This window comes from Myotis daubentonii, chromosome 6 (assembly GCF_963259705.1).
Source record: "Myotis daubentonii chromosome 6, mMyoDau2.1, whole genome shotgun sequence".
Lineage (NCBI taxonomy): Eukaryota > Metazoa > Chordata > Mammalia > Chiroptera > Vespertilionidae > Myotis > Myotis daubentonii.
Window position 1 is genome coordinate 21,414,293 of NC_081845.1, and position 144,179 is coordinate 21,558,471.

Here is a 144,179-nt window from a genome sequence, read left to right on the forward strand (position 1 = left end):
TAATTGCTTTCTATTGTTTTGCAATAGACAGATCCTATATAATAAAAGGCTAATATGCAAATTGTCCCCTCTGGAGTTTGACTGATCAGGAATTCGACCACTTGCTATGACGTGCATTGACCACCAGGGGGTGGCGTGGAATGAAGGAAGGCCCTAGCCTAGCCAGTAGTTGGCAGCCGGGGAAGGAAGGCCATGGACAGCAGCCAGAAGGCCCCAATTGGCCCTGATTGCCAGCCAGGCCTAAGGACTCTACCTGTGCATGAATTTCATGCACCAGGCCTCTAGTATGTAGATAAAGATAAACACCTGTGTGTGTGTGTACATGTGAATGTATGTTAACAAAGAATAAATCAATATTTTTAGATGTAAAGAATATGAAATAATCTTTTTATTTAGTAATCATGAATATATTAGAGTGTATATTCACCTTAATTTTATTAAAAACAGTTAAATTTTTAGTATAAGATTTATCAGTTATCAAAATTTCCACAATCAAGAACTAGGTAACATAGAGTAAACAGTTAATTATTCATACATTTTTTTGAAACTTTGATTTTCTTCATTTTAATTTAAACACTTTAATGAAATTTGCAAGTTCAAGACTTTCATTTTTCTTTAGTAAAAGTATGGTAATCCCAATAATATGGGAATTACTGGATAATTAATTTTTGTTACAATAAAGTTAATTTAATTTTGATTCTAGATGTATTGATAGCAAGAACTCAGAATTACTTGATTTTAGATCCACATGGAAAGTTTGAGACTTGTGAATAATTACTATTCCATTTATCTTACATTAATTTCTTTCTTTTTATGAGTTAGAAGTTTATTTATTTTTTGTATTTTTAAAAATATTTATTGTTGAAAGTATTACATATGTTCCCCTTTTCCCCCCACTGACCCTTTCTTGTCCCCCCATCCCACTGTCCCAGGCCTTCACCACCCTATTGTATGTGTCCATGGGTTATGCATATACTAGTATGCATACAAATTCTTTGGTTGATCTCTTCTCACCTACCCACCCTCCTCCACCTTCCCTCTGTGATTCCACAGGATGGATTATTCTTGCTTTTCTTCTTTATCCCCAGTATTTCTAGTGCAGTGTACAGTAGGTAATCGGTTAATGGGTGTTCAGAGGGCTGGTGTATTAGCATTCTGTATAAAGATTTTCAATCTATTTTCCATACTAAATATATTACTTTGGTAATTATATGGTAACTAATTAAATATATTAATATGGTAATGTCTTTTTTCTTTTATCCTTTACATATGTGCAGTTTATTGAATGTCAATTGTGATATGGTAACTTCTTGTATCTCAGGCCTGGAGTCCTAGAGCCCAAAGGCTCTGCTTTATTTTCTCCAACGAAAATGAAGATGTATCACAGGAAAAATGTTATATTTTATCCAAATTAAGTCAGTATTAATCTGAAGTAGATGATAAACTAATGTGCATTATAACCTCCAGAGCAACTAGTAAGAAAATCACATTTAAAAAAAAGCTAAAATCCAACAGAGAAATTAACATCTATAATAATAAAAGCATAATGTGCTAATTAGACTGGACAGCCGAATGACCTTCTGGATGTCATTCTGGATGTCCTTCCGGATGAAGCCACAGCGGCGGGGGCTGAGGCAGAAGTTGTTAGGGGTGATCAGGCAGGCAGGTTAACAGTTAGGGGCAATCAGGCAGGCAGGCAGAGGGGTTAGGGGTGATCAGGCAGGCAGGCAGAGGGGTTAGGGACAATCAAGCAGGTAAGCAAGCAATTATGGGCATCAGGCAGGCAGGCAGGCAGAGTGGTTAGGGGCAATCAGGCAGGCAGGCCAGAGGTTAGGAGCCAGAGGTCCCGGATTGAAAGAGGTGGAATCGGGCCTAAACCAGCAGTTGGACATCCACCGAGGGGCCCTGGATTGCAAGAGGGTACAGGTCGGGCTGAGGGACCTTCCACCCCCCATGCATGAATTTTGTGCACTGAGCCTCTAGTGGTATAATAAAAAATAGGTCTAAGACAAATTTAAAGAAGTGAAGGAGAAACAGAAGACAGATAAAAAAAAATTAAAAGACATGAAGCATATAGAAAACAATAGCAAAGGGAGAAGGAAGGAGTAAGGAGGGGGGAAAAAAAGAAAACAATAACAAAGTGAAAGGCGTAAATGCAGGTTATTGCCAACTCTAGATTTTGTGCCAAATGAGGTACAAGAGACAGTGGGGAGGGCCAGAGAGTGTGGACAAGCAAAAAGTGAAGAACTGGTAGCAGGTGCCTTTAGAGGGGGTATTACGCATCTTCCATTTTTCTACAGTTTCTAGTATTCTCAATTGCACCTTGCACTTTTGGGTTTACTTCACTCATTCTGACAACAACTTGCCCCAGAGGGGCAAGTAGTCCTTCCTGCCCCCAGAGGCTCTCCCTCTGTAGATGCATATCCAAAAGTAGCGCTCAAACCTTCCCCAAAATTATGTATAAATCATGCTTAATTTATGGAACAATAAAATAGGGATATTCTCTGTCTTAAAGGTAAGAATTGGGTGACAAATATAAAAAACACGTTTAAACTTTTATGTAAAGCTGGGAAATGTTAAACATTTTGTTGGCATTTAGAGATCACTGTGTACTTTTATGATATTATTTGTAATCCATTAAAATATATTTTTATTGATTTCAGAGAGGAAGGGAGAGGAAGAGACAGGAACATCACTGAGAGAGAGTCATTGATCCGCTGCCTCCTGCACGCCCCCTACTGGGGCTTGAGCCCACAACCTGGACAAGTGCCCTGACAGGAACTAAACTGTGATCTCCTGATTCATGGGTCGTCGCTCCACACTAGCGGGGCTGTAATGGCATTTTATAAGTGAGGAAACCAAATCTCAGAGAGTTCTTGTAATCTGTACCAGGTCAGATAGTTATCCACGCTTCTTCCAGAGGGCCTATTTCTGTGCTTACAAAAGAGAAAGAGAAATTAAGATGTCATACAAACATCTTAAACATAAATTAACGTCACAAGAGTGTTTTTTTCTAAGTCTCTTAAGGATGAAAGGGCCTTGCGGTTTTTTCTGTTTTAGACTGGGCTAGATGTCGTTGGTGTTTCACCAGAGAATTGGGGGAAGTGGGGAAGCTCTGGAGAAGCTGCAAAAATAATTACTCTACAGCATGTTTCATTTTCTAAAAGCTGAGGAGTTGTTTCTCAGCCTTGAGAAGTTGTAGTTCACACATAGATGAATGGAGTTAGTTTGGTGTTTTGGTCTGATCTACATCTAAAGCACCAAGGGAAAAAAAATATTTAAATACGTCTATTAAGGTCTTAAAAGTTAAGGTCTTCTAAAATCTTAAAATGTCATCTTCACGGCAGCACTAGACTAGAGCCCTCAATCATTAGAGCAGAGAGTTTTAGGACTAAGAGTGAAACATTCACTTTTCACTTTGTACTAACTGGAGGACCCAGTTGTGTTGCAGTTTTATATCTCATGGCCTCATTGTACTTTGGAGTGTAAAGCTGTCCCACAGACCATTTAGAATCTACATAAGACCAAAGCAAGGCTTAACGACAGGCTTAATGCCTACAGCTCAACAATATGAGTGGCATACTTAATTCGTTTTATTCCTCTGATTTTAGAATTGCAATTGGATTTTTATAGTTGCCCATAAAAGTCGCAACTGGCACAGGCAAGGCCTGAGCGTAAGGCAGAGGCCACATCCTGGTGGCCTGTGTGCCAGGCCCACCCTGCAGATGTGTTACATTTTGTTTGGCTTTTAAAGTGTTTAAAGAAATTGTTTTTCTGAATTTTGTAGACAAGATTTTGCAATCTGGAGAATTCATACAAACATCTAAATTTCCTGTTTCTCTTGAGAAATCTATTGCCACAAGGGGCACACAATCCCCTCACTGAGGAGCAAATGTCGCCCCCTTTAACGGGGCCCATTGTTCACTGGAAGCGGGGAGGCTGCCTCACTGATTTTTTGTTCCTGTGGATGCCCCGATGTTTGAGTTCGGAGTGTGCGCTGACTTTTCCAATAGTACAAGTCTTTAAAGTGATTTATGGTCTTGGGATGCAGACAATACACTTATTCCGTTTGTTTTGTCAGGTTCAAAGCCACTTTGGAATGTCTCTGTTGAGTTGCTTTGAGAAGTTTTGACACTCATTTGACCAGTCACCTTTGAGCAAATCTTTGTCCTTGACTCTGATTTTTGGAACCAGTTAAGGGAAAATTGGAAGCCAAGATTGGGGTAAAAAATATGTGTGACTACGAAATGGTGAAAACTTGTTTCTTTTGGGTGGCTTGTAAGCTGACTCAAAAGTAATAAATAATAAAAAGAAAATCTCAATAATGCTTTGACAGATTGTCTTTACTTCTTCCAGGTCTCTATTGCTCTTTCCAGCAAGCTTTTGAAATATCGTATTTGTCCTTCTACAATGCATATATGAATTGGGTTTTAATTTTTTGTTTATTGCCTTCACTCCCTTGGACCAGACTGAAAGCCACTTGGGAAAGATTTACTTTTATTCATCTTTGATGTGGTATGCATAGTTGGAAGCCAAAAGCTTGAATTGAAGGATTGTTATTGAATGAATGAATGCGTCAATATAAAGGGAAAGCATCCCAAGTTGACGGCTTCAAAGGGGACAACACACGCTTTATATCTGTTAAACACCGGTTCTCATGTTAGAAACATTTGTGTAACATATTTGTGTAATCAAAATGCATTGAAAATGAATTGTTTTGGATTGTATAAGTCTCCTTCGTCAGGGAAGGCCGTCCCGGGTATTGCAAAGCCGCTGGAAGTCACTGGTTTCCCCTTGACAGGCAAGACTCCCTTCACTACACATTTGTGGCGTTTCTAACTGACGAGCAAGGAAATGTAAAAGTTGTAGAATCAAAGGTGAATCAACACCCACCAAGAATTATGGCCTACTGTTCTTGTCCTGGTCAAAAACTATTAAAGTATTTCAGATTGAATTAACTGTTTGATATTAGTTACCAAGTATCAGCGTCAACTTCAGGATAGGGCAGGCAACAGAATACTTGGAAGCCTTCAATATAGAAAGTGTAAAAGAACTAATAAGTAAATATTTTAAAACAAGGTCAAGGACAAAAAGCCATACTCCCCCCCCCCTCCCCCCCCCCCCCCCCAAAAACACACACACACAGAAAACTAAGTGTTCCTTTCCTGTGTGTTTTGTAAAACCAGATCTTCAAGGTTGGACGCTCCTCTCTGAGTAGGGTAGGTAGTGGGTAGCAGGGCTTTGAAGGGATTCTTGTTCGTTTCCACGTGCCCCATGCTGGTCCCTGTAGCCTATTTGCATGTGCATCCAGAAACACGGGTCTGTCCGGCTCGGCTCTCCCACCCTGTAGCCTGGCCGCTGCATCCTTCTCCTCCTGCTCTATTTTGGGGCCCCATGATCTCATGCCCTCTGCAGACCACACTGCAATTCCAGTCCAGCCCGCGCCGCGAGGCCACGCAGGGCGATTCCTGCAAGTGTTCGGAAGGTGCCCGGGCGCGGGGCGGGGAAGGCTTTGGGGAAAGTTAAAGACACGCCCACGTCCAGGCCCCAAAATAACCGACAGGCCGAGTGGCCGAAATCAGACAGGAAGCCAAATAATCCGGGGCGTTGAGCTGCTTTCCCCTGTCTTCCAGCGCCGGGCGGCGGGCGAGTGGCCAGGGGTCTGGCGGCGAGGGGCGGGCGCGCGGGCGGGGCGGGGCGGGGCCGCCGCGGAGCCTATTAAAGGCGCGGCCGGGCGGCGGGGCGGGAGCGCCGGGGCCACTATGGATCGCGACGGCTATGCAGGGGGTGGGAGCCGCGGCGAGGGCGGGCACGGCCGCCGGGAGGGCCCGGCAGGGAACGGCCGCGACCCGAGCCGCGGCCACGGCGCCGATGCGCCCGGGGACCCGCAGACGGCCGCGTCCTTGCTGGCCCCCATGGACCTGGGGGAGGAGCCGCCGGAGAAGGCGGCGCGCGCCCGGCCGGCCAAGGACCCCAACACCTATAAAGTGCTGTCGCTGGTAGGTCCGCGGCCCGCGCGGCACCCCGGGCGGGGAGGGCGGCGCCCCGCTGCTGCGATCCCCCCGGCGTCAGCACCGGGGCCCGGAGAGAGGCAGCCTGTATTCAGATGTTCACCTTCACGCTCCGCTCTGCAGGCGGAACACATGCTTATTACTCCTGTGCCTCCTTTTTACCCCAGGGGGATAGTTCACTCTCAGTGGTATTAACTGATGCTCATAAAGAGTCTGTTTACGAAAGCAGGCTGCTAAAAAGAATAATGGGATCTTTAGAAATACCACCTGTAACCCACAGGTGTTTGGAGGGAAAATGACCAGCCGGAAAGCTGTTGGTCTTAGGAACCACCCATGGCGTTGTACCCCGCAGGGTGGGCTCTGGGTGGCTCTGGGTGCAGTGTTAATGACTTTTCTGATTCTTTTAACTGATTCCACTCGAAAAGATTTAACAGAGCTCCGGTTTTATCAGGAACTTTAGAAAATACTTTTTCTTTTGGCTCTGTTTAGGAATTTCCTTGCAGCTGTTCAGAAAGTCCATCAATATGCATGTCATGTGAGTGTCCACTCTTTTAACCATAGATTACACGGTTTTGTTGATAACAAAAAATCCTCATTATTCCTCTGCTCTTTTATGATGATAGTTGCAGCATCAACAGTCAAGGTGATGACATGAAGGGGTTGTTTTTCAGTCTAGATTTGTGGTGAGAAGGGCTGGATTGAGCGTCAGAAATACGTGTTATTGGTTTTATGGCTGTTATTAATTGCTGAGGCCTTGTGTAACCTCTCTCTCCCCAAAACTCAGTTTCTTCTGTGTGAAAATGAGGACATCAACCCATTGCACAACGCATAGGATTATTGTGAGGATCAAATGGAACAATGTATGTGTGGAAGTAAATTGTGTTATTTGGAAAGAACAGATTTCTGTGTACAGTGTACCCTAAAATATATCCTCACTTACATATTATGATTGAACAATGCTGTGTAGAGAATATCTTTTCTGATTTTGAAACCTTTTTTTCCTTTCATAGGAGTCTGCATTTTCACTATGTTTTGGGTATCATGGAGATGTATTTTGAGGAACCAACATTCCTAGAGTAAAGAGATAATGTCATATACTGGCCAGTGTGGCTCAGTTGGTTGGAACATCCTCCTGTGCACGGAAGGGTCTCGGGTTTAATTCCCAGTCAGGGCACATGCCCAGGTTTAGAGTTCGATCCCTGGTTGGGGCACGTGGGGGAGGCAACCAATCGATGTTTCTCTCTCCCATCAATGTTTCCCTCTCTCTTTCCCTCTCTAAAATCAATACAATAAGTATATCCTAGGGTGAGGGTTAAAACAAAAAATAAGCCTAAGATTCAAAGAGTTGTGTCCCAGATCACATATATTTTTATCTCATGATATATTTTTGCATCATGTACCACAGTTTAAGTCTAGAACACATGATATCGATGAGAACTCAGTTGCTGTTTAGAGTCATCTTTTTTGCTTTTGTTAATGGGGGACCTTAGCTTTTACATTCAGATCACTTAAATTATTTAGTATCAGTACTTTCAGTATTTAGCACACTGCAAGGTACTCAGCAATCATACATTGAGTCTGTATGTGAACTCCAATGTGAAATCATATCTAACTGCCCAAACTCTTGAAAGGTTGCTAAATTTCCAGTTGCTGAATTTAGTTTCTAAATCTTTCCTGCTCATTTACTCAGAGATTCACAATCAGCGTCAGTGAAGGTGTACCTTTGGAACATGCATTCCAGTCTTTGGCCTCTGCAATCCCCTGGTGAAACCGCATTCCGTTATGCTCTGATGACACAACTCGGAATTTGACATGGAGGTGTGCTAGGACTTCCACAAGTAGGACAATCCTGAATTTTTATTTATTTATTTTTTTTATCTCATGAGGTGGGGTCTTTTGCTCTAACACAAATTGAATTGGAAAGAATTTTCGCCCCATGTCTTTTGATGTAGTACTGTGGGCATTAATATCCACCAAAACACATTGCTGTATTTTTGAAACTCTTAATTTACTCATTCTTCTTTCCCATCCCTACTTCAATCCCCTTCCTCCCCCTCAGACCTTTTCCAAACGATGCAGTTCCAAAGGGAAAGGTCTACAAAAGGAGCGTGACAGTTGTCATCAAAGAGCTCTGGGACATGTCTTCTGGAAAGGAGCTGCAATTATGGGATTTCTTTTTCAGGTTTAACATGAGCACACTCTTCACAAAGCTGGAGAAACGGGTTGACTCATTGCATCTGGTGTTGAGGTGATGAGGCCAGCCACTGGGGAGGTCCTCGGCCAGTTTTATCTAGCAGGATAAACACAAGCTTCCTCTTGCAGGAGATGATCAGTGACAATATGACTGTTGCACTTTTCTGAAGATATTTCAGATAAACTTAAATGAGGAGTAGGTATGTGAGGGTGGGCACAGAGGGGAAGATGCTGCCCCGCCCTGGTTCTCCTGAATCGAGTTTGATCCCAGGGGGAGACCAGCTGGCTCTGCTCTGGGGACGTTTGGCCTTGGGCCTGGAAATGCTTATTTCTAGGCACCAAGCCATTCTGCAGAAAACTCCAAGCGTTTTCTACTCGTATTAGAAAGCAGTATTCTCTAGATGCCTCAGTAGGCATGTTAAATACCTTTGTTTGATTCCAAATTAACTTTTGAACTGAAATGTCCACTTCCACTGAGGTTGGACTCGAACATTTATTTGAAATGTCCTTGTCCCCTGGCGTAATTAGGGTCAGATAACTTTCAATCACATGGCAGTAAATTTCTTTATTCTCCATTTTGCTGTTCTACAGCATTATTTTTGTTTGTGACCTTCTGCTGTACTTTTGAATACATAGACCCCTGTGTCTCAGGGGTGGTGAGTGAAGGCTACTTTCACCTTTCAATGAAAGAATTCTTTCTTTTTTTAAAATATATTTTTATTGATTTCAGAGAGGAAGGGATAGGGAGAGAGAGAAACATCAATGATGAAAGAGAATCATTGATTGGCTGCCTCCTGCATGCCCCCAACTGGGGATTGAGCTCACAACCCAGGCATGTTGACTGAATCGAACCTGGGACCCTTTAGTCCCCAGGCTGACACTCTATCCACTGAGCCAAACCAGCTAGGGTTTGGGTGTGGATGTTATTAATTTCATTAGTTTCTCTCTGCTTCTGCTTGCCATACATTATCTTATCTCTAGAATACAGCATGGAGAATATTCAAGATAATTCTCTGCTCTTAATCTGACTTGGAATTGACATTGCTCTTTGGTTTATGAAATTTAACATCTGTCCAGCCATAGTTTAGCATGTTATTGCAAAATGACCAGAGCTGTAAGTAGGAGTAGTTGGCCTTGTTTATCAGAAATTTGGTGTGAATGTTAGCTTCTCTGTCCTTCCTCTTGTAACACATTATCTTATCTCTAAGAATACAGCATGGAGAATATTCAGGATAGTTCTTTGCTCTTAATCTTACTTGCATTGCATCAATCCAGTGATAATTTTGCATTTTATTTCAAGATAACCAGAGCATCTTAGAGGCCAGAGAAGTCTTCTATTTGCTCCTTGTGGTATTTGTTTTACATTTTCTAACAAAATGTGCCAAAGATTTCTGGGAACCCAACAAGACTGTTGTGTTTACTACGGGACCTAACACAGTGCCTTATACTCAAGGTCAGCCTTTGGTCGAATGAATGAATGAATGAATGCACTGTGTTTTCACTTAGACCTAGTGACACTTCGACTTGGAAAAGGGTAAGATGGAAAGACTACTAATAAATGTGCAACTACTTACTCAGATGGCCAGTTGAAGGTCAGGAACTCAAACATAGATGCACTAATAGAGATGACACTTGGGTGTAAATTCAGGGAGAAGATTAAGCATTTTATTAGTGAATAATAATAATTATCACTATAATATATAATAATATATGTAATAATGTAATATAATCTCTCTATATAAAAGGCTAATATGCAAAGTATTCCCACGGGAGTTCAACCGGGAGACCAGGAGTTCTATCGCTCGCTATGACATTCGCTGACTACCAGGGGGTGGTGTGGAATGAAGAAAGGCCCAGGCCAGCAGCTGGCAGCCAGCAGCTGGGGGAGGGAGGCCCCTGCTGGCAGCCAGAAGGCCCCATCAGCCCTGATCACTGGCCAGGCCTATGGACCCTACCCATGCATGAATTTCATGCACCGGGCCTCTAGTTATTGCTATACAAGGGAGAAGGAAAAGATAGTGAATGGACTATAAATAAAAGTTACAACTAAGGCCAACCTACTTAAGAGACCAAACAGGGCCCCTACAATAACTTGGATTCAGAATTAGGATCTAGCCATTGGGCATTCGCTCAGGTACAAACAACTCAGTGTGACCATCTGGCACGTATAAGTGAGGCCATCCTGCAGGTACAAACATGACTCTCCTTCCCTTATACCAAGGCCTCTTCTGTTCGGGTGACTTTGCTGCCACACTCCAAATTCAGTCTTTGTGGGTCTAGTAAGGAACTCTTTCCTCCAGCCTTGCTTTCTGTTACTTCCTGTCTTCTGATTTGAGTCATATTCTAGTCTTTCTCTCTCTCAGCATTTATATGTTAGCTGTTTCTACTCCATGAAGTCTCTTTCTCAGAGATACCCATTTAACATGTTTCTTTTCCCCTTCTAGTCTACTTTTCCAGTTAACTCTGGACATTCTGTTTTGCTGTTTCCTACCCCATTATATCCTAATTTTGTTTTTGATAATTCTATTGCAAACATTTGGGACTTTTAAGACATAGCAAATGTGTTTTATCTATATTACGGGCTTGTTGGACAAGCCAGAGAACTTAGTTGTGATTTATAATTTTTTTTTTTGGCCCGGAGGAAGGGCATTTCAAATTCTAAACAATTTAGGGACAAATAAGTTTTTGGAATACAACTTGTAATTAGAGCTCTGCCTTTGTTTAAAATAAACATGCCTCTATCAACCATGAAATATCCTCCAAACAACAAAAAATAAGCAAAAATGCATTTAGCAGAACAGAGATTACTCTTCTAAGCCTAAATCCTATGCAATAAGAACTGATCATCTGAATGATGACCCAACATGAAAACCCTTTGGCATCAAATCAGAGCTAAGTTATATGTTTACCAAGGAAAGAAAGTACATTTAAGAGAGATTAAAAAAAAAATGACTAGAATGTTCAACTAAATAATAACTAGAGCACTCTAGTTTCTGAGTATTTTCGTTATCCGAGCTTGAATTACAAGAGTTAGGATAACATCTTTATATTTTTCATTATTTTCTTCTTCTTCACTCACTTTTCTTCCTTTTTTTTTTTTTTTTCTTTTTCAGAGAGAGTGGAAGGGAATGGGAGAGACACAGGGAGAGAAACATGATGTTAGAGAGACACATCAATTGGTTGCCTCCTGCATCCCAGGTATGTGCCCTTGACTGGAATCAAACCCAGGACCTTTCAGTCCTCGGACCAATGCTCTATCCACTGACCCAAATGGACTAGGGCTTCCTCACTCACTTGTAGTTTTTAGAATAAGATTTGATTGAGATGTCAGTAGTAAAAACTTAGATGATTATAATCATCCGCATAGCACTTTGCAGTTTTTGAAAGCATTTTCCCATATATTATTTTTTTTTCTTTTAAACATCTTTTTAAAAAATATGTATTTTTATTTACTTCAGAGAGGAAGGGAGAAGGAAAGATAGAAACATCAATGATGAGAGAGAATCATTGATTGGCTGCCTCCCACATGCCCCACACTGGGGATTGAACCTGTAACCCAGGCCTGCGCCCTTGACTAGAATCAAACCTGGGACCCTTCAGTCAGCAGGCCGATGCTCTTTCCACTGAGCCAAACTGGTGAGAGCTTCCCATGTATTCTTAATTGATCCTCAATACCTCAACAACTTTGAAATAGGAAAGTATGGTGACAATCCTACTTTACAAAGAAGGAAACTTATCTGGCTCACAGGGCTACAGTCAGGATTCTCAAACATTAGTGTGCATAGGAAGCACTTGGGAACTTAAAGATTCCTGGGCTCCAATCCCAGAGATTGTGATCTGGAATATTTGGAATTGTAATGGACTGAATGTTTGTGTCCACGCCCCCACTTCAGTTCATATGTTGAAGCCCTGCTCCCAATGCGATGGTATTTGAAGGTAGGTCCTTGGGAGATATAATTGGGTTTATATGTGGTCATGAGAATGGGACTCTCCTGGTGGGATTAGTGGCCTTATGAGAAGAGTGAGAGGAGAGAGCGATCTACCCTGTATCTCTCTTCGGGGCATGCAATGAGGAAAGGCCACGTGAGGACAGGAGGAGTCGGCCATCTGCAAACCAGGGAAGAATTGATCAGCATCTTGATCTTAGTCTTCTCAATCTCCAGAACTCTGAGAAAATGCATTTCTGTTGTTTAAGCCACCTAGTCTTTGGTATTTTGTTACAGTAGCTGAGCAGACGAAGACAGGAATGCACCTAAATAGACTATGATAAGCGAAAGGATTTTTAGCTCATTTATTCTGGACTAATGGCTGTTGCCATCTCATCCTTTTGCCATGTGCATTGTGTGAAGTCAGTGGTCCTGGGTTATTGTGAGCTTCCAGTATAGACAGGAAAGTGGCTTTCTTCTTATTTTGAGTTTCCTTCTTAATACATTTAAATTGTCCTAGACTAGGATATGATAGAAAGTCATTTTGGAGCGAGGGAGTTTCTCATGTGTGGACGGATCATTTTCTCATCCTATCTTAGGACTTTACACACATTTAGGTGGCAGACGTTTTCTCACAGGTGAGATTGGGGACCCTTACAGATCCTTTCATCTTGGTTTTCAGGAGCAGAATCCTGAGAATGCAGCTTGCTCTGAAATGTGGTTCTTTCCCCTGAGAAGCTCTTTGATGTGAGTGAGCATCCAGAGTGTATGGTAGCTCACAGAGAGAGACAACTGAAAAGAAACTCAAGGTGGTTTTCTGTGATGCTGTTGTGCAACTGCCAGGAGATTTTTTTTAAATAGAGCCTCGTGCTCTCCGGAGTACTTTTATGTGGTTCTGGATAAATATGTTTATAAATAAGATAACACAGGTAGAGTTTCAGCCAAAATATTTCAGGTGGCAGTTCTCAAAGGCTCCCTGTGGATCGCTGGGGGTCTTTCAGGGAGACCATGAAGTCCAAAGCACTTTAACATCAATAGTAAGATGTTGTTTGCCATTTTCACCATATTGACATTTACACTGATGGTATTAGAACATGGTGCCAGTAAAACTGCTGTCCCCTTAGTGGAAATCAAGGCAATGGCACCAATTGTACAAGTAGTCATGCACTTGCAATACAAAAACATATTTTGCTTATAAGAATGTACTAGATGAAGCAGTAAAAATGTCCACAATGGAGCAGATTTTAATACATGTCAACCCTAATTTACCTGTGTTTAGTATTCTGTAGGACAAAATTGTAGGTGTGCGCGTAGCACATCTGCTGCATACTGAGGTACCATTGTTTTCTGGAGGGAAAGCAGTTGTGCAATTGAGTTGTAAGTTGATATAGCTGCTTCTTTTCATGGAGCATTATTTTTAGTAGAAAAAACAACTGACAAACTGTGGTTATTCAGACTTGGGTATTTGGTGCATGTTTTCTCAAAAAGGAATCAGTTAGTTACAACAATTGTATCTTTATTTAAATAAGGCTCTTTATAGATTTTAAAATTCTCCTACATCTAGTACCTCCTTTGGTCCAAACCACCGCTCTGCCATTATTCCCATGCCAGAGATGAAAAAACTCACAGCTCAGAGAAATTTGGGGGACTTTCCAAAATCACAGAACTAATAAACTTCTTAATCTCAACACTGTAGCTTATTGACAAATGGTCTTGAAGGCAGACAGATGTGGGTTTAAATCCTGGCACTGTTTGAATGTAAGCAAATAACTTATGTTTCCTGAATATAGCTTCCACAAGCACAAAAGAGAGATGATAAAGCCATGTCAGGTATTGTAGGAGAATTAAATAGATATCATATACAAAGTGGCACATAGTGTGCCCTGAATAAATGGTTGTTTTTCTTGTTATTGCTAAGCGTCAGTGTGATGGGATTGTTTTTTTACTTTTCCTTCCTCAGAAGGCACTTTACATCCAAAGTGTGATCTGCAGGCCAGTATGCCAGCACCCCTCCTTGGAACTTGTAAGAAATTCAGAATCTTGGGCCTCCTCCCAGACCTAACCTGAGTCAGCATTTCCGCAGATCCCCAGGGACTTGTCTGCATCTGAAAGTGTGAGGAGCAGCACCCATAGGCTCTGGTTGGTACAGAGGCATAGCTGCTGGAATTTCTTTAGCTGAGGCTTCTAATCATCCCTTGTTCAGCCATTGACTTCATACATGATGCTACGATAAAAAAATAAAAACATTACAAAATGTTCCTTGATCTCAACCATATTGGTGTTGGGTTCAAATGCTGCTGCTGCTGATTGCATTTTGCCCCTTTCCTTCCTTGGACCTCAGGGGTTCACTGGTGAAAGTAGCCCATTGCTCTTCTCCTGTGTGCAGGACACTGGATACATAGTCTCCTATTCCCTTCACTGTGCAGTCTCTATTTCTCAGGATCCTACCTGTGTTCTCATTTGCTTTCATGTATTGCAGTTGCCTCTTCCTTACCCTTCCCTGGCTTGTCCTTTAATTGCTCTTTATTGCTTTCAGCTGTGCCAATCTTCTGCCTTTGGCGTGATCTGATGACATTCCGACATTCTTTCCAATTCAACCGCTTCTCTATCAGGATATCAAGTAGATTTCACCTTACACCTCACCATCAATAGAGGTCTTCAAAGTTTCCACGACAGCACCTTCTCCACAGTCAACAATATATCTGATGCAAAACCAAAACAAAGAAATCTTATACCAGGGCTTTTCAAGTGATGGCGAATCAGGTTCAATGTCCTTGGCACAGAGTGTGTTCCATAATACGTGGGCCAAACACACTGGCTTCCTGTAAGGTACCATCCAGCATCATTTAGATTAGAACCTTATGGAGAGTAGGAACCGATGAATGAACTTTACTCAAGTGGGAAGGGTGTGGGTTGGGAGCATTATGAATAGACTGTGTTGGTCTTTTCTATTTTTGGATTAACCAGGGAAATAAGTACAAAACAACTCTATACTTGTACACTATTTATTTAAATATTTTTAAAAAATTTTTTGTGCATTTTATTTTTTTATTTTTTAAAATATATTTTTATTGATTTCAGAGAGGAAGGAAGAGGGAGAGAGAGATAGAAACATCTATGATGAGAGAGAATCATGGATCGGCTGCCTCCTGCAAGCCCCCCACTGGGGATCGTGCCCACAACCTGGGCATGTGCCCTTGACTGGAATTGAACCTGGGACCTTTCAGTTCACAGGCCAATGCTCTATCCACTGAGCCAAACTGGCTAGGGCTTATTTAAATATCTTACTGATCAACTCAAGGGAAGTAAATGCAAAGCATGTTGACATATGAAAGTGCTTTACATGTGTCATCTCGTGGAAACTTTCAAAGGGAAAAAGAACGTTGATCTTTCTGGGATGATTTAGACAAAGGTTTTTGAGAGACAGGGGTCAGGTAGAGTCCTAAACTTGGAGTCACGGGAATCATTTACCTGGTGACCTCTGAACAGTCGCTTTGCTCCTCTGACTGTTGGTTTCCTTAACCATAAAAAGAGGGGTTCAGATTACGTGTGTTCTTTCTAGGTCTAAAGTCTTTGCATAGAGAGCTTACAATATTTTGCCTTTGTTATAAAAATAATACATATCACAGAAAGTTCAGAAAATGCAAAAAAAAAGTATAAAGAAGTCTATAAAAAGTGCTGTCTTATTATATGCTATTTATATTGTGGCTTATTCCCGATGGATCACTTATTATTTATTTTTTTACAAAAATGGGATCACACTGCATATATGGTACCATTTCCTGTTTTCACTTATGTGCAGTTGTGAATTTATTTTGGCTAGAAAGCTTTTCAGTGTGTCCTTCACGGGTAGGATTTGAGACTTTTATTGCACTAACCTTAGTTCATGGGGTAAACTTTGAAACTATCCTTAGTAGTATCTCAGGCATAATCAGTCCCCAATATTTTTTTTTAGTACACATCCTTTGTTTTATTCACTTCTCAACTTCATTGACATTGGTTGTGACTTTTTTGTGTGGTTTATTATTAGTTTTCCTAAAATAATGACTGCCCTTCATTATGAATCCACGTAGAGTCTCCCAGAAATTCCACATGAGTGGGGAAATGTGTACTCCTCAACTTAATATTCTCTTTAGCCTGATTTCTTATTGCTTGAGTAACTCGAGGGCCTAGCATGAGCAGTTTCATCTGTTCACAGCACTCCTAAAGCTCTGTGACATACATGTGTGCTCATTTATTAGGCAGTGTTTGTCCAGCACACAGTGAGTGTTGTGTAAATGTTTGTTGAATCCATACATGCCTTCATTGAGTTTACTCTTTGTCAGACCCTATGTTAGCACTTTATCTCCTTTAATTGACACAAGTGTGTGAGGTAAGAGGGAACAAACCTGTTGGCTGGTGAGTAAGTCTGGTCTGAGTCCCACATCTCAGTGGGACTCTGTGTCCTTCATCTTACATGGGCCATGTGTGTTATATGCATAACATGGAATTAGGAGTTCAAAGGGCTCAGGTATATTTCAGTCAACTTCTGCTCTTATTGCACTTTGTCAATTTAGAGCAGTGGTTCTCAACCTGTGGGTTGCGACCCCATTGGCGGTTGAACGACCCTTTCACAGGGGTCGCCTAAGACCATCCTGCATATCAGATATTTACATTACGATTCATAACAGTAGCAACATTACAGTTATGAAGTAGCAACGAAAATAATTTTATGGTTGGGTCACAACATGAGGAACTGTATTTAAAGGGCCAGAAGGCTGAGAACCACTGATTTAGAGAGTCAGGGCTCAAGAAGCTCATGCCTGATAGATGCTCCAGTTCTGCTAAACCACACCTTCCATTACCCTCGGCCCAGACTTGTACTGTTCCCAACACACTCTGTTCTCTACCCCAAGAGTGACCTTTTCACTTCCCTTTTTATTATGCAACACATTGGGATCCAACTCAATTTATCCTCCCACAGGAAACATTCCTTAGCTGCTCTTTGGGCAGCTCTCCCCTGTCCCTGAACTGATCCATTGTCACACAAGCATATCGAAGCCATAGAGTTTAGTGGTTCAGGGCCAGGCTCGGGAGGCAGACTGCCAGGCTGTGAATCCTGTCTGTCAATAACTGTTCTCTGTACTTGGGCAAGTCCCTTCAATTCTCTGTGCCTTAGTTTCCTCGCCTGTGAAATGGAGATAATTATAGTAGCTACCTCATAAGTTTATGTTGAGGGTCAAATGAATTATAATATGTAAACTAATTATAAACGTGCCTGAGAGATAATAGATACTAGATTGGGGTTTATTGCTGTGGTCAGTGACTTATTCAACAAATATTTATAATTCCTACTGTGTGAGCAGTTCTTGGGAAGAGGTGGGGGCTAAATGGTGACGAGGGGAGGGGAAAGATTTATTCCCTGTCCTTGTGATCCATCCCACAGGTCCAGATGTTATTTATTTACATATGCATGTTAGTTTCAGGTGTATAACATAGTGCTTTGACATTTATATACCTTAGATGTGATCACTCCAGGGGGTCTAGTAACCATATGCCACTGTACAAAGTGATTACCATATTATTGAATATATTCCCAGGACCAGATATTTATCAAAGAATCTCAAAAGATTGTCTCATGTTGCAGCTGTGACAAGTGCTGATTGGAAGCTATACACAGGGCTCAGTAATGGAGGTCTGAGGAGGTCAGAGGTGAGCAGGAGAAGATTCTGAGGGGAGGCAGCAGCAGGGGCAAAGGCCCTGGGAGAGCAGGGAGCTTGGGCCATCCCAGAAAGGGAGAAGACCAGGGGGGCTGGTGTACAGGGAAGGGTGCGATGGGTGAGAAGACCAGGAAGGTGGTCAGGGGCCAGGTCCAGGCAGGGCCTTGCAGGCCATTTTAGAGAGTTTGGTTCTTGTTTTAAGAGCAATTGGAAATTATTGAAGATTTTTTGTTTGTTTGTTTCTTTCATTTCTAGCTCCGGTCATTATGTTCTAAAATTTATTTCAGAATAAAAAGAAAGAAATCACAGAAACTTAACTGAGCGTGAATTCCCCCTCTTCCCCACCCCACCCCCTAACCCCATTTTTGTTTCATCTCTGACCCACTATCTGTGAAGGCAAGAACCCTGCCTAGGCAAGAAAAACGTCTTTTAGATAAAACCCATGGTGCTCTTTACCTTTTAGTCTGTTTTATCCTTTGCCTGAGGGTAGGAAGGGCTGTCCTGTGGCATAAATAAACTTCTTTTCCATTTCATGAGCTTAACTAAACTACCTGTTTTTTCTAAATCATTTAATACTACTTTTATTTAATGAGTCATCTCTTTCTTGATCATAGCTTTAAAAGAAACAAACTGCTTTCAGGATTATTTTGGTCATGCTGTTTTTCTTTCTCTTCCTTGAAATTCATATGAAGCAAGCTGTAGTTAAAATATTTTTTGCATCTAAGAGATTGAGAATTAAAAACAAGTGACCCTGCGCTGGCCGGTGTGGCTCAGTTGGTTGGAGTGCTGTCCTGTACACCCAGAGGTGGCAGATTCAATCCATGGTCGGGGCACATGGAGGCAACAGATGTTTCTCTCTCACATCTCTCTCTCTCTTCTCTCTCCCTCTCCTTTCCCCGCTCTAAAATCAAATTTAAAAAACCTAAAACAAGTGAATCCTCAAAATGGAAAGTTCTTTGCTGATATTAAATTTAGCTTAGAGTATGCTCTGGTGTGTGTGTGTGTGGTGTCTGATTATTTACTGTACTGGCCAGGGTCCAATCAGAAAAACAAAGGCTATACTTGGTAATTGAATCAGGAGCATTCAATAGAAAAAACAAGTTACAAAGGTGTTGGAAGAGCTGAAAGCCAAACAAGGGATGTTGTGGCAATGAGACAACCTGTAGTCATTTCCTCCAATGAAGTGATGAAGAACCACTGAGTGAAGCTGGCCCCTTGTGCACTTTCATCAGAGCCAATCCTTAGATTTCTTCATGGGTTGCTTCACCTTAGGAATGATTTAGGCATATAATCTGGGACAAGGAGAAGAGCAAGTGTGTTCTCGCATGTGGTCAGGGAGTCATGTTGGTTAGGTCTACCAACGTGATAAATTCATCTCGGTTCAGCATCTGATCATCAGCTCTGAAGATTCCAAAACCTCTCACAATTTTTGACGGGTTGGGAATTCTGGAAAGGCATGACTGGGAAGATGTAGTTCAGAGACTCTCTTGCAATTGCAGTCAGATAGATGGTAGCTGGAGTTGCAGCAGCAGCGGATGGAACATCGAGGAGCTGGCAAGGTATCACTCTCACTTTCTGTAGTTTTAGGACTTCCCCAAGTGGTCTCTAGGTGTAGACAGTTTGGACTTACTCACGGCATGATGGCTTCAGAGTAGACTGCTGATGGGCGGCTGAAGGCTTTAAGAGCAAGTGTTCCAGTGATGGATCTACATAATTTAAAAATAATTAGATAGTATTTTGTATTATTTGGGTTTATTATTGCATTACTCAATTTTTTTTTTAATTTTTTTTTATTTTTTTAAATTAAATCTTTATTGTTCAGATTATTACATTTGTTCCTCTTTTTTTTCCCCCCCATAACTCCCCTCCTCCCAGTTCCCGCCCCACCCTCCGCCCTCACTCCCCACCCACTGTCCTCATCCATAGGTGCACGATTTTTGTCCAGTCTCTTCCCACATCTCCCACACCCCTTTCCCCCCCAAGAATAGTCAGTCCATTCCCTTTCTATGTCCCTGATTCTATTATAATCAACAGTTCATTCTGTTCATCACATTATTTATTCACTTGATTCTTAGATTCACTTGTTGATAGACGCATATTTGTTGTTCATAATTTGTATCTTTACCTTTTTCTTCCTCTTCCTCTTCTTAAAGGATACCTTTCAGCATTTCATATAATCCTGGTTTGGTGGTGATGAACTCCTTTAGCTTTTCCTTATCTGTGAAGCTCTTTATCTGACCTTCAATTCTGAATGATAGCTTTGCTGGATAAAGTAATCTTGGTTGTAGGTTCTTGGTATTCATCACTTTGAATATTTCTTGCCACTCCCTTCTGGCCTGCAAAGTTTCTGTTGAGAAATCAGCTGACAGTCGTATGGGTATTCCCTTGTAGGTAACTGAGTTTCTTTCTCTTGCTGTTTTTAAGATTCTCTCTTTATCTTTTGCTCTTGGCATTTTAATTATGATGTGTCTTGGTGTGGTCCTCTTTGGATTCCTTTTGTTTGGGGTTCTCCGCGCTTCTTGGACCTGTAAGTCCATTTCTTTCACCAGGTGGGGGAAGTTTTCTGTCATTATTTCTTCAAATAGGTTTTCAATATCTTGCTCTCTCTCATCTTCTGGCACCCCTATAATTCTGATGTTGGTACGCTTGAAGCTGTCCCAGAGGCTCCTTACACTATCCTCACATTTTTGGATTCTTTTTTCATTTTGCTTTTCCGGTTGGATGTTTTTTGCTTCCTCGCATTTCAAATCATTGACTTGATTCTTGCGCTCCTCTGGTCTGCTGTCGGGCGTCTGTATAATATTCGTTATTTCAGTCCGTGTATGCTTAATTTCTAGTTGGTTCCCCAATATAAGATCGAGGGTCTTATTAGTTTTCGTGTAGATCTCATTAAGTTTATCGGCAGCTTCTAAACAGTTCTTGAGAGACCTTAAAAGTGTGGTTCTGAACTCTATATCTTCCATTGACAATTTTGTCCTGTTTCTTTGTCTCCGCATTTTGTTATGCTTTCTTGGTGCACCCCCTAGTGGTCTTTGTTCACAGTCTTATAGTTAAATCTTGATTGTTGTAGCTAATTCCAGGGAGGGTTTGACCTCCAGGCCAAGTGGCTATGAGAATCAGCTGTGTCAGCAGTGAGAGAACTTCTGTCCTCTAGGGAGGTGCTAATCTAGCCTTTGCCTGAGGCTATCCGGCAAAAGCCTCTGTGCAGGGCTTGGGCGGGGCGGGTCGCACAGGATCAACAGGGTGGTCCGGAGAGAGCAGTTATGGCGGCTCTCAGTCCTGTCCCCAGGGGCTCTGCCTCTCTGAGTCCCAGCACCCGCTGCAAAGCTGGGAGAGAAAGCTGTACTCGCTCTGACCGAAGCCAGACAGTCCCACTTCTCCCGTTTGAGTCTGGGTCCCTAAAGACTCGCCCGGATCTGGAGCTCAGAGTCTGCGACTCCCTCCCGATTGAAAACAACAACCGCGCCCTCCGCCGCCAGCCCGCTCTGCGCACTCCACACCTCAGAATTTGACTTCAGCACTGCGCCTCCTCTGAGTGTCCGTGTGCGTTTCTCTTTCCTCCTAGTTGTAGGACTTCCACTCAGCCAGCGTTCCTGTGGTTCTGCGTGATGTCCGTTCCGTCTTTTAGTTTCACTTTTGAAGTAGTTGTTCAGAGCAGCAAACTCCGGCGTTAACCTATGCCGCCATCTTGGTTCTTCTATCTCAATTTTTTATTAATAGAAATTTGGGTTGTTTGCACATTATTGCTATCCAAACAATGCTAATAAATATCTATGTATATCTTTATGTGCTTATGTGAAAATTTCTATCTGATAAATGAATAGAATTGGAGTTGCAGGAGTGGAAGTATGCACATGCTAAATTTAGGTGGAGTCATATAAATGACCTTTTGGAAAGGAATTTATACTTCAACAAAGGCAGTGAAAATGACTGTTTTACTTCACATTCTTGTCATCATTGAAATTGTAATTTTTGAAAACATTTTCCAATTATATTGGGTAAAAAAAGGACTCTGATTTATAGTTCTTTGATTTTTAGTGAAGGCAAATATCCTATATTTTATCTGTTTATTTATTTAAACATCTGATTTATTATTTTTGGTATTATAAAACTGTGGGTTATCCTTTCCTACTTGATTTTTATACACTTATTATCTATCATGGACATAACCTTTGTCATATGTTGAAAATGATTTATCTTAGTTTCTTCCACCCCAATTTTGCTTGTGGTAGATTTTGGGTTTTTTTTGGCTTTACAGAAATCTCTGGATTTTTAGGGGTTCAAATATATCAAATTTTCCATTATAATTTCTGAATTTTGCACAATGCTTGTAAAGGTGTTCACCACCCTAAAATTATAAAAAATATTTTCCCATAATTTCTCCTAGAGATAGCAACCCCATCTGTCATTTTATTTTGTTGTAAGGCGAGAGGTAGAAATGCAGTGTACTACACTTCCCTCAAGATCTTTATTCTCAATAGATTGCCTTTCTTAAGAAGTTTAAGTAAATCAGAAGATTATATAAAGGCCATGAGAATGTATTTGCTGTACTAACAGTCCTACTGGAGACAAAAGACGGTTACATAAGCCATGAGACCAAAACGAGAGGGCTGGTATTTATGAATACTGTGGTCACTTGTGGCATTCCCCATTTGTGGGTGTAAAGAGAAACACTGTGGCCAGAGGCCGTGTGCGCGGAGCTTCCCCAGCCTTCCTAAGTGATTTGCTTTGTGCTGTCTAGTTTCTGTTACTGACATTGTTGATTCCGTGCTTGTGCCTCCAGATTTAGTGAGGGTGCACAAGTCCTGGGGTGAAGGATGTCATCCAATCTGAGTCTCTACTGATGGATGTTTTATCCTTTGACCTTGAACTTCAAAGAGAAAATGGTCTGTGAAAGTAAGAGGTGAGAACTGGGAGAAGTGACTTGCTCACTCAGGCAAAAGTTATAAGTGCTGGATAGTCTTTCCTTTGAAAATGCTTGGTACTTTTTGAAACAAAGATGTATCAACATGAGGGGAAAAGGGAATCACTGCCCTAGATAAACAATTTTCTGGATGCCTTGCAAAGTCCCAGGAAAAATGCCTACTATGAAGGATGTAGCTCAAGATGTCGGGTGGGATGGGGAGGGATCCAAATAAAAGTAGGATCAATTGCCAGGGAGAAGTAGACTCATAGATATCTCAGATTTACTAGGGAGTATAGAGAATATCCAGTCTAGTCCAATGAAGGGACTATAGATGATGTGGCTCTCTCAGTACCACAAAACTGCAAATGTAATGCACACCTTTTTTTTTTTTTTTTATAAATCTTTATTGTTGAAAGTATTACATATGTCCCCTTTTTCCCCCCACTGACCCCTTCTCGCCCTCCCTGGGCCCTCCCCCCAGGCCTTCCCTACCCTATTGTCCATGTCCATGGGTTTTGCATATATGCATACAAGGTCTTCCTACCTACCCACCCATCCCCACCTTTTCTCTGAGATTCCAGTCTGTTTCCTGCTTCTGTATCTCTGGATCTATTTTGTTGATCAGTTTATTTTGTTCATTAGATTCCACATATGAGTGAGATCATGTGACACTTACTGTTCTCTGACTGCCTTATTTTTCTTAGCATATTACTCTCCAGGTCCCTCCATGCCGCACATCTTAATTTTGGATATGCTGGCATAAGAGTTATTGGTCTTTCTGTGATTAGGACCACATTTTTGCCATACTTATATTTTTAATCTAAAAAATGGCTAGAACTTTAATAATTTTCTTACAGTTTATGGTAAAGTACTAGGATTATTTTTTAAGTCAGCCTTTTGATTTGAAAATTTTTTTAAAAATATGGTTTTATTGATTTTAGAGAGAGAGGAAGGGAGAGGGAGAGAAACATCTATATGAGATAAAAACATTGATCTGCTGCCTCCTGCATGCCCCCTACTGGGAATGGAACCCACAACCTAGGCCTGTGCCCTGACCCAGAATTGAACCAACAACATTTCAGTGCAGGAACAACTCTCAACCAACTGAGCCACACCAGCCAGGGCAACTTGATATTTTACTTTAACCTGTCCTCCTAAAAAAATATATATATTTTTCAATGATCATTACCAGCTCCCATAGGCTACTGATATGAACTTTCTTTGTGACTTTTCTTTAAATGTTTATTTACCAGGATGATTTATTGAAAATCAGGGAAAAGATGAAATGACAATTTGCTTAATTATCAAAGGTGCCAAGAAAAACTTTCTGGACTATGAATTTTCATTTGGAGAAGAATCTCATGTTTTATCTTCCCAAGAGACTAGTTCAACCAAACGTGGACTGTGCTTCTTCAATATAATTGTTTTAACTGCACGTTCTATTACCAGAGACTCCTAACAGATGTATATGAGATTGGAGACATTGTCCTCTCTATCTTTCATGTACATAGTCTCATACCTTAATTTTAAAAAATATGTGTCAGCTATTATCTGTCTTTCTCACTTAGGAAATGGTTAAAAGCCTGGAGCCCCTGAGTGACACATGGGGGCATTTAAGAGAGACAGTCTTTTTAAAAAATATATTTTTATTGATTTCAGAGAGGAAAGGAGAGGGAGAGAGAATCATTGATCAGTTGCCTCTTGCACACCCCCTACTGGGGATCGAGCCCACAACCCTGGCTTGTGTCCTTGACTGGAATCGAACCCAGGACCCTTCTGTCCGCAGGCTGATGGAGAGCCAGTATTTAAAATAATAACAATTTAAGGATTTCTATTTTGTGCCTTACGAAATTGCTCTACCTCCTTCTAACTGTATTTTTCTTCAGTTTTCTTTTTAAAAACATGAGAAAAAAGAGCATAAAGATCCCAGAGAAAAGCATGTGGTTTGTTAAAATATGAATATAATTCTCTTTACTCATAACTAGAATCCACTTTGGTGGAGTCTTTTAGACCTCAGCCTGCTGCTGCTGATTTTCCCACTTACTAAATATGAGAAGCATTTGCCATTTAAAAAACGGCACCAGATTTATGGCACTATTTCTGACATAAATTAGAAGCAAGTACTGTTTGAAATTATGGCATACATCCAGCAATTCTATTAATCATTACTGCAAAAAAAAAAAATGTTGATGGTAGATTCTTGGAAAGCCAAACAAAATTTCTGTGTCTTTGAAGCTTATTTTTGTGGAATTACTATCTCACTTTTTCCCTTTAATGTTTGTGGAAAGTGCTATACTGGTATCCACAGAGAGGAGATTCTTTTTATCCACAGAAATAGGAGTCTCTCTGAGGAACAGTTCTATGGCTTGTGGTCTTAACTTGTGTGTAATAGAGGGTCTTCCCAGTGCCTTAGCGGCTGGGTTTCATCATGTAGTGACAAACTCTGCCTCTGTCTGGATCTGTTCAGAGCCAAAGGAACTCACCAGAGGTCTAGCCTCTGTTATGTTGTCATTAGCCTCTGATTGGCTCTTTAGTTACTTTTGCAAGCAGTGGTTTGTCCACTAAGACCATAGATATTTGGAGAGTTTGTCATCTTGTATGAGTGTGTGTGTGTGTGTGTGTGTGTATTTGAGTGTGTGCGTGCACTTAAAACTTTATAAAATAACTCTTACATGACTTTTATTTCAGCACCTTTGCTTCTGTCATCGTAGTCTTCAATCTATGCTAAGCCATAAGTTGATAGATACTGCAATAATGATTTCTTTGACTTTTAACTGAGATCTGTTAATGAGATAATAAACAATCTCACTAATCCTATATTCCTATCCTCCAATTGACATAATTGTGAGGATAAAGGACATTCTGCTTGAGACAGTTATCATATTAGATGTTCCCTGGCATAGTACAGGCAGTCATTAATATTTCTTAAATCTAATTTGATGAGGTTGAGTGTGGGTTGGAAAGACAGAGATATAAAGGATATTTTTTGAACGCTATCATGAATTAGAAATGGAGATAAAGTTTTGAAGTCATAATTTTACTCTGTAAAGAAATTGTGCTATTGTGTTGTAGAATTAAACTACATTGAGCGGATAGTTCAAGTTGAGTTAGGTTTCAAAGTTCTCAAAATTGTTGATGAGAAATTCCCTACTGAAAACTATTCTGATTGGATGTTGTGTAATAGAGTAGTAGGTAATCTAAATTTCATCTTTTATGGATGGGATTATAGATGAGAAATGATTGCTTTTGTTGTACTTTTGTTTCAATTACATGCTATGCATCCTATACTAATAAAAGAGAAAAATGGTAATTGGCGTACGACCGATACCTTTTTCATTGGCTAATCAGTGAGATATGCAAATTAACTGCCAACTAAGATGGCAGTTAGCTGCCAAAAAAGATGGCGGCTAATTTGCATATTGTAGGCAGGATGGTACAGCGCCATCAGAGAGCAGGTAGGGGGCGTGAGTGCCAGCGGTTGCCCGGGACCTGATCCGGCCGGCAAACCCGGACGCGAGCTGGCGGGGCAGCTGCAGTGTCCGCCTGCACTCACGCCCTCAACCCGGGAGAGTGGGTTGGGGGCGTGAGTGCCGGTGGTCGCCTGGGACCCGATCACGTGGGCCAGCAGGGCGACTCGCCCCCAACCCGCTCTCCCGCCCAGCAGGGGACCCTCATTTCCCCCCATCACTGGTTCTGCCCCCAGCCCAGGCCTGATGCCTCTGTCAGAGGCGTCAGGCCTGGGCTGGGGTCAAAGCCTGAGGGCTCCCAGTATGTGAGAGGGGGCAGGCTGGGCTGAGGGACACTCCCCCCCCCACACACACCCAGTTCACGAATTTCGTGCACCGGGCCCCTAGTTATCTTATAAAAGGCAAATCTAAGTAACATAATTTATCAAAGAAGAGGTGATTCAAAAAATCAGTGTACCTCTTCTGCAGCTTAGCAAGAGGGTAAAAGTCTGCATATACCATGTATGTTTTAAGCCAATGGTTAAGAAAATAAAAGTGATAATGCTGGCAGTGAATTTCAAATCGAATGTAAATGGGGCGATGGAAGAAAGAGCTACTGTGGAATGTTAACACTCTGCTGTTTAATAGGCTCTAGATACCCAGCTAGAGGAACTTAGTGGTCGAGAGTTTACTGACAAATACGGAGCATGGCTGTAATCAAAAGGATGAAGATGCCTTAGAGGAAGTGACACTGGCCCAAATATTTCATAGTTAAGGAACTCTTGGAGATATTTCATGGTAGTAAAAGGACAAAGGTTAAAGCATTGGAAACTGATCTAAACTTAGAAAGGAATGTGACAATTCACAAAAAATTAGAAAAATTCTCACTCTGTATTGTAAGTTACATGATGAGAAGACAAAACACTGTTCAAACTATTCTTGAAAAGCTTATTATGAAGAAATAAAACTTTAATTCTCCACATTTTAACTTACAGTGTATTAAATACAGGTTAGTTTTACTATTTTCTTCATTTTCCTATAGATTTATAATTGACAATAAGAGAGTGTTTTTTTTTTTAATATATTTTATTGATTTTTCACAGAGAGGAAGGGAGAGAGACAGAAAGTTAGAAACATCGATGAGAGAGAAACATCGATCAGCTGCCTCCTGCACATCTCCCACTGGGGATGCGCCCGCAACCCAGGTACATGCCCTTGACCGGAATCGAACCTGGGACCTTTCAGTCCGCAGGCCGACGCTTTATCCACTGAGCCAAACCGGTTTCGGCACTAAGAGAGTTTTTTAATATTTTTGATAGATGCTTTAAAATGATGCTTCTGTACAGTTGTGTCAATTTACACCACCATCAAAGGTTCTGGAGAATCCATTAGTACTCTCTCTGATACCGTGTTCTGTCCTGCTGTTTTCAGCTATTTGTTCAAGCTCTTCCTCTGATTGTTTCCTATTTTAATGGACATAAATACACTTAGATTTTTGATTTCCTAAAAAAGGGTGGGGCTGGCCTAAACTTGTTGTGTTTTAGACCCATGATACTCTTGTTCTCCTTTCCTTTACCCCCATTTTTAAAAAAATAAGTTAGACTGACTGTTTCAGTTTACTTACCATTCTCCTCCTCTTAGTTCTTGCAATCATCTAAGAATAGACACCTTGAGGACAGTGGACATGTCTGTGTTATTACTGAGAAGCCAGTACCTAGCCTAGATATTGACATAAGGTCAATACTTAAAGTTTTATTTAAAGAAATGTGTTCATAAAAGCCACTACCCACCATTCACCCTGGCCCATTCATTCATCCTTCCTTTGTCTACCACCTCTTCGTTTTGGCTTTTGGGAAATACCACTCCACCTTCCCATGCCTTCTCCCTGCATCCACGTCCATTTCCCTGTGCATTTTCTTTGTTCCAGACAAAGTAGACTGCTCACTGTTCATCTGCTGCCTTTCATACGCCTTCCTTTCTTTGAGCGTCTCCTTATGCTGGTCTTCCTCCTAGATGTTTGCTCTGCTCTGTCCTCTCTTTGCTTCCCTCAGCTCTGCCTGCTGTCCCAGACCATCGCTGCCCCGCCAAAGGCTTACTCTGTGACTTACTTTCTGATCTCCCTCTCCCAACCACCCCAGACTTTCTCCTTTAAACAACTATAGACCTCTGCAACTGCTTTGTAGAGGCTACCAAGTATGATCCATTTATGCTATTATATTTACCTCCTCCCACAAAAATAGAAGCTCCCCGAGGAATCTCTTATTCTTTCCTTCAATGTGTAACATAGTTCTTACACTCAGTTGGTATTCAATGAATATTTTCTTGGATTGTCCTGTAAAGTGGCATTCCAGAGAGCTGTCAAGGAAACTCTATCCCACTAAAAATATTAAAATTGTTTTATGAGTTCTTTTTTTTTCCTTCCGACTCACAAATAAAGTTCTGTTGTTCTTTGGTATTGTATGATGTATCCACTAATTTTAAAATGTCAAAGGCCAGGAGAGTGGAGAATGAGGAAGTACCAAGATGTTAGAACTGGAAATATTTTTAGGGATTCCATGTAGTCCAACCCTTTAATTTTACAGGTGAACAAACTGCTGTCGAGAATGCTTAAATGACTTGCCCTAAATCGTACAACCAAATTGTGGTAACATTTGGACCAGAGATGTAGTCACCTAACCCTGTCTAGTGCTTGTTCCCACAAGGTGCCAGAGTGCATATGAAGGTATTGTTTAGGTTTGTGTAGTTCAACTGTTAAAGGAGGCAGCTAATGTTCTCATTGCCTTCCAAAGAGGAAATTGAGTTATTAACTAGATTTTCCTCTTTTTCTCTCTTACTTGTTGTAAGTTCTATAATTAGATTAATTTATATCAACTGGAAAATTTCTAGCAACATTAACTTTGGATGGCATAGATTTATTGCTAACATTTAAGTAGTCTTTGTTTTTTTGTTGCTTTTTAAAAATATATTTTTATTGATTTTAGAGAGGAAGGGAGAGGGAGAGAGATAGAACTATTAATGATGAGAGAGAATCAATCGATTGGCTGCCTCCTACACGCCCCCTACTGGGGATTAAGCTCACAACCCAGGCATGTGCCCTGATCAGGAATTGAACCGTGACCTCCTGGTTCATAGGTTTACGCTCAACCACTAGACCAGTGGTCAGCAAACTGTGGCTCACGAGCTACATGAGGCCCTTTGGCCCCTTGAGTGTGGCTCTTCCACAAAATACCACATGCGCACGTACAGTGCGATTGAAACTTCGTGGCCCATGCGCAGGAGTCGGTATTTTGTGGAAGAGCCACACTCAAGGGGTCAAAGAGCCGCATGTGGCTCGTGAGCCGCAGTTTGTCGACCACTGCATGCTGGCCGGACATAAGTAGTCTTTTTGTTGAAGTATAACATACATACAGAAAGGTTCATGATGCAGAAGTGCAGCTTGAATTGTCACAAAGTGAACACGATTGTTTGACCTATGCTTTGATCAGGAAACAGAGTAGCATCAGCAAGTTTAGAAACATTTAAAGAAATAAAACATTTGAAGAAATAAAGAGTTTTGAAGCTATATAATTTTCTTTGTATCTCCCCACAGGTATTGTCAGTCTGTGTCTTAACAATAATCCTTGGCTGTATATTTGGGTTGAAACCAAGCTGTGCCAAAGAAGGTAACTAGTACTGTGTATGTGTGTTGATATTCAGCCTTCTTCAGAATGTGATAAGTGTTATGTTCTAATCCTATGGCTGCTCCATGATAGTGCATATTTGATGCTGGTTTGAGGCCTTAAAACTCTTTTATTTTATCCATATTTTATTTACTTGGGAAATTTCATCCAAAAAAAATAAAGAGGGGCTATGATAGAAACACCAACCAAACAAACAGAAAACTCCCAAAACAACAGAAAATAAATTAAGGACAAAGAAACAAACAAGCAGACATGGCCCATGGGTTATGACATCAGGCTCCTGCAGCCGATCGCTGCCTTCCCCCAGGCACTCCTTTCTCCTTGAGCTGTGAGTTGCAAAGCAACTCCAGAGGTTACCAGGTGACCAGTCAGCATCCCTGGGCAACCAGAAACTTACCTTTATCTGCTCTCATGGCTCTTAAAATTGTGGACTTAGTGGTTTCAAAGCAATTGTGGTATTTTTAAGCTAATACATGCGTGGTGTGTGTGTTTGGATCGAGTGTAGAAATTATCCAGCATTGATAAGATCACTATAAATCATAAAACCGAATCACAGTTCATTGTAGGAGTCATTATTTTGCCTCTGAGGTTTGTTTTTCCCTTGTAAAAGTCATTTAAAATTAGAAAATTCAGTTTTGAAAATTCTTTTTTTGTTTAACGATTCTGTAATTGTAATATTAGTCATTAAAAAAATTTAGTGATTATTAAGCTATTATTTATTGTTGAAATGAATGAAATGTAGTAATTTTATGTATTTAGTCAACAATCTTACAGGCATACCTTAGAGATATTGCAGGTGTGGTTCCAGACCACAGCAATAGAGCCAGTATGACAATAAAGCAAGTTGTAATCTTTTTGCTGGTTAAGGGTCTTGCTGTCAGTTGGTAAAAAAAACAAAAAACAAAGCAGCATCTGTGAAGCACAATAAAGCAAAGCACAGTAAAAGAAGATGTGCCTGTATTCAGAGTAAAAATTAAGAAGCTGCAGACTTTAGTGTTTGCTGTGTAGCTTTTTGGCATGCAGTAATTTACCTTGAGTTCAGTTTGACATGCAAAAATAGCAGTTTTAAACCTGACATAGTGTGTGTGCATAGTATTTTTAAAAATTTCTAGGTGCATATTAATGAGCTTAAAATAATACCTATTATTCTAATAGCTTTTCCCCACCCTGTGTCAGGAAAATAAGCACTTCTGACTCTAAAAAGTATTGTCATTTTATGTCCTTAAAATTGCCTAAAATCCCAGTGTCATAAGAGTTAAGTTCTGTGGCAATGTCTTGCTGGGTCAGGAGACTATCCAAGTCAAGAGCTAGGATTATTCCTTTCTTCTGTTGGACTTCCATGTATATTTTTTTCTCATCATTCTGACTTTTTAGAAATCCAATAAAAATTCTAGGTTGTTCTAGATATCTAGTGAAGAGTTTCAATGTGAAATTGTTTTTAGTGAAAACTATTTTCTTCCATATCCTCCATTTATCTATTTAGGGAAAACTTATTAGTACCAATGATAGTCACGTGTCTTGTGGGTACAAGGGATACATTGTGCTGGGCAAAATTTGGGTGTGGTCTTTGTTCTTAAGAAGTTTGTAGTCTACTGTGAGACTGGGATACTGATCAAATAATCCAGTTACAAATGGAATTAAGTGACTGAGAGGAAGGATATGATTTTATAAAAGTTTAAGAAAGCAAAGTGGATTGAGACTGGGCAGTTTGGGAAAGCTTCTTAGAGGGAGTCAGGCTGGACCTGAAGGTAAAATGGGTGTTCAAGGTCATGGTGATTGAGGGGGTGGGCAGTCCTGCAGAATGTATTCCGCATAACCCCTTACTTCTTTACACTAAGACAGAGAGTAAGGTAAGTCAGGTATTCTCTCTCTTTCTGAAAAATTCATAGATAAACACTTTAAAAATCTTCCATTTTGAAATTGTAGAGAACTCCATGGTTGTTTAAGCCAACCTTCAGAACAAGCCCCTATTTGGACTTCTCTTTCCTATCCCATAAAGTATTTAAGTCTTATCAAACCCAGTAGGGTTGTAATAAGAAAGAAAAAACTTCTCTTTTTTTCTATGGCAGGAGAGAAAATCATGAATTCTGTATATAGGTTACCTTCTATTTGTATCAGTTTCCATGTGTATTTGTGAAAGCTTCTTAGGTAACTTTATTATTCCTTCTGTGTTTCCTAAAGTAGTATGTGAATTGTAGAGAAGATGCACTTAGGTGTATCAGTTGGTGTTTGCTTTGTAATTCTATAATGATTAGAAACATCTAACTCGTTATTCCATATTTTCAGTTAAAAGCTGCAAAGGTCGCTGTTTTGAAAGAACCTTTGGGAACTGTCGCTGTGATGTTGCTTGCATTGAACTTGGAAACTGCTGCCTCGATTACCAGGAGACGTGTATAGAACCAGGTAAAAATGTGCTGGGGGAAAAGGCAGTCATAGGCATTAGTAAGAACACAGGATGGTTCTGCATCTTTTAGGTATGCGATTACCTAACTCATCTGAGATATTTTTAAATTTTGGCTTTTATATTTCCTTAGAGAAAAAAAATTCCACATACTTTGGCCATTAAACACTATATGGCCAGCAACACCGTGTCTATTTTTAATGTACAACCTAATTTGCATTTAAACTAAGGTCAAAGGAACATATATGACTATGTTATTAAAGCAAGAGTTCTTGAATGTCCACATAAACTTTAAAATAAAACCTTCAGAACATGGAAAATTTTCTCAGTTTGATGTCGACTTCTCCGTGTCTGATATGGAATAATATTTAAGTGGGAGTGAGCCAGATTTAGATTCAAGTTTGAGAACCCTGCAAATGGCTGGTGGAAAAAGCCAAGACCTTCCTATGAATTCCATCATAGGAATTGCTTGTCCACATTGTAGAATGATGAGATTCTGGGGCTTTAGTGACATAATAACAACTGCCCTGTTTGTTCTGATTGACACTGTGATGGAAGGTTCTGTGACGAACTGAAAGTTATGGACCCGTTTGCTGTCTCTTACGGGTCCTACTCCAGAAGACAACAATTCTGTGTTGAGTCTGGACCCTGAAATTGGTGTTGGTATTGGTTCCTAGAGCACATATGGACTTGCAGCAAGTTCAGGTGTGGCGAGAAAAGACTGCCCCGAAGCCTCTGCTCCTGCTCAGATGACTGCAGGGACCATGGCGACTGCTGCGTCAACTACCGCCCTGTGTGTCGAGGTCAGGTTTCCATGTTCTCAGCCGGCTCTACAGCCTGACGTCTTCCTAGGTCTTAGCTGGGTTTTGCACACGTTTTATTTTTTCACATTAGGAGTCATGTGTATTGGCCAACCATACTAGCTGAAAAAATATTTTTAAACATTTTATTAAAGAAAATTTCAAGCATTTACATGAGTAAAAAGAAAGTGTCTTGTGAACATTGTACCTACACCCGGATTAATAATTATTACCTGCACAGGGATAACCATGTTTTGTCTATAGTGATTCATTCACCAGCTACCACCCCCTCCTGTTGTTTTGACATTAGCTTTATATTTAATGCCGTATTGTGGAAAGGTCATCCCGGCTGACTCCTGTGTCCCAGGTTCCCTTGTAAAAACACGAGGATCATGACTTCCCTGCCACCCCAATAAATTCAATTAGAAAAATAGCAGCAACTTAGATGCTGAATTTATGACATGAGTAATAGGAGGAGCTTAAATGATAGGTTTACTGTTGGGCCCCCTATAGCTTGACATAGCTATGTAAATATGAGCATGGTCACAACATTCTGAGATAGAGGTGAGAGAGAGAGGTGGCTGGCTCATGGATTTCAGGGACTGTGCTCAAAGAATGAACAATATCTCTATATTACTCACTGCATGAAAGTAAATGTGTCCTTTATGATGGCCTCTACCTCTCTTAGGAATCATGAGGCTCGTTTCATATGAACATGAGACTTTAATTTTTCCACAGGATTCTGTCTCCTAATTTCCTAAAATTATAGCCAGGTAGCTGTGGCAGATTGTCTGAGAATCCACAGCACAGAGCCGGGTCAGAGGGTCTCAGGAAGGGCAGTGATCACTTCCTCAAATTAAAAAAAGGAAAATGCAGCAAGAATATTGCATTGCATCAAATGTAACCTCATGTCTGGGGGGAAAAATGACTACACATTGCCTAAATTCTTACTGGAAATGATTTAGGCATTAGGATAATCTGTTCATTTTGTAAAAGGTACAGTGGGAAAATATTGAAAACTCAGCCTCCTAATGCATATTATTAAGATTACATTTTCTTTTTTTTTTTAAACATTGGGTTCTTAGACTTCAGTAGGTCGTATTTTAGATCATTAAAAGGAAGCTTATGTTAAAATACAGGAAGAGGAGTTTCCATCCTGTCTACTGCATTTCTGACCTCTCTCTCATATATTGCTTGTGTCACTCATTTCAAACTCATTGCATATTCTCTTTTGTCAGTTATTGTTGTCTCATTGTTTACTTTCTCTCCATAGTTAGATTATGAGTTCTTAGCAAATAGACAGCATCTCACACTTTTATATTTAAAAAAAGTCAACCATGCATTGAAAGATAGGATGTGAAATTACTGCAAAGGATTAGATAATATGTAAACTAATGTTATTAGGATGTCTTATCTAGATGTTACAGGATTCCTTGAAATTCCTTGGCACTATCTAGCTCTGTTTGAGAGGAACTGACATCATAGATTTAATACCAGAATATTTTGTTGGGTGGGATAGAAGGAGGGTTGTAAATTTTGGCTGAAAATATGAATAATTTAAAAATGGAAAAGATGCCTTGAAGATCTCACAAATGTAATATTATATTTTAGTCCTATGATGATACATTCATTTTTTTTGTGTGATATCAATTAACTCTTTGGAAACAAATTTTATTTTGAAACAGATTACCTCCCTCTTTTCATTATATTTCCCTAGAACCATGTCCCATGTTACCTATGTAAATGTTAACACATTTTGTTTTTAGAATCTGTCTTAATGTGTCTCACAAGCATCATATTGTTATTGCTATTAAGTGTGTTCATTTTGTTTTATTTCTTTAAAATATTTTAGGTGAGAAAAGTTGGGTAGAAGAAACGTGTGAGAGCATTAATGAGCCACAGTGTCCAGCAGGGTAAGATGATATTCTGAGATACAAATTTTTTCTATTTAGAAATAATTTTTCTTTCCAAATTGAAAAGATAAAATAATCATTATTCATTGGTTCATTAAACATGAATTTCAGGCCTCATATTTGGCACTGGGCGTATAGAGATGGTACAAAGTGGTGTGATCCCCACTCTGGAATGTAGTGGAAAAAAGAGCAGTCATGAATATGTAGTATTTAGTATTCGTGAGTGTTGGGTGGAAATATTTGTATCTTCCTTCTTAGAAGGAAGGGCGTCTTTACTTTCATATGGAGTTTTGAGAGTTGAACTTGTAGTAAATTATTTTACAGCTTCTTCTTTATATTTTTGCTTTTGGTTCCTTTATAAATTTGAGGGATAAAGCAACATGTCTGTGAGAGGATGTTGCATGATTTTTACAATTCATATTTGTTCTTTTTGTCCTTAGAGTATTTGGCACTTAGAGTATTTTATATTTACTAGGCCATCAAATAAAGGTTTTGTGGAATTCAGGGAATGGAAATTTTATAAAAGATGTTAGATACGTTTAGCTTTGCTCCATTTGAGATCTACCCCATATAATTTGTTATTCATTTCTTTTTTTAAAATATATTTTTATTGATTTCAAAAAGTAAGGGAGAAGGAGAGAGAGCGAGAGATAGAAACATCAATGATGAGAGATAATCATTCATCAGCTGTCTTCTGCATGCCCCACACTGGGGATCAAACCCACAACTCGGGCATGTGTCCTGACTGGGAATCAAACCATGACCTCCTGGTTCATAGGTCGATGCTCAACCACTGATCCATGCCAGCTGGGCTTGAGTTATTCATTTCAAGAACTATATTTTTACCTCTTTAAAATGATGATTTTTCCAAACTATTAAAAATGTTAGTTTATTTTTATGTATATAATTTATTTTTGCTTTATAAAATATGTATTTTTTTCTTTGGGATGGGAGAATATATTTTGTTGTTTAAAACAATAGAACAGCAATAGAAAAAGCTAAACTCCAACCAAAAAGTTCCAAAAGAAGAGACTTTTTTTAAAAGGACACTTCTCATGTACCTTAAGCTGCCTTTAAGTCCAAGATATATAGTGAATTTTCGACTTAGTGAATTTTGAATTTTTCCTTTTCTTCTAAACATTGATCATTATTTTTCAATTATAATGTTGAGGTTTTTTTAGTGGAAAAACGTACCTTCTTTCTTTACAAGAAGATCATAATTTAAAACACATTTTATCATACTGGAAATTGATTTGCCAGTATATTTTACCTGGTGGTTCAGTAAACTGTTTTTATATTTGTTGTTGATTGGGTATAAATAACGTTATAAAGATACAGACCATTGAGACTATATGCAGCTAATTCTGCAGAGTCACCCAATAGAGCAGCTGTGGGCAAACTACGGCCCGCGGGCCGGATCTGGCCCGTTTGAAATGAATAAAACTAAAAAAAAAAAAAAAAAAGACCGTACCCTTTTATGTAATGATGTTTACTTTGAATTTATATTAGTTCACACAAACACTCCATCCATGCTTTTGTTCCGGCCCTCCGGTCCAGTTTAAGAACCCATTTTGACCCTCGAGTCAAAAAGTTTGCCCACCCCTGCAATAGAGTGTGGTATAAACACTAGTTACTGTAAATTATATAAATTATATACACACCTCCTCCTTTTTCTATTTGTGTTTGTATATGAGAGTAAGCTGGGGAGGAGATAGAGTTGAAAAAAGCAAGGCGAGGTAAACATTAGCTCTCAAAGTTTCAATTACTGAGTACATATCAGTGGAGTTTTTCCCATGGTTATCCAATGTATATAACTCTCCTGTCATCTACCAGATAGCATTCGAAGCTGCAGAACTTCTGAACCATGCCTGTTTTGGTGTAGTCACGTAACATTGTCCATAGTTGTTCTCTTTTCCTGAGTATATCATTGTATGTGTTTTTGTTGTTTTTTTTTCCTTCTTTGCTTCCCTGTTTAGATTTTTCACACCACAGACTGTGTGTGTGTGCTGTCATTGTTCATTCCTAGCTTTGGATCATTTCTTTGTTGTTTATATTTAAATGCAGTAAATACCTCTTAAACGTCTCTGTTAAATAGTAATATCTTTTAAATATATTAAACCTAAAAACTAACTATTGTATATAACTTATGTGATATTAGGTGCCACTTATTAGATTTAAGTATAGACAATATAAGAAAGTGGTTTTTCAGGAAAAAAATTAATGGAAATAAAAACATAATTTAGAAAATAATTTGTGTTAACATTTATTCTGATGCATATTGGGAAAATATTCCATTCTAGTAGCATTTGGTTAGCTTGTAGAATAGAAGAAACCATGAGTGATATTCTCTGTATGGTGACTCAATGGTATGAGTGCTTAATAAATACTGTTTGATAATAGATTTATAATAAAATGTAAAAGCATGTATATGAATATAAATGCTTATAAAATATCCTTCATGAGGTTGCTAGCTGAGTTTGCTGGTTAACTCTAGATTACACACCGACCTCAGTGGAAAATCTTCATTGGATGTGTGTCTTCTTTCTTTAAACATGTTCTTTTTTCCTATTGCTCAGGTTTGAAACACCTCCTACCCTCTTATTTTCTTTGGATGGTTTCAGAGCAGAATATTTACACACCTGGGGTGGACTTCTTCCTGTTATTAGCAGACTAAGTGAGTAACTTCTGAGTTTACTATTGGAGTATCATGATTTCAATGAGATAGTCAAGGGACACAGTCTTTTTTTGGAAAAGTACTGGCAGTTTGAACTTGACTGTTTTACTAAACTTCTCTGATATGGAGTGGTTGAACTTGATAATAAGGAACTAGTGTTTAATATTGTAATTACTCCAAAGCTTCCTCTTAAATACTGCTAACATTTGTTTTTTATTTCTTACTGGAAGAAAATAGTTTTTAGAAATATCACTTGACATAAAAACTCCTTAGTGAAGAGCCTGCGTAGGCAAGGAAGGCCCTGTTCTCACCAGCCAGGACCATGGGCCTTCAAGCTTGCGTCTGGCCCTTTGTTACCAGTGGGAGGAAGGTTTTTCTTGATGGCATCAAACATGGCATCATGAGTTCAGAATTAAGTAGCTGTGGGTACTGATATGTGAAGTTTAAAAGATACCAATACATAATTAGCCTGTCTAGCTTGAAATAACTGGTGAATGTGGTCTGTCATTATGAGTGTTTGGAAGGCAGTGAGATAGACACATGCCAATCTAAGGAACATTGTGAGGCAATGAGGTATTAAAATGCTAGAATCAATGAGGTATTAAAATGTTCCTTCCTCAGTAGCAGATGCAGAAGGAGCTGATTCAGGAACAATCTGACTTCTACTCTTTCTCTGACTTGAAAACAGAATATGCCTTTTTTTCTTTCAGCAGCATTGAGTTTGTCCAATGTGAGCTACTTCTGAATCTATGGGTTGGGACATGGTCACCCCAGCTACCATTTCACCCTAGTTTTAATTTTACACAGATTTAGCTACTAGTTCAATTTTGTGGTTGCTGTTGCTATTGTCTTGTGTGTGTTTTTGAGTGTGTTTTTTGGACTACCTCTTGCAATTTAGGTATGTGACCACTAAATAGTCACAAAGATCTAGCAAGCATCATTATTATAAATGGTCCATCTAGAACTTAATGTTATTGATTAATATAGGATAATTAATTCATTGGCTTAATTATTTTGTTTAATATTTTTGACTAGGAGAAAAATTAACTCTATTTTAACATTGAATTTGAGTTAATAATTTTGCTTTATAATTCACCCTGAATTTGTATATGATTATAAACTCCTCATGGGTTAATGTTTTTATACAATTTATAGACTGCTGTAGTACCACAGCTAAATAAGGTAAACAGATTGTCAGTTGTATTTAATAACGACCTTTCATTATTTTCCTTTGTAGAAAATTGTGGAACATATGCTAGAAACTTGAGACCAGTATATCCATCAAAAACTTTCCCCAATCACTATAGCATTGTCACGGTAAGCTCTGCATTTCAACTTTTATGTGTTCACAGACGTGAGATGTCAATGTAGCATTTTTTGAGAGATTAATTAAATATCAGATCAGAAAAAACAAACCAACACCTTCTTTTCCAATGTATAGTTAAGCCAAGAAACCTAGACTCTTGTCGGACTTTGCTCTGCAACTAACTAGCTGTGGCCTTGGGAAGGTCACTTAACCTTCTGAGTCTCAATTTTCTCACCTGAAAATAGGTGACCAAAGACCTCAATAATTGCTTTCTTGGTTCCTTTTAGTTTTAAGATCTCTGATTCTTAGATCCTGTTTATTTCTGACTAGTTTTGTAGCTTACTTTATTTAAGCCCCCAAACTATCTCACACTGGCGTGTTTGCAACTTATCTTTCCAATCATCTTTTTTAAAAAAATTGTTGACACTATTACAGATGTCCCCTATCCCCCCACACACACTTTGCCCACCTCCACCCAGCCCCCGCCACCCCTCCCCTGGCCTTCACCACTTTGCTGTCTGTGTCCATGGCCAATCAATCATCTTGATGGATGAGTTTGAGCAAATCACTCTGCCTCACTCTGGATAGGATTACAGTCCTGTTTTTGTTTCAGTCAAAGTTTCCAGATTTAATTTGAATCCAGGAAAATAAAAAGTAGAATTCATTTGGCCTTGAAGCCAGAACATTAATACTTTAGCTTGTATGGGTCCCAACCGAAAAAAGTTTGTTCTGCAGAAATGCCTTTCTCAGCAATGCAAAAAGATAGCATAGTACTTTTTTTCACAATTTGGGAGGCTGCCTATGTATATAGCCCCTCATTCATAGCATTGCTAACTTATTACCTCCTTTTACATAATGAAAAACACAAATACTACATAACAGTTTGAGTGGTTGGTTGTATTTTGATAAAACTTATTGTTTTGTTTTTCCCTCCTTAAACTGTGTTAAGTTTCTTATAGCTTCAGTAACCTCTTTTTCTTTGATGAAACTGTTCAGTCACTTTAACATTGAAACACTCACTACTTGCATAAAACCTGCATTTTATATTTTTTAGGGTCTTTATCCAGAATCCCATGGCATAATTGATAATAAAATGTACGATCCAAAAATGAATGCTTCCTTTGCACTTAAAAGTAAAGAGAAATTTAATCCTGAGTGGTACAAAGGAGAACCGGTAAGTTGTTTGTTTTAGCGACTAAAGCCGCCGTTTCTTTTGTTATTCTCATCTCTTACAATCAGAGTAAAATACCAGATTCCCTGGCGCTCTTAATAATCTGCTTCATTTACTATGCCTATGGCCATCCTTTTGTAGATGAATGCTGATAATCCTAAGTGCAGTTTGGGTCATTGTATAATGAAAGTAGTAATTTATTTCAGAATTGGGCTCGGGTTATTCTAGGCGATTTTTCTTTCTACTTGATTCTATCTTCTTGTATTAGTAGCATATGGCAGTAGGTAAATGGGAGGTAATATTTTGATCTACACAAAGCTAATTATTTCTGAAGGAGGTAAACTTTGACTTCTTTTGCATATGATAACTTAGAAGATTCTCTCTGATTGTGATTTAGATGTATTCTTTCTATTTTTTAAAATTGTTATGATATTTCTATAGGGTCTATTTGGATAGTCTTAGTAATCCTCCTGGAAAAAGAGCATGATGTGTAATTTATAGGTTATAAAATTCAAATTTTAGCTCTGATATTAAAGCTCTGTGACTTTGGGCAAATTATTTTTTCTGGGCCTTAGTTTTCTCATGTCTATACTGTAGATAATACTGTTAAGTGGCTTATCAGGTTTTTTGAGGGTTATTTAAATTAATAATCTAGGATACTTATTGGACTACGATTCAGAACTGTAATTGGCAATAATAAATGCTTTATAAATATTAGTTATGTAAGTTAAAATGTTGATAAATTGGACATACATATTTGTGAATTTTTCTTTTTTTCAAAGGGAACCTGTTAAGTAGGGGTAAGGCTCTAAAAGTTGCAGTAGTTGCCAACTGACTTATGCCCATATTTTTTAGGTTAATTTAGTCTCTAATTATTTAATTTAATTTTGCTGCTGTTCAGAGTCATATTACATTATTATTTTAAAATCTAACTGCTGGATCTTATTAACCCTGAAAACATCCTAGCACTTGAGAAGAATGCATTGGTGTTACATAAACACATGTTTTCCTAAGAAATCAATCTATACTAATAAAAGGGTAATATGCTAATTAGACCGGACATCCTTCCAGATGTCCTTCCAGACAAAGCCATGGTGGCACGGGCCCAGGCAGAGGTGTTTAGGGGCGATCAGGCTGGCAGAGGAGAGTGGTTAGTGGCGATCAGGCCGGCAGGGGAGAGCGGTTAGGGGTGATCAGGCAGGCAGGCAGAGAGGTTAGGGGCGATCAGGCAGGCAAGCAGGTGAGCGGTTAGGAGCCAGCGGTCCTGGATTGTGAGAGGGTACAGGCCAGGCTGAGGGACCCCCTCCTCTGTGCACAAATTTCGTGCACTGGGCCTCTAGTATTTACATAATCTCCTAACTTTTCTTTGTGATCTTTTCCAGATTTGGCTCACAGCGAAATATCAAGGCCTGAGGACTGCCACATATTTTTGGCCAGGCTCAGATGTGGAAATTAATGGAATTTTCCCAGACATCTATAAAATATATAATGGGTATGTGTAGATGTGCTTTTTCTAGGACTATAACATAGAATCACATTTAAAATAAAGGAAGAAAGAAAGAAAGAAAGAAAGAAAGAAAGAAAGAAAGAAAGAAAGAAAGAAAGAAAGAAAGAAAGAAAGAAAGAAATTGATTTCAGAGAGGAAGGGAAAGGAGAAAGATAGAAACATCAATGATGAGAGAGAATCATTTATTGGCTGCCTCCTGCACATATTGGCTGCCTCCTGCACATTCCCTACAGGGGTCCAGGCATGTGCACTGACCGAAATTGAACCAAATGAACTGTGACCTCCTAGTTCATAGGTCAACGCTTAACCACTGAGTGACACCAGTCGGGCTTTTTTGGTGATCTTATGCCATTGTTAATTCTGTATGGTTCATTTGAGCATAGTGCAGTGCCTCTTCCCACCTTATTATTTACCACTTGAGGCCCCTTGCACGAAATTTGTGCACGGGGCAGGGGGCCCCTCAGCCCAGCTGTGCCCTCTCGCAATCCGGGACTGCTGGCTCCTAGGGACCACTGGCTCCTAACCACCCACCTGCTTGCTCCTAACCGCCCACCTGCTCGCTCCTTACATAGCCCACCTGCTCACTCCTAACTGCCCTCCTGCTTGCTCCTTACCACTTGGTTTGCTGCTCCTTAGTGCTGCTGCGGAGGCAGGAGAGGCCAGCTTCTGGCTGAGCGGCACTCCTGCTGTGGGAGGGCACTGACCACCAGAGGGCAACACCTGCACTGAGCGTCTGCCCCCTGGTGGTCAGTGCATGTCATAGCGACCGGTTGTTCTGGTCGTTCCGCTGTAAGGGTCACTGGGCTTTTATATAATAGAAGATTATTTTCATTCCATGGATGGTAATTGAGATTTTATTGCCATTCACTATACCAGGCATGGGGAATTCAAAGATTAGTGATATATGTTCTTTGGCTTCTCAAAGTCTAATAGAGCATACAACCCATGCAACTGTAATTGGTTTGGGCAAGCACACACTTTGGTGGAGTTTTGTAAACAAAATCCTGTGCCTGGAGGAAGGTGTCATTAATTCTGCTGAAGAATGTTGCTCAGGGAACTAGCTGTTCATCAGCTGCCTACTTCCTTCTTTTACTGAGTCATCAATAAGTGAGTCTTCATGAGGTGCCTTTGAAGAGTGTACTGATACATGGGTTTTTCATATGGTAGCAATTGCTATTCTCAGGTATAGGAGAAATATCCTCAAGTAGAGTTTAGGAAGCATATTTTTAAGCCTAATGACAACTTTCATTTGCCAGTTTACTGCCATGCGTCCAAAATGAAAATAACCCCCACATGCTACGATATTTTGAGTTTAATTTAAAAAATCAATTTGCAATGAACATTATAAAAATAAATATATTACTCACAGTTCAGGTGTTCTTGAATATTTTCAGCTGAAAATTCTCACGAAAAATGATTTTAAAGTTGGTCAGGGCTGCCACTTAGGGCAAACATTTTTTTTTTTATAGACGCACATGGTGTGTGGGTAAGGTCAGCTGCCTGCATCTAAGATGCTTATGGTGTACAATGGGTTAAATTTTGTTCCTTTTTTGGGAAGACAAATTTTAGTTTCCAAATAAAACTCTTACATGGCTTCAGACACAATTGATGCATTAGATTGTTTTAATCTTTCTTAATGCAATTTTGTGAAGAAAAACATTTATATTTTAAACCTAAACAATGGTCCCAGATTTGTTTCATTTTGTTTATTCTTAATTTTAGTTCAGTACCATTTGAAGAAAGAATTTTAAGTGTTCTTAAATGGCTGCAGCTTCCTAAAGATAAAAGGTATGTATTGTAAATACTCCTTTGTCTTATAGAAATTATACAATTATTTTAAAATAGACTGCAAGAAAACTTTGATATTAGCTATGAGGTTTGATATCCAAATGAATTCTTTGTTGAGCTATTACAGTCACATTCTGAAGAATTTTCAACCTGCAAATTATTTCCCAGCAAGTTTAGAAACGTTACCCCAGTGTTGTATAATTTTTGTTCACTGTCGATTGTTGAATTATTCTTTTCATTCTGTTGTACAATGTGTTCATAAAATATTACATTTTGATACTGTTTGATTTAGACCACACTTTTACACTCTGTATTTAGAAGAACCAGATTCTTCAGGTCATGCCTATGGACCAGTCAGCAGTGGAGTAAGTACCTCTTATCAGTGATTACTTCCTTAAACCTGGTAATGGGTAGCTGAACCTTGATTTGAAGTTGGTTTCTAGACTATTCTGTAAGATTCCATGCTTTCTGGAAAGAGTGAGTATTAAGCACAATTTTACTAAGCCACAGAATGCACTTTAGTCAAAATAAGAGTTGGGCGGATTTTTTTTTTTTTTTATGTTCGCAGTGCTAAATTGAACTGATGATGAATTAAATTCAATATTTTCAATCCCAAAGCCTTTATCCACTCCATATCCCCCTATGTTGGCCTAAAACTTTGTGTCCTTTAAACATTTTGTAAATGAGTAAGACTCCAGTTTTCTAGGAAAATGTAGGGTAATATGTCAAATAGTAGAAGAAGGCTCCTATGGGCTCTCCACTTTAGGAAATATATCTCTGACCATCTCAGACCATGCTTACAACAGAGCTGGGGCATCAAAGGAGTGGTGATTTTATCCAAAGTATAGAGAGCTTCAAATAATCATTGTTTCATTGAGCGGTTACTAGGAAGTGAGAGACAGGGAAACAGCTCATGGACTAAGGCTGTTCCCTATCTCTCTAATAAATGTAACATCTTATTTGAGCTGATTCCCTTAGGAACTTAGCCCACGCCTGGCTATGTTTGTAATTGGTACAGTGCTTTAAAACCTCGAATACTGCTTTTAGTTTCTGGGTGGCCATGTCATTTTGTATCATGGAGCATAGGAAACCTTTGAACCCAGGGAGGGAGAGCGAATCACTTCAGCTAACACCATTCCCAAGATTTAGGATTAAGCATGTGTGGAATTTGGGCTCTTTTACTGGTAATTGTCAGCAGTTATTTTGCCCTTCCTGTGTTACCTGACTTGTCTGAGGCTAAATGTGAATCAGTTCATCATAGTATTTCTTTCCACTGAGCCAGCCCGTCCTCCCTCCCTGCCTCCCTTCCTTCCTGTTTTTCTTTCAACAGAAATAGCTTTATATAGGAACTGCCATTAGTGTGGCATACATCACATAAGATTGGTTCTTTTTCTTAGGTCATCAAAGCATTGCAGAGGGTTGACAATATGGTCGGCATGCTGATGGATGGTCTAAAAGAGCTGAATTTGCACCGGTGCCTGAACCTCATCCTCATTTCAGATCATGGTATCTCAATTTTCATCATTTACCCTTCAAGTTAAATGGTGCCCCCCCCGCCCCAGTTTACTTGATTGATCATTGTTTCATTATTTTATCTTATTGTTATAGTTAATTCTTTTTTAAAGAACATAGTTTCATGTGGAAAGTCTTTAGGAAAACATAATATTAAATATAAAGTACAAATGAAACACAGAATTCACAGAAGTCTAAGAGCCTATCAATAAAAATACTTATACCCATGTTCTGATTTGGGGAAAACTTACACCAGGAATTTGAATAGTTAAAAAAATTATTTTATATTAAATTTTGGTAAATCTACTCTAACAATTTAGATTTAATTTGAACAGATTATTATGTACCTTTTCTATTTGTTTTAGCATGATAAGTCCGACTTTAAAAAAAATTTATCTTTATTGTTGAAATTATTATAGATGCGTTCCCCCTCTACCCCGTTGACCCTTTTCACCCAGCAAAAAGTCTGACTTTGGAGGCAGTAAATATTAATTTTGGCACTATTTTAATTTCACTTTTACTTCCTGTGATCTTTATAATACATGTTTTTATATAGCCTTGGGACTATAGAAGTGGTGTGGATACAAGAAAATAGAATACAAGTTCTTTTTATTATTTTTTTTCTTGTTGTTATTGTTGTTTGCTTCAGAAATAATTACTGAAAATTATTTCTAGAAACAGTCCTAAAAAGTCATATCCTAAGGAAACTCTAGGCCTGGAATGAGAATAAGAATTTTACACTCCCAGTTCATATTCTAGGTGATTTGGGGAAAATAATGAGGCTTTCGTATTTATTCTAAAAATGTGATATTCCTCCCCACTCTCATAAAGACATAAAGATATTATTTTTATATATAAAAGCCTAAGTGACCATCTGACCGTTTAACCGGTAGCTATGATGCACACAGACCCCCAGGGGGCAGATGTTCAATGCAGGAGCTGCCAAGCTGCGGTGACTTGGCAGATGTGGTTCTCAGGTAACGCACCCGAAACCAGGGAGGAGGGAGCCCGATTCTGGGTGCATCACTCGAGAATCACCCTTTCACAATCCAGGACCCCTCGGGGGATGTCGGAGAGCTGGTTTCAGCCCAATCCCCTCAGGCCAGGCCGGGGGACCGGTGCACTGGGCCTCTAGTGGTACATAAATAAGAAGAAACATTAAACTAATTTTGGATAAAGGAAAGGGAAAAGATTTTTTTAAAAAGTAAAGTGGTAGATATAGCTAGGATTCTGTGTCTTACCTATTAGATATTTAACATGAATACTGAGCACATGTTTATTGAATTAAATTCAAGAAGTGAAAGACATTTTGTTCTACATGTTAAAGTTTTCATTCAAGTTGCAACATGTTTTGGATTTTTTTTCTTTTTTTACCTAGGCATGGAACAAGGCAGTTGTAAGAAATATGTATATCTGAATAAATATCTGGGGGATGTTAAAAATATTAAAGTTGTATATGGACCTGCAGCTCGACTGAGACCCTCTGATGTCCCAGATAAATACTATTCATGTAAGTATAGTTTTATGCTGACCTTGAATATGTTGATATCTAGACTATGTTCCTCTAAATCATGATATGTCTAAACTAAAGAGAATCAGTCCTACCTAGTTTGGCTTAGTGGATAGAGTGTTGGCCTGCAGACCCAAGGGTCCTGGGTTCGATTCTGGTCAAGGGCATGTACCTTGGTTGCAGCTCCTTCTGAACCCAGACCCTGGTCAGGGATTGTGCAGGAGGCAACCAAACAATGTGTTTCTCTCACATCAATGTTTCTCTCTGTCTTTCCCTCTTTCTTTCACTCTCTCTAAAAATCAATGGAAAAATATCCTAGGGTAAGGATTAACAACACATAAAAAGAGAATCAATTGAAGTTAATTTCCTTTTCATGATTAAATAATCTCCAGTGAAAATCTTCCCCTCAGGGGACTAGATGTGAGGTTAGGTCTGACCACCATAGTATTCATGAGCTTCGTACAATTTTATGTTGTATTGTGTGTTTTGTTTATATTAGGCTCAAGATTACTTGTACAAAAAAACATAAGAGAAAAGTTTAGCTACATTTATTCAACTTTAATTAATGACATTCCATTAAAATAATTTACTCAGGTTATAGAATAATATTCTATTATGAGGAAGAATGCTGGCAGAGATGATTAATTCTATAAGCAATTGATTTCTGTCCTCAGAAATGACGTTCTTTTAAACCTATTAAAAAAGCAATAACAGTGTATTTTGTAAACAGAGAAGAAATTTTACATTCTCTCTTGACCACCCAGACTACCAAGAAATATTTTTAAATGTTTATTCTTTTGCAAGTCAAGCCTATTTCATAATTGTTTGCACTTCTGTTATACCCCTCTTTTTTCTTTGTTTGTTTGACAAGTTGTAAAATATTATTGTTATACATTGGAAAATTCACAATAGTAAGGCTATCAATTTTTTCTAAAATTAGAGGACAATTTTCCTCAAGAATTTTATATATACCCCTCTTTTTGATTACCGTCTTGGTAACTTTCAGATACTTAGGGCCATTTTGTTTATCTTTTTGTTAGAATTCACTTCTAAAATGGAGGAGGAAGAAAGCTCTTCTGACAGTTACCAAATTGGAACCACATATACAATGATGGGATAAACATCAAATAGCCACACACAAAAAATGAGTTAGGTTTGGGCACTGAGTGCTATATGTGCTAATAGGTACTGTTGAATATTTATCATGAAAAAATAGCTTTTGCTCCAGGAAAATGGTTATGTAAATATATTAACATAGTGACCCAAAGCATAGACTCTATATGCATAACAAATTTTAATTAGTATTTTTTATTTATTGATTTTTTTGGGGGGGGAGGAGATAGAGAGAGAGGGAGAAACATCAAGTTGTTGTCCCACTTATTTATGCATTCATTGGTTGATTCTTGTATGTGCGCTGACCAGGGATCAAACTGCAACCTTGGTGTATCAGGATGACACTCTAACCAACTAAGCTACCTGGCCAGGGCCCCTAATTAGTATTTTTTAAATGTATAAGAGTGACATACAATAGCTATAGAACCTCTTATAAAAACTGTAGAGGAATGGCAGTCCCAGAAATGTTTAGGATGGGATGGCTAAGCTTTAGCCACACTCTTAGCTCAGTTAGGCCCTCAAGTTTCCCAAATTAAAGCAAAAACTATACCTATACATATATATAATTTAATTTCATATATATATGAATATGTTTTACATATTCTTTTATTTGGATAATTTTGTCAAAATTATGTAAAGTCTAACTAATTAGAAAGCTAGACTGGAATTAGGTAATTGTGGGCTTGCTATGCAAACACAGTTCCAAAACTATTCTACTTATTCTTTTTTCCTGAGTTTCTCTCTATCCCTCTTATTTTGAAATTCTGGATTTATCAGTGACTATCAAAGTATATAAAACAAAAACTAACAGTTTCCCACCCTAAGCTCCCCTAATTTACAGCTCAGTTGCTCTCTTTAGAGATGAACACTGTTAAGTTTGGAATGTGTCTTCTCAGATATTTTCTATGGGTATATAAAACACATTCATTTTCATTTTTATTCAGTGAAATCATACTAGCTCTAGTAGATGGATGCATGAGTATTTGACTGCATGAATGGATAGATGGATGGATTAATGGGTGGGTAGACAGATGGATAGGCAGTTGGATAGATGATCAGGTGGAGACAACTGGATGGTTAGGTGGATGTTCTGTAACTTGCCTTTTCATTTGACCGTGTGACATAATTTCATTGGCTTGGGTGGGGATTCCTAAACATCTATCTTATTTCTGTCAATGGCTAATATATAATGATTTAAATGAGCTGTTAGAAATATTGGCCTTGAATCTGACAGTCTATATGTTTGTATTATTTTTATTTCTAATTGTAGCATACTATCAATAATTAATTTTTTATCTTTGTACCCCTTCAGTTAATTATGAAGGCATTGTCAGAAATCTTTCTGTGAGTATTTTTATTGTTCTATTATCTAATTACTTTTAGTTTTGTATAATATATATTTATAAAATGTTCATTATTTGTTGTTGTGATTATAGAATTAGAATTTTTGAGTAACTGGGCCAACATTTAAATGTATTGTAGATTTTAAAGATCTTTAAGGACATGTCCCAATAATTTAGGTTTGAAAGTTTTAAGAATTTGTTTATTGACATTGTTAAATTTATGTGATAGTACAAGAAAAGCATAATTGAAAACAGTAGAAGAAAAAAAACCTACAGCTGTACCACCATAAACACTGTTAGCACCACAATATATTTCTACCAGTCTTTTTTAATGCCTATTTTTTTAAGTTATTGTCCTGGTGCTGAATTATCTAGACTATTTTATTTTACTTGATAGAAAATGTTCACTTTTTAAAAAAATTCCTTTAAAAATATTTTTATTCATTTCAGAGAGGAAGGGAGAGGGAGAGAAAGATAGGAGAAACATCAATGATGAGAGAATCATTGATTGGCTGCCTCTTGCACGTCCCCTACTGGGGATCCAGCCGGAAACCTGGGCATGTGTCCTTGACTGGAATTGAACCCAGGACCCTTCAGTTTGCAGGCTGACACTCTATCCACTGAGCCAAACTGGTGGATAAAATTTTCTCTTTTGGATAAAACTCTTACAATTGTAGTTATACGAGTGTTTGAAAATAGGATCATCAGTAGTAACTCAAATATAATCTTGTGACACAGTCTCCATATTCTGGAACATCAATGCAGTGATTATGGTTTCATGTAAAAATAAGAATATTTAATAGCTGGGAATATTTAACTTGTACATTATACAAATAGTATGAACTCATTTATTTTTCCACATATGACTTACTGGGCATGCTGGTAAAATATTTGTGAGGAAAAATTCATATGGAGTTAGAAAGCACTTTCAAAAGAAGTTTACACTTAAGAAAATCTGCAAATAATGTTTTTGTCTTTGCCTTCTATGATTTTAGTGCCGGGAGCCAAACCAGCACTTCAAACCTTACCTAAAACAGTTCTTACCCAAGCGGTTGCATTTTGCCAAAAGTGACAGGATTGAGCCCTTGACATTCTATTTGGACCCTCAGTGGCAACTTGCATTGTAAGTTTGATAGCCTCCCAGGTAAACTTAGCCAGATCAATTAGTAATTCAATAGGAAAACTGCACAAATATGATTCTCTAGACTCTATTCTAGGGTTTCTCAACCTTGGCCTCTTGACATTTTAGATAAGATAATATTGTGGGGAGCTGTCTTGTGTATTGTGGGGTGTTTGCAAGCATTCCCAGCTTCTGCTCACTAGATGAAAAAGTTGTAACAACCCGGAGTGTCACCACACAGACCAAAAGTCCCTGAGCAAGGGAAGATCACCTACAGCTAAGAAGCACTGCTCTGTCCACTTCCTCCACAGTGATTATTTCTGTGCTCCAGATTTGTGTTGCCACTTGCCATTGTATCTCTTCTGCACATTACAGTTATGCCTAATAATGTCTTCAAAGTCCAGCAGATAATTGGCAAAAGCTCTTTACCTTATAATGACCAATTAGCTTCATCATTATACACAGTTATTTTTTCATTCTTTTTTTTTTTAAATATATTTCATTGATTTTTTACAGAGAAGAAGGGAGAGAGATAGAGAGTTAGAAACATCGATGAGAGAGAAACATTGATCAGCTGCCTCCTGCACATCTCCTACTGGGGATGTGCCCGCAACCCAGGTACATGCCCTTGACCGGAATCGAACCTGGGACCTTTCGGTCTGCAGGCCGACGCTCTATCCACTGAGCCAAACCGGTTTCGGCATATTTTTTCATTCTTGTTATACTAATCTATCAATAAACCTCAGCTTATTGGTGTGTTCAGCAAATTATTTAGATCATTAATATGGTTAACATCTCAAAATTTGATCATTAACTCTCTTGATGGTTGCCAGAAAGCTAGGGTTGAGGAATTTAGTTAATAGAATTGCACTGTCTCTACTTTATGAGAGACCTGTGCTTGTAGTGTTTGGAAATATGAAAGACCAGATGGTTCTTACCCTCATGGGAGAATTAATATTTAGTGAACATCTATTATGCATCAAACATTTCTTTAGGTTAAACCATTTAATTGTTACAAACAATCTAACATGACAAAATTGAAATCAAGAGAAGATAAGTAAATTTCCAGAGTCACAGCTAATTATTATCACAATCAAGGTTCAAAACCAGTTCTGTCTCAATGATAGTAGGTTTTTTCCCTCTATACCATATAGCTTATAGTTGATTTGTCTACAAAATAAAAGATAAATGTGGCTTTTAATGCTTTTCAAAGCCAAGTGATTTTACCTTTTCTTGGTTTGTTTTAAAAAATAATTACTTATTCTTTATTAATGAAAATAATGCCATGGTTATAAATTTTGCTTTGTGAATTGACTTTACATTATTAATTCATATTATGTAAAAATTAGGAATCCTTCAGAAAGGAAATATTGTGGAGATGGATTTCATGGCTCTGACAACCTATTTTCAAATATGCAAGTGAGTATACCTATTATATTTTTAAAAATAATAGTTATATGAAGAAAAGCTTGTATATAAAGTTTTAGACTTAAAAACACTGATTATATGTCTTGAATGAGAATATTGAAAAATATACTTTCATATAGCTATTTTTCTTTGGTATTAATTAAAGTAATAGATTTTTGTTAAAATTTATATTCATATTTCATGAACATGTGACACATACTTCCTACTAAATTTCCAATAATTATTTTATATATATTATGCTGCACTAACAATATTGCTCCACAGTAAATGAAAAACAATTTGTTAATATTTGAGAAGACATCATACTTATATTCTAAATGAAAATAATACCTTAAATTTACTTTGCACTTAAAATTTTTAAAAATATACTCACAATAGTTATCTAATTTGATCCCTGCAACACTGTGTGAGATGGGCAGGGTGAGGTATATATCCCATTTCATAGATAAAATTGGATTTCATTGTACTATTATTCTGAATGTCAAGTCAGGAATTACGGTGAAGTTAAGAAAATTATTCTAGATGTCCTTAGATTATCTGTGCAACAGGGGTTAAAAAAATTCCCACAAAGTTCATTGGGCATAGTATTTTTCCTCTTAACATACTTAGTTTATATATGTACAATGTAAAGAATATAAATTCACTTAAAAATTTTATAATTAATATTTTTCATTTACAGTTAACATTCAATATTACAATTAGTTTCAGGTGTCACAGCATAGCTCTTACACATTTATGTAACTTACTAAGTGATTCCCCAGTAAGTCTAGTACCCAACTGGCACCATACATAGTTATTATAATATTATTGACTATACTCCCTATACTGTACTTTACATTTGACCAACTATATTTATAACTGGAATTCATAAACTGCTACTTTCCTGGTCAATCTAGGCCCTCTTTATTGGCTATGGACCTGGACTCAAGCACGGTCTTGAAGTTGATTCCTTTGAAAATATTGAAGTCTATAACTTAATGTGTGGTAAGTGAACAGGCAGCTTTCATCCCTTCTGAAAACAGCTGAGATAGGATGATCAAAAATAAGTTATTTGATGGGCACCTTTGTGAAGATGATGATGAGGCAAGATAGACCCTCACATTTCTACCTTTTTCCTTCCTGACCCCAACTCATTGAAAAAATGTGCCCAACATACTATCTGATTACTTATCTGATTCTTCCACTAAGCTGCACGTTGGTAAAGTACAATACCCAGAGTAGGGAGGTCTGTACATCCTCAGTGCTTGGTACTTTGCCAGGGCTCAATTATATGACCATTGAATCAGATCAGTGTGTGAACTGTGTCCAGCACGACCAGTGGTGAACTTGAGGAGGCACGGTGAAGGATTAAAGAAAACAGCCAAGAGAATACAGTTGGGGCTAGGTGGATCACTGTGCCTGGATGAGGAAACAGTGGCCCTGCCTGTAAGCAGGATCTTTATTTTATAGTCAAATCACACAAAGCAAAACAAGGGCAAGATGCTTACAATGTTCTTGTGAGTTTCAAATCTGCTTCTTTCCTGTTGTTGCCATTCTCTGAACTCTATCAAGCTTTGTTTTGGCAGCACTTGCTGCACCTCCCGCAGCCCACATCCCTCAGCTACCTAGGACTACAAGGTCAGACTATAAGGTCAAGCTTACAACCATAGCCTTTGGCTATAATTGTGCTGGGAGGGCTTTTCTCTCCAAGCTGGCCCCAACCAGGACTGGGCCGGGGAATCAAACCTATAACTGAGGCACGCTCCCTTGACCAGGAATCAAACCATAACCCTTTGGTCTTCAGACTGACACTCTAAACACTGAGCAAAACCAGCCAGGGAATTTTGTGCCCAAAATAGTACTTTGTGGGTGGAATATTACATCTTAAATATTAATTCCTTTTTCTGATAATGATACTGGGCATTTACAAAACCTTAAATATGTCCTAAGTATAATTCTTTCAATGGGAGCTGATTTACATAAATGAATTACTAGATCTTAAAGCACTTAAAACAGTGCCTGGCATATAGTAAGTGCTTTACTATGTAAGTGTGTGCTATTACTATTATTAAGAGCATGAATCTTAGACTTGGACAAAGCTAATTTTGAATCCTAGGTCTATTATCTTAGTAGCTTTGAGACATTGAGCCAAAGGCTCTGATTACTCATCTGTCAAATATAGACAATAACTTATTAAATTGTTTGGAGGATTAAGTAAGAAAAATATCTTAGTACGGTGATTGGCATATAATAAGCATTCAACATATGCTAATTATAGTTATTACAGACATTAAAGTTCGTAAAAATTCATAAAGAAGTATAGCATATACCTCAGTATTTCCATAAAGACTAGCATAGTTAAAAATACTCTAAATCCCAAGAGAATTTTAGAGTTCTATTTTAGGTAAAGAATTAAGGATTCATATAAATATGGTTTTAAATAATATAAATCATAGTAAAAGTCTATTTATTTGATTTTGGAACTTTTAAGTAATCTTTACCGTTCTTGGAATTATGCAGACTTACTGAATTTGACACCTGCTCCTAATAATGGAACTCATGGAAGTCTTAACCACCTTCTAAAGAATCCTGTTTACACCCCAAAGCATCCCAAAGAAGTCCGTCCCCCAGTGCAGTGCCCCTTCACAAGGACCCCCAGCAACAACCTTGGCTGCTCGTGTGATCCCTCAGTAAGTGTTGCTGAGAAGTTGCGCCCAGTGTGTATGTTTTCATAGCACTTTTTGCATAGCATGTGCTGTGGAAAGACTTAATGATCAAATTAAAATTTATGAGTGAGAGTAAAAATAATATTTATTTCTAATTCTAGTGACACATGCAGACTTTTTATTATTTATTTTTCTTCTACCTTATTTTTGCCTCTATTTTTATCCCTGGGTGTTGTGACTTGACTTGCAGTTTGGGGGAAGTTTAGCTGAGTCCTGTTATCCCAGCAGTGAGGTCTTGATTATAAACCAGTCACCATATTCATTTTCTAAAGTACATCCCCACCTTATTTTAAATTTAGGGGGAAAATATCTCTTTTTGGGGTATAGAATGGATATATGACACTGTTCCAGTTTTCTCCAACTTTAATATATAGTTGTCATAAAAGGATGAAAATATGTGACAGGTTATGAGCAAAATTGATGAGATCCCTAAAGATGGAAATTTGGGGAGTAGTTGAATTTGTTCTCTCTATTTTGTTTTAGGCTTTTAGAAAGACTGAGGAGTAGGGCTAAGAATTTTAAAGTAGCAATTATATTCTCATCTTTCAATTAATAGTGTGCTTGTGCTAACAGTTTTGTCTTTTTTCAACTGTCATCCTTATCCCTTTATCCTCAACATAAAAAAAAAATAATTTTGACTTGTACAAGATGGTTTTAAATTGTATCTTTGTTCTACAGTGGAATAATTAATCTATAGATGTTGTTTGTTACAAAATTAAAACATGTCTTTCATTCCTTAAAAATAGTATTATTAACTCTATAGATGTTTCCAGTCATGGATTTTCAGACACAGTTGAATCTGACCATGGCAGAAGGTAAGGCATGTTTATTCTTCAACTTGGAATAGGGAAGCAGGCTTTTTCTCAGTAGTGTGAATCACAGAGAACTTGTTTGGTGGCAATTTATAGAACAGCTAATAAAATAAAAGGAGTAGTGGAGGACCACCTGATACAAACATAGAGATTTCTTTGCTTGACAGTCTAGATGGTTAATCATAAGGAAAGCAGGGATATTTATAGTGGAAACAGTACGCAATATGTTTAGTGGAAACTGAATCACTCTTTATGAACATAGTAGAGATCTTTTGAGATTTTGAAGATTTTTTAGGTTTATAATAAGTCTTCCAATTTCCACTTAAAATACATGTTAAATGTCTATCTCACTGGGTTCTTAGTTAATTACAAGAGAGTATAAATTGAATCACTCATCTAAAGTTATTTCTTCATCACCTGTGAATGAAAATTAACACTATGCAGACATCTGATGAAATTTGTTAGTTTGACTTGGATGTACAGTGACACTTCAATATACAGTGTCTGATACACTTGACAGAGTCTCTAATAGATTAAATTACTTGTCTCACATTATTTTCCTGCTGGAATAAAAGGTGAATTCTGCACTGTTCTTTACTGGATCTTATCTGTATAAAATTCTATACATGCTCAGTTAGAGAAACCTTTGGTGACCCCAAGGTGTTAAAGTGTTGTGGTAAAGAATGACACTTTGGAATTTGGGTAGAACTGGGTTTGAATATGAGCTTAGAAACTGTGTCCATGGAAACAAGTACTTACTTCCTACCAGCTGCTGTTTCCTCACCTGTAAAATGGTTATATAACCTTAATTTATAGGGCTATTTAATAATTAAATTAGATGGTGTCTACAGAGAACTCTACAAAGCACATGCCACTTGGGGAAAGGGCAAGAAAAACAGTCTATACTATTATTGATTCATTCAGCTTAGTCTCATAATTTCAGGTCTGCACTTTTGCTTTCCAAGTACACGCATTTTCTTTCTGGAGTGCATCCTGAACCAGAAGTAACTGCAATAATGTTAAAGAACTTTAGCAATGGAATTTCTAAATGGCTGAAATTTCTAGCAGTTTCATGTTTATTGTGATATCTTCATATTACATTGCTCTTTGGAATCTTCATGAACAAAAAGTGCACTACTGAATCCCTTTTGTTTCCTTAATTGTTTATGGTGCTGCTCTTTGAATTTTTTTTTCTTTGTTAAAAACTATTGTTTCAGTATTTGAAGTAGGGGAAAAAATTAGATGAGTGTATCATATATATTGTCATGTAATGCACTCTAAGTACATTGAAAAGGTGGTTTTGTTTTCCTCCTGCGACCCAAGAGAAAGTTATTAAGCGTGGAACTTTACCCTACGGGAGACCCAGGGTTCTCCAGAAGAGCGGCACTGTCTGTCTGCTCTACCAGCACCAGTTCGTGAGTGGCTACAGCCAAGACATCCAGATGCCCCTCTGGTCATCCTACTCCGTGAACAGAAATGCAAGTATTTGCCACCCTTTTCGTTCTGTGCGGTTACTTCAAATGATCACTAAGCACATTGAGAGCATTGTTTATCACTGTTAATCTTGGCTCTGTAATCACTTCTCAAATTAGGTCACTGAACTGGGAGTCAGAAAAATTAGGTCTCAGCTCTGCCAGTAACATTGAGACTTGGAGAATATTTCTTTTTCTGTGAAACGAGGGATGTGCAGTAAATTCTTCTCTCTGGCCTTTGGTTTAAATACGTTACGATTTTATTTTATAATTTTATGAAATCATTTTTACAATCAGTCACAATTATTCATCTCTAAATGCATAGGTATGTGGGTACACGGATTTCCCTCAACTGCTCAACTCTTAGCAGATTCTCACTGATGGAGAAGGCTCAGTCGCCTCCCTGCATATACCATCCATCCACAGACGGACCCCTGAACCAAACCAGGGAGAAGCTGGGGGTCCTGTTCACCCCCCAAACCAGAGGAGTCAGGCCTTGAGAGGAGTGAGGGAAAATGTCCCAAAATAAGACCACCATTCCTCCTCACTCCTGGGGCCTGTGGTGGAAAGAGAAATAATCAGAGATGGGCTTTGAAAGAGAGAACAAAGGGTGGAGATGAGATTTAGATCTTACTTGAGATGGAAGTTTTAAACTAGACTGACCAGCTTTTCAGAAACTGAAAGTATCTGGCAAGCTGTGCGATGTCCTTAAAAGATAGAGAGCTTAGATGAGTTGAACTTAAAAAATAAAACTATTGTTGATATCACTGAGATAGCTAAATAAAAATATAAGGGTATGTGTATATGTATATATATATATTTATATATGTATATATGTATATATATATGTATGTGTATACATATATATATATAAAATTTCTGTGTTTAAAAATATATAGTGCACACACATTCAGATATTTACATAACATTTCTACCTTAAACTTGAATTAAAAAATATATATATTGAAGACTATACTCAAACACAGTAAACACTTTTCACATTTTTTTTTAAACTTGACTTTGTACTAATAGCATTCTACACAGTTTTGTCGGTCCCCATCCATTTATTGTTGTTTAATACCTCAACTATGGTGTTTTGGTTGTTTATTATCAGCTCTCTTACGTAATCAAAGCTGCAAAACTTCCGAGTCATCACTACTTCCGAGGTTTTCACATTACATTGCTGTGCAGCGGCTTTTTTACACTTGCCCACCCCTAAACTCTTGGTTGTGTAACTGAGTATGGAAGGTAGTCTCAAATTTCTACAAATCAGCAATTCCCTATGTAAAAGTTTGAAATTGAGTAAAAAAAACAAACACCTGTTATCAGCAAAATTAGCACACCATAGTAGGAAACTATTTGCACATATATGACAAATGATTAATGTCCTTAATATTGTAAAGAACTTGCACTTCAGATAGAAAAGAGATGAATATCATAGTAGGAAATGGAAAACTGATAAAGGACATGAACAGACAGCAAGAACTCCGTAATTTTATGATGTAGTTCACCTTTAGCTACTTACAAAGTCCTCTCCTTCCTTTTACATACCTGATACCTGATGGTGCTTTTCATTTTGATCTTCAGGACAGTTTCTCTACAGAAGACTTTTCCAACTGCCTTTATGAGGATCTTCGAATTTCCCTTAGTCCTGTCCATAAATGTTCATTTTATAAAAATAATGCTAAAATGAGTTATGGGTTCCTCTCTCCGCCACGTAAGTTTCTTCTTCCCTGACCTCCTCTTCCCCCATCCTCTTTCTCTCTTCCTTTTCTTTCTTGTGGGACAATGTACATCATCATATTTACTGATTGATGAAAATTGTGAGTGAGAAGTACAACTACTAGGGAAAATTTTAAAACTAGGTCTCAAATGTAAAATTTAGAAAACTTTATTTTTGATTGAAAGGGTAGTTGACTCAGTACAGATATTGTAGGTAGGGCACTCTTCACTGTTCTGCATTTCTTCTAACCAGAATTTGAAAAATCTCAGTGAGGTCAGAAAAATGCATCTGCATTTTTTAGACGGAGATATCATTTTGTTGTTTGAAAACAAAAGTCTAATTTGTCAAAGAATTAGGTAAAGGTAGAGCCTAAATGCTCTTGCTCTCTCACCAATACATAGCCCCCAGGGAGTGGCTTTTTTCTTTCTATGTTAAATGTTCTGTTTTTAAAAGTGGCAGATTTGTATGTGAATGAGAACACATTTTGAGGCAGCCCAGAGAGGAACAAATCAGAAGGCTCTCGGTGCTCCAATACCCTTAATAGCCAGTTCATTCCCGGGAATAACTGTCTGAAGTCAGAACCTGGCCATTGCTTTATAAAAATAGACCAGGTCCCAGCTGAAAATCCATACAAAGAAGCCTTGTACAGCTTTTCCAGGCAGACATCCTGTGATGTTTTTTCTGGTGGTAGGTGTTCTGAAGCCAGATATTGTGTTTTTTTCTTTTCACCGTGAAAGAGTTTAAGGACAGAAGATTGTCAACACAATATGCTTTAGTTGAAATAAGACAAATAAGGTAAAATATGAAAATGTTTAATTTGGGGCCCTTCTTATTAAAGTTTTTGTAAAGTTTTTTCTTTGAAGAACATATCTGAATATTTTATTTTGTTGAGGGACTTGACCAAATGCATTGAATTTCTCCCTTGAACCGGTACCTGAGAAAGTTTTACAAGTTTGGGATAATACTCAGCTTATTTTTTTAAATGCACCCTATGAGAAAGTATAATTTCCAATGTTATTCGTGAAGAATGAAATAGTTATTCTTTTTATTCTCTTTGTAGAACTAAACAAAGGTTCAAATAAAATATATTCTGAAGCATTGCTTACCACTAATATAGTACCAATGTACCCAAGTTTTCAAGGTAAAAATTTTTAACTCTACATTTCATAATTTCAATGGATTTCTGTGTTTATATATAATAGCTATAATTTATGTGATAAGACCTGCTCTAAATGAAATCACTGAATATCAAATACATTCTTATTGGTTTGTTTGATATTGAGAATTCCAGTATACAAAAAATTTTACCAGTATTAGAATTATGGTATATCCCAATATAATTATTCTGCTCTCTCCTTAAATGTTTATAAACGTTTTTGGTGATAAAAAGTATATAATGTTTTTTTCTAAGTTACCAAGCTAACATTGTCTATTAACTTTCAGTCTGTGTTACTATTTGGAAGTTCCTGATAATTTTTTTAAATCTTGAAATGAATAGATTTTATATCGTGATTGATTACTACAGCATTTGACTTACAAGAATGAATGTACTTCAAGTGACAGAGGGAATTCAAAATATAGAGCATACAAATAGATTTTTATTCTAGTTTACATCTAGAATACTTGTGAATATTTCAAAGGGAATATTCAGATATTGAGAATAAATCTGAATGAACTGTCTTGTTCCTGTTGGTCATTTCTTTTTAATGCTTAGTGATGACATGTGACCACAAGTTCATGATGCTGCCCAGGTCCAGGGAAGGCAGAAATAGAGTTGAATATAACATTTGTGTATTAGTCTTTCCCAAAGGCCAAAGGTGAACAGTGAATTTTTGGCCTCACACTAAGATTGGAGCCAAACTTGACTTTTATCTCTAATTACTACAAATGCTAGTTTTGAATCATGGTGTTGGATTTACTTTACATGACAGCCTGGCTCCTTGTTTTTTTGAAACTGCACTGTCCTTCTTATTTCAGCAATATGGCGCTACTTTCACGGCACCCTACTGCCACGGTATGCTGAAGAAAGAAACGGCGTCAATGTTGTCAGTGGCCCTGTGTTTGACTCTGACTACGATGGACATTATGATGCCTCAGAGACTCTGAAACAGTAAGAACATATTTCATTAACTGAACAACAGCTATCGAGTGGAATTACCTTCTGGATGAGTCAGCAGAACTTTTACGATTCAGATTTATGTTCGTGACATGTTTGATTACACTGACAGGCCTTGAAATATCTGATTATTTTACTGTTTGCTCAGTGTTCAGTAAAACATTTTAAAAATGGTTTTACTGATTTCAGAGAGGAAAGGAGAGGGAGAGATAGAAACATCAATGATGAGAGAGAATCATTGATTGGCTGCCTCCTGCACTCCCTGTACTGGGAATCGAGCCCGCAACCCGGGCATGTTCCCTGACCCAGAATCAAATCTTGATTTCCTGGTTCACATGCTGATGCTCAACCACTGAGTCACGTTGGTTCTGGGCAGTGAAACATTTTTTAGCTTGAAGAAGTAGTGTTCCTCCACCACTTAGCTCAGATGAGTAATTCTTGAGCTCAGATTCAATACTAAGAAGAGAACATCAGTGTTTAAAATCTCTATGTGTAGCTGGGATATTATCTTAATTAACATACTTCCAGTTAGAAGATAAAGAACCATATGGGGCAGAGGCATCCTGAGTCTAGGAATCACCAGGGTAATAAAGCTGTAGGCCGGGGTGAATGTCATAACTTCTACCCAACTCTGGCTGGAGGGGAATGGTAGAGTGATCATCCTGAGGAAACATCAGTGGGGCTGTTTCTATAGAGGAGAGGTGGAGAACATTTTAGAGATGGGTTGATCTTTATTAAAACAGTAATTCGAAGATTTTTTTGGAGTAATTTTGCTATTAAGGCTCTGAGAAAAAGGGACTAAGCACTCTGCTGAGATTGAGGTCCTTTCTGAGAATGTCTCTCGCAGGCTGATTTAGGGATTACTGTTTACACACTTACTAATTTATGAAATCACAATTTCTTACTAATATCCCTTGAGGCATCAAGATCCCCTGTAACTGCCTCAAAGGTCACAGCAATAAAATGGGTAAAGATAACAATTTCATACCTTTTCCATTCACAGCTTTAACCAGAGCTCTCTGGTTTATTTATTTATTTATTTAATATCTTTTTATTGATTTCAGAGAGGAAGGGAGAGGGAGAGAGCAATAGAAACATCAATGATGAGAGAGAATCATTGATTGGCTGCCTCCTGCATGTTCCCTACTGGGGATTGAGCCTGCAACCTAGGCATGTGCCCTAAATGGGAATTGAACGGTGACCTCCTAGTTCATAGGTTGAAGCTCAACCACTGACCCACGCCAGTTGGGCCAGGGCTCTCTGGTTTAATGTGTTTTATATATTATGGTTCTACATAAGATTGTATTTGAAAACAATGATAGCACTACCTTAAATTTTGAAAGATGCTGAAAAAAACAAAACTAACCTAGCTTTCAGACCAAAGGAAACAGAATTAAGATGAGGCAAAGGTGTTACTTGGGATATCTTTAAGAATATGCTGCAATGAAAAAATAGAAAGGTATTGGTACAGAAAAGAAAATCCAGTTAAAACAGAATTCACAGCAACGTGGCTTCTCTGCAGGAGCCAGAATTTAAAAATCTCAACCCAGTTCTCTCTCTGTCCACTGTCTGTCCACAACTACACAGAGTTTAAAAGACTATTGCTTTAGTATCTTAGTTGTAGGTATTAAAAAATATTTATGTCTCAATTCCAGTGTGTTACAGTAGAATTTTTAACATTCCAAATTCAATAAATTTCTATAGAAAATAAAAATTATTTGGGTTGAGTTTATCTGACTGTCTTCTAGTTCTCACTCTCTCAACCTGGCAGAATAGGTTGAAGTGTTATGATGACTCACTTCTTATACTATACTTACTTATTTGACTAAATTTGATTTTTAGAAATATTGTATGAAAAAATGCTTTACTGAAATATTCGTTACAAGGAAGATGGTTATTTCTTTCTTAAAGTGAATATTGTCTTGTTTTACAGAAACAGTAGACTCATCCGTAATCAAGAAGTTCTGATTCCAACCCACTTCTTCATTGTGCTAACAAGTTGTAAAAATACATCCCAGACTCCCTCACAGTGTGAAAATTTAGATACATTAGCTTTCATTTTGCCTCACAGGACTGATAACAGTGAGAGCTGTGTGGTAAGTAGCCTTTGTTAATTTACTTTAAACATTGAAAATATATCCGTGTGTGTCTTATATCTAACATTATTGTGGGAGAGAACATAACTTGAATATACTTTGAAATTATAGGATGATTTTAAATTTGATCCTATAAACAGACATATCTTCAGAGGGACCTGGTTAGACAACATTTCAAATTAATTTTCTATATATCACTTTATTATAAAAATCATGTTTGTTCCTAATTATCTTCTCTTATTCTGTTATCATTCGGATGTTTAGAAATAATTGTTTTATGTTCTTTTATTTGCTCAGAACTTAAAATATATAAACTGTAGTCTTTGAGCATCAAGATTGCATTAAAATTTTAGCAATTTTGAAGCTTTTCCTTATGGTGAGTCAAAATGGTTTTTTTTCAGAGTACTTCTAAGATATCCTAGTTGGTTTTTTCTTTTCTTTCTTTTTTTCTTTTTTTCCATTGAAGTTATACAAAGTAAGTCTAGACCTAAATTGGAAAATATATTTGGCTTTTCTACCAGTCTCACTGGATTGGTTTTGACATGTAGAGTCCTATGGTCAAAAGGATCTCAAGGCCCAGTGTGAGCTTGGCTGGAGAGAGTGCTGTGTCACTCATTCACTTACCCCTTTCACTCATTCTTTTACGCCTTCTTTGGTCCAGTTATTCTTTCCTTTAATAAGTATTTGTTCCCAGGTACTCTAGGAACTGAGGACATAGCAGTGAACAAAACAGACAGTGCTCTGTGGTGGGCCCATGAGTAGAGAACAGTGGCCCATTTGCCATCCCTGACCTAGTTGTCTTTCTCTATATCATTCATTAAAATGAATGAGGATATGTCTCGCTTTAATTGTTTCTCTGATAAACTTTCAGAACCAATTGACCAGTCCTTTTAGAACACATTTCTCATTAAGTTATCTTTTCCCCTTATTCTTCAGAATTAAGTACGGAATAATAAGATGCTAGCTATTTGGATGTATGTTGGGCATCTAACTCTGCTAACTGGTCAGTGTTATGGCTGCTGTTGGACATACCAAATATTTCCTTGTTCATTGCTTTCTCTTCCTTGAGAGATTAAATAGTCATTAAGGATATCAGTTAGTATTGTGTTCTGCAACAAATAACAGAGAACCTAGTTATAGTGACTGAGCAAATACAAGGTTCCTCATATTATAGAAAGTCCAGAGGTGGACAGTCGGGACAGTGCACTGATCAGATGCACCATTAGGAACTCAGACCTTCCTGTCTTTCTGTGCCACTGTTCTTAGCATGTGGCCCATGTGGGCTAAAGATGGTTTCTACTTCTCTAGGTGTTGTGTCTGAATGCTGGACCCTACACCAAAAAAAAAAAAAAAAAATCATCAACAGACTTATACTTACATCACATTGACCAAAATAATGTTAAATGCCATGAGTTAGGTGTTGAGTTCCTTTTCCATCTCTACTTTTCCAAAAGTTATTGTACCAATATCTTAAATACAAACAAGTAGTGACTAAGGATTGGCTGGATATTGGCTTAGCAGAACAGATGCCTTATGTGTACTTTTTATATATTTCTGTAAACATTGGAACAGATGGAAAATATCTACTGGCCAAGTAGTCTACTGAATCAGAGCTGTTACCTTGAGAGCCAGAGGGAAGACATTTGCAGAGAAGCAGGCTGAGCAGTATTAAGTAGTGGATGATTGGAGGCTAATGAGAAAATGGAAATTATTAGCCTATTTCCCTTTTATGTGAAAAGTCTATATTTATCATCTATTATAATAAAAGCGTAATATGCTAATTAGACCAGACAGCCGAATGACCTTCCAGACATTATTCTGGATGTCCTTTTGGACAAAGCCGTGGTGGCGGGGGCTGAGGCAGAGGCAGTTAGGGGTGATCAGGCAGGCATGCAGAGTGGGTAGGGGCAATCAGGCAGGAAGGGGAGTAGTTACGGGTGATCAGGCAGGCAGGTGAGTGGTTAGGGGCGATCAGGCAGGCAGGCAGATTTGTTAGAGGCAATCAGGCAGGCAGACAGGCAAGCAGTTAGAAGCCAGCGGTCCCAGATTGTGAGAGGGTCCAGGCTGGACTGAGGGACAACCCCCCTCCCAGTGCAAGAATTTCATGCACCAGGCCTCTAGTTTTCAATAATAATGTCCTCAGGGTATGTGAACCTTATTGAGGGATGGCTTTAAAGTACACTCATAGCCCACCAATCCATGGATACTTTGTTCATCTGACCTTCTCTAGGAGCTTTTTTCAGAAAGATTTACATTAATACATAGATGTGCAATTGCCACCTCTATTACCTGCTTCAGCTACCAGCTCTTCCTGCTTCCATGTGCCAGAGCAGAGCATATGTCTTTAATTCTTTACTAATCTCATATTAGCTGAGACTTTACTACCTCACCAGAAATGATTGTGTTTTACCACTTCCCTCAACCTTTTCTTCATTGCAAATATGTACATAACTGATTCTGATAAAAACTAGTGTTTGTATTGTGCATTTGCACACATCATTGCATTGGATCCTCAAAACAACCCTGTAAGAAAGGTGCAAGGGAAGAGAATCAGGATTCAGATGTTAAATAAGTTGCCTTAGTTTACCTGATAAGGTGATGGTAGAACCAAAATTTGAATCCAAGTTTCTTAATGCTAATTCCCACATTCTCTCTACCATCCCATGTTGCTTCTGTTTTCCAACATTTTTTAACCCTACACCATTGAAATTCCTTGCACCAATGCAATAAATGAGCATCTAATCCAAGTATAGTTGTCTTTTTGAAAAATTGATACATCTGATTAAACAAACATGCATCGTATATATAAAATGGTAAATTACTCAAGAGCAGGGAGTATGTCTAACAAATCTTGTGGCATCTGCTATTTGGGAGCCAAAGTGTCAAAGCTGATTACAATGGGGGACATGGAAGGCTGGTAGGGAAAGTGAACTAACTGTTTTCCAGTGACTTTTCTTCTTTATTTTCTACCCTCACAGCATGGGAAGCATGAATCCTCATGGGTGGAAGAGTTGTTGAAATTACACAGAGCTCGGATCACAGATGTTGAACACATCACTGGACTCAGCTTCTATCAAGAAAGAAAAGAGCCAATTTCAGACCTTTTAAAGTTGAAAACACAGTTGCTAAATTTTAACCAAGAAGACTGATACATATTTTTTTATTCCAAAGACAGACCTTAAATTTTTTTTGAAAGAACCTTCTGTTTGACACAGTCCTCTGTTCACACGATTGCATTGTTTGGAAACTGTTGACCACAGTTAGAACTGGGACTCCTCTGTGATACGACCATCTCAGGGAAACGCGTGGCCTCGGCATAGCAGTAGGAAAGTGTTCCTATTGAGTCTCGCACATGTTTGAATGTGTAACAGTTCAAATTTGGGAATAAAGACAGACCAAACCTAAAACTGCTCTTCTACTTCTCTTAAAGGCAGAAGTAGCCTGTGAACATTGTCTGGATACCAGATATTCGACTCTTATTATCATGAATAAACTTTTATGTAGCTGGCAACAGCAGGAGTATGAATAGGATTGGACTAATCCATGTTACATTCATATCTTCAAAAGAATTTAAAAACGATTCTTGATGTTTTTTAAAAAGTGATTTTGAAATTTCATTTATTTTAGTTTTAATAAAAAAATTAATGGAAACAAAATTTTTCTGAGGTTCTCAAAAGGCAAAATATGTAATACTCTGTTGTTGTTTTTTTTAATTATGATTGGGCTTCTCCAGGTTAAAAGGCTTTAACAAGTTAAACTTTGAGGAAGATCTGTGAATTGAGTACGTCAATCTCTATAAATTTTTCTCTATATTTGTACTGAAAAAGAAAAATATTCCCATCCTGCTCACTGGTTATTAACATAGGTTGAACACAGCTCTAAAAGTGATGTGTTTAGACTGTTAAAAATGTCTTCTCTTGGTGAAACTTCAGAGAACCTGTCCGCACATGCAAGGTGGCATTTGTCATCGAGATGGTAGGAATGTTTTCCTCTGTACATAAAAATGACTCCACCAACAGCAGAGCTATACTGCACTGAGCTGTTTATTTGAAGTTCCATAGATTTGAAGAGAACACGGTACCATCACTTCCTGTCTCCGTGGTGGTCACAATAAATGAACTTGATTTATTCACTGCATAGACTACATCCTTTAGTGCCAACCTGTGAACTTTCGAAGGCTACATTCACTTTTAGGTTCCCTGAGTCTACTTTAGGTGTTCTATTAGTGCACCAAAGATTTGTATTTGTCCTTCAGATGATATTTATTCTTCAACAACCTCAGGGCCACAGAGGCCTTTAGATAATACAATTTGTATCTGAAAATTATTTAATAATTTAGAAAGTTTCGTGAGTTTTTGTTTTAACCCCACAGATCTCTGATGCTCAGTACATTATTTTTTACTTAAAAAAATGTTTTTTTTTTCTATTGTTCAAATTGGGTAATTTTTATTGTTCTGTCTTTAAGTTCATTGATTCTTTTCTCTGTCTAATCCATTATGCTGTTGAGCTCATCTTTTAAAAATATATTTCAGTTATATTATTATTATTTCTAAAATTTTTATTTGGTTCTTCTTTGTATCTTTTATTTCTTTGCTGAGACTTTGTATTTTTTCATTTGTTTCAAGAATGTTTGTAATTGCTCATTGAAGCATTTTTATAAAGGCTGCTATGAAATCCTTGTCAGATAATCCTGACATCTCTGTCACCTTTATGCTGGCATCTATTGTCTTTTTTTTCATTCAAAATGGTTGTCCGGTTTTTCAGTGCAATATTGATTTTCAATTGAAATCTGGATATTTTAGGTATTATGTTATATGACTATGGACTTTCTCTAAACCTTCTGTTTTAGCTGAGTTTCTCTAATACCCTAGCAGGGGAATTGGGGTCACTGCCTCATTATTGATAGGTGTGCTCCCTCTTCAGTTTCCATTAAGACTTGGGGTGAGTGGGTACCCTTGTTGCTACTGGACATGGTGGGACTTAAGCTCCCTGCTTGACCTCCATTGATGCCTCCCTGGCTGGGATGTGCAGGGTGCCCTGTACTGCCCCCATGTGGTCTCCACTGACACTGTGGGCTGGGTTGGCAGGGGAAGCTTTATTACCACCAGGTGGGAAGGAAATCACCAGTTCCCTACTCAGTCTCCTCTATCGTGACCATGCAGGAGAGTTGGGGCACCTGTTCGCAGCCTGAGAGGGGTGGAAATCTAGGCTCCCCATTCTGTCTTTGCTGGCCTGAGTGGGGTCAGGACCTTTCCTGTGGTGTTCGGCTGAAATGGGAGCAGTTATTGTTTTTTCTCTTGCTAGGCTACTCTTTTTTTGCTCCTTTGGCTAGAGAGAGAGCATGGACTATTTTTAGGGCATCTTTTTGTCTGTACTCAGCTTTTCCAGGTTGCTGTCTTCGTCACTTCCATGTCTGGAATATATGAGCTAACAAGAAAACTCAGAAACTCATCACAGTTTTGTTCCTTGAGTCCCGAGTACTCTGTCTGTCTTCTCTGCCTTTCAGAATCTTCCTGTTTTATATATAACTAGAGGCCCGGTGCACAAAAATTTGTGCACTCGGGGGGGGGGGGAGGGGGGTCCCTCAGCCTGGCCTGTGCCCTCTAGCAGTCTGGGACCCCTCGGGAGATAACGACCTGCTGGCTTAGGCCTGCTCCCAGGTGGCAGAGGGCAGGCCCAATCCCTAGGTGCAGCCCCTGGTCGGGCTCAGAGCAGGGCTGATTGGGGAGTTGGGGCGCCGCCCCCTGTCACACTCAAGGCAGGGTCGATGGGGAGGTTGTGGAGCAACCCCCTGTCACACACAGAGCAGGGCCCATCAGGGGGGTTGGGGCTCTGTACCCTGTCACGCACAGAGCAGGGCCGATCAGGGGGTTGGGGTGCTGCACCCTGTCACACACAGAGCAGGGTGGATAGGGAGGTTGTGGCCCCGCCCCCTGTCACACACAGAGCCGCAGGGCGATCAGGGGGTTTGGGTGCTGCCCCCTGTCATGCTGATTCCAGTGCCGGGAGGCCTCACGGCTCCGCTGATCCCGGTGCCGGGAGGCATATTACCCTTTTACTATATAGGGTAGAGGCCTGGTGCATGGGTGGGGCCGGCTGGTTTGCCCTGAAGGGTGTTCTGGATCAGGGTGGGGGTCCCCACTGGGGTGCCTGGCCAGTCTGGGTGAGGGGCTGAGGGCTGTTTTCAGGCTGGAGGTGACTGAACTCCCAAACGCTCCTTTTTTCCTTTTTTTTTTTTTTTTTTTTTTTTTTTAATTCTGGGCCAGCTTTAGCTTGAGGCTTGGCTCCAGCTCTTAGGCCTCCGGCTGAAAGTAGGTTTCTGGCCTTTGCTTACAATGTTGCGAATCTGCTGGCTGAAGTTGGGCGTATTTGTTACAATGTTTCTTAAACTGCCTGCTCAGAGGCAGCGGCAGGCGGGGAACGTTGGTTTCCTCCGTCACTGAGGCAACCAAGCCTCATGTTAGTTTCAAGCTGCCTGGCTGCCGGCCGCCATCTTGGCTGACAGTTAATTTGCATAACTCGCTGATTAGCCAATGAAAAGGGTATCGGTCGTACGCCAATTACCATGTTTCTCTTTTATTAGATAGGATAACCAAGCTTTTTATCTATACTTAGCAGAAGGATATCTACTTCTTCATAGAAGTGTCTCATTGATCTTTATACTTCAAAATACATGCAGGCTCATGATTTCTTCTACGTGAAACATCTTAGCAGATCTTAATGAAATGGACAGATGTCTCTCACCTTTGCTAGACAGCAGAATCCAAAGAAAAGTTACAATCCTTAGCATCGTGGAGAGAGAGAAGAGGCAGCAAAAGTGTAAATGACGCCTAAAAAGTGGTAAATGTTATTATGGAGCCAGGGGAGAGGTGCCGGGGAGCACAAAGGAAGCACTAGGTGCTGCTTGGCAGTATCAGGGGGGCTTCCCAGAGGTGGTGACATTGGGGCTGGACTTGACGGATGAACTGAAGCTTTTTGGGTGAATGGATGAAAAATAGACATTGTAGCCTCCTTGGATGGATATATTTTTGCCATTTACTGCTATTGCTAGTATTTTTTACAAGTATCACTGTGACCAACTTATACAACTATTTTATTTTTCTTGCTTATGATAATCTCCTGTTCGTAAAGGAAATGTCAGACTATAAATTCTGTGCTAACTCATTAAAGGAAACAGCATCCATATCTTTTTCTACTTAGCTTCCCCACCCCCCAGTTGCTCTTATACAGTATTCCTTTTTTTCTTGTGTCTCTTGAAAGAGACCCCTCCTTTCACTATTTCATCAATTTAAAGCATGTAACTAGTTACCACTTTCCCAGTTTGAATGGTGAATTCATATGTCCATATATGAAAACACTCCTACTTCAATAAAGGCTATTCTTTGCTTCTCAAATGCTAAGCAAAAATTTTATTCCTAATTTTACTGCCATGCCTCTGGTCAGTATTTCTTAAAACGAGGAAACTTCCATATAAAATTGCATAGCTAGTCAATTTATACACAGCAGGCAAACAACCAGGTGGATCTTAAAAATATGTTAAAATATCAGAGGAAAGAGGGCAGATCTTAGGGGAAGAAGTGGACTGTTCAGGGTCCAGTGGGGTAAGTAGATAAGAGGGCTGTTAGGCCAGTTGGCTTGGTCCTGTTTAAGGAGACAAGACAGACAGGGAAGGAGCTGAACCACCTCCTACAGGAGAGGCTCTTACCCTCCTAGACATCTTTCTCTCATTTGTTACAGTAACTGTCCTGCCCTGTCCTGTGGGTACATGCTTATCTATAACAGAAAATGGCATTTGAACTTTGAAACTAAATATGATTACACTTCATGCTGAAGCCTATCACAGGTGGGCACTTTCATGAGCATTAAGTAAAATTTTATGGCTACAGTCTAAGGACATTCTCCCTGGATTTTTGGCCAGTCCATATTGTAGGGTAGAAAAAAAATAATCTACAGAATATAGGAGTCTCTAAGCTAAGAAATGTGGATGTACCAATAAAAGTTGTATATACAGAAGCTTGGCTGCTTTCCTGTGTGGAGTGTGTGTGTGTGTGTGTGTATGTGTATGTGTGTGTGTGTGTAGAGGGTGGGGGCAGGGCATGGGTGGTGGTGTTTATCCAGGGCAAGGGTTGTAGACAATAAACCACATCTATATTGTTGGAAGGAGAAAAAAGATCCAAAGTTCACTCTAGCACACAGAGTAAACATCCTTTTCTGATCTGTGACCTATATTCTTGTTTTGGGTATTTTAATTACATTTAATCATACTTCCAGGTAAAAGCAAGCAACAGGCATATATAAATATCCTTCCAGTATTTAGAATGGTTTGGAACCAGAGGGAAAGTTTCCAATTTGTGACTTCCATAGATTTTTTTCAACATGAAATTTTTGCATCTATTCTCTCCATTGTACATAAATAGTGATTGGAGAAAAAATAAAGATGTTTACTAGAAATTATATGCATACCAGAAACCATAGATGCATAAAGTATGTTTTAGCCTACTAGAAATAAAAATAATCTCTGGAATAGGTTGTGTATCTATGGGATGCCCAAAGGGAACAACAACATAAAAAAAAAGTCCCATTCCGCCAGAGATTTTATTTTATTTTAAATATATTTTTATTGCTTTCAGAGAGGAAGGGAGAGAGAGAGGGAGAGAAAGAAACATCAATGATGAGGTTCATTGAGTGGCTGCCTCCTGCACACCCCCCATCAGGGACCTAGCCCGCAACCCAGGCATGTGCCCTTGATCAGAATGGAACCTGGGACCCTTTAGTCCACAGGTGAGCCAAACTGGCTAGGGCCATCGGAGGCTATTTTAAATTTAAGTTCATATTTTCTCATTGTGGATGGAAAGGGGTATATACAAGTTTGGTGACCAAAAATAATCTTACACAATGATCTGATCATAAGCTTGTATTGGGCAGGTAATGGTGGATAGTCACACCTCGGGCATATACCTTGTATAGTAAACGTTTTTTAAGCAAGCCCTTTTCATTTTCCTTGTGCTTATGGGCTAACACTTCTAAATGCCAGAAGCAGTCCTCTTTTCCATCCTCAAAAGAAGACATAATCTTGTTAACTTCTTTAGTGAAACGTTTTAAACTAGCCCTACCCATTGTTCTTATGCATCTGAATTAACACATTGTTGAAATACCCCTCAAAGAGAGTGTTAATCCTCCGGAGAGCACTTAATCCTGTTAACCTGTAATCTGACCCAATTATTTGATGTCTCCCACCTTCATATAATCTTCTGCTCCTTCTTTCCTTAATTTCACGTGCATAAAAGAAGCTGCAAACCTGTTATTCTCCTGATCACTTGAGAACTTGCTCCCCAGCATATGTCGTCAATTTGGCTCAAATAAAATCTTATAAAATTCTCTACAGGCTTGGATATTTCTTATGTCAACATAGACCCTTGATGCTAGATCCAAATACAGTGCTTACTGGAGGCAGTCTGAAACCATACTAGGAAAGAAAATAATTTCCGGATGGTGTGGTTATAGGTATAAAAGGATTGTTAGTGTCCACTTGGGGCTTCCAGGGACCTGGCAAGATTGTATCCTAAAGAGAACACATTACCACAAACCTCATGAGGAAATTGAGAAGTTCCAGGAAGCTGCACTACCTAAACGTTTTCCAGCCTGTGTTCTTCTGTTAAATTTGCTGAGACGGTATCCTTTGGCCGTATTCTCCAAAACTGTAATTTTGATGAGATGTGAAGACAGCTGTTTCACAAGGACTACGATTCAATCCTGTGGGATATTTCCCCCCAGTGGTGGTAACTCTCATTTGGCATTTAGAATATATTTCTCAAATCAGTAGATTCCTTTTCATGTGTTTATTGCCTTGTCTCCAAAGTCATCTGCCATTGATAACAGAAATCATCTCTCTATCCCTATTTCTAGCACAATGCCAGGCAGAGAGTAGTTGCTCAATTAAAAACCACTGTTCAGATGAGTAAAAACCAACGATATGATCAGTGGTTCTCAACCTTGGCTGCACCTTAGAATCACCTGGGAATCTTTTTAAAATCCTGATTTCTGGCCCTAACCCAGCCGTGGGCAAACTATGGCCCGCGGGCCAGATCCGGCCCCTTTGAAATGAATAAAACTAAAAAAAAAAAAGACCATACCCTTTTATGTAATGATGTTTACTTTGAATTTATATTAGTTCACACAAACACTCCATCCATGCTTTTGTTCCGGCCCTCCGGTCCAGTTTAAGAACCCATTGTGGCTCTCGAGTCAAAAAGTTTGCCCACCCCTGCCCTAACCGGTTTGGCTCAGCAGAATAAGTGTTGGCCTGCGGACTCAATGGGTCCCAGGTTCGATTCCGGTCAAGGGCATGTACCTTGGTTGTGGGCATCCCCAGTAGGGAGCGTGCAAGAGGCAGCTGATCGATGTTTCTCTCTCATTGATGTTTCTAACTCTCTATCCCTCTCCCCTCCTCTCTGTAAAAAATCAATAAAATATATTTTTTTAAAAAATCCTGATTTCTGGGCCTCATCCTCCGGAAATTCTGTTTCTTTGTTACGAATGTTGTGACCCCACCCCATAACAAAGAAACAGAATTTCCGGAGGATGAGGCCCAGAAATCAGGATTTTAAAAAGGTTCCCAGGTGATTCTAATGTGCAGCCAAGGTTGAGAACCACTGGACATGATCCTACCAACACACCCATTTAAAACAGCTAAGGAATCGCAGGTGACAGGAAGGCAACTAGAACAATCACACAGAAACTAATTATTATTTGCATCCCTAGTTTTTAAGTGCCAGGTGGGCATGCAAATGGGATGTTTAAAAAGAAGTTCATTTACAGATATCTTCCTAGAGCACAAGGCAGAATTTTAAAAAATAGTATATAGAGATCAAGTAATGCCGTTCAAGGGCCATTCACAGTTGTTACACTGACTGCATCCTGTGGAGAGTATGCTGCCTAATGAACTGAACAGGAAAGAATGACCTATTCAGAGTTTTGACATCTCAAATGAAAACCTCTTTACAAAGTGTGTAGTGTTTCCCGAGCAACAAGCTGCTTCTGTAAACCTTCGCTGGCAATGGTGGAGACGCGCAGGAGCACCTTAGTTCTCACATTCATCAACTCCAGATAACCTTCTGCTGTGAGGAACGGCACGTCCGCGTGGAAGGATATAAGCAGGTGAAACATCTGAAACAAACACGTTTCAGGCAACTTCGCTTTACCAAAGAGGAGAGAGATTTTCCTACCCCTTCCTCCTCTCTTTGAAATCCAGGGTAATGGCGTCTAGCATTGGTGGAGATGTATTGAACAAGGAGTATTAGAGGTGAGTGAACTCATTCCATCCATCAGATGTCTGATGACAGTTGACAGTGAATAAACTCACATTTTCATGTACCTAATGAATCAGTAATATTACTGTGATAACAAAGATCTCTGAAACTAGATCAAATGTGATGATAATTACAATAGCTACTTTTACTGGCTGCTTATTTTGTTTCAGACATTGTGTTAAATTATATATATATTCTCAACAACTCCATAATGTGAAAATACTAATCCTAACCCTGGTTAGTGGGTTATCCCTTGTAGGGATTTGAACGAAGTTCTTGGCAAACTCAAAACAGTATATTATATTGCCTCCTTACATAGTGCAGTAAGCATGTTCAAGTTCTCTCTTGTGTTTGTTAGTTTATTTTGTTCATTAGATTCCACATAGAAGTGAGATCATATGGAAAAGAAAACAAAAGAACACAAATAACAGTGTTGCTTGGGTGGTGGGGGGGGGGCGGATGTGGAGGGAGATGGAAAAGGGTATAGCAGGTATAAATGGGGCTGGAAAGAGACTTGACTTGGATTGGTGAACACATAATACAGTGTACGGATGATGTGTTGTGGAATTGTGCACCTGAAACCTGCATAATTTTGTTAACCCGGGTCACCCCAATAAATTCAATAAAATAAAAATATTAAAAATGTTCAAGTTCATCAAGTTCTACTTCATCAGTAGTTGAATTCTAAACCAGTTCTTGAAATAAATGTATTAGTAGTGTATTAATAGCATGAAATATCATCAATAAAAAAAGCACAAAAAACATCCCCCGAATGTTAGCTCTCAATTGGAAAATGGGCAAAAATCTGGATTAAGACATTCATAGGGAAGAAATGCAGAGAGCAAACATGAATAAAAATGTCTTAGCTCATTAATTAGATCCTAGAAATGCTAATGACATTTTTGTTCTTACCATATGGGAAAGGATTAAAAGATGCAGATCTCCAGTGTTAATAGGCAGTCATGCCCTGAGGTTGGTGGCAGAAGATGCTATGATATATCTAAAGGCAATTTGATAATTGTGCTCTGAAGGTCTAAAAATTGTTCATAAACCATGACTTATATTTCAGTTCTTGAGATTTATTCTGAAGAAGCCAATTTACTATGTAGGAAAATACAGTGATGCTCAGTCAGTCTAAATGGTTGACTCTTATTAGAGAAATGGTAATAATAGTATATGCATGTAATATAATGTTCTCTTAAAATTTGGTGTTTATCTAAATTTACTAAAGTGGAAAATTTCACAATATAGGAATTGAAAACGATGGCTTCTAAAATAGCATATGATCATTTATCCATTTGGTGAAAAGAAAAATAGAATCCTCTTTTTCTTCTCTTATTCTGTAAGTTTCTCCACACTCTTATTCTTTAGTTTCTCCACACTCTTCTCTCGGTAGTAAATTCGCTGAAATATTAACATGATTATATCTGTGTGGTGGGATTTGGGGTGATCCTCACTTTCTCTACAATGCATTAATTTTATAATCTGGAAAAAAAGTGAATCCAGAAAGTTCATTTCGGCAGAAACAATGTTTAATTTCATAAAGTATCAGTTTGGGTCCTGATAACCACATACACCCTCTCTATTTGCCCAAACAGCAGAGAGTAGTGAATGAGAGATATTCCCTCACTGCAGTGCTGTTCACTACCGCGATGTTAACACAATTCCAAAAAGCCCATGCTGACCTGAATTCTGCTGTACTGCACAAGACTTGGTCTTTTATCATCTACCTTTCCACTTTCAGTGTTTCTGTTTTTGCACCTGCCCACATTCCTCTGGTCTTTCACAGAGGAGGTGCAATTCTTTTTTTTTCTTCTTTTTTCCCCAGACCTGACTCCTCACTTCCTCCATGGCTTTGTTTCATTAATTATTCTCTCTCTCTCTCTCTCTCTCTCTCTCTCTCTCTCTCTCTCTCTCTCTCTCTCTCTCTCTCTCACACACACACACACACACACACCCCTATGATTCTGATCTCTGTACTGCATCCATCTCTTTGCTTTGACTATGTACTTGTCCCTCTATTTTCCTACAGTATTCACCCAGTTGTTTCTGTCCCCTGGCTCTCTCACAGTTTTCTCCTTTCACTGTGGGACAGGACAGATAAGGGACTGGTTTCCATTTCCTGACTATTTCTTCACCAACCTCTCCCTCTTTTTAAGACTCCAGTAAGTTGCTTTTCGACCACCTCCCCAAACCTCCCTAATAACCTCTCTTTTAAAAATTAACAATGGCCCTAGCTGGTTGAGCTTAATGGATAGAGCATCAACCTGTAGACTGAAGGGTTCCGGGGTCAATTCCGGTCAAAGGCACATGCCCGGTTGTGGGCTCCATCCCCAGTGGGGATGTACAGGAAGCAACCGATCAATGATTCTCTTTCATCATTGATGTTTCTATCTCTCTCTCTCCCTTTCCCTTCCTCTCTGAAATCAATAAAAATATATTTTAAAAAAATAAAAACTAACAATGATTTTCTAATTGACACATTTCATTTTTATTTTGGAAATTTAAAAATATATACTGTAAAGTAAAAGGAGGAAAATGATAATCATCCCATGCATCCTCCTATTGTTAACACCCCGCTTATTTATTAGCTTCTTGATAATTGCATTCATCTTTTTCTTTTATATTTTCAATCACTGTGATTAACTCAAGCATCCCTGTATACCCCTGATTCCATTTTTCATCAATGTTTATTTTCTTCTTTGTTATTTGTAATTTATTTCTATGTTGTTATTTCTTTGGGCCTGCTATCTCCCCTTTAAATCTCCTTCTATTGTTTTATATTGTATCTTCTTTTTTAAAAAAAATTATCTTTATTGTTGAAAGTATTATAGAGGTCCCCTTCCACCCCCCCCATTGGCCCTCTTTACCCCACTCCTGCCCCCTCCCCAGCCCTTTACCGCACTATTGTCTGTATCCATGGGTTATGCCTTTATGCATATAAGTTCTTTTGGTTAATCTCTCCCCTCTCCCCCTTCCCTCTGAAATATGCCAGTCTGTTGCATGCTTCAACATCTCTGGCTCTATTTGTTCGTCAGTTTATTTTATTCATTAGATTCCACATATGAGTGAGATCATGTGATACTTGTCTTTCTCTGACTGGTTTATTTCACTTAGTATAATACTCTCAAGGTCCCTCCATGCTGTCTCAAAGGATAAGAGATCCTTCTTCTTTACAGCTTATCATAACAATGAGAATATACTCACCACTACTAATCTGTATACTTAAAAATGGTTAAGATGGTAAATTTAGTTATTTTTTGTGTGTGTTTGTTTTTACCGCAATTCAAAAATAATTGAGGAGGGGGGAGGTCATATTGACAGGATAGATGGTAAGTCCTGATGGTAGATGGGGAATCTGCAAGTTTATGAATATAACAGCAGTAAGAATAACAAAAACAACCATCATTTTGGAAACATTGTTAGTTCTATAAATGTAAGCCTTGGATAAAATTAAACATAGCAAACTCCTGTAGCCACAGATAGATTTCAATTATAAACTAAGGAATAGTTCTCCCCCTGCTGGCCATCTTGAAATTGTTCAGCTTTAGGAAATGAGGACTGCATGTTTCTGTAAGATAAGGTGCTTTCATTCTCTAAAATATTTCCTGTAGAAACACTAAACTCCCATAGCTATTTTATGAAATTATTTACTCATTAATTCTTCTATTTCTTAAAATGAATGTACAGTTAATTTTTATATAGCTCACGCACTCACCAACCTTTATTTAACCCTTAATACATGCTAAGCACTTTGCTAAAAACACATTTCAAAAATGACGATGTTGCCCAGCCAGCGTGGCTCAGTGGTTGAGCATCGACCTATGAACCAGGAGGTCATGGTTCAATTCCCGGTCAGGGCACATGCCCAGGTTGTGGGCTCAGTCCCCAATAAGGGGTGTGCAGGAGGCAGCTGATCAATGATTCTCTCTCATCATACATGTTTCTGTCTCTCTCCCTCTCCCTTCTTCTCTGAAATCAATAAAAATATATATTTAAAAAATGACATTGGTATGGACCTATGTTTGACATCAAATAGAATGACTTAGACATGTAAATCCTTAAATCAGATGCAATAAAAAGTTCTAACTGTGGCAGAATTCATCCATGTACTAGAGTACAAGAATTGAGGCATAGAGGAGGTAGTAAAGAGGTTCAACAGAAGTATGATTAGTAAACTGGACTCCTACCCTTAGAAGTCACTACAAAGAGCTAATTTGATCATATTTGGGCACACAAGTACATTAATTGTCAAAGAGCATTCTTTTGTTCTAGTTGGATTTTTTAAAAAACAGCTTTTTATTTTGAAATAATTACAGATTCACAGGAAGTTGCAGTGGTAGTGCATATTGTCCTATGTATTCTTCACCCCACTTCCCTAGTGATTGCATCTTCGAAACAGGAATTCGAGAACGGGTAAAAGAAAGTACATGATCACCGCAAAGACTTCCAGTGCTACCCCTGGATGGCCACAACCACTTCCTCCCTCCACCATCCCTATATCATTTCAAGGGTGCTACATAAATGGAATCGTATGGTATGCGAGTTGTTGATAATTGGCTTTTTTTTTTTCACAATACAGTGTCCTTGAGGTCTTTCCAAGTTGTTGCATATATCACAGTTTGTTCTTCTTCCTTTTTAAGTTGCTGAGTTGTATTCTTGTTATAGATGTACATAGTTTGTTTAAACATTCACCTCTTATAGGGTGTTTTGGTTATTTCCAGTTTTTAACTCTTTTTAGTATATAAAACTGCTATGTACAATCATGTGCAGGTTTTCGTGTGGAGCTAAGTTTGTATTTCTCTGGATAAATGCCCAGGAGGATGAATGCTGGGTTGTCTAGTAAGTGTATGTTTCATTTTTTTGAGAGACTTCCAAACTATTATTCAGAGTGGTTGTGTCATTTTATGTTGCCATCCATAATATATGAAAGACCCAGGTTTTCCTAATTTTCCCCAGACTTCTGGGTTGTCATTATAAATCATTTTTGTTGTTTTGATGGGAGTGTGAGGGGGGGATGATCTTATTGCATCTCCCTATTTGATAATGATATTCAATGTGTTTGCACGTGCTTATTTGCTATCTATACAGTGGGGCCTTGACTTACAAGTGTCCCGACTAACGAGTTTTTTGAGATACCAGCTGTCTCTCGGCAGGTTTTTTGCATTGAATTGATAGAGTAATTTGAGTTAACGAGCTCGGTCTTGGAATGAATTAAACTCGTAAGTCAAGGCCCCACTGTATATCTTTTGGTGAAAAACCTTTTCATGGTTTTTGTTTGTTTGTTTGTTTGTTTGTTTGTTTTGCCTTTTTACTAATTAACAGTTTGGGTTTGTTTGTTTTGCATTTTGGGGATTCTTTATAAATTCTAGGTAGGCGTTCTTTATCAAATACATGGTTGGCACATATTCTCCCCTAGTCTGTTCTTGTAGTTACATTCTCAGCAGGGTCTTGTGAAGAACAAGTGTTTTAATTTGATGAAATCTAATGTATCCATTCTTTTTCTTTTATGAATTATGCATTTAGTGCCAGGTTTAAGAACTCTTCACCAAGCCTTAGATCCTGAATATTTTCTTTGGCAATTTCATCTAAAAGTTTTATAGTTTTACGTTTTCCATTTTCTATGACCCAAAATTTTGGATTAATTTTTGCACAAAATGTGAGGCTTAGGGCTGGTTTTATAGTTTTGTCTATGAATATCCAGTTGCATATCCCACACCACATGTTGAAAAGGCTACCCTTCCTCTATTGCGTCACTTTTAGACTTCTGACAAAAATTGGTTGGGTGTATTTTCATGGCTTTGCTTTAATAACAGTGACAGCAGAAGACTAAGAGCCTACCTATTTAGAGTTCAATTGGTTCTTGAGCTGCAATTTGTCCTGGAGTGTTGCATCGCTTCACCCAGCAGATGGCAGTAAATGATTATGGGAAATACTGTAACAGGCATCAGTGGAAATCCTTGGGGTTTACTTAGGGCTGTTTGGAAAAGATAATTCCAAGAGCATATTGGTCATCATGCTCATCTAAAGTTAGTTTTTAATTTGTATATCACCTGAAGTACTGTCTTACTTGGTGCCTTTAAACTGGCAAAGTGGTACCTGCCTTTTAAGCCTAAAACAGATTCACAGCAGAGCTGTTTTAGGGGCCTGGAACTTAACTTCTCAGTGCCATTCTGCCCAAATAAATCAGACCATTGGGACTTTGAAGACCCTGCTTTGGCTCACCCTCTCATGGGAACCCACCTATAATTCTCTCTAGTCACCTAGGTGTCTGAGAGTCATCTCAAATTCGGCATGTTCACACCAGGCAGTGGTATGCTGGATACAGCAGCCTTTGCAGTGGTTCTCAACCTTCTGGCCCTTTAAATACAGTTCCTCATGTTGTGACCCAACCATAAAATTATTTTCGTTGCTACTTCATAACTGTAATGTTGCTACTGTTATGAATCGTAATGTAAATATCTGATATGCAGGATGGTCTTAGGCCACCCCTGTGAAAGGGTCGTTTGACCGCCAAAGGAGTTGCGACCCACAGGTTGAGAACCACTGCTTTATGGGCTCATAAGAGCCCATTGATAATTTGCCAGAGATTTTGCAAGCTGCTTGACTTTGCTTTGGTAATTTGAAATTGGCTATCATAGAAGCATTTACAATAGAAATCTTCTATTGCTATGAACCAAGACCGTCCATTAACTCCTGCTGGTTGTTAAATACTTACCAGTACTCCACTGGTCCAAATACACTTGCTTTGGCCTTTAACAATACCTCTTGTCCTGCTCATACATCCCATCCATTCCCAAACTTCAGATTATCGCACTCTCCAAAGCCCAGTTGAAATTCACCTCCTCCCATGTTTAACCAATATTTGTCAAGGGAGCCAAGAGTACACAATAGAGAAAAGACAGTCTCTTCAACAAATGGTACTGGGAAAATTGAATATTCACGTGCAAAAGAATGAAGCTAGATGCCTATCTTACATCACCCACAAAAATTAACTCAAAATGGATTAATGACTTCAACGTAAGACCTGAAATCATTAAACTCCTAGAAGAAAACAGAGGAAAAAAACTCCTTAACATTGGTCTTGGCAATGTGGTGTTTTTTGTGTTTTTTTTTTCTTATATGACACCTAAAAGACAAAACAGCAAAAGCAAAAATAAGCAAGTGGAACTATATTAAACTAGAAAGCTTCTGTACAACAAAAGAAATAATTAACAACATGAAAAAGCAACCTACAGATTGAGAGAAAATATTTGCAAACCGCATATCTAAAATATATAAGGAACTCATACAACTCAATAGCAAAATAATAATAACAATCCAATTTAAAAATAGGCAAAGGATAGAAATTTTTCCAAAAGATATCCAAATGGCTAACAGGTACCCAAAAAGGTACTCAACATGACTAATCATCAGGGAAATGCAAACCAAAACCACAGTGATATGTCACCTCACAACCAGTAGTATGATTATCAGTAAAAAGACAAGTGATAACAAGTGTTGGCAAGGATGTGGAGTAAAGGGAACACTTGTGCACTGTTGGTGAGAATGTAAATTGGTGCAGCCGCTATGGAAAATAGTATGGGGGTTTCTCCAAAATTTAAAAACAGAACTACCATATGATCCAACAATTCTACTTTTGGATATATATCCAAAGGAAATGAAATCACTATCTCACAAAGTCATTTGCACTCCCATGTTTACAATAGCCAAGACATGAAAACAACATAACTATTCATTAATTGATAAATGGATAAAGAAAATGTGATATACACAATGAATATTATTTAGCCATAAAAAGGAAAAAATGCCATTTGCTATAATATGGTCCTTAAGGGTATTATGCTAAGTGAAATAAGTCAGACAGAAAAAGATAAATAATGTTCTTACTTTTATATGGAATCTTAAAAACTAACTCACAGAAACAGAGAATAGATTGGTGGTTGCTAGTAGTAGGGGGTGGGGGAAATGGATGAAGGAGGTTAAAAGGTAAAAACAAAGCAAATTCAGTTTCTCCTGAAGTAGCCTTGAACTTGCTCTCCCGACCCCTGCTATTTCTTCCCCTGTGCTTCTGTCTTCTAAGGCACTTTGTTAAGTCACATGGTAAAATACCCTTATTTTATGTGTCTTTCTCAAGAGTCCAGTGGCTAGACGCTAGACTGTGAGTTCCTAGAGGGGACTTTGAGGCCTGTGTCTGAGATGACTTGGTAACCTCAGTGCTATGGTAGAACCTGGCACATGGTAGATACTCAAATGGCTGTGGTTTTGGTTATTGCCACAGAAGGACCTGGAGTTCTTTTATGTTCACCATCTGATCCCAACCAATGTATTAACATCATTTTTTAATTTCTCATCTCCATTCATTCTGTTATATTTATTACATTTTGGTCAGACCATGACTCTTGGTGTGCCCCATGGGCACCTCCCATCTTCTCCTCCATCTTTGTGTGTGTTCCTCCCTGTCTCCATGAACTGTCTTCCCCCATTTCCCTCAAGGTCTTGCTCAAATGCTATTTCTTCTGGGGAGCTTTTTTCTCTTTGTCCTTTTCATTCTGCTATACTCCAAGTAATCTGATCTCTCAACAGCACGAAGTCTTTAAATTTGTCCACTAACTCCTAAAATTCCGTTAAAAGGGGAAACTGAAATAATCCACTGTGGTTGACTAGACCGCAAAGAGGAATGCCGGAGTTCATGAAGAATATTCTGAGAACCTCGCCAAAGTTACTCCCTTGTCCAGACCAAACAGGAGTGTGAATGATGGATAGAGATTTCGGATGTGGGGTATAATGAAGGGGAGGAGGGCTTGAGTTCTGTCTATTTAAAGTGGTTGCCTGTTTGGCAGCACTCCCTGGAGGTGAGAGGGCTGTTTGTGCTCCCATCCATATCAAAGGACCTTAACACGCTACAGTCCAGGTCTGTTAGCCTTCCCCATAAAACCATGTTTGGAGAGATATCTCTGGGGAGGGAATTTTGGTTTGAAACTGGAAGAAAGAAAGCCTGAAACTTAATTGAGAAGTAAAAGATATATCAAGATGAAAAGGGCAACAATTTTGAAGTGGAAAATATCTTGTGAAGGGTAAAAATAGTGGCTTTTAGAAGGCATAGGAGGCAGTTCTGCTGCTAACCCTTTCATTAGTTCACTTCCTGTGCCCCACCGAGACTGTCTTCTGGGGACTGATGGCTGTCTTTGGTGCTCCCAACCAGCTGGTGCCACTACTCAGGCCCTGGGTTCTAGGATTCCAGGGAGACAGGTAGCTTAATCAAGAGTTAAAGAAGCTTTGTTTCAGAAACGCTGATCTATCAGAATTTGCTGAGCACCTGTCACATGCCAAGAACAATGACAGATGCTGGAGAAAGGTGGGGGGGGGGGGGGGGAGAGATACAAAAATAAATAGTGATGTCAATTTTTTGTTTAGTGCTTTGGATAAAGTGAACAGTTTTCATTTGTCTGAAAAGACAACATAAAGAATGAAGTGCTTGCTTATATTAAAAATGATACTGTTTTCTGATTTTAAATTCTCTCACTTACTCCTGTCCTTTGGTTCAGTCGTGCACACTTTTATTAAACTCATGCTATGCGCCAAGTGCTCTGATAGGCCCTAGAGCTACTTGAACAAAACATCATTCTACTTTCCTCCAAAGAGCTCACTGCCTAGTGCTGGAGGCAGACTTGTAAAGCTCTAATCTTAGCCCCTGATAAATTATAATAATACATGACTGTACAAAGTGAATGGGAACAGATAAAGGGAGTAGCTTGGGGAAGACATTATAGAGGACTTAACATCTCAATGCTACTTCTTTCTTTTACACAAACTTTTCTTTATCAATAACTGCCTGATAGCTCTTGGCATCCCTGATCCAGAGAACATAAACAAACCTTGCCAATAGGAAGACAACACTATACATGACAATTATGCTCTTCCATTGAGCCTGGACATGGCCTCAGATCCTCTCAATTCAGAGCTCAGGGGAGCCACCATTATCAGATACCATGTGCCTAGAGCAGAGACCTACTTCTCACCCCCACCTCCATCCCTAACTGATATTCTGTTCCTCCTTGCTGTTAATTTTTGGGGGATCTAAAATTCTTGTGATTTTTTTGTGTGTGTGTACCCTAATGTTCCCTTGTGAAAGATTATTTTAATATTTGTTTTATAATTTTGAATTGTGAACTCATCTTCATCTATGGAATTCCTCCACAGGCTAGCTTGGGAATATGCCTTTTAAAATGTTTCCAATTTGCTTTAGCATCTTGGGACTAACTTTTACATAAATATCCCAGCTTTGGGGGCTCCCACACTACACGAGCAGCACTATTTCAAACCTCAAACTGCTTATGGGAAAGCCTATGGCTATATATCCCAGAGGAAATGTTTTTACCATCCAGGCAACCCACACTGTTTCTCCTGAGTTAGTGAGTGAATTTTTTTTGGTTTACCCTTTCACTGGCAGTTTGTTACAGCAAGTATTCTGGCTTTATTGGGGTAGGGGTATGGCTTAGTGGTCTTATATTCATCTCTACCTTCTGGCTTCAGGACTTCATAGTCTGTGCTCATGTGGGTGTTAAGACCTCAGACTCTTGGTTACTAGGACTGGAAATCCTCTTCCCTCCAGGTAGCCTCCATGTTATTCGCATTCATAGCTGTAGTTTTAATTTATTTTGCTTTGAAGGCCCTATGGAACTGCCATTTTTTCTTGAGAGTTCAATAATGCATTTTAAAGAACGTTGGCTATATTTACCCAGAATTTCTAGGTTTTTAGTGGGAGAATACTATCTACTGCCCAGAAACAGAAATCTATCCAGCAAATCCTTAATACCTAACAACATTCAAGCAGTCCTTAGCATCCATAGACACATACAATAGGGTGAGACCTGTGACAGCTGCTCCTTATATGACTTATCTGTATCTCTACAGGTGTAGATACAGAAGACTGAGACCTGGATGGTTCTCCCCATGGCAGAAACACTATGTTCCAGGCATGACTCAACTCACCCATTCCAGTGTACAAATATGGATCCCTTTTCTTTATTTTTCTGTGTAATCACTTTAAATCTAACTGCCTTCATTAAACAAGTATAGAGTCTCTCTTCTGATGCCTCCCCTCTCCAAAAAACTATTCAGAAACCCCTAGGGATATTAATACAAAGGGAATCAGAGAGAACCTGTCTGTCTCTCAGCACTACTGTCAGTCATTGTCACTGTTGAGCGTGAGTCCCCGAAGAGTCCAGGGGCCAGTTGTTCCTTGCTACAATTTGCTGGGACCCTGGCTTGGGTAGTTCGGTAGTTAGGTTGCAGCTCTTTGAGTTCACTCACAGATTCTCAGCAACTGTTTTCTAAAGCTCTCACGGAGTAGATGGTACCGAGGGCCTTTTAGCCTCAGCCAAGGACTCTGCCAAACCAGCTCTTTCTCACCCAGACCCTTCCTGTCCCTCTTAGTTTGCTTTAGTGTTTAGACTGCATATATTTCTTCCAAGGATATTAAGCTCCCCATTTATTTGACTTCTCACTTAATAAACATAACTTTCATTGATATAGTGCCTTAGCATCTCATAATTCGTTGATACTCAAAACCTATTCTATGCTGGCAGCACTGAGGGCCAGAGAGAAGGGAAGTGACTTTCCCCTGAGAATTCCGCAAATGAATGGAAAACTGGAACTCCACTGTTCTCGGCACCAACACCATGTCTTCCAGACACTAACTCTTGCCACACAGTGAGCAGTTTGAGGTAAAAACCAAATACCTTCTGTATGTTTACCTGCACCCTGACTGATTTAAGTGTAGTTCCCCTCACTAATGGTGTGTTTTTGATCCTCTGGATCCTAGTAGTTGCAAACACATGTGTGGCTCTCAAAGTGTAGTGCATGGACCAGGAGTATGAGAATCACCAGAGAACTTGTTAGAAATGCGAGTTCTCAGATCCTACCCCAGACCTCCTGAGTCAAAGATTCTAGGGGTGGGGACCAGCAATCTTTGCTTTAACAAACCTTGCGGGGATTCTGATGATTCCCTAAAGTCGGAGAAACCTTGCCATACAATACAGACAGCCTTTTATCTGCTAAGTAATCTAGATAGAGTGCTTTCCCAGGGACATAGATTATGAAAGCCTGCAAAAAAGGTTTGTCATTTGAAAAACAAAATGTTATCTCCAAGTCACTAAAAGAAAGTACCAAACTAAATAAAAATTAATAGTTCATCAACTATCTACAATCCAGAACAATGTAGTTAGTCAACTAATTTCAGTTCTTATAACTATCCATCTAATTTGTTTCATTGGAAATATGCATGCATTTTAATGTTTGATATGATGTGTAATAAAGCCTACAAAATAAGTATATATAATTCGGTCTTGTTTTTTTTTTTTTTTTATGGTTTCCACCTTCTCGCTCTTTTTTTTTAATTAAATCTTTATTGTTCAGATTATTACATTTGTTCCTCTTTTTTCCCCCCCCCATAACTCCCCTCCTCCCAGTTCCCGCCCCACCCTCCGCCCTCACTCCCCACCCACTGTCCTCATCCATAGGTCCACGATTTTTGTCCAGTCTCTTCCCACATCTCCCACACCCCTTTCCCCCCCAAGAATAGTCAGTCCATTCCCTTTCTATGTCCCTGATTCTATTATAATCAACAGTTCATTCTGTTCATCAGATTATTTATTCACTTGATTCTTAGATTCACTTGTTGATAGATGCATATTTGTTGTTCATAATGTGTATCTTTACCTTTTTCTTCCTCTTCCTCTTCTTAAAGGATACCTTTCAGCATTTCATATAATCCTGGTTTGGTGGTGATGAACTCCTTTAGCTTTTCCTTATCTGTGAAGCTCTTTATCTGACCTTCAATTCTGAATGATAGCTTTGCTGGATAAAGTAATCTTGGTTGTAGGTTCTTGGTATTCATCACTTTGAATATTTCTTGCCACTCCCTTCTGGCCTGCAAAGTTTCTGTTGAGAAATCAGCTGACAGTCGTATGGGTATTCCCTTGTAGGTAACTGAGTTTCTTTCTCTTGCTGTTTTTAAGATTCTCTCTTTATCTTTTGCTCTTGGCATTTTAATTATGATGTGTCTTGGTGTGGTCCTCTTTGGATTCCTTTTGTTTGGGGTTCTCCGAGCTTCTTGGACCTGTAAGTCCATTTCTTTCACCAGGTGGGGGAAGTTTTCTGTCATTATTTCTTCAAATAGGTTTTCAATATCTTGCTCTCTCTCATCTTCTGGCACCCCTATAATTCTGATGTTGGTACGCTTGAAGCTGTCCCAGAGGCTCCTTACACTATCCTCGCATTTTTGGATTCTTTTTTCATTTTGCTTTTCCGGTTGGATGTTTTTTGCTTCCTCGCATTTCAAATCATTGACTTGATTCTTGCGCTCCTCTGGTCTGCTGTCGGGCGTCTGTATAATATTCGTTATTTCAGTCCGTGTATGCTTAATTTCTCGTTGGTTCCCCAATATAAGATCAAGGGTCTTATTAGTTTTCGTGTAGATCTCATTAAGTTTATCGACAGCTTCTAAACAGTTCTTGAGAGACCTTAAAAGTGTGGTTCTGAACTCTATATCTTCCATTGACAATTTTGTCCTGTTTCTTTGTCTCCGCATTTTGTTATGCTTCCTTGGTGTACCCCCTAGTGGTCTTTGTTCGAAGTCTTATAGTTAAATCTTGATTGTTGTAGCTAATTCCAGGGAGGGTTTGACCTCCAGGCCAAGTGGCTATGAGAATCAGCTGTGTCAGCAGTGAGAGAACTTCTGTCCTCTAGGGAGGTGCTAATCTAGCCTTTGCCTGAGGCTATCCGGCAAAAGCCTCTGTGCAGGGCTTGGGCGGGGCGGGTCGCACAGGATCAACAGGGTGGGCCGGAGAGAGCAGTTATGGCGGCTCTCAGTCCTGTCCCCAGGGGCTCTGCCTCTCTGAGTCCCAGCACCCGCTGCAAAGCTCGGAGAGAAAGCTGCACTCGCTCTGACCGAAGCCAGACAGTCCCGCTTCTCCCGTTTGAGTCTGGGTCCCTAAAGACTCGCCCGGATCTGGTGCTCAGAGTCTGCGACTCCCTCCCGATTGAAAACAACAACCTCGCCCTCCGCCGCCAGCCCGCTCCGCGCACTCCGCACCTCAGAATTTGACTTCACCACTGCGCCTCCTCTGAGTGTCCGTGTGCGTTTCTCTTTCCTCCTAGTTGTAGGACTTCCACTCAGCCAGCGTTCCTGTGGTTCTGGGTGATGTCCGTTCCGTGTTTTAGTTTCACTTTTGAAGTAGTTGTTCAAAGCAGCAAACTCCAGCGTTAACCTATGCCGCCATCTTGGTTCTCTCCCTCCACCTTCTCTTATGTAAGTACCGGTCTTGTTTTGTTATTTAACTCTTGAATGTAGAGACTCAAGTCTTCATATAGCAACCCTACAGATGAAGGTTAAAAATGTGGGAATAATAATTGTCAATTTCCAGTTATGTTGAGACGACCACCAATGTCGGTGTAATTAAAGGAAAGAGTAAATGATATATTTCAGTAAACTCCCTCTCAAATGTCTTTTAAAAATAAATTATTACAGGCAAGTGAAATGAGACAAAAAACCCCAAAACTATATATAGTTTTATTAGCCTGTTGTGGTAGTGTGTTGTGCTTTATTATTTTTTTTTTCTTATCTCTCTTCTCTTACTTCCATATTCTCTAATGTACCCAGGTTAGATGTTTAAGTAACCTAAGGTGGAAAGGAAGAAAAAAAAGAATATTTACCGATGGTTTATCTTATATTACTATTATGGGATAGCACATAATAAATGCTTAAAGGGTCTCTTGAATGCAATACTAAATCTGATATTCACATCGATGTACAAGGCATATGCTATTGCTTCCTTTCAATAGTATATTCAATAGTATATTGCTTCCTTTCAACTGAAGTTTAGGAAAGTTAAAGTACATTCTAAGGTCACACAACCAGGAAATGCTCATCCAGGATTTAAATGCCAATCTTCAAAGCACTAGAAACTCATGATTTTTATACAGTGCCGTAATGCTTCTCTGAGAAGAAGCAGCAATAATGAATATTGTCTCTGGACAATTTTTACTGTGCAAGGAATATTGAGACCATTAACTATTGCTTTGGGATCTGGAAATTTGTGAAGTAATTTAGCCTTTCTTTCTGTGCCAGTATATGTAGGCATATGTACAAAATAATTATCCCTTATGTATGAGAAGTCCAGATTTGCTATATTTGAGTTGAACTTCAAAAATTGACATTTAAGTTTTCTTATAAAAATCTATTTTGAGTCTTCATTACTCCCTGTTCTCTTATAAGACTTTAAATGCAGAAAGTCCATCCATCTGTTTTGTGTTGGTTGCTTTAGAGGCAGTCTGTGGCTACTACCTGATTTGTCAACAATACAGAGTCACCTTCTAAAAATAGTATCATTGCTTGATCATAAACCTGTATGAGAGAATAGCTCATAGATACTATTGACAGACAATAGTCTGTTATTATTACTGCAACCAGGGCAAATGCAATATGAAAGGTTTAGCTCATATATACATACTCCTTTCATCCAAGTCTCTACTCAGATTCCTGGAAATACATTGAATGGTCCAGAGTTCCCCACCTGCTAGCTTTCTGCCTTAGATATTTTAGGAAAAATTTAATTAAGAAATGGAGATTCAAGTTATGTAATTGGCTCAGTAAGAAGCTTATCCCAACAAACAAGGATCTGATTTATTTTAATCCTTATAAAGCTGGATGAATATCTATTCATATAATGTTCTTGGCATGTTGAGAAGTAGAAAAAGGTTATTAAATTATTTGTATTGTATTTGACCATTAAAATTATATTATTAAAAAACCTAGAGGATGTACATGAATATGTAAGAGAGCAGCACTGTTTAATAAAAATATAAATCACATAGTAATTTTAAAATCCCTAGAAGTCAGATTTAAAAAGTAAAAAGAAACAGGTAAAATTAATTATAATGGTATATTAATATATTTTTAAATTACTTATTTCAAATTTATGTAATTATATATTTTACATAAAATATATAAATATTTGTCATATTTATATTGAGATATATTTTAAATCAATTTATGAATGTTTTAACAATATATTAATCTATATAACAAAATACATTAATGATGATTTTATTTAATCCAATACAAATTTATTACATCAACATGAAATAAATACAAAATTGATATATTTTAAATTTTCCATACTTAGTGTTTGAAATCACTGTGTGTTTTACACTTATAGCCCATCTCAATTTGGACACTAATTTTTATAGGAAATATCTTTTGTGTATAAATTTCATATAATTTATAGCTGAAAATTACATTTACATACCATTATTCCAATCACACATAGAATTTCCCAATAACTGAATTGATTATCAATTTTAAAGTTAAATTAATCACAACTAAATAAAGTTTCAAATTAGCTTCTCAGTTACACTAGACACATTTCAAGTATCAATAATGGCATGTGGCTAGTGGCTACATTCTGGACGATACAGCAGCAGTTATTCTCATGAAGTCTCAAACTGCATGATCACTTCTAGACCTCGGAGGATGGCTCCTCCTGTCCTGACATCCAGGACAGCTGAGGCTCTGCCTTCTGCTAGATTGTCCTACTCTTACCACCATTTCTCAGCTACCAGGCTCAGTTCCCTTTGTCAGGCCCACAGTGTACAAACTACATAACTCCAGGGGGCATCGCTCACATAGCCACCAGAGGTTTCAGTGATACTGTCAGGTCACTCAGACACCTTGACTAAAGTCTGGCTGGTGGGTCAGGCCATTCAGAACATCCTCAGCTCCAGTTCTCTCACCATCGGCCTCACTCATGATGTGCTATCTTGCACCTCATTAACCGCCCTCCAAATCTGCCTGGGATGTTTCCTCCGATATTACTTCTCTCCAGAAAAGCTCTACTATGAGCGGACATCTCCATAAAAGCTCACTTGACAAAATGTCTTGTCTTCACATTTCATGAGATTTGGCCTGGGGTCAGGCTCATAATCTTGGACCTCATCAGGGCATCGTTATTAAATTTGAAAAATATTTTTATTAGACAAAAACGAAACAGGAATTAGAGCCTAGAAGTTCTTTTGCTGAGATGAGGTAAAGAGACAGCTGATTTTTATCATTAAAGAGAAGCTATGGAAACAATTTTACTGATGGTATGTCAATCATCTCTGCTTCAAAATCAATTGGAAACCTAGCGGTCCTCTTCAGCCTGGGAACATGAATTCATTGGGAAATGGAAGAAGTCAGAGGGCTGAGTTGCTTCATCACAGTCATGCAAATCCTTTAATCATCAAGGCCGCATGACTCTAAGGCAGCGGTTCTCAACCTGTGGGTCGCGACCCCTTTGGGGGTCGAACAACCCTTTCACAGGGGTCACCTAAGACCATCGGAAAACACATATATAATTACATATTGTTTTTGTGATTAATCACTATGCTTTAATTATGTTCAATTTGTAACCATGAAATTGGGGGTCACCACAACATGAGGAACTGTATTAAAGGGTCGCGGCATTAGGAAGGTTGAACCACTGCTAAGGGGAATAGAGTAAGTGTAAGGGAGTGAGAGCTGGACATGGAAATCACTGAATCTTGGGAGCAGAAATATAGTTCTCCTGCAGAAGGACAATTTCCATTAGAGATGTCAAATCAAGAGAGCAACACATCAGAAAGGTTACAGGCTTTCCTGAGACTGGAGTCAGTGACACTTCATTGAAAGTTCAGGACAGCCAAATGTCCAAGGGAAGGATCCTGGGGCCACACAGGAGAAAAAGTATCTCCTGGGGGAGCTACAGGGATCCCTCAGAAACCTGGAGAGGGCAAGAATGGCATCAGCAAGGAGTTCTAGAGACTAGGGGAGTAGTCATTTGGAGCTAGTAAGTGAACATAATTTTTTTTTTTTTTTTTTTTTGCTAAGATCAACCATAAAAAATGTGCTATACTTAAAGGCCAGCTTTTCAGCAGCTCCGACCTCCACAGTGGCCATAGAGGCACCAATGCCTGAAGTGATCTTACTGCTTAAGCACACTGTCCCACCCTTCCTTCAATTCAATTTTATTTTCAGGCTTCATCTCAAATGTCTCACTTGCCCTGGAGTCTCACTCATAGATCTACTCTTTGACCTTTGGACAATACCTGACTTGTTATTTTAGTTTCCCTGGGCTCCATGTTTTGAGGATGTGTTTTTTCCCTCACCCAGAATAGATAGTTCTGGGATAAAGCATCTTCAGGGATATTTAATTCATTGGGCAGCATAGGCACAAAGGCTGGAGCTTATGAGCTTTTCAGAGGCCCGCAAAAATGCTGGAGTCCTGAAAAAAAAAATGTATGGGCTCCAAATAATGTAAGAAAAATGGAAAATTGAAAGTAGTGAATGCTTAATTAAAACCTACAAATATAACACGATGTCAACTGTATTCGTTGTCAAATTTAGTATTTACACAAATTTCATTGCATGTGAATATAATTTTGAAAGTTGGAATTTCATACCTTGAAACATGTCTTAACTACACATGGTAATAGCTGACAAATGATAGCCAACAATAAATCAAATCCTGCATAGAACCAAATAATTTCAAAAATAAAATTATAATCATCCTTTCAAAAATTTTACAGCCAAAAATTTTATTTAGTGTGGGATGAAGCTATATATATATATATATATATATATATATATATATATATATATATATCATATGATTCAGAGTAGAGCCTCCATAGTAAAAGAACTCAGTGCCTACCAAGGTCTTAAAATAACCCTGTAAACCCCTTCTACCCATCCCATACCTGGCCTTTCCCATTCCTAAATAAGGCAAATCCACATAGTAGGTATTGAGGTATCAGAAAGTCAATAGAATGCATATCCTGGACATATTAATTTCTAGAAGTAAGAAGTTTGGCAACCTCAGTAGCCTTTCAGACACTCCATTTGAATACACAGAGATTCCTGGGAGGATTACAGAAGATGACGAAAGGATGTGATACCTAGTAGGTTGGTAGTGTGGTCTAGATAAGAGGGAAGATGGATTAAATCCTTGTACTACTTAGGAGAACAGACTTGAACAGAGGTACAAAATTGAACTCAGGATCAAGGACTTAACTAAGGAGTTAAAAACTACAGGAGGCTTCAGAACCTCAAATCTTTTAAAATTCGGTGTAGTCTATTGGGGGAAAAGGATACACTTAAGATGATTGTGTTCGTGGAAGATTGCACTATTGTTCCCACAGACTCATTCCCTTCCTTGTAGAATAATTATGACTTCCATTGCCACTCCATTGCCATGTGACTTGCAGAGCCAACTTATGGGCAAAATACACTTCCTGCAACCATGTCAGCTTAGCCAATGGAAGTGCTAATGCCACATCCAAGCAACAGATTAAAGGGCAGTTGTGTGATTTGGCTCTGCCTCCTACCCTTTCCCCTCTGCCTCAATAATGATGTTGTGTTTCAAGTGGGGCTGCTCTTTTAGTCTGGTTCTTGATATGATAAGGGACATGGAGCTAAGCCACAGCAATGAGGTACAGCTGCCAACATAGAATTGTGTAAGAAAGAAAAGTTTATTGTTATACTGATATTTGGGACTGGTTTATCACCACTGGAAGGCTGACTAATACAGGTATTCAGAAGGAAAGCTCTCCCAGGTAAGAGGGTTTTTCTCATTGTTCTTTTATGGATCTAACTGGAAAAAGTGGACTTTTGTATTAATCAGCATAAATAGTCTTGTGAATGCTTTAGAGTAATTAGCACTTTAACAGAATTAGAAAGTTAATATTAAAGGTAATCCCTCTGCCACCCATTCACAAGGCCACAAGGCCCCATGTCAGAATGCTCTGAGTGAAGTCATGGAGATATTTGAATGCTTATTTGTCTCTAATGACATCTTCCGGGATTTATTGATGTAGGCATTTTTCATTTTTCAATTACAAGTGTGAAATATTTTTTGTTGCCAATTTTGTTAGTGTTAGTAATTCTTTGCAAGGTTCTTTCTGCACATCATAGAAAAATCAGCATTAATTAAATCAACTCATTTCCCAATGGCTTAATTTAGCACACCACTTATTTTTCCATGATGTGAATCTGTTTTTTTCTTCTCCTCTGAGCTCTAGAAAAATGCAGTTCCTTGACTCAGAAAAACATAACATTTCATCACTTATAGCAAAGTAGCAACTACTAAGATTTTTTGTTCCTATTGTTTCTGGATTATCTTTATTCATTGAGTAAATGCTACTTTAAAATTTTCATGGTGTAGCCATCTGGTTAGGCAGTGAAAATTTAACAAAAATTGTCTCTCTTCTGGAACCTTGGAATTATTCCACTAATCAGAACATTTCTGCATTCTCCCATTGTCCAGAAGCCTGCCCTCATTTGACTTTTCACATTGGCCTCATTCATTCCTTCATTCAGCAAATATAGAATATATTGACTACACGTCAAGTACTATTCTATACCCTACAGATATAGTGGAGAAGAAGAGCAATAGCACCCTGTTCTCTTGGATCCAACCTTCTTAAAAATTCTTAGGAAAAGATCTGCCTAGATAGAGAGAATAGAACGTCCAAAAGTCACAAGTCCAGGCCGAGTTTAGAGCACATAAGGAGTGGCCAGAAGGCAATGCGGATGAAATAAAGCTAAAAAGGGGAGAATGTTTGGAGATGAGGCTAGGAAGACAGAATGTCCAGATCATGGGAGTCTTGTGAACTATGCTAAGGAGTTTAAATTTTATTCTAAACATAATGGGAAGCCATGGGAGGATTTATATTTTAGAAAGATCACCGTGGCTGCTGAGTAGAGAAAGGACAGGAGAAGAGCAAGCAGAAGGCAGGTGACCCATGGGGGGCTATTAGAGAAGTCCAGGAAAGGGACAATGGTGACAAGGACTGGAGTTGTGGCAACTTGAGCGTAGAACTTGCTGACTTGTTGGCTGTGGGGTGTGAGGAAATAAAAAAAAGAATGACAGCCTCAATGAGTAAATGAAAAGGAGTGGCATTACCTGGCATGAGCAGTACTACAATAAGAAGTACTTACCCTGAAGGCTGTCATCTTTGTTTCTGGATTCTAAGTGTTTACAAGAACCATCTGAACACTCAGTAGTCCATTTTAATTTAAAGCTAGGTGAATTTAGGGAAAAAAACCCACCCATCTAAAGTCATCTGCTGTGATTCTTATTATAAAAAGGGAGAAGGGCTAAAGAAGCAGGCATATCCATATTGTATCTGTTGTTTGTTTTTATTTTGGTTGCCTGACAGCCATCCTGAAAATTGTACTCAATTTCTCCTTAGTTCAGGGATTGGCAAACTACAGCCCGTGGGCAAAATCTGGCCTGCCTTCTGATTTTGTAAACAAAGAATTATTTGTACAAAACTATGCCCATTCCCTGATAAAATGTCCATGGCTGATTTTGAGCTACAATAGCAGAGATGAATATGCAGACATTATATGGCCTACAATAGCTAAAATATTTAAATATTTACTATTGGGCCTTTTGTAGGACAAGTTTGCTGATCCACTGGTATAACCATTGCCCCCCCAGCTTTCAGCCCATGTGTTTTGGGTAAAGCTGACTCTACTCATGGACTCCAAGGATCACCTGGGTTCAGTCAGTCTGCACATTCCCTCCCACTGTCATGAGTGATTGGTTCAGGGCTGAACCTGTGCCCTCTCAATTTTTTCCCACCTTAGGTGTGAACACATAGTTAGGGGAAGCTAGAGTTAGGAATTTCTTTCCTCCACAGAGGTTAAGGTCTGACAAAATACCAATAAGTTAGGTTCTGGTAAAATATTTGTTCTGAGGGGTGGCCTTGTTAAGAAGTACAGAATGCTCTGGTATATTTAAAAATGGCGACTTTTGCTCTGACCGGTGTGGCTCAGTTGGTTGGGCATCATCCCATGCATGGAAAAGTTGCTGGTGTGATTCCCAGTCAGGGCACATGCCTGGGTTGTGGCCTCCATAGACGTAGCTGATCAATGTTTTGCTCTTCCTCTCTCTCTCTTTAAAAATCAACTAAAATTCAGGTGGGTACTGGAATTACCAAGGGGATCATTTGTAAGTTATATAAATGTCTAACCACTATGCTGTATACCTGAAACTAATATAATATTGAATGTCAACTGAAATTTAACAATTCAAATTAAAATAAATAAATAAGTAAACCACAAAGGGAATAATAATAAATAAGTAAAATGGTCACTTTCCCCTCCCCCCAGCATGAAGCAAAAGAGGATTTGTCTCTAATATTCACAGAGCTCCTGGAGGCAAAACTCACAAAACGTGCCCTGTACCCTCATGACTGGGTGAGGGACTACTTTCTCTGTGAGTGAATTTCTAAATTGAAGTTAAAACACTTAAAAATGAGTGAAAGGGAAGTGGCTTGTTTCTACCTGGGTAACAAGTAGATTAATAGTGTTATTACTAGAAATTCAGGATCATTAGGAGAAGCTGGTTTTGAAGGAAATTATGACGTTCTTTTCGTGTGGAGCATAATAAAACCAACAGTATTTCTCTTTTTCCCTAACACCAAGGCTAATTCACCGAAACATGTTTAAACAAAGCAAACAACCTCCTTCCCCCCAAATCTCTTCAAGTGCATGATCCAGACCTGGCTCTCTATTAGCTACGCCCAATGGTGCTTCTAGTCAACATCTCCCAGTAGAGTCTCTTGGTTGTTGCTCTTGGCAATGACAGCTTCGATTGGCCACTACTTCCAACAGTGTTAGCATGAGTTTCCATAGCAGCAGCTTCCAGTGGCCACTCACATGGTCACAGATCCTAACCAGCAGCAGGTCATCCTGCAGGTGGACACTGCTCCAAGTGACTGCCAGCAGCTCCTGACTTGTATTTCCATGGAATCCCCTTAAATTCTAAAAGGTTTAATTTTAAAAGCCCTCAATCCCAAAATCTCAAAAAAGCTTCTGGTTTCCCTCAGTGGCTAATGAGAGCATTAGACCTCTGGCACCACTGCTCTAGGCCAGCTCTCAATAGGCTCCCTATAAGCCCGTTGTGGTCACTTACAGTGCCACATTGTCTTTCTAAGTCCTTTATGTCTCCATTGGCTACTCCACATGCCTCTGGAAGAAAAGTCCCATAGACAGAGATGCTGGGATTCTGGCTTGAAAGACTGATGAGTGTTTCTCATTGCGGGGTCCTCTATGTATATGTGTGTTGGGGAGGTCACTAAACCACCATGTTTGAAACAGTGTGACAGAAAGACTACCATAATGTGAGCAGAAACTGTACAAAGACTTCATACCCAAAAGATTGAAGGCCACCAAATACTGTTTGAGTGAACCAAGAATCCTATATAATAAAAGGGTAATATGCAAATTGACCCTAACAGCAGAATGACTGGGAATGACTGGTCACTATGACACACACTGACCACCAGGGGGCAGACGCTCAATGCAGGAGCTGCCCCCTGGGGGTAAGTTTGCTCCCACAGGAGGAGCTCTGCTCAGCCACAAGCCAGGCTGAGGGCTGCCAGTACAGCGGTGGTGGCAGGAGCCTCTCCCACCTCCTTAGCAGCGCTAAGGATGTCCGACTGCAGCTTAGGCCTGCTCCCTGCTGGCAAGTGGACATCCCCTGAGGGTTTCCAGGCTGCCAGAGGGATGTCTGACTGCCAGCTTAGGCCCAATCCCCTGGGGAGCAGGCCTAAGCCAGCAGGTGGTCATCCCCCAAGGGGTCCCAGACTGTGAAAGGCACAGGGTGGGCTGAGGGGACCACCCCCCCCCCCCCCAGTGCACAAGTTTTTGTGCACCAGGCCTCTAGTGTATATAATATTATTCAGGATTCCATTCCTGTTGCCTTTCCCATTCCCCCCATTTTTTTTTTCTGTTTACCAAGGCAGAACGAATGAACTGACTTTCCCAGAGCCCTGGCAGGCTCCTGTCTTTATCTCTCAAAGGTCACACTATGAAATCCATAACTCCCTCCCCATATCTAGGTAACTGTAGTGTTCGGCTCATGCCCCACGTATGTTCCTTGATACATCCCTATATCAAGGCATCTATGCTCCAGACCTAATAACCCCAAGTTTAAAATTATGAATGACAGGAAAGAATATGCACTGGGATTCATCAGCTCAAATTATGGGTAAAATTTTAAAACAATTAAGTAGCATTTTTTTTTTTTAAAAAAAAAAGCAGTCCTGTAGAAAATATTTCCTAAGCCCTTAGATATAATGCCATTTTCAATATTTCATAATAGTGCACTAGAGAAGATATAACAAATACTGAACACAGATCAGAAAAAAAATAGCTAGAGAGGAATTCAGTCTAGGGAGAAAAATAAGGAGTTAGGTCTATTCTAATTTTTAAAAAATTCTTCTGGAATGATATAAAAGAACATTGGAAAAAAGATGAAAAGAATAATAGTTTATCTTTTTTGTAATGTTAAGAGTTTCAATATTTAAAGACTTCAGTCCCAAACAGAATAAACCACTATGACTTGGATTGAAAAATTGTTAGCAATGAATGACAATGTATAAATTCAAACATTTATCACAATTTCCCAATTCAAATTACTCTACTGAATCTTGAATTACATATGGTTTGTGATAAATCTGTATTTCTTCAATTCTAACTTCTTTTTATAACACCCATCACATCAGCAGTTAGATTTGGGTGCTTTGTGTACTTTGTATAATATTTTTATAAAAATGATGATAGCCTGAAGGTCACTTGAAAATACAAGATAATGAGTACAAGATGTTCCTCATCCAATTAGATTCATTGGCCTTATTATTATTCCCTTTGTCTTTATTACATCTTGGACTAAAAATGTAATCACTACAGTGTTTATAGCACATCCTTCTTAGGGAAAGAACCCAGATACCTTAAGTGACATTCATGAATCATGGTTTCTTGTATGAAAGTGAATGTATGCAGAGTAATTATTATTTTAAAATCAAATGACTGGGTTTGGTTTGAAACTTTTATGTATTCGCATGTAAATAAAATTTATTGGAATTATCACCTCCTCCTCTCTTCTCTTGGCTCCTTTTGTCCTGCCCCAGGAGGCTTCATTAACTGGTGCCTCTAGTTTTTCGGTTTTGTTTATTTTAATTAGGTAAAGGCAGCATGGATCAGAGCAGTTTTTGTTTTTAATAGAAGTAGTTTTTTTCTAACTTTTTGCCTGCCTGTATCCTGTTGAAATGCACATAAACATAATGTAACGTGCATAAACATAATGTAATGTGTTGATAACTCTCATTGCTGAAGTGAAAGTTTACGTAGTGAGAGGTTATTTTGCACATGGGACTCCAGACACCTTCAAATCTTGTTGTGTTCTGTAATTACATGATGTTTATTGAGTCCAATTAAATGTACATCAAATATATAGTTTTTGAATTCTACTTATTACTTTCATTTTGGAAGTATGTTTTAATGAATGTGCCTGCTGATAAGCTAATAAAACATGGATGTTGTCAAAGGTCAATCTGTCTTCTGAGATTTCAGTAAGAAATGGTGTGAGTCTATCTGATGTTTAAAGGGTAAGGCATTGCCTCTCTAAGATACTTTCTTTTTATAGGTACTTCTAGCTTTGAGTTTCTACTCTGTGGTATTGGGATTTATAATAAGAAATATACATTTGGTCTTTGCCCCTGTTTCTAGCATAGAGCTCTAAGAGCCATGGTTATGGGAACTTCTGATTTATAGCAGGTTGGTCAGAAATATAGGTAATAACCTGGGCTTGTTTTATTCAGCATAATGTCAGTTGTTCTTTGTATTGATGCATATTATTTCTTTGCATGAATATTCTACATTCTATTTATTCTATTGATATACACTTGGGTTGTTTTCAATATTGTTTTCAGTGTATAAAGCTACTTTGAGAATCTTGTATATTTTATTCATTTTTCTTGGATCTATACCTTTGCTATGTCACAGGTAGCCAAAGGTTTAGCTTTAGTACAGTGGTTCTCAACCTTGGCTGCACATTAGAATCACCTTGGAATCTTTTTAAAATCCTGATTTCTGGGCCTCATCCTCCGGAAATTCTGTCTCTTTGTTACTAATGTTGTGGCCCCACCTCATAACAAAGAAACAGAATTTATGGAGGATGAGGCCCAGAAACCAGGATTTTAAAAAGATTCCCAGGTGATTCTAATGTGCAGCCAAGAACCACTGCTTTAGTAGATACTGTCGTACAGTGTTCTAAAGTTCTGTTTCTCTAAATTACACATGTTGTGTCCTGACAAAAATTGTATTAGAACTTTTTGACCCAAGCAAGTCTTAATATGTTTTGTATTCTTGAGATGTAATTCCAATTAATCAACTAGTCTCTACATTTCTTATTAACTCATCTTTGACTGCCTTTTAAACATCTAACATAGGATATGGTCTCCATGTGTATTGCTTTGGATCCTATATTTAGAGCTGGAATATAAATTAGTACTTTTAAAGGTATATTTTATGTGTTTATTTTATCCATAGTCTTAGCAACAATCTATATGTAATCAGTATGATTCATGAGGTAAAGAATAGTTATTATAAACTTATGTAGGAAAATCTTTCATGATTTTATTTATAGCAGGGAAATGAGGTAAAAGCATATAATGAATATATACGAATAAAGAAATTCTTTAGAAACTATATGTGTGTTGCACATGTTATCCAGGCACATGGCTACTTAAGGAATAGGTTTAAAGAGCTATACCATTTATTGATTTATGTAGTGTGAACTATTTATATAAATCTGAAATCATGAAAAACTAACTTTCTTTGGCATATTCTTTGATATTTTTAAATGAGGAGATAAAATAGTTCAACTATCTTTTTTTCTGATTTATAAAATAGTACATGGAATATTTGGAAAACTACAGAAAATTATAAAAAAAGAATATAGAAAAAAATTATAGAAAATTATAAAAAAAGAATTATAAAAAAAGAATCCTTTGTTGATGATTTTCAACAAATCATCATGAGATGAACACGTCCTGAGGCACTGTGAGATGTACAGGATACCAAAGATACGATATTGTAGTCATCATAGAAAGATTACACTTTGAGTATAATGGATAGGTTTCTTACCATTCTCAGATGACCAAGTAGCTTTTTCTTTAACTATCATTCTGAACTAATGAATTTAAGGATAGTTGATACACTAATACCCACAATTTTTATTCTTATCCTTAGTTAAACTCAAATTGCCCCATCATTAATAAGACTCTCTTCAATTTGCCTCCTGAATCTTTTTTATATGATTTTAGTGGTCCTTGCTAACTTCATTATTATACAATATGAAAAGATATTTCAAGCATAAGTGTATTTATCTTACACATTTCTTGGTAGACCTGGAATCAGCCATTCTCCAAGAAGCTCTAATTTCTTTTAGTGGAAAGTAATAATTCAAGCGTACAATCTGGGCCTAGGGATATTTATTACTCTTGGGTTGACGTTGTATCTAAGCCCTTTCAGTGAGCAGATGAAGGAAAAAACATGTATGTGTGTGTGTGTGTGTGTGTGTTTTAAAGATAAAATGCATCATAAATTCATGCTGACATTTAATTAAAATTCAGGACTACAAAATTTTGCTTAACCATTTTTATATTACATTTATATTTTCTGGCTTCCTCACTAAGCATTCTAGTACTTACCAACACTAGGGACAGAATTAGAATATCTATAATGGCTCATTTAGTTTATCAGACATTATACACCTGACAGTCTCAGCATGTCAGTATTAATAATACCATCACCACCAAGAAAAATAATTAAATATTGTGGGAGGATCATATGCTATCACTATTCTCTCCCCCACCTTTTATGGTTGCGGTCCGCACTGTCAGAACATATAGCCACTGTATACTATGCTTTCACCTCTTTAATCTTTATTTAGTTGTAGTTCTAAAGAAAACTATATTGAATGTTTACCACCAGTTCTTATGTTAATAAGTCTCAGACATTTTGTTGTCTGGGCTTCTTTTCTAGTAGGTTCCTGAGAAAGAGCTCAAAGGAAAAATCAGACCGAATTCTTGTATGTTTTTTTACTATTTGTGTCTTTTTTTTATTTTTAAATGTGTTTATTTTTCTTTTTTAACATATTTTTATTAATTTCAGAGAGGAAGGGAGAGGGAGAGAGAGATAGAAACATCAACAATGTAAGAGAATCATTGATTGGCTGCCTCCTGAATGCCCCCATGGAAATCAAGCCCTCAACCCAGGCATGTGCCCTTGATGGAATCAAACCTGGGACCCTTCAGTCCACAGGCCAATGTTCTATCCACTGAGCCAAACCAGCTTAGGGCTGTGTCTTTTATTCTTGAATGTCATTTTTGGAGGGTAAAAATTATTTGGGCACACATTTTCTCTCCTTGAGTATCTTAAATATGTTATTCTAATTTTTCTCCTATAAAGTGTTGCTGTCAAAACACTGATGATGAGTTAATTTTCTTTTACTTAAAAGGCTCATGTTCTTTTTGCCTAGATGTCCTGAAGGTTTTTCCCTTTTCCTTCTATTTCTGTAATTTTACTAGAGTATGTCTTAGTGCTGATTTATTTTATTAGGTACATGACATGCTTTATCAATATGTTTTCAAATCATTTTTTATTTTAATAAAGTTTTCTTGATTTATAGTTTTTAGGTTTTTCATTTTTTTAATAATTTCTCAGGCACTCCTATATCTATATGTTGGATCTTCTTTGCCTATTTGCAATACTTACTACTTTTTCTTGAAACGTACATTCTTTTTTTAACTTATAAATTTTATCCTTCTAATGATCTATTCTTCTTAAGAAATTATCTGTTGTATTTATTCACTCTTGTGTTTCTTCTACTTTGATTTTTTAAATTTCTAATTCCTTCTTGAGTTTTATCACCATATTTCTGTTTTATTAATTCTTATTTATGTCACTATTTTGTTATTAGTTGTTTCCTTTTTATCATTTATGTCTACTGTCATTTTCTTAAATTTTTTTTAAATAGCAGGTTATAGTTTTGACATGTTTTCTGGACTTGTATTTCTGACATGTTTTTATTATCTGTAGGGATGTTTTTCTGTCCTTTACTTTTTTCTTCTCCATATGATAGCTTTGTTTGGGATTTGGCTTTGATAATTTTATTTTTCTATTTTTTTATGTGAAATTTGTTTTCTTGAACTTTGTTCAGGAAAGTATCTTGGTTTAGATAGCTTTTCTAACTCCACAGAGCTTCCTCTTTTGTTTTTGTGCATTAAAAAAAATATGGCTGTTTTCTTCCTGACATGTTGAGTCTCTGTTTCTCTCCTCATTCTTATCTGGACCTTCTTTTTCAATGTCTTATTTCAATGTCTCTGATCTGCTGAATTTTGATTCTGCTCCCAAGAGTGTGGAATCCTTTCTTGGGAAAGAGCCTTCGTCTGTAGAGTGGGCAAAACCCCTACCAGTTTCAGTAGCTGTTCTCAAATCATATCCCCTATTTCACTGTTGGCTGTTTTGGAGCGTTCCTGTTCTCAGAAGTATCATATACCCTCATATATCCATCCCTTTGCTTTTTCCTACACATACGCTCACATGGTGTAGGTCGTGTAGGGGTTGATGATTTTGTCCCATTCATATTTGGGGGTTTATGGGATACCTTGCCACCTAGTTTTTAAATAAATATTGCTCATGAGGTTATGATTTTGCAATCTACTTTATTTTTTATGTGGAGATTTGGAAAAATCTAAAATCTGTACTCCTATTTCTACTTATATTTTCCCAGAATTCTCAAATTCCTTCAAAAACAGTCTGGCTCATTTACCATGGCCCTTCATCTTCACAGCTAGGAGTCAATTGACAGAAAGAAAAAGTGAACTAAATACCATGTAGTGTGTGTGTGTGTGTGTGTGTGTGTGTGTGTGTGTGTGTGTGTGTTTGCGCACGTACACTCGCTCATGTGGATTTGTTTGGGGAAGTGGGATTTAGCTGCTGACAGCATTGCTATATATGTTTGTGGGTGTATCCTAAAAGTCCAATGTTTTGACCAGAAATACTTTTCACATTTTGAACATGGGAAGTTTTCCCTTTGGTTTGTGGCATGAGCACTGTTTGTAGAACTAGCCTTTATTTTCAGATGTATTTTTGTCTCTCAAAATGACACAGGCACTACAACATTGCCAATTACTCTGAGATGGGTTAGTCTGTCTGCAACTATTTTCTAATCCCCCTCCCCCCCTAGAATCTACAGCTATTCTGATGTGGAAAAAATAAGGCTTCTAATTGTGCTTGGAGTATTTCTGTTTGCCACTTACTTCACTTCACTGTTTTTAGTAGAGGCCTGGATGGGCCACACATAATTTCTAAACCAAGCTTCTTGAACAATTTCATTTTGTCACTTACAAACCACTAGGTAAGTTATTACTCTTGAGATCTGAAAAAGCCAACTTGGGGAAATGGAGGGGTTGCTTTTAAGACAAATTTCTATTAATGTTAATGAATCAACGATTTGCTTATCCTTTCTTTTCTACTTATGCCATCATCTATTTTTGAACATCATGGCAATTATATAAAATAAGATTTATTACATTGTTCCATTTTAATGCAGATTTAATTTTATACTTTTCAGATTTAACAGTACAATATTAAAGTTCAGAAATAGATATACTAAGAGCATAAAAATTCAAAAAATAGTTAAACATTGCAAGGCACAGTCTGTGATGTGAAGGGTTGGAAATTAAATGCCTACAGTAGCCAGAGGCATTAAACGTAAATAGAACCAAGAGTAATACAATAGGGGCCCCTGGAGACTGAAGTAATCTAAAGAGAATTGAATTTGTTTTTATGAAGTACTGGGAAGATAAAAAAATGCCTGTGTTCTCAATATAGTGTATAGTCCTTCAAGTTTATGACACTTGATTCACTGTAAAATACATTTATGTAAAGTCTATTGAAGTGCTTAACCAATTTATTAGTATGTAAGATATTTAGAAAATTATAGAATAGTTTTAAGATAAACAAAAGCTTCCCATTTATACCCAAGAAAACTCAGAAATGATTAGAGAATAAATGAATAGCCAAGCTCTTTATAGAAAAAATATATACTTTATTTTCAACTAGAAAGGTGCAAACATGTAACTTTTGGTCACACTCTCAACAAATAAACTGTCCAAAAAACAGTCATAGTCAAAGTAGAAACAAATGCTTCCAGGTGGAAAATTGATCCGCTATATAGAGCCACTCTTATTTCAATAAAAGCCACTTGTTCATTAAAAGTGAGGCTGTCACATTTCAACCTACACATCAGACTTCCAAGGGCATCACTGGCTCACCTTCAGCAAACAAGCTGTTTTGATGGACTGTCACTCTAACTGAGCAGAATTCCCATTTGAATATCCATTTCATGCTTTGAATTATCAGACAAGCTTGACGTCTTATTTATGGTGTTCAGAATTGAGGCTAACATTTGAAATATCAAAGCATTAACAACATAAACAAAAAGGCACAAACAACTTTAAATTAACTTAGATAACTGTACAAATATATATATATACACACAATATTTACAATATCAATAAAAAAATCTGGCTTGTTACAGGCAAATTAGCTTGCCACAAGCTGTCCAGTCTAACAGACAGGATTCTGATTCCTGAATACTGTCATTCGAATCAGAATATCAGAGCTGAAGCTGCTGTTCTGACTTATAGAAGAACTTGACTCAGACTCATGATGGCAGAACACACATCCTAGCTGTCAGCTACAGGCTGGAGCTACGGGCAGGTCAGTGAACACGCTAAGGTTTTCCTTCTCAATAACACTCCAAATAGCAGGCACATTGCTACTTTAAGATTTCAAGCCCTCCCACAGCCCCTAAAGCCACACCTTAGTATACATTCTGGTGCTATGTGCTAATGTAGTCCCACTGTCAAGTCTTGCTTTCTTCAAACCAGTGTCTGGGGTTGATAGACTATTTGAATGTCACATGGCACAATATTTTGAATTCGGAGGGAATTTTCCTTTTCCCCAGTTAGCAAAACCGATTTAAATAATTTGTGCTACTGAAATCATGTTTACACAAAAATGAGATGTGAATCAGTTCAAGTTACAGCTACATGAGTTAATGTCTCTCACTCTCTGGCTTTATGCCATGTCTCCATACATCTTCCTGTAGTAGGTTGACTCAAAGATGTCATTGTCGCCGGGACAGTTGTAATGGCAGGCACAGGTCTTGATGAACATCATGCTCCGCTTCATGACCTCACCATCAGGACACTTGAACTCCACGGGAAGGGTGGTGGTTCTGTGAGGGGTGCAGCACCGGCCATCCGTGCATACTCCGCAGAACTTAGCCCGGTATGACTTCACACTGGTGCAGCCAGAAAACTCAAACTTGACAGGCTTGGAGATTTTGGGGGTACGGATGCACTTTTTGCCCTTCTAAGGAAGACAAGGGAGAAGAGAAAAATCAATGACTCTACAAGGGGAGTGGCTTTCTCCAACCTCTGTGTGTTCTAGGCTTATGATGTCTGACTTCTGTTTATATTTTGAGGAGAGGAAGTTGGAGTCTCATTTGCCAGTTTTCCAAAAATAGGCATAGCCTCTCTTGGGATGTCTTGAATTAACTACCACTGTGGAAGATTTTATAGTGGAAAGCTGGTGGTTCCTATTACACAACATCTCATTCCAGCAAAATAGCACAATAGTTAGATATTTTTGAAATATAATGGGCCTATAATAACAAGGGTGGTAGGAGACCTAACTTTGGTCCTATCTATTATCATTCCATAAAAATTAGTAAATGGGAGCAGAACCGGTACCTTAATGTTCTCCTCCAGGTCCACTTCGCAAGGCCTGACCATGCAGAGGCGGCTCTGCTTCTCCAGCCGGCAGAAGGCGTTGTCGTTGGTAACCCGGGTGGAGATGCCCATCCCACAGGTCTTGGAACAGGCACTCCACTCTGTGGTCTGGACCAGGCAGTTGGCTCGAATCATGGTTGGGTCTGGGCCAAACGTGTCTTCCAGTCGGTAAGCTGGGAGAGCAGAGCACACAAACACAAGGTAAGATGCCAGGATAAGACATTTGCCTCCTTCCCTTGGCAAAGTTAGGACTCTCTCCCCCTGGGGGAGAATTGCAACACTGACTTAGAAGATTCAACTCACCGGCAAGGGCAGGGCCAACCATGGTGTGGTCCTTGGGCTCATCGCACACCCACTCCTCACAGCATTTCCCGGGTAGCTTGACCCTTCGCGGGAAGGGGCAGTCAGGGCTGGGCAGACGCACGTCCATGCTGCACAGGGGCACGCAGCCCACGGCCCCATCTAGGCAAGTGCACTGGTATTTGCAGCTGCTCTGGAAGGACTCTCCACTCCTGTACACCGTCCCTCCGAAGACGCAGGGGGCACCATCTTTGGCTGAAGGAGAGGAAGGAAAAAAGGGGGGTTACTGGGGTCAGGCATAGGTCCCTGATCCTGTAGGCGCGCTGGGCATGCCAGTTGGGAGCAGGGCTACGGAGGAGGTGGTGGGGGTGGGGCTGGAAACAGCCAGAGGAAGGGACTCGACTCCAGCGGCTCATTTTCTGGCGGGAAGGTGGGCGTGAGGGAGGAGGTGGCCGGTCACGAAGTGTCCCGGCACCTCGGTGGGGTGGGCGGCGGTGGCACCTAGGGGCCAGGGGCCAGGGAGGGGCTGCAGGTCTTACCGGTGCACACGCCGATCTTGCGGTTGGCCGGGGAGCCGAAGTCACAGAAGAGGCCCTTGTGCGGGTCGCAGGGGTCGCGCTCAGTGCACAGCTCGCCCAGCTGCTTGGCGCACACGCGGCAGCAGCCGCAGCCGTCCAGCACCAGGCTGACGCCGGCGGGGCAGCGCGGGGCCGGGGCGGCGCACTGGCACTGGCCGCTGCAGTCCTGGCCGGAGGCGGGCTGCGGGGGGAGAGGCGGTCAGCCGGGCGCACGCCCCCCGCGCCGCCGGCCCTCCCCTTCCCCTTCCCCTTCCCCTTCCCCCCGAGTTCCTCCCCGCCGGCGCCGGCCGTGGGGGTCTCCCGGCGCTTACCCGGCTGCAGAGGGCGATCAGGAGCACGAAGGCGAAAGGGATGGGACCCAGGCCGGCGGCGGCGGACATGGTCGGAGCGCGGCGGACGGAGGGTCGGAGTGTGCGGCGGGGAGGGCGCGGCGGGCGGTCGGCGGGGCGCTGGTGGAGGGCTCGGCCGGAGGTGGAGGCCTGGATGCCGGGCTGTCGTTTCTGGAGCTGTCGGCCGGGCGGCTGGCGTCGGGCTGGAGGCGGTCGGTCGCCTGTGGTTGGAGTTGCACTGGCTGCCTCCTCTCGGTGGGGAAGAGTTGTTGTGTGAGGCTGGGGCGGGCGGCCCCGGCTTTTATACGCTCCAGGCGGCCCAGGCTCGCCAATGAGCTGAATGGAGTCCCACACAAACAGGGACATTCCTAGCATTCCTCCCCACCTTCCTGCCTCATCAACTCACACCGGATTGATCCTGACCCCTTGACACTCAGCATTCCTCCCGTCTGAAAAAGCTGGCACACTCCAGCTCTCCAAAAAAAAAAAAAAGGCTCAGTATTTCCAGCACCAAATAGGTTTTTTCCCCCTTGCTTCTTCGCACCGCTCCTGATTTATATCATTTAAAAACACATCAGCAATTATTATTATTTTTATACCACTCACTTCTCTTTCTAATAGCTATGCCTGTTCTGCCGCCTGACAAATCCTTCTTAGGATGTAGGTGGCTAAAGAAGCTAACAGCAGGGATTCCTAAAAAATTCGAAAGGGTTTCCTCTATTAATCCTGCAATGATTTTAATTTTAGAGGCTGTCTGCCTCTGAAACTCTTCAGAGAGCCGAAGAGGAGTTCGTTGCTTTTAAGCGGAAATCCCCAAGAAACCTGCCTGCAAAACCCTGAATGCCAGACTGGACACCTAGGACTTTGATCTTTAGGGTCTTGGGATAACGGTTTGGTTGCCCATTGCCAGACAAGAAAGAGAACACAGCCAGAGGTCTGAGGGCATGTGCAGCTTTCTGGGGGAGATTTCCAGCACTCTTGCTTTGTTTTCTCTTAACTCATGTAGCAGTTTTATTATTGGGGTAGAGGGAGGGAAAGCAGATGAGTGGGCATCCATATTTCCAGAAGAATGGTCTTCTTGTTATGTCAGAGCAGATGATTATGTATTGGGTAGGCAGAGGCTCTGGATGTTGGGGCGAGAACCCAGGAGTGGGAAGAGAGGGGAATCAGACAGGAGCGGGCCAGCAAGATGCTTGGGGTTTACTGGGGGTATTGAAAACACCGTTGTGGGTCTTTGAAAAATGAGTGATTTTTCTTACACTCAACCCTATAATATTCAAATGTGGATTATCCTTGGTTTGTCTTTCAGTGAAATATCTGTTTATATAACGAGAACAGTGTCCTCCATTTACCTGGCTATGAATTCAGAGTGTCAGTGAATAATATATTTTAGTGACTCTCCACCCATCTATGAATAGTGATTGTAACTTCTTATTACCGAAGGAGCGTGCAGTCTACTGGGATGAGATCAGGTCAAGGAAAGAACAGTTTTTATTCCCTCTGCTTGTGTACAGTTTTCAAATATGGCCAACAAAGCCTAAGCCTATCTTCACATCTTAATTTTGCTAGTTAGCTTCACCAAGGACCGAGTTAATGAACTGTGCTTTCATTTGGCATCTACAGTTTAGTCGCTTTTTTGTTAATAGCTCCGGTCACCATGTTATGTAAAGAGAGTGATTCCAGTGCCATCCCAGTGTTTTCTATTGTAATGCCACATCATTAGACAGTGGTGGTACCAATGACTTGTTGATGCTTCATTTTATTGGCTTAAGATACCCACAGAGACAAACTTTCAGAAACAACACTGTAGATTTATAAGTTGAAAACAGACTGTGTAAGCTGGCCATATTTTTTTCATATTTTTTTAAAGTTTCAATTCATTCTGTTGAAAAATAGCCAAGGAAAAAAAAACTACACAAAAACACCACTCCAACTTCAGCAGAGACCGACCGCATCATCTGTGCACAATTACCTTGTTAAGCAATCCACATGTCGTACAGTGTAGTTGCATGTCAACAGTGTGAATGGCCAGCAAAGGGGGCCTCTGAAGCTCAGGAGGAATTTTCATCATTGTTATTTAATGTTCTTTCCAAGCATTCCTCAAAGAGAAGAGGCCTGAACGTTCCTATTTAAAGAAGGAACATTCCAAGTTATGTTAACAGCCACATGTGTACTAAAGGCACCTTGGCCCCCAACTGCTTCTTCCCTTGTGGATGATTTAAAAAGTCCAAAATATGTGGGAAGCCACAGCGAAATCTTTCAAGACCTAAACCCCCAATTACATCTACCACTAATAGTTGGAAAGGTGTGGTAAATGGGGAAGGGTAGGGATGTGAAGTTCTAACCTCACCTAAGGTGGGATGTGGGCTCAGTGGTGAGCTCTCTCAGCTTGCAGAGTGAGGGAGCTGAGAGAAAGGCTGGGAATGTTTGAATCTTCTGGAGAGTCTGAGAGCCACCATCAACAGCTTCGTGTGAAACAGAGTGAAGACGTTCATTCATGGAGGCGGTACATTGCTGGGCTGGGTTACATTTGTTTGACCTGGGTTGTATTCTTGGAACTGCCATTCACAAATCTTAGGGAAGTCACCAGTAGGAGCCGCCATATTCCCAAGTTTCCATTTATAAAATGATGATAATAATGAGAATTTTTTATTTCATAGGGTTTAATGGTGGTTAATTAGATTAATTCTCAGGGACTTGGATTATTATTATTATTTAGTCTTATTTTCTCTTTCTCCACAAACATAACAAACATATTACCATTCTGCTGTGATGGTAAAAATACCATGACATTGTACATTTTTTACTATAAAATTCACATGGTTCCTCAAAGTCGTAAAAGTCCATCACAGCTCCAAATGGGTGGTTTTAATACTGGCTAAGAGAAAATAAGCATATTGAAATATACAGAGCATAGAATCTCAGGATAGAAAAATACCCTGTGCATTATAAGGTGTATGATCAAAACTCTTTTGAAGGGTTTAAAGTAAAAGATGACACCCAAGACATTCACAGACTCAAAAGTATGTTTATATTGTGATACGGATCATCAAGTGCCAGGAAATTCAAAAGGAAGGGCTGACACTCAGTCCCTAACTCATGCCATGGGGATCTGAATTCTTGCACTATTATAAATGACTCAGCAAATGTTTGTGTGTGCCTGGGCGGTAGAGTGGATATAGTGGCTTCTTATAACTTTGTCCAACTCTGACTTATCCCAACCCTTTTGATTGACAGCAGGCCCAGCATTGGGAGAAAAAGGTCTTTGAATTTGTGTACAAAATGGTTAAGACGCACTAATTTTGTCTTGTAAGCAAGTGTTTATCTAGCAAATGCTTTTTAGAGAGCATTTTTCACCCCTGGTGAAATGAGGAATTCACTAAGCTGGCCACTGAACCCTGTTTACAGAGCTATATAAGGTATGTGTGTGTCTATGTGGGCATCATTTGTCCAGGTCGTTTAGTTAAGCTTGTAAGATGTTCAGCTGTGGATGTACTATATTCCTTCTCTATGTTTTTTGTTGTTGTTCCCCCCTTTAAAAAAAAAAAAAAAAGGTTACTTGATCAGGTATCAGACATGGAGAAAACCTGGCAGGACTACAGGAAAGTGGCCAGACTTGGAGTGTTTGTGTACTTAAAGAAGGAATTTTGCACATTTTCAACTTTGAATCCTGGACATTTTCTTATAAGAGCGAGTAGGAGTCTGTGCCAGCCCTCAAAGCGGAAATCAAAGCTCCCAAGGAAACATACCGGAGGAATGTGACTCAGAGCCAAGACACATACGCAATGCATACACTGAACTGTCAGATTTATAGGAAGTCTGGCCGTATAAGGACAGCTGGACAGTGAGCGATTTGTCATGATAGAGGCTTGGGAGTGGGCTTCTGATGTTTCTGGCATTCCTCAAATTCAATCATGTACATGAATGTGCCAGAAGGCTTTTTGAAAATTCTAATAAATATTATCTGGAAGACTTCAGGGACCTGGCTTGGTTTACATTGCCTTATATTTGCTTAAGATGAAGGTTAAAGAGAGGGTGCACTCTGGGAGTTCAGAGGTGGAAACGAAGCACAGATGTTTACTATCTAAATTACATTCGTTTCCTTCCTGCTTTTCCTCCTTATAATTAGTTCTGTGACTTTCTTAGCATATTTTCTGATGCAAAGGTATTTGTCAGAAGGTAGTTGAAGTTGTTTCATGTGGTCTGGGTTTTATGTTTGCCTGTTCATTTACTTGGAGATGGAGTAGAGGCTAGAGGAGTGAGAAAGGATAAGATTGTTTTTTTAAAAAATATATATTTCCTTCAGTTTACTGCTTGTCTCACTTATTTTTTTTAAATTTTATTTTTTAATTACAGTTTGCATTCAATATTATTTTGTATTAGTTTTAGGTGTACAGCATAGTGGTTAGACGATTATGTGCTTTACAAAATGCCCCTCCACCCCCCTATACTTCCAGTACCCACCTGGTACCATACATAGATATTACAATATTATTAACCATATTCCCTATACTGTACTTTACACGCCTGAGGTTATTTTGTAACTACAAATCTCTACCTCAATTCCTTCACCATTTTTACCCAGCTCCTTAATACCCCTCCCCTCTGGGAACCATCAGTCTGTTCTTAGTATCTATGAGAGTGTTCAGTTTTGTTTGCTCATTTATTTTGTCCTTTAGATTCCACATATAAGTGAAACATATGGTATTTGTCTTTTTTTGCTGACTTAATTTCACTCAGCATAATACCCTCTAAGGTCTCTCTATGCTGTCACTAATGATAGGGTTTTATTCTTTTTTATGGCCGAGTAATATTCCATTGTACATATATACTGCAGCTTTTTTCTCTACTTTATTGATGGGCACTTGGGTTGCTTCCATAGCTTGGTTATTGTAAGTAATGCTGCAATGAACATAGGGGTGCATATATTCTTTTGAATTCATGTTTTGGGTTTCTTCAGATATATACCTAGAAGTGGAATTGCTGGGTCATAAGGCAGTCCCATTTTTAATTTTTTTTGATGATCCTCCATGCTGTTTTCCACAGTGGCTGTACCAGTCTGCATCCTCACAAACAGTGCACAAGGGTTCCCTTTCCTCCACGTTCTTGCCAACACTTGTCATTTGTTGATTTATTGATAATAGCCATTCTGGCAGGTGTGAGGTGGTATCTCATTATAGATTTATTTGCATTTCTCTGGTGATTAGTGACATTGAGCTTCTTTTATATGTCTATCGGACATTTATATATTCCCTTTGAAGAAGTGCTTACTCAGGTTTGGGTTTTGTTTTGTTTTGTTCTTTTTTGGTGTTGAGTTCTTTATAAATTTTGGATATTAACTACTTATTGGATGTATAATTGGTGAATATCTTCTCCCATTTAGTAGATTATTTCATTTTGTTGATGACATTTTTGCCGTGCAATTTTTTTTTTTTAGTGTGATGCAGTCACATTTGTTTATTTTTTCTTTTGTTTTCCCTGCCTGAGGAGATATATCAGGAAAACTGTTGCTAAGAGAAAAGTCGGTGATTTTCCTGCCTATGTTTTCTTCTAGGAGTTTTATGGTTTTGAGTCTTACATTTATACCTTTAATCCATTTAGAGTTTATTATTATATATGGTTTAAGAAGGTGGTCTAGTTTAATTCTATTAGTTTAGTTAGAATCCTGTTGTAAAGAAAAAAAAAAAGAATCATGTCTTGCCTCTAGTCTGCATGACCCTCAGATGGTGCCGTAGAACATGGATGCTACTGATGAAGATGTGTCTCTGCTACTTCTCCTGATATATCAGCAACTCAAATTTATTACAATTTAGCAAGCAGGAGTCTTTACAACCTTGGTTTTATCAGCCTAAATGTGAAGAGCCTTTTTGGTGATACTTAAGTGTTAGTGGGTAGGAATGAAAAGGAGTGGAGATAACCATTCTTTCAAATGTGTAATTTGGTGAAACAAATCAATAGGCTTAAGAGGAAGAGAGAATTGAAACAGATAACTTATTTTAAAGAATGAGAGTAAGGTAAGGGATACATATTCTGAAAGGACTAGTGTAATATGTACCTGAATGTGTCCCTAGAGATTCTGCTGGAGAGTGTGGAGGTGGAGACAAAGCCAGCCGGATGCCACTGGTTCATCCTTGGAAATGTGTTCCCACCTCCTGCCCAGAAGGCTGAGTCCCTTCTCACCACTCCAGGGCTCCCTGGAACAGTTTAAAAAACCATTAGCTAGGGACCAGAGGTCTGGTTGGCTAGAGGTGTGAGCACCATACCTGCCATTTACCTGTCATTTAAGCTCAGGGAAGGCAGCCATCCTCTCTGAGCTCCAAATTACCCACCTGGATATGGTTACTATTCAGCCCAAGGAGATCATATTTATGAGAGTATGTTCACATAATGTAGTAGGATTTTAAATTTACCCGTTTCTTCTGTTATTCAGTGGCTCTTCCTTGCCCTTAAGACTGAATCCAACTCAGCTTTGACTGTAAAAGCCCATCACAGTCTTTATAACACCATTCATCTTTGAAGGGATTTTATGTTAAAATTCTGTGAGAGTTGAGAGAAAATCAAATCCCATTTCTTCAAGTATGTAGATTAGATGCTCACAACTGGTAGAGATATTTAACAAAGGAAAATTTTTTGTCTTATGCCTCTAATGTCCCTTACATGTTACCTGTATAAGTGAAATATGACAATATATTTATCTTTTAATCATAGTTTTCAGGATACATAAAAAGAAATTCTCTACCCAGCTTTGGTCACATGATAGCATCTACTCCCTTCATTTCTGTCTTATAGTTTTCATTCCATTTTGGAGGGAATAGAGGGTTACAAATAGTTCTTTTTTTCTTCAGTGAAAGCACGTGCCACTAATCCATAGGTAAGAAATGGTGTGTAAATATTAAAGAAATAACTAAAAATTTGTTATTGCCTCTATAGATGATGTTTTCTTTAGATTATTTATTTCTCAGAAACAAAGATGGTGTCCTTTTGTTTAACATAATGCCACAGACATTTTACACTCTACCTATTTTTCTTAGCACTTTTATTTTATTTCATTTTGTAATGTAAACTGTGGTATCATGATAGTGACAAATTTTCAACCTAAGTGGAAACTGGCAGCCGGTACATTCTATAATGCTGCAAACTAAGTTGTTCAAATTGTCCAAAGAGTTTCTAAAATATTTTCCTACCTATGAATTTTTAAATGACGGTGCCTGTGGAAATAACTTATTAAAATCAGAACATGGATAAGGCTGTTTGAGAAGATGTATTTCCTTCTAAATTGGAGCATACACCATTTATGAAGAAAAAAAGCACACTTTATTTAAACTCTTGACATCATCAGATTTAAAGTAAACATGAACTAATAATGCATTGTTTAATTTTTTTAATGAACACGTGCAAAATTTATTCAGCTCATTAATTAATGAAGATGCCAACAGAATATAAAATGGTTTCAATAAGACATTTTGAGGAATTATAGGCAACTTGAAAAACAAAAAGGAATATTAGAATAGGATTGATAGTCTGACACAAAACTGGTTAATGTTCTGCAAGCCAATAAACCATTGTGTATCTCTTCTACCAGATACAAATCATAAGGCATCATTTAATTTGACATTAGAATGCACAATGCCAATTTTGAATGATCAATTTAACAAGAACACTTCTTAGAGCTCTCTCTGGGTACCCAAAATGGATGTAAGGCTGTATCCCTTTCTGTTTATGTAGAAATTTTAAATTTCAAAACTCTTTCAAAAATACAACCTCACTTCAGCTTCATAGCAACTCTGGGAGGTATTATTCTCCCCATTTGCAGATGAGAATATTGAGGTCCAAGAAGGCTAAGTAACCACACAATCTTGAATACAGGTAGAGTAGAGATGTGCGTTTGAATTCAGTCCTAAAGGGAACTCCCTTGCCTCTCTTCCAAACTCCAGTGCTTCTTTTTTTTTCACATTTTATACACAGTACAGCGATCTCTGTTCTTAAGATAATTATCTAAGATCATCTTAAAGAGCACACCCTGGAAGGCACATCAAACACTGTGGGCTAATTGGCAGAGTCAGTATTATACTGTTGTCTGAGACAAGCATGAAGTAGAAAGATAATGTTTACTGATCAGTATTAGGAGAGAACCTTGGACTCAGACAAAGATTTTTTTTATTAAGATTTTTGTGATTTTGCTTTGTCGACAGATGTGTTGCTTCTTATCCGCTAATGAACTGGTGTAGCTAAAAAAGGAAAAGTGAATCAAGATGATGGGTGTGCTTTGGGAGGCTTAATATCAGGGTGTGTACTACTGTGACATCAGCTTCAGCCCACACTGAAAACGCACAGTCTCTAACTCAGGGCGATCTTGTTTAGGCTGAGACTGGGACCAACCACAGACATCATAAAAGTCTTCTTGAGTACTTGCATCATTCACTGATAAGCTATTGTGAATAAAAATCATGACAGTCTCAGACAGGCCCTCAGCATTGAAGCAATGTCTACTCTACACATAGGTCTTTTTTCACTAGTATCCCTTAATAGCCATGTCCCCACATCTTATTGACATAGTGCCTATTTTATGAACTTCATCGTCAGTGCAAATGCATCTTCCTCAGACAGAATATAGTTTGTATGTTAGGCTTACACCTTTCCCCTCTCTCATTTTGCCTTGGGATGATTTGATTAGAATCATGACTGGTTTCATATTGTTGATGGAATGAGATCTATGTCAGACCTACACATGGCAGAGATTAAGAGTGTTGTCTAGGAATGGCAGGTGTATAATGAGGGAGCTTTCTTACAGATCCATGCATGTGTGTGAAAGTTAACAACTTCAGAATAAAGTTTCGTCTAATCATAAACTTGCTAATGTCTCGAAAGATTTCCCCATTAAGCCATTTCACACATACAGATGGTGAAAGCAGATTTTGTTCAAATGAATCTTTTGTGGTGTTTCATCCTTTCTGTCTGCTCTCTGTTGATTCTTCTTGCTCGTGTATTTTGCCCTGCTGTTTCCATATATGGTTGTTTCCTGAGACTCTGGCTGCTTGCTTTCAGCTCTGTAGGGAAGTAAGCAAACTTCCCGTCCAGCTGCAGATAGACTTTGAACCAATTTTACTTTGCAGTGGAGCTGGGCACTGCCACAGCCAAATGGATCTCCTGTTGGCTGTGACTACTTTACGGGCAGGCTCCTCTCTCACCAGTCAAGCCGATTTTTCTTGGCCAGCTTCTGCAGGAGCTGACCAAGGGAGGCCCCACAGTGTGGTGGTACCACTTATGCCTCTCTGATGTTCTCTTCTTACTCACTGAAGCCTGGTCTTAATCTCCAGAGGGCTCAGGACTCCAAACTGCCTATGTTTCTCACACATCACATCCAACTTTCCAAGAAGGGAAAATGACCTTATATTGAGCAGAAATAGCAATTCAGGAAGCCAGTTGGTCTCCGATAAGTGCCAAGGGCTAGGGGAAGTCTTAGACTGTGTACAGAGGGCAGGTGACCAAATGCATTGACATCCTTCCGAGAAGCACTGCTGAGGGTCCCTTTGCTTGGGGTTCCTTATTTTTCCTGGCAGGGGTGGTAGTAGAAAAACACTACCGTTTTACTATTTCAGACAGCTCAGTATTCAAGCTAGGCTAGAAAAGCAAAGGGGGGAAAAAGATACTAATAGATCATAAAAAAATACCTTTTTGGTGTTTACATTTATTTTTAAGAGCTCAAAAATAAAGTCTGACAAAATAAACTGGATTCATATTTAATTAAATGAGATTTTCAACAATTCTAGTTTGATATCCTACTATGAAATGTTATTACTTTAAAATAGGTTTAAAGCATTCTATAGTTTAAAGCATTTCATAAAATTAGCCACCATTTTGGATTGTTACCTTGATTTTAAATGTCCTATTTATTAATAGACAATATAAAATTTATTTCAATATATAATTTGATGGCCATTGTGTTTCTCTTTCTATTTCAAGAGAGGTCTTTTCTTTTCCCTTATTTCATTATTTAGCCATTTTTTAAATTGCCTAACATTGAGGAAACTACTTAATCTTTTTAAGCCTCAGTTCACGCCTCTTAACTAATGGCACTCACCAAAGAAGATTGTTGTGACAATTTGTGAGGATTAAATATCCTAAATTGGGCACAATGCATGTCACAGAATAATTGAATAATAAACATTAGTTCAAAGTACAATAAAACTTTCCTTTTAATTCATCTCTAAATACATTCAGATACTAAATTTCTGCCTTAGCATATTGCCAAATATTAGCCTTTAGCCCAGGAGGTTTCTGGGTCATGCATTATGCAGATTACATGGAAAGAGAAGAATGTTGTGACAGTTTCTGCTGACAACTTTTTTCTAGAAAGACATATACTATTGTTATGTCACTTGTGAATGAGTTATGAATTGTGATTCTGTTTCTAAGGATCCCATTTTGTTGTTGTTTTTTTGTTTGTTTTTTTTGTTTTTTTTGCTATCATGTTGCCACAGGAGGTAGTGTAAGTTCTTGAAAGATGCAAAGCATAAGGAATTTGATAAGAATTATTATTAAGAATCCCTTATCTAAAACATCTAAGCAGATTATATTAAATACAAATCTTGATGATGAAATAATAAATTGGACCACTGTTCAACCTTAGATTTAATAACTTGGTGATTGTTGCAAAAACAGTGCCTGGAAAATGTCTCTGTGACATGGAGAAGTGTGTGTGTGTGTGTGTGTGTGTGTGTGTGTGTGTGCGCATACATGTCCAATATTGACGCTGTAGGAGAGGGAAGAAAATTAAGTTTCTAATTTTGCCGTTAAAATCATGAAGGAGAGAGAAAAGGAGAGTAAGTGCTAATATGTATAAAACAAGGATGAGAATGGCTTGAATATAGGAATGTGATACAGCTTCACACCATGGATGGTACTGAACCCATGTATACATATGGGGACATTTAACCTTTTGAAATTCAATAGCTAGACAAGACAACTCCAAAATATAGACAACTGGACAAGTGGAAAATGAAATATCTCTTTGAATTATACAATTATACTTAATAGCTGCAAAAATTTTATAATACTAACTAGAGGCCCGGTGGATGAAATTTGTGCACAGGTGCGGTCCCTAGGCCTGGCTGGTGATTGAAGTGCAGCAGTGCCTCCACTGCCACCTGCTGCCAGCACCGTGTCACTGGCGCCTGCCATTTTCCGTGCGCCCCCTGGTGGTCAGCGCACTTCATGGCGGGTGGTCGAACTCCCGGTCTCCCGGTTAAACTCTCAGTCTAACGACTGCCCAAGGGAAAATTTGCATATTAGGCTTTTATTATATAGAATAGCCGAAAATGTGGTTATTTCCTCTGCTTCATTGGAGAAAGTGAGGTACAACAAAAGTCCTAGGGAAGCCGGATAGAGAAATTCAAAGGTTCATGTGATTAATTGGTAATCTGACCACATGATTTGCCCTCTTCAGTTTATTCCCTTCTCTGCTGCCTGAAGAATCTGTCAATGCAAAGTGCTTACTCACCTACTTAAAGCCTTCACAGGGTTTCCATTGCCCGAGATAAGGCTCCTTGTCTGGCTCCTGTCTTCTTCAGTCTGATCTCTCACTACCCACCATTCTTGCTTCCTATTTCGCTCTAGTCGGTTTCAGTAACTCACAATTTTATCATGCCATTTCATACCTTTATAATATGCTCATTTTCTCACTTAGCACTTAGAGGAGCTGTAAGCTATGTTTACACCAAATGAACTTTGACTTGGTAGGAACTTGTTTTACATTTGGTCTAGTACATGTACAGGCACACATACACATAGGCAATGAAACATATATAGAAACAATGCTTATTGTTACTATGTGTGCTACCTTTGGTATTTCAAGTTCTGTTACATTTCATTAAAAAAAACATTGGTCTTGACCTCAAAGTTTATTTTACTGTCTAATTGAACGCACATATTGGAATATATATATATGGCTTTGGAACCCCAGGTGATCAGGATAGGCTACTTGAGTAAGCAGTGGAGGGAGGTGGGAGCTTGTGTGAGGATGTGCGGTTTGGGATGCTCTGGACATTTTGGGACCAACAATGGAGCTCCTGTAGTGGCTGGAAGACCAATGTTTGGAGTTCCAGTGAAATGCAAAATGGAGACAGAGAGAAAGCCTGGCTTCTTGGTGCTACATGAAGCTTATCAGTTTCATGAGTTAATATGTCCCTTTTTATCAATGGTTTCTGAATATTGTACCATAAAATGTCATAGCTGATGCAGACTTCACCACTATGAGAGTCTTTTTTTTTTTTTTTAAATAATGGAATACATAGAAAATGATAGCATTTTTATGGCATCTGGGGCAAAGGCTTTCTAAAAGTTCTAAAATTTTGGAATGGCAATGGCATAGAAATCCCTTTCATGTAAAGATGTCAGAGATCATAGGGGAACTAACTGTAAAATTGCTTCCTTTTAGAAAAAGTTTCTAAGTAATTTAAGATATTTCTTGGAAGTTGAGTATTTGTGAATAACCTTTCACAGCATCAAGTACAAACAAATCCACCATTGAATGAATTATTTATGTAAAATTTGAGAGCTAGCTTGAACTTTAAAATATTCTATATTTAGCTAAAGTTGCATAATTACTGAGGTCTTAGGAATATGGTGATTTATATTATAGTATATTTATATCAATTCATAGGTAAGCATTTTGTACTTATTTATTATAACTAAAATTTCTGAGGCTCATGCATTCATACCTGGTAAGTTTATATTTTTCAGAATATTAGAGAAAACAGTGTTTATGTTATTCAAGGCAATAATTTATTAAAGTAAATAATTCTCTAGAAAATTGAATAGTAACATTAGTAGGTGTTTAGGAAAAGTTGCTAAATGACTGACTGGCTCATGTAATTTTAAAAGGTAATGCAATTGTCCAAGTTGCCTAACCTTAAACATAAGATCTAAGTGTGAAACTCCTCCAGACTAATACATCTATTCAGATGCCCCAGATTAAAAGTCTGTCATTTGTTGTTGTCGTCTCCCTCTCAATGAAATAAATAGTTCACAAATATTTTGAGCTTTGGCTATATTTCTAATAGGGCGCTAAATAGCGGGATAGTAAATGCTACCTCGTTCTTGCTTACAAGGAGGTGGTGATCTATATATGTACTTAGCATTAAACCATTACTCTCATAGTTGGGAACCTTGAGATGTTGAAAACTCTGGAGGATTGGTGTGACGTAACATTTCATGACCCTGGAATTAGAACTTTTGAGGAACTTTGAAGCACAGATTGTGATAGAGCTACATGCTATGAGGCTCTAGAGCTCTTTTTCGACTGTCAATGGTTTGGTGATAATATAAAAGTTTTTATATTATTGAGGAACAAACATTGAGTGGTATGGAGGGATATAGTGCTAAGTGTTTTGTGAGTGAAGAGGAGGGAGAAGTAACCAATATGAATTTTATGGCCATACGCTTCATTAAAGGACCAGGAATAGAGGAGCAGCAAGGGCATTTTAGACCTTAGAGATAAATGGATATGAACCATCTTGACTTTGAGAATGCTGTGGCATATATGGAAGAGAGTAGATGGGCTGCTTTGATCCTTTGGGGAAGGAACTGCAGTGTAGGAACCAGGATCCTAAGTTTTTTCTTGGCTATAATGTTGACTACATCACTTATAATTTTAGTCCTCTATTCTTTCAGAACCTATACATTTTACTTTATAATGGTTTGCAGGCCTTAGAGAATGCTAAAAGGCATTTGTAGATTTAGAGGGTAAAATTAAGATAGCCTCAAAACTAAGAATTAGGAATGCTGAAATCGTTGTTATGCTTCTGATCTCCTCTTGCTTTAATAAACTATATCTGTTGTTTTTTCTCTGCAAATTGCAAAGTTCCAGGCATATGGAAAAAAAAATGAAAGCACAGTGAATATTTGTTGAATTAATGCATCTTTCTTCAGGACAGAGATTATGTATTTTTTCTTTCTATGCTTCTCTATGACTCCTACTAGGATGTTTTATACACAGTGGACGTCCAATAACTATAAAGTATAAAAGTGTTTATATTATTGGGGAACAAAAATGGCTAAAGTAAATATTACTTGGCCAAGCTGTCTGACAAATTCTTTCATTCAATCACTCAGTAATGGGTGCATTCACTGAACACTGTGTCTAATGTGAGGACTATTAGTCTCATGGGGATTTTAGCAAGAGTTTCATGTCTTTATGCCTTTGTATAGGCTAGCCAACTCTTACTCATTCTTCAACTCTCAGCTCACATGTCACTTACTTTTTTGGCATTCCAGACTGGGTTGGGTGCTTATCCTTTGTCTAACTGTATGGTGATTTAACCGTGTTCCTTACCAGACAGAGCTCCGTAAGAGCAGAATTGAGTCATTCACCTTTATGTCCCTAGTACCAAGCCTAATTCCTTGTTTATAGATGTCGCTTGATGAGAGTTTTGTTGAGTGTTTGTGGAACAAATATAATCCTAATGATGGTGTTGTCAGATATCTGGTTTTGAGCTGGAAATTGGGCTTTTTAATATTGTGTTCAGAAAACTAACTGAAAAAAAACAAACCACCACCAACAAACTCTACCAGAATTATAACAGTTGGAAGACAAAAGATGACTGAATAAGAAATAAAAATAGAAAAGTCATAAAAAGACAATATAAATATAAAATGAGGTGTATATTATCATTAATAAACTCTTCAAATTGTGAGAGGTCATACATTTTTTTTTTATTGTGGCACAGATTTACCGTGCATTAGTACTTCTGTTAAAACTTTACAGTGTGCATTGAATGTGAGAGCAGGGCAGCAGGGGCCTTAGAGATCATTCCGTTCAGATGCTGCTTTATGGAAGAAATAAAGCCACTCGTCTTCCAACTGTTATAATTCACATAAAGCAAAGGGAGCTCTTCTCACCCTGCCACCACCAGTCATTCCACCACACCATCCTCCCCGTCAGCGAACAGCTCGGGTGGGGCAGGTGACTGGTGGGTCCTGCTTCTTCGTACACACGGCTTCCCTGTGACCACCCATAGGCTCTGGAGGAAGAGGGGAGCTGCCACAGGACAGGTGTTTGTACAGGACTCTCACCGTATATTACTAATAACGATAGTGGCTGCCATTATTGAGGACCTATGCGAGATTGATTACGTAGGTTAATGCAGATCCTCACCCAACCCTGCATGTTTATGAAATTTACTCTCTTTTTATAGATAAGGGGCAGAGAGGTGGTGGGGAGGCTACCAATACATGGCAAAGCCAAGATTCCCACCAGGCCTTTCTAGCTCCCCAAATTCCATAGGTTTTACTAGATACCACATCACCTTTTATAATGTAAAGAGGAGTAACCTATCAATATATGTCAGATAATATGGTATATTAAGAACAAAGCATAATGCTTTCTATGGAGTTTAAATGCTAATCCATTGTTAGATAAGTGACTAATGTATGTTATCCTTAAAAAGAAAAAAAATCACCCTTTTAGATTTGTGATCATTACAGTAAGTTGGAATTACATGTAAATATGAATGTGAAAGTCCAAATTCAGGAACTTTTAAAATAAATTTTTAGTAACCATTGCATCCGTAGAGCATACATTTTGTTTGATTGATTTGTATAATAAGAAAAATGAACAATTTTCCTAGTAAAGTGTACTTGGAAGAAATTATAAAAGTTGTCTTATGAATACCAGGATAAAAGCCTATCATCTCATTAATTTCAGACAGAGCTTCCCCCCTAAATTTATAAAGCCTAATTAAAATGTATTTGTTAATGAAGGCATAATATTTATTCAAAGTGTCAGTTAATATAAACTGTCTTTTTAAAAACCCAACATAAATAAGAAAGTGACTTTAAATCACTTTCATTGAGAGACAAGTAGAAACTTTCATATCTGCCTGAATGTTATGAAGGTGGGTGATTGTTATTATCAGACAATCGAAAGAACCAACAATTGACTTAAAAGATGAATGGGTAAAATGATATAGAGTCAGTGTTTTGTGATGATAATATATATATATATATATATATATATATATATATATATCCTATCTAATAAAAGAGAAAAATGGTAATTGGCGTACGACGATACCCTTTTCATTGGCTAATCAGGGCTATATGCAAATTAACTGCCAACTATGATTGGCAGTTAGCTGCCAACTATGATTGGCAGTTAGCTGCCAACTATGATTGGCAGTTAACTGCCAACAAGATGGCGGTTAATTTGCATATGTAGGCACAATGCAGGGAGGTGAAAGGGAAAGCAGGAAGAAGCCCCCTGCCACTGACAGTGATCAGAAACCCAGGGGGGAGCTAAGAGCTGGGGGCCATGATCAGAGAATCAGGCGCCTTTGCCGCCCTGGCCAGTGATAGCAGGAAGTAGGGGTGGAGCCAGCGATGGGAGCTGGACACGGTCGAAGCTGGCAGTCCTGGGAGCTAGGGGTCCCTTGCCTGGGCCTAAAGCGGAGCCCACGATCGCGGGGCCGCTGCAGCTGCGGGTCCCCGCTGCCCGGGCCGGACGCCTAGGCCAGAGGCCTCAGGCCTGGTCAAGGGGCCGATCCGGTGATTGGTGATCGGAGGGTGATGAGGGTCAACTCCTCTGGCCGAGGCATCAGGCCTGGGCGGGGGGCTGAGCCGGGGATTGGGGGGATATGATGGTCCCCTTGCCCAGGCCTGAAGCCTGGGTCAGAGGCGTCAGGCTTGGGCGGGGGGTGGAGCAAGCGATCAGAGGGAGATGGGGGTCCCCTGCCCAGGCATGATTCCTGGGCCAGAGGCCTCAGGCCTGGGCAGGGGCCAGAGCCAGTGATCAGGGGGAGATGGGGGTCCCCTGTCCAAGCCTGACACCTCTGGCGGAGGCGTCAGGCCTGGGCAAGGGGCCGATCCTGCGATTGGAGGGTGATGGGGGTCAACGCCTGAGGGCTCCCAGTATGTGAGAGGGGGCAGGCTGGGCTGAGGGACACTCCCCCCCCCACACACCCAGTGCACGAATTTCGTGCACCGGGCCCCTAGTGTATATATATATATATATATATATATATATATATAGAGAGAGAGAGAGAGAGAGAGAGAGAGAGAGAGAGAGAGAGACTTAAAATATTAAATCAAAAATAAACTAAAATTGGTGGCTTTTTTCTTTTAATTTTATACTCATTTGGTTTGTTATAAGGGCAAGTCTTGAATGAGGTAAATGTAATGCCACTTTGAATACACAGCTAAAAATTTTAGGAATAGGAGTTTTCTTTTTAGCTTGTCATGAAAATAACACCATATTCTTTGGTTTCAGGTAACAGGATGAAGAAGTGACTGAAAGAGCCTGACTTCTCACTATGAAAAAGGTAAGAATGAATGAAAGGAACAATAGCTGTGGAAATTCAAACATATGATCACATATTGGTCACATCTTACCATTTAGTGTTCCCATTTGTAAACTAGATTTTCATTTGACAAATATATCCAAAAATATGTGTCTTAATTTTATGTCATAAAAACAAAAGGCAAGGCATTTGTTCTATAAGATGAATAAACTTTAAGCAGCGTGTGCTAATTACCATTTCTTCTGAATGTGGCTTCTCTGGAGTTTATTCAGTGTGGTTCATTTTCAGAAAGTTGCAGAGTAATGAGGAAAAATCATACAGGAAATGCTGACAATTTTATCTATAGGAAAAGTGCCATGAACCAGAGGAAACCATTCTTAAACTGTCTTAGAATAGTTTTTTAAGCTCAGTGTGGGATAGTATAATAGAAATTAAAGCATGACTGTTATTTGCAGTTATTCCTTTAATAATAAAATTATTGCACTGGTTTTGGTCATTCGTAACACAATTGACATGACTTCCTTATGAATTTTTATGCAAGTAAAATTAGAATTGTTTTTTCCCCCCTTAAGGCTTAGATTATATATTTAAAGACTTGTCTAAAGTCACGTAGCCAGTTAGTGGCAGAACTGGTAAGTGCTGGTTTCCATTGTTTTTTCCCCCCTGCTCATTACTGCATTCTATTTTATTTAATTCATTAACTTACCTATTTTATTTAAATTTATTTGTTTAATTTATGGGGAAATATATTCTGAGGAAAATAAAAATAAATGAAAAAGATTAAAGTGAATTCTAATGTAGGACTGTTGTTTTTAGTAATTTCCAACATCCTGGTTTATTTCATTCCCACGACATTGATGTCCCTCAGTGGATGCTGATGCTGCATGTGGGCCTGTGGTTCCAAACCTGGGCTCTGGAGTCGGACCGCCTGGGTGAAGCTGGTTCTGCCTCTCACTTAGAGTGAGAGTAGTGTTTCCCTTTAAAAAATGGGGTTGTTGTGAGAACTCAGTAAAGCATAGTTTATTTAAAGTTTTTAGAATAGTGTTGATGCATATGGTAAATGTTAGATATTATTATGTTTACTTTAGTAATTAATGTTATCCAGGAAGATGAAAGCTTTGCTATCCCCAATTTAAAATACTAAAAAAATTGGGGATCAAGTGGAAGCTTACTCCCTGGAGAGCGCTTCTCAGTGCTCCCATAATCTCTCTTAAAGACTGTGTGTTAGCTCACGGTAAGGACCATTAAGTGAGAAACAGGAGGACAGTGTTTTCAATTAGTAAAAACTTCATAAACCAGGTTAATTAGCAGCTTAGTTACTAAATTAAGTTATTTTGCTTTGAAACTCAGGCTTTATTGCTAAAAAATTTGTTAAATAGACTAAGTGGCCTTAGTTCTCATTGTGATGAATTTAGGGTAAATAAATTTAAGACATGCATTAAATATTGATTAAGTATGCAAGTTTAAAACTGATCAAAGTCTTGGGAATTTGTCTTAGAAAATCTGCCAAAAACTAAGCGCCATGAAAGTAGTTTTACTTTTGGTTCTGATTATAAAAGTTGACAGCTTTTGTTTTCCTAATCTAGTTAAACATATTCATAGAATTAGGGACTCATGGAGTTGGAAAACATCTTTGGGATCATGTGGTCTTATGCTTTTCAAACTTCTAACCACGGCCCCTTATTGCTCAAATGTAATCTTCTACAGAAGCCAAGAGGAGCTGCTGTGCTTGTTGCGAGGGAGGGGACTAGAGCTGGTCTTGGCACCCTTGTGGAACTGGGCTCTGCAGAGCAGGGACACACACCTCTCCTTGTACAGGTGAGGACACTGACTCTGTAGGCAGCGTGTGCCTTGCTTAGATACTCCCTCCCAGACAAACAGTGGCAGGGCCAGTCCTGGAACAAATGTTGTTTCTTTTGCAGCTCTTTTGATTACACTCTCTGTCTGTCATAGTAAAGAATCTAGAATTTAGAACCTTTAACAATCCAGATTCCTTTCTCTTCTCCGCCTTTATTATAGAGTTGTATCTGATGAGCAGGTCCATTTAACTTGATATCAGCATGATGGGCATGTTGTTGGACCAGTATAATTCCATCTCAAAGTTTAATCAATTAATTCATTATGTGTAGGGAGCGGCTCTAGGGTCAAGCCTCGGGCTGACCTGTGGCAGGGCCACAAACAAGTCCCAGCCTGGAGGGCAGAGCTCTCCTAGCATAATTAAGCCTGACCTTGTAGCCTTCCCTAATTCCTTCCTAAGTAGCTAATGGGCTGTGGGAGGTGCAGCAAGTGTTGCCAAAACAAGAACATTTGTATACACGTTCATCTATCCTTGTTTTAATCAGACTATAAAATAAAGCATCGGCTTGCAGGTGCTCATCCAGGCCTGGAAGATCCACCAAGCCCCACCTGTATTCTCTTGTCTGTCTTTTCTTCAATCCTTCACCGCCCCTCCTCAGGTTCACCCTTGGCCGTGCTGGCGCGGCACAATTATGTACCTCTTGATCATCTACTATGGAATGTCACCTTGATAAATACTCTATCTTTTCCTCTTAAATATAAAAGAAATATAGAGATAGACACATAAATAAGTACTGTGTCTCTTGCAGCTGCTTAGCTAGAAAGTAAAATTTGTGTTTAAAATGCTGATTCTTTAAACATTAAATTTTAACTGTTATATAATGCCTTTTCCATGGTAAATATAACATGTATATTTACAGAAAAGCAAGATAATTGATTTTTTTATTTTGATGTATTTAAAGCAAAAAACCTATTTCTTTGTAAATGATTTTTATTAAGTAGGTAATTTACTTATTGTTGTGGGTCACAAATCCTGTTGCTGGCTGTCCCTGACCTCTTTTGCATGGCTAGGTCACTGAGAGGTTGAATAATGCAGAGGATAAAGGGGTCTATCGCTTTCAGTCTAATTCAGTGGAACCTGAAGGGGTGGTGTGGAGGTGGTGGATTGTAGATGTCCTGATGGAAATATGTCTCCTTATGTGATTACTGATGGCGAAGGTCACCGTTTACCATAACTAGTCAAAATTGCTTTCAGCCTTGCGTATTTCCTCTCAATGACTGAGCTTGATTGATTAGCCATTATCTAGACAAAGTAAAGATTTCCTTTGGCAGGGAAAATTAATTGGAGCACCAGAGACCCACGCAGCTATGCTAGGCCTCATTCTGGGATTCTTTGCCATCTTGAAGCTTTGTTCATGTTAAGAGTTCAGGGTTTTGAGAGTCACCTAGCCTCCCCACTACAGGTGCTTACCTACTAGTCTATCTTGATGTTAAATTGTGCCTATCCTTGTCTGCGACAATAAATCAGGCTGTTTCTGTCATAGTGGGATGTCCACCATACAGTGAACACTGCCTAACCTTATTCTATCAAGCCATGTTTACTTACCTACCAACCTTAAAGAGGGCATTTGATGCCTGTATCATGATGCATGTGTCTGTGCTTGTTTCTGTCTGAAAGCTCACCTCATTCTCTAAGCATTCTGTGTAATAAAGTTTATATTGAAGGCTTCCGTCTCCATAATGGAATCACTTGTACAAATCCTTCTGCAGTAAATGACTGTAAAGCTCAACAGAATCTCTAAGAAAGTACATTGAAGGCATTGGAGAGTAACCAACATAGTTAGGACCTAAGAGGGGTTATGATCCTTTAGAGATGAAGAGTTTATAAGCTGAACTTAAATTCTCCTTGGCTTTTCCTATGAGGAGAGCATTTTCTAAATCATAGCACAGGTGAATGATGTATCAAGAAGAGTGTCATTGTTATTGAACTAAAGAGAAAGAAGACAGAATTTTGGGCAAAGTGGCTAGGACAAGAGGGACAAATTTCTGGAGAGGAGGAACCCACAAAGTGGCCCAAATATCTGAAAATAAATTCTGCTGAAGTACTAATCTGCACACAGGAAGGACAAAGACCCTCCAAAACCTGGCACAAAAGGACATCTGGGAGGCCAGATAACTGACCTGGGATATATGTAGTTGCATAATGCTGGGGAGAAAGAGAGGAATTCAGATGCTGCCAAGGTGGAGGGACATTGGTAAACAGGCGCAGGCTTTCAATGGAGACACTGTCTGTCAAGCCCAGGAGTAGGTACCTAACCCAAGGAAAACTGAAATAGATAAACCCTAACAGAGCATTAAATTGAGCCTAGATAGGATCAGATGATCTACCAGAATACTTTTTTTCCTGAATGTGAGAAAAAATTTAATTTTTTTAGAAGGAAGATAACATTCAGACCCTCCATGCTATTCATCATTCAATAAAAAAAATTACAAGGCATGCTATAAAACAGGAAGAAATAACCAAAACCCATTGGCGATTCAGATATTACAGTTATCAAATAGGGACTTTAAAGTAACTGATTGATAAGATCAAGAAAATGATGTACAAAAGAGATGAAAAGATGGATAACTTCAACAGAAGATTGGAATTTGTTTAAATTTATCAAATGCATACTCTTGAACTGAAAAATACAATATTTAACGTTAAGAACTTTGAACAGCCAGATGAATACACCAACGTTTAATAAACCAGAAAACAGGTCAAAATAAGCTAGGATAGAAGAGAAAATAGAATAGAGGATAAAAACATGCAGTACACAAACTGACTTTGGAAGTCACTGTTCTCCAGAAAGAGACTTCACACTTAGGAGTTCTATGAATTGCTTTCTTCTGGACTATTGGATGCTATTGGAAACATACTTAGACACAACTAATTCCATTGCTGATGCAAATCATTTATATTTCAAGGGAAAATAAGTAATTGAGAAATACTTTTAACTTTAAATGTTAATGGAAAATCTGTTTTCTGTAAATGGTATTATTGTCAAAATTTGATGATGACTGAACAGAGAAAAATTCTGGGGAGTAGGAATAATCTGGACCAAGTTTTCTTTCTATAGGAAATAATGCAGTGCCATAAGAATGGATTACTATTTCCCTGTTTTAGTTCTTTCTTATTCTTATTCTGGTTTTCATTTCAAAACAATTTGGATCATTATCAGATCCCTCCACTTTCTCCTGTTTTCTTGCTTCACATTTTTTATCTGTTCAGTGCTTATGTTCCTTACCTTTTTACTATATTAAAAGTCTATAAGGTTTTCCATTTCTGGAAAGTTAGGCAGAGAGTAGAATTTTTTTTATCCAAATCTTTGTAATTTGCAGCATGAGAACTGCTTCACCAACTGTCATGCATCTTTTATGGGTTTTAAACTATTTTTCTCAGGACTTCTGTGCATTGCCTGTAGATTCACCCTGACACTGTTGGGGAAAAATAATATATACTCCCACAGTAGTCTTATTGGTGCCTTAGGAAAAGATAAACATATAGAAGGCAGATTTATAAAGATTTTAATGAAAAGTGGAGAGCACATTTTATCTTTTTCCTATTCACTAATTTTCAACAAAGATTAACCAAAAGCCAATGTTTGGTATTATAAAATATTGGCTTTTTTATGTATCTGGGAATGGCTTCAAACCTAGAAATAACATTGTGTTTCCTCCCTCCTTACCTTTTTCACCTCAATTTCCCCCCCCCAAATTTTGATGGCAAAGAGGTTTCCCCTGGACACCCCAAAACACATGAATCCAATTGCAAATGACTGATTACCCCACAACTTTGCTAATGCACTATGAAGACCCAGTTTCTGAGGGGATAGTTTTTTCTTGATTATAAATTGCTTTCACAGATGTGACTTTTTAAAAAAATTGTGTGAGGTAGGAAGAATGAGTGTTCTTATCCCTATTTCACAGTAAGGAAGAAGTGACTCATCCAAGACAATAGCTAGTAAGTATTAAAGCCAAGACTCATGCCTTTATTACTATTCGGTATTGACACCCTTATTTAGAAGGTTTGGGTGGACTAGTAGTGGATGCAGGGAGCATTATTATTAAAATGCTTTTGGAGTATAAAGTTGGACTATGACAACCTTAAATCCTATACTAGGTATAGGGTATACTTTTGAAAACTTTTCTAGCGATAGTGGAAGAGATGTTCCATGTTGCAGAAGCCTTTTACAGTATCAACCCCCAAATTCTTATGGGAAATAGTAGAAGACAAAAGTTTTAGGGATTTGTACTGACCTTAAAAAAAAGGTGAAATGAATACCTGTGGTTTGCAAGCTCAGGAGAATGTTCTTGGGGATGTGCAACTATGGTTTGTCCAGATTAGATGACATCCTGAACCAGAAAGGGCTTTGGAGCTCCAGTTATTTAAGGTGTCCACCAATAGGACGCCAGGCACTTAAGCATGTTGCTTTAGGGTCAAGGTCATATTGAGAGACAGTTCTCAGAATGGGTCTCATTTCTCTATGTCTTGCTAGAAGAGGAACTAACTGACTTTATTCCATTCCATCATTTTAAGAATGTTTGTAGAGTGAACCACTTTGGAAGATGGAGATAGTGTATCCCTCCAGAGAAAGGGACAGGCTTGCTTACTGCCCAATTTAAAAGATTCAGGTTCCTTCAGCTCAGGATCCCTCTCTTATATTGTTTATACAAGAGTCATCTGGCCCTCTCTCTTTGTGCCCTATGAGAATTGGTACTTCAGGAACTAGTGCAAGAAAATTCTGGCTACCACTACTGCTGAGAGTAATAAAGTCAGTTGTCTCTGATCCTGATATGTCATGTCTTCCTCCAGCATCCACAAAAGTCCAACAGTGTTACAACTTAAGTGTTAGCTTGCAAATAGTCTTCACAGTTCTGACAGGTCACAAGGCATCTCCTCTTTGCCCAATCTCTGGTCTAGTGAAAAACAAAATCAACAACAAAACCACAGGACATTTTGAGTCCATGCATATGCAGTTTCCTGAGTCCTGTGTATTTCTAGCAGGATGATTCTGGCATTTCACAATGAACCACTGTTTGTGGACATCAGATATGTAGTTGATGGAAAGCAATCAGCAAATAATGACACTTTGACGAATTTGGGGGCTTTCAGATAATTCACTGCTGCTCTTCCACTGCTGACTTCACTCCCTGTAAGCCCAGCCTTGAGCAACTTGGGTTATAGGTCGATAGTCTGAAGAGCTGCTTTTACTTTCCCACTTTATTGCTAAATATATTAGTAATTATCCTCACTATTCCTCACTTGGCTTTGATTTTCATCCTTAGTCAGTACTAGACTTCCATTTCTGAATAGATTTCTAGTTAACTTTTGGATGATAATTCTTGCCAAGGTAACTGAATTCTATCTTTTGATTTTTTATGATGATGAACACAAACACAACAAATCATCTCTGATGGGATTTATGCCCATTTAAGATGGGGAATTGTTCTTTAGCATCCTAGGTTAAGTAAGGTCCAGTCCTGGGTAAGAAAGTTCTTCAAGCTTGAGCTCTCTTCCTGTTAAAAGTCAATGTGATTTTTTCAAGACTTAATGCTGCCCAATTACATTGACATTCACTTCTATACCTGACCCTTTTTATTTATACTAACTGTCCTCAGGGCTTGGACTTTAGTTTGGTCCCACTAACTTATACTTCACTTATTTTTCCACAATTCTACCCTCTCCCTTCCAATACCCCAGAGAGTCACCCATTTGATTCTGGGAGTTGGTCAGTCCAGATACTTTGTGGAGGCTCAATAAATATGTGTAGAATGATTGAATGAAGGTACTTGGTATTTTTTTTAAACTTTTTTTTGAGCTCTTCAATCTAACTAGGTCCTTGATTTCACCAATAAAAAAGTACATGGAAAGAGAAATAATACGACTACAAGGAATATGATAATAATCATAATAACTAACATTGGCTACACACTTACTATATACCAGATATTGTGCCAAGTGCTTTACATGTATTGCCACATTTAATCCTCATGAAATTACTGTATGATTATCAATATTTTATAAATAAAAAAATAGGGACACAAAGAGACTATCATTTTTTCAGTCATACAGTGACAGTCCTGAGATTCTTCTGCCTTCTCAGAGCCAGAGTATCTGCTGCACATATTACATAGTTAAAGAAGAAAAGTGACCTTTTACTTTTGGGTAAGGCTGACTTAACTCAGTCATAAAAATGTCTTGTTTATTTGGGTTGGATCACCAGTTGGGGAGGGTATGGGAAGCAACTGATGGATCTCTCTCTCTCTCCCTCTCTTTCTAGAATGAATGAAAAACATGTCCTTAGCTGAGGAATAAAAAAGTAAAAAAAAAAATAAAGAAATACACTTGAACTTAGATGTTCAGAGCCAAGTGAGAAAACGTGACCTATGTCGAAAGCAAGCCATATGTGTTTTTGTCCAATTCTTCATTTACAGATAGATCTCCCTCTCATATCAGTTTGGTGATTAATTAATTTATTCTGAAAATATTTATTGAAACCTGACTTGGTACCTAGCACTTTCCCTTAAGAATTTTGGACAAGTGAACAGAAGAAATTCCCTTTAGTGGGAGGAGAACATCCACTGTGAACCTGCCTGAGGCCAGGAGTTTCCCCCATGGAATGGGAGGAAGGAAGATAGAGCAGCTGTGAAGGGTGTGGATACAGACTGGGGACTCTTTCATTGCTTCTAAGTTCTTCTTTTTTAAAAATATATTTTTCTATTGATTTCAGAGAGAAGAGAGAGGGAGAGAGAGATGGAAACATCAATGATGAGAGAGAGTCATTGATCGGCTCTCTCCTGTAGTCCCACACTGGAGATTGAGCCTGCAACCCAGGCATGTGGGAATCGAACCCTGACCTTCTGGTTCGTAAGTCGATGCTCAACCACTGAGCCATGTCATGTGGGCCGAGCTTGTAAGTTCTTGAGAGCTGGGACTATAGCTGCATTTTTTGTGCCAAGTACTAGTATGCTGCCTGACACACACGAGTTGCTTCATAAATATGATCCAATTGAATTAAAGCAACAGCCCTCTTGGATGGGCTTTTTTTTTTTTTGGTCTTAATCCTTCTGCAATTTTACTTTTTTAAGTAGTTGACTGAAATAATAGTGGATATATTGGGTTATTATAAATGTTTGGATATTAGTTTAAACATGACTAAGTTTCAGTTTCTGCTCTTTCTTTTCCTTTAACCAGAAAATAACTTCATCACTCACCTCATCTCATATTCTATAATATTGTATTTTGGATGGGAGCAGTTTTCTTTTTTCTTTCTTTTTTTTTTTTTTTACTCCTAAGGTTCAGAGGATAATACCATGGAAAAATTGTTTACCTGTGACTAAACTATGTAAACAAATATACATAGTCTGCCAGGTTAGTCATGATCTGCCAGGTTAGTCATAGTCTGCTAGGTTAGACCATATGAAATTGACAATATTTGAGTTTTTGACCTTTTATGGTTCAACTTAATTGACTTTACTTCTTTATTCTTCTTTTAAAAAATAAAACACCTGAGATGCCTGTAAAAGAATTAAACATATCTTCATAAACATATGTATGGTATACTCCAGGATGAAGACCGAACTTCTAGCCAATGGAAGATATTTGCATTTTTCTTTCGCTTTATCAAAATTCTTCCTAACTTGGATGGCCCACACCACAGACTTACTTTCCCATCTCTGACTCTTATGTGAGTTAGTTCTAGACAATTTATTTCATATTATTTGAGGACTTGTGAGTATTATTAGAATGAGAGGAAACCATGAAAATTATGGGTTTGTGGTTCACTAGTTTAACAAATATTTACTGAGCGCCAACAAAAACAATATTTACTGCATGAGTGGAAAACAAAAAGGCACAGCTCTTACCTCTCAGAATTTATTGTCTATGGTTTGTATTGTTATATCAAAGGGTCTTTGCAAATGCAAAATTATAGCCATGATAGATTCTTTGAAGGTATGTGCATAACAGTATAAGTGGAAATATTAAGGGGAATCGATCAAGTCAGGGAGGTCAGGGAGGAAGTTGTGGCTGAGCCAAGGGCAAGTATAGTTGTTAACCGGATGAAAGGAGACCAGTGGTGGGGATATGAAGCAACTCAGTTCAGTTCAGTTCACTGAATGTTTATAGAACCCCTACCATATGCCAGACATTATGCTTAGATGCTGGGAAATAAAACCCAATGAGGCATGGGCTTTGCCCCAGTACATAACTCACTATAAGGGTTTCATTGTTCTGCAATTTATAAATTAGGAGAGCCACTCTGTACGTATTTGTTTTGCTTCTCTATAGTTTGAGTTTCCTTTGTGTCAGAATTACCTCAGCTAGGCCAGCCCTTCTCGAGAGATCAAACACAGCCTTTTTGTTATGGACTCAAAGTTTAACAAACATGCATAGTCTGTTCATTTAAAGTCCAGCAACGCTATTCCAGGCTTTACCGTCCCCCGAATGTGGTCCCGCGGCACAGCTCATGCCTGTCTCAGAGCCCGCCAACAGCATGGCTCCAGGAAGGAAGCCTGGCTGCCACCAAACAAGAGGCCCATTATTACCTTATCTCTCTCTGTTTTTAACGGTTACCTAACATGACTCAATTATTAACCCAGCCATAGACATGAATAATAAACCTACTGTATGTGCGCTTGATGAACTGTTTTCATATTGAGTATTACTCAGACCTAGACTACAAACTCCTGTGCACACACAAGTAACACACATACAAAGTGTCAGGGGTATAAACAAAGAGGAGAGGCAGGAGCTGTGGCAAAATGGAGATGGTCAAACCATGGAAACAGAGCGAAACAAAACAGCACACAGCAGTGCTGGGTTTTGCCTCAGACTAGAGGGCAGTCCTCATTCACTGCACCCACCGAAAGCACATCTAGGCCTATCACCCTTACTCCCCATGAGGCCCTTTCCTCATCTTTCTGCCTGTGATGTACAGCTCCTTACTCACCCTTGCCCTTCTTGGCTTCATAGCCTGGTCTTGGTGGAGAACTTGCCCCAGGGCTAGCTTGAGCAGTGCATCCTCTGCTCTTCTGCTTAGCCAAGTCTGGGTTGCTGCATCACCAAGCCCTGGAGGGCCAGGGTGCCACCCTACTACCAGCTGCTTGGCCTGCTCCTTGTGCTAGGAATAACAGACCTCCACAAAGGGATGAGCAGGTTGTTCTGTGTCTCATTTCCTTGTGTTCTTACTTTTCACTCTTTTGTGCAGGGTCTCACAAATCCCTTTATAGGTTAGTGTCAACATTGTATACTAAGGCTGACTTGTCCTGGCTGCAGATCCTAAACGCTTGTTTTCTTTTTCTCCTGTGTATTATTATTATTATTATTATTATTATTATTACTAGAGGCCTGATGCATGAAATTCATGCAAGTGGCTCAGCCCCTGCCTCCTCTGCCTTGGTCCCTCAACCGCCTCAGCGTCTGGAGGCCTCTGTCACCTCTGCCTCCTCTGCCTTGGCCGCCGCCACCACGGCTTCATCCGGAAGGTGGTCTGGAAGGACATCCGGTCTAATTAGCATATTATGCCTTTAATATTATAGATTATTATTATTATTTTCTTCATCTTTGAGGATTGATTTTTTAGGGGCAAATACTATTTCCAGGTTCTAGAAGAGGGTGCTGAGATATTGCCTCACTAAGTGCCTTGTCCAACTTTACACCCCATCCTCTAGCACAGAGCAGTCAAGTAGAAAAGAGCAACAGCTCCAAAATTTTCCTTCTTAATTGAGTATGTACAGTCAGTACTGTAAAGACCCAATAAATATATTAACAAACTGGTTGAATATTAGTAGTTTGAGTTTATCAGTTAAGAAATTAAGTTAGAGACAGTAGCATTTATTGGCCTTTTGGAAAATGCAAAGTATACCTTCATACTCACAATCCACAAAACTTCTGAGACTTTGCTTTTGAAAATTCAGTGTGTGTTCTGTCTTTAGCAATTTCACACCCTTCCTGTGAAGAGTTATTGTCAATCCTGTTCATGAGAGCTGTGATTTTTGCCAAAAATTCCTAAATGAATGTGATGAATAACATTATCAGACTGTCTAGCACGTTGTTTATGCTATCTCATTTCCAGATTGTTCTGTAAAAAGAAAGTTACCTGAGTACTATTTGACCCTTTGAATAACTGTTGTTGCTTGTTTTTTTTTTCTTTTCTTCTGGAAATATTATTAACAGTATATTCAGTAACAATCTAGCCCAAGTTGTTCTTGTGTTATTTTGGAGCAAGTTGCTAGTGACTCATAGCACATTGGGCACCAAGCTATGGTTAACTGGTGGTCAAGTTAGGAAATTCTGTTCCCATTAACTCTCCCCTTCTTAGCCCAGAACACCTCTCCACTCAACTTTTTTTTCTTTTGATTCGTCACACTCATAGTCTCTGCTTGGTGTTTTCAGACCAAAAGAAGAAGCAGTGACATGCCATAATAAGTATTGTTCCTATTGCACTTCCAGCTTAGCTAAAAACAGGAAATACAGGCCATTTTGTGGAAAAGCCCGCTTTTGTGATATTTTCAACCCAAGAGGTTTGGATCAACTTTGGTTGAGTGTCTGAACTTTTGGCTTCTTACTTACAGTAAACCTTTTAATTTCAGAATTTTAGTACCATTTCTACTTATAAGATGATGCCTTCCATATTTAGATTATGCTGACACATGAGTTTACTTTTAAACCATTTTTAAAAAATGTAATATTAAGATGTATGTGTAGCCAAAAAGGTACATCAGAACCTTGTGTGAATCATAAGATTTGAAGCATAATAGTGGACAGAGCTATAATTTTCATAGTTTCAAGACTTTACTTACTTAATGGACAGTTTATTTAGAATGGGTCTATTATTATAAGACATTATTCATTAAGTGAATATATGATGCAGACATTTACTAGGTAAAATAAATCTGGAAGCAAAAATTCTAGGTTAGGTAAAATAGTCTGATGACTCTTTTGGTGAGGAATGTCAGGCCCTACCAGAAAAATAAATCTAAATTACTTTGTACTCTAATAATCAACCAATTGATTTTTAGTAATCCTAGGAGGCAGGAGGGATTTAAGGTTGGAACTTTATGTAGACTGTATCCTTTTTAAGATCCATCAAGGTAAAAATATAATTAGAAATATTAGCAAAAGAAGCCGCATAAGATTACATTTATGTGAGTCCAGTCAAGTAGGGTGGGCTTGGGCATCTCACTTTGTTACTTTACAGCATCAGAGAGGGGCCTAATCTTTCTAGGTCTCTTCCACATTTCATAACTGTAAATTGGCCATGATGAATTGAATGTATTGCATTATTCCAGTTCTCTTCTGACTTAGCATCTAATGGGATCCTACAAACTGTTCATTCTGATCGTGAGTGTATTAAAGGTAAATCATCTCAAGAAAGGAGGATGAAAAAAAATAATAAGGTCCAGCAACATTGGGTAGAGATAACAGATCCCTGCAGCTTTAACCCTTATGGAGAAAGGAATTTAATTCCATGTTTGTTGAAGTTCTGAAATGACTGAATAGTTCCATTTATTCTGTGTCTTCTTGCTTCCATTTAGCTGGAATGTATTGGACAGGATTAGAAATGACTGTTCTTTCATTTTTTTATGGTAAAAGCCAAGCGCCAAAGTTCTTAAAAGTAATCTCTCTTTATGAGATTCCAAGCCTTTGTGCAGATTCAGAAAGTGGAGACAACAGCTTGTGGGGTTTTTTTAAGTTTATCAAACATATAACATACTGAGATTTTAAAATCTTGCTTATGGTTAGATGGCAATACAACTTTCCTTCCCAGGTCAACCCTCCTTCCAAAGCAAGGGGGGGAAAAAAAGTAAAAAAACAGCTAATACCTGTTAAACTGCAGCCTCAGCCAAACATTTTTCTATTGTATCTGTATCACATGATATCCATTTTCCTCCTTAATTCTTGGAATAATATCACCCACAATTTAAGATCTTACGTTTCAGATTTTAAAGCTCTAGCTGAATAATACTGGATGAGTTAGAAAGTCCTAATAGTGAATTTATAAAGAAAATGTTGACAGAGCTTGGATTCTCATAATGCTGGTGAGTACCATGATTATAATAATGGTTTCCTTTTAAACTCTTCCATTAAATGTTCCAAACAGTGGAATTTGTAGTTTTTCCTTTGGTCCAGAGATCAAAAACATGAACAATTTCACATTTCTAAGGTTGGACAGCGTCTGTGTTTCCACAATTTCTGTGGGAAAGCAATCCACCCTTTCTCAGTTTTATTAAAAACCACCATCTTGGCTTCAATATGTGCCATTACAAGCACTTTCATTATGTCTCATATCTCCTTTTAGGAAGTAGAAGTCTGCCTATTGCTTTTTTCCCTTATTGACTTTCCAAGACTACATACTGTAAGTTGAAAAGTGGTTTAAAAAATTGAAGATAGGGTAACACAGTGGTTAAAGGGGTAAATGTGAGAGACAGATTGTTTGAGGTCAAAGTCTTGCTCTACCATTAGCAGTGATGTGACATAGGCAAATTATGTAACTCTGAGCCTTAGTTCCCCTGTCTGTACAATATGTATTCTAATAGTATTTGCCTTGTATGGCTTTTTTTTAAGGTTTAAATAAGGCAACAAATGTAAAGTAACTGGATCACAGTCAATTCTCAACAATTGGCACCATCGCCAGATATTTTGTTTATTCTTAACAGACAATTTGTAAATATTTTCTAGTAGTAGTTACTGTCTTACTAAGATACTTTTATTGTGTACCAAGCATGTGGTAGTGTTTCTATTTTAGAATAAAATGGATTAAACCTGATTTATTCATTCATCTTTATTGAGTACCCACTGTGTGCCAGTTGACTAAACAGGTCCTTCCTTCAAATATCTCGTAACATAACTACTGTGTTTGTGTGTTGGGAACCATCTTTACATTAGAAGAAAAGCATTTTTTCCCCCATTGATTTTTAGAGAGAGTGGAAGAGAGAGGGAAAAACAGAGAAAAACGTCGATGTGAAAGAAACACATCGATTGGTTGCCTCCTGCATGTGACCTGACCAGGGCCTGGGCCAGGGAGGAGCCTGCAACTAAGGTATGTGCCCTTGACCAGAATCAAACCCAGGACCCTTTGGTCCACAGGCCAATGCTCTAGCCACTGATCCAAACCAGCTAGGACAGAAGAAAAGCCATTTTAAAGGTTGAGCTGAATGGACACAACATTTTGGTCTTTAGATATTAGAATAGAGCATATTTTTATTACTAATGTGGACTACACAGTTCGAGTAGAAGGACAAGAATGAGCCAGGTGTGGAAAGAGCCAGAGTGTATGTGCTGGGGGTGGGGTGAGAAGAGCAGGTGCAGAGACCCAGAGTCAGGAAAGGGGCCAGGAATGGGCGCTTGAGGCTGGTGTGGTTGCACCTTAGGGAGAACAGGGAGATACCCTGTGGTGAGGGCAGCTGGGGCCTTTGCATGCTGGGCCCATCAGCCCATTGTACAGAGCCAGTGGGAGGCCTTAAGTCAGGAAGGTGATGGTCTGATTTACCTTTACAAAGGTCCCTCTGACCTGCCTTTGGGAAGGATTAGAGAGAGGCAAGAGGTGACTTAGGGAGACCAGTTAGGAGCCTACTGCACTGGCCCAGGAGAAAGATGATGGTGATTTGGGTGAGAAGGGTTTCAGAGGAAAGGGAGAACAACCCAAGAAATACAGTGGAGCTAGGACTGACAGGCCTTGCTGATGAATTACATATGGAAATTAGGGAAAGGCTAAGTATTCTAAGGATTATCTGTAAACTCTAATGGCAACATATTACCTGGGTACTTTCCAATTCTTCTTAACCTTCAGAAATTAAAAAGTTAGTATCTACTGGGATAACTGGGGTTGTTTTGGTCTTTTTTAAAAATATATAAAAATTAAAAAGAAAAACAGAAAAGGATTTTTAACAGAATAATAATTCCAGTTTAGTAATTGTCCTTGAAGATCTCACATGTGTCCTTCATCCTAAGGGAAATTCCTGCTTTCCCAGTTCCCAAAAACAGATATCCAGAAAAAATATATAGAATTATTAATTTTTTTTTAAGTTAGAAGAACAATTAAAAGAAAACATCAACAACTCTTGCTAGGCTTTCTGTATTATTCATATGCATTTCTGTGGAATTTAATGACCTCAAGAAGAGCAGATGACTTTTATGTAACTTTATTTAAAATAAACTTAATCTACACCAGTGAGTCCTTCAATTTAATGTGCACATAAATTACGTGGAGGTCTTGTGGAAATGAAGATTCTGACTCAGGAAGTCTGGGTGGGCCCAAGATTCTGCATTTCCACCAAGCTCCCATGTGGTCCGCAGACCACACGTGAGTCGGAAGGATCTCAACCATACTCCACATGGGCATTTCCCTGCTCTTAATCACTTATATGTTTTAGCATTCCAATAAACTGAACCAGTAAACTTGCTGGAGAAGCTGATCCATTAGAATTTAAAACATACTTGGTAAGTAGAAGAAACAAATAAGGCACATTTTTTTTCTCTGGAAATATTTTCTGGATTTACTATTCACTTTCCATCCTTGGTCTGAGGAAGCCTGGCATATTGATTGTTTTCTGGTGTGTTCTTTACCCTAATGACTAAGAATCTAATTACATTCCAAATTGTGACTATTTCCTTAAATATTTCCAGCTGCTTTCAAGATGAACTCCATAACATCACTAGGAAAAGCCTCTGTGGCCTTTTTTGGAAAATCTACAATATGATCTCAAATAGCTTTTTTTAAACATGTGATGTTCAGAAGACCACAGAATTTTAGGGTATCTTTGCAAGTTAGCATTAATCATACATGGTTTTCTTCTGAAAGCATTTCTTTCAAAACGAGCCACATTTAAAAACAAAAAGCACATATCAATTGAGACAAGATATTGTGGAAAGAGAGGATATAACTTGGAAACCTTATCTGAGAATGATAAATTGTAATTTTTTTTGTCTCAACAATAGTTACTGTATACTATCAAACTAGTTATAAACCAAAGGGGAGCGTCTATTTAAATTATGAGTTTCAGTACTAAGTTGCAAGTGCCAGGATATTTTTACATAAAATTGAAATAACAATTATTTCATCAAAAATGTGTTTTAAAAAGAAAAAAACAAAAAAATGTGTTTTATACAAATTATTAGTTTATGAATACTCAGAAAATCATTTTTAACAGAAATATGACTTGAAAAACCTATTGCTCCAAAATGTATTATTACCTAATTATTTAAATGTTATCATATGCTTTGGCTGGTTTGGCTCAGTGGATAGAGCATCTGCCTGGGGACTGAGGGGTTCTGGGTTCAATTCCGGTCAAGGGCCCATGGCTGGGTTGCTGGCTTGATCTGCAGTGGGGGGAGGAAGGGGATGTGCAAGAGGCAGCCGATCAATGGTTCTCATCATTGATGTTTCTATCTCTCCCTCTCCCTTCCTCTCTGAAAATCAATAAAAATATATTTTAAAAAATACATGTTATTGTAATTGGGACTTACAAAAGAAATACAGTTAATCAGGTGAGTATTTACTCAGCTGAAAACATTGCAGCAAGATATACTTCCTGCTCTTCTGCTATTATCTCTTTCCAAGATCTCCTCAATGTCCAATCCTTCTACATTTTAATATATTATTTTATACATATAAACTTACATGTAATATGAATAATTTATGAAACATATTTTCAAAGTAATACAAAGGGGGCAATAATGGAGACAGAAAGAGACTTTACTTTGGGCGATGGGCACACAATGCAGTGTGCTTATGATGTTTTGTTGAGTTGTACACTTGAGACCTGTGTGGTTTTGTTAACCAGTGCCACCCCAATAAACTCAATTAAAAAGAAAAGAATTAGAAAAACACCATACCTTTGTATTCTTTACTTATCCAGCTCCTCCCCAGAGGTAACCTCAATGCTGAATTTTTAAATTAATCATTCTCTTGAAAAATCATTTTAACATATAGTCATATAAATTGAAATAAGATATTACATACTTTCTTGTTTTTTTTAAATTGATTAAAATGGTTTCATAATGTATATATCAGTATTTTCTACCCAATATTGTTGCTAAGATAATACATATTAATATCAGTGGTAGGTTAGTCATTTTTATTGCTATGTAATATTAACTTTGAGAATATGTCAAAATTTGTCTTTTCTTTTGTAAGGGGACATTTGGTTTCCTATATTTTTTTTGTCATTATGAAATATGCTTCTCTCAACGTTCTAGTTCATTTCTTACAAAAAATATGTTTTAGGTTGTTAGGTCATAGCAAGTGATCAACTTTTCAAAATAATACCAAGTTGCTTTCCACTGCACAATTTTATATTCCCACAAGCAATGTGTATGAATCCCCATTGGTCCATATCTTGTTTTGTTATTTGTCTTAATTTTTGTTAAAATCAGTATAATATTATCTTAATTTGAAGTTACTTGACTATTGCTAGAGTTGATTTTTTAAAAATCCTCACCTAAGGATATTTTTTCCATTGATTTTTAGAGAGAATGAAAGGAAGGAAGGAAGGAGGAGGAAGGAGAAAGAGAGAGAGCGAGAGAGAGAGAGAGAGAGAGAGAGAGAGAGAGAAACATCAATGTGAGAGAGACACATCAACTGGTTGCCTCCTACCCATGCCCAAGGGGGGATGAGGAGGGGGCAGGGAGCAAACACAGGCAACCTAGGTAGGAGCCCTTGACCTGGAATGGACCGTTGACCTGGAATGGAACCTGAGACTTCTGTCTGCGGGCTGGTGCTATAACCACTTAGCAACCCAGCCAGGGCTAGAGTTGATTTTTTTATGTTTATTGACCATTTGTGTTTGTTCATCCTTTTGCTTATTTTTTTCTATTGGGTTATTTATTTTTTGTTAATATGTTTCATTTTTTATTTAAGAACTTTATTATATACTGATTTTTTTCCTATTTACTTTTTAAATATATATATATACACACACACATACATATGGATGCATGTATATAATCATGTATATGTATATTTTACTCCTCTCTTTAAATACGTTTACTGGCTTCATCTTCCTTGGTGAATAAAATCTAAAATTTAAGCTCTTAGCCTAGCATTCAAGATTAGCCACTATATTGCCTAACAACATCCTTTATATCTTCTGTAATGCAGTTGAACTCTCTTATTGAACTGCATCTCATCATTCAAAACCCAGATCAAATATTAACTCCCACAAGAAGGCAGTCTTTCCTGACTTTCACGCCTTATTTGGAGCAACCATAATGCTTTATTTTTATCTCTCCAGTCACATTTCATGGTGTATTGTGTGTGTTTTTATACAGTTGCCTGACCTTTTCCCCCTGGCAGGAAGAAGGCTTTTTGTTATTAAAAATGAAATTAATATCACAATATATTTGTGGAAAACGAAAGCACAGACATTTCAGGATGTTTTGTATGTAGAAGAGTCTTCATTGGTGCTGTCATCCTTGT

The 144,179-nt window shown here is 38.6% G+C and overlaps 2 protein-coding genes across 2 annotated transcripts; one reads left to right on the forward strand and one right to left on the reverse strand.

Annotated features, from left to right (window-relative positions):
- The first annotated feature begins 5,741 nt into the window (after positions 1-5,741).
- Positions 5,742-66,499, forward strand: ENPP1 (ectonucleotide pyrophosphatase/phosphodiesterase 1). The gene is made up of 25 exons (XM_059700355.1): positions 5,742-5,999; positions 29,771-29,843; positions 32,148-32,264; positions 32,940-33,065; positions 34,915-34,975; positions 37,552-37,649; positions 38,887-38,966; positions 40,010-40,129; positions 41,509-41,618; positions 43,356-43,421; positions 43,714-43,786; positions 44,819-44,927; positions 46,312-46,443; positions 48,869-48,900; positions 49,895-50,022; positions 51,369-51,438; positions 52,344-52,431; positions 53,947-54,116; positions 54,916-54,967; positions 56,288-56,442; positions 58,024-58,153; positions 59,220-59,300; positions 60,137-60,269; positions 62,209-62,371; positions 65,350-66,499. Exons 1-25 carry the CDS (start codon positions 5,763-5,765, stop codon positions 65,518-65,520), a joined length of 2,775 nt encoding a protein of 924 aa, XP_059556338.1. The 5' UTR covers positions 5,742-5,762; the 3' UTR covers positions 65,521-66,499.
- Positions 66,500-104,648: 38,149 nt separating this feature from the next.
- CCN2 (cellular communication network factor 2) lies at positions 104,649-108,007 on the reverse strand. The gene is made up of 5 exons (XM_059700356.1): positions 107,609-108,007; positions 107,259-107,478; positions 106,723-106,974; positions 106,381-106,592; positions 104,649-106,000 (listed from the first exon to the last, which is right to left on the reverse strand). Exons 1-5 carry the CDS (start codon positions 107,999-108,001, stop codon positions 105,704-105,706), a joined length of 1,374 nt encoding a protein of 457 aa, XP_059556339.1. The 5' UTR covers positions 108,002-108,007; the 3' UTR covers positions 104,649-105,703.
- Positions 108,008-144,179: the final 36,172 nt, after the last annotated feature.

Excerpts from the sequence above, each read along its gene's own strand:
- CCN2 (XM_059700356.1), bottom strand. The coding sequence starts at position 108,001 with ATGCTAGGAATGTCCCTGTTTGTGTGGGACTCCATTCAGCTCATTGGC. Across the intron at positions 106,593-106,722 it reads GGTTGGCCCTGCCCTTGCCG|CTTACCGACTGGAAGACACG; the intron begins GTGAGTTGAATC and ends CTGCTCTCCCAG. Across the intron at positions 106,001-106,380 it reads ACCTGGAGGAGAACATTAAG|AAGGGCAAAAAGTGCATCCG; the intron begins GTACCGGTTCTG and ends TGTCTTCCTTAG.
- ENPP1 (XM_059700355.1), top strand. The coding sequence starts at position 5,763 with ATGGATCGCGACGGCTATGCAGGGGGTGGGAGCCGCGGCGAGGGCGGG. Across the intron at positions 38,967-40,009 it reads ATCACTATAGCATTGTCACG|GGTCTTTATCCAGAATCCCA; the intron begins GTAAGCTCTGCA and ends TATATTTTTTAG. Across the intron at positions 54,968-56,287 it reads GAATCTGACCATGGCAGAAG|AGAAAGTTATTAAGCGTGGA; the intron begins GTAAGGCATGTT and ends CTGCGACCCAAG.